The sequence below is a fragment of the Leucoraja erinacea genome, chromosome 29 (genome assembly GCF_028641065.1).
Source record: "Leucoraja erinacea ecotype New England chromosome 29, Leri_hhj_1, whole genome shotgun sequence".
Lineage (NCBI taxonomy): Eukaryota > Metazoa > Chordata > Chondrichthyes > Rajiformes > Rajidae > Leucoraja > Leucoraja erinaceus.
The window spans coordinates 650,706-794,884 of record NC_073405.1 but is presented as its reverse complement, the minus strand read 5'-3'; positions in this window follow the sequence as shown (position 1 = coordinate 794,884).

The following is a 144,179-nucleotide window of genomic DNA, read 5'->3' as shown; positions in this document are numbered from 1 at the left end:
TGTATCGACCTGATTGTAATCACGTATAGTCTTTCTGCTGACAGCATAAACGCAACAATAGGTTATCACCGTACTCCAGTACACGTGACCATAGAAAGCGAAACTATACAGTAAATAACTCATCCTGCTCGCACGTGTGGCACCAGCTTCTTCATTGTGACACGTCACGAGTCAGGAGTGTTTTATTGACGTGTGTCCCCGATAGAACAATGACATTCTTACTTACAGCAGCACAATGGTATATGTAAACATAGTACACTGTGAACAATGTCATAAACGAGAGAGAAAAAAGTTCAGTGTGTGTATATACACATACCCACATGTACACATATATATAGTTCATATACTGTATATATACACACACACACACACAAAAAACAAACAATAATAGTGTAATAATAATAGTCTATTGTAGTTCAGAGCTTATTTGAGGTTGTTGTGTTTAATAGCCTGATGGCTGTGGGGAAGAAGCTGTTCCTGAACCTGGACGTTACAGTTTCCAGGCTCCTGTACCTTCTTCCCGATGGCAGGGGGGAACGAGAGCGTGACCAGGGTGGTGTGTAGGTCTCTGATGATGCTGGCTGTCTATTTGAGACAGTAACTCCTGTAATATTTGTATTTGTATTCAAATTTATTGTCATTGTCTCAATTTGAGACAACGAAATGAATTTCCCTTACAGGCAGTATCATTAAAATAAATAAATAAATAAATAAATAAATAAATAAAAAGAATCATTAAAAAATCATTAAAAAATAAAAAAATAATAAATAAATAATAAACATATTAAAAATAAAATTTAAATTGAATTTGAAAAAAAAAGCACAAACACAGAAAGTCCACGACACAACATAACATAAATGGCACCGAGGTGAGGATGGCACCATAGTCCAGCCAGCCTCCCCTCCGTGTTCATCCGTGGTCGGGGCCTTCCGAGCACCCGCAGTCGCCGCCCCGGGTGGCCCGATGTTCAGGCCCTCACGCTGGGCTGGTGGAACGCCGACGCCGAACCCCGACGGTGAACCCTTCGATGGTGGGGAGGTCAGAGCCGGTGATGGACTGGGCAGTGGTCACAACATTTTGCCGTCTTCTTCGCTCCTGGGCGTTCAAGTTACCGAACCAGGTAGTGATGCACCTGGTCAATATGTCCTCTACTGCGTACCTGTAGTGTATCCATGGGGTGTAGCCTGGGTCAACCAGCTTGCAGGCCATTGTGTATTAAACCCTTCCTAAATGGAGCTTCAAGTCTACTACTTTAAAAAGTTTGGAACCGTAACGTATATAATTTCATTAATAATTTATTCAAGGTCTACCAAAACATAATTGACCAAATAATTTGTCTTGCATTTTTCAGCAAATGGAACTAATACATCAAACATTACGGGCCAGTGAGTTTATGATCAGCAGTTTCATTTCCTGTTAATTTCAAATATGGGTTTAATTATATTTGGTAATATTTATGTTTTCTTGTGAGAAAGTTCAATAGGTTTACAACACAGCTGATTCTAATCCACAAGAGGGCACTGGTAGCAGTGTACCTATTAGAAGGCAAAGACATAGAAGAAAGGAGTTCCTTATGCGTGAGGTGGGACCTACAATATATCTACACCTCACGCTGCCTCGGCAAGGCCAGCAGCATCATCAACGACCAGTCTCACCCCGGTCACTCCCTCTTCTCCCCTCTCCCATCTTTTTTTTTTTGGTTTTGTTACACTTTAATTAACAGCTTTGATGACATACACGAGATATTCCCAGTCGATGTTCACTGATCCTTTAATTCCCGGAGGCGACGGATGGCAGACTTCACTGTCACAGTCGAGGGAGTGTTGTAGGCCCAGGCTCCTCCAGGCACAGTCTTCATGCACGATCCACAATGCCAAATGCCAACAGCTCTCCTCTTCATCTCAGTCTTCCCACAGAAGGAGCAGGTATATTTGGCGTGCTGACTGATCTCCATATAACCATATAACAATTACAGCACGGAAACAGGCCATCTCGGCCCTACAAGTCCGTGCCGAACAACTTTTTTCCCTTAGTCCCACCTGCCTGCACTCATACCATAACCCTCCATTCCCTTCTCATCCATATGCCTATCCAATTTATTTTTAAATGATACCAACGAACCTGCCGACACCACTTCCACTGGAAGCTCATTCCACACCGCTACCACTCTCTGAGTAAAGAAGTTCCCCCTCATGTTACCCCTAAACTTCTGTCCCTTAATTCTGAAGTCATGTCCTCTTGTTTGAATCTTCCCTATTCTCAAAGGGAAAAGCTTATCCACATCAACTCTTAGTCTATCCCTCTCATCATTTTAAAGATCTCGATCTTCTTCACCATTTTACTGAGCGACGCTCCATACCGAGTGCCGTACTTGCCCACAATCCCAACTTTCTTCCTTCGTTTCGCCATGGTCACTCCCTCTTCTCCCCTCTCCCATCGGGCAAGAGGTACAGAAGTGTGAAAACCTCCAGATTCAGGGACAGTTTCTTCCCAGCTGTTATCAGGCAACTGAACCGTCCTCTCACCAACTAGAGAGCGGTCCTGACCTCCCATCTGCCTCATTGGAGACCCTCGTACTATCTTTAATCAGTCTTTACCCTGAATCTGTACACTGTGGACGGCTCGATTGTAATCATGTATTGTCTTTTCATTGACTGATTAGCATGTAACAAAAAGTTTTTTCCCGTACCTTGGTACTCGTGACAATGAGAAACGGAACACAACTTTATTAACAGTTTTAACTTGGCTCGATAAGTAAATCTCTCCTCCTGATTTTGTGAATAGTAATTGCAATTAATTTTATGAGCCAAGTATGTAAAGCTACAAAGATTGTTACAAATGGTTCCCCTCCCATCAGTCAATGCCACCTTGTTTTTGTTGCTGCAACATATGTATTTTCCTGACATTGTGTATTACTCTGCTGCTTTGCTTCCACAGATTCACGCACTGCCCAGTTCCCTATTGAATGTGAGGATCTGAATGAGGTGTATTGACTGGGTCTTGGAGTAAGGTGCAGTTACTGACATTATCCATACTCACAAAAGGACCTTCTCACTGACCGCACTGGCCGTGAGCAGGGACAGGCCTTGACTGCAAAGGACTTTGAGCCCAAAACACATTGGGTCATTGCCTTGTGTTTAGTTTAGTTTAGAGATACAGCACGGAAACAGGCCATTCGGCCCACCGAGTCCGCGCCGACCAGCGATCCCCGCACACTACCACTATCCTGCACCCACCAGGGACAAGTTACATTTACACCAAGCCTATTAACCTACAATCCTGCACATCTTTGGAGTGTGGGAGGAAACTGGAGATCTCGGAGAAAATCCACGCAGGTCACGGGGAGAACGTACAAACTCTGTTGAGCCCAGGTCTCTGGCGCTGTGAGGCAGCAACACTACCGCTGTGCCACAGTGCTACCTTGTGTGTTGAATAGTTCTGAAACACCAAAGCTAACGGAGTCTAGTTGAGGCCAAACTCCATCTCTTTACAAAGGTGCGTTCGTGCTAAAGTTGGTTACAAATTGCTTTTCCTGTGCAGGGTTGTGTTGATCCTCGACATGACTACATGTGCCAATGTTTCCTTTAATTACACACGCTGAGGGTTTAGAAAATACAAACGGATAGAATGCTCACACTTTACCTGCAGGGATCAGGTTCAAAGTCAGACACAATTAACTGGAAGGAAATCTCATTCTGATGCTGGTGATAGCCATATGTGTAATGACACTGGACATTCTATCTTCCCCATTTGGTTCCAAATGAGTCACCTTGTTCAGGAGTGATTGATGAGGAGGATATAAATGTGTTGCTGATGTGGTCACTTCTGCTTTTCTCAAGTTCATTGCTCTATTGTTACACGGGAGGCACGGAGATGCAGCGGGTAGTGTTGCTGCCTCACAGCGCCAGAGACCCGGGTTCGATCCCAACTACGGGTGCTGTCTTTACGGAGTTTGTTCATTCTCCTCCTGACCTGCATAGGTTTTCTTCAGGTCTCAACCCAAAACGTCACCCATTCCTTCCCTCCAGAAATGCTGCCTGTCCCATTGAGTTACTACAGCATTTTGTGTCTACCTTCGGTTTAAACCAGCATCTGCAATTGGAGACCCTAGGGCTATCCTTGACCAGACTTCTCTGGCTTTTCCTTGCACTAAATGCTATTCGCTTATCACTGTAAATAACTCAATTGCAATCATGTATTGTCTTTCCGCTGACTGGTTAGCACGCAACAAAAGTATTTCATTGGACCTCAACGTTGTACCTGAACTAAAGTAGAATAACACTTGACTTTGCCTGTTCCCACCCCCTATCGCCAACCTTCCTGTGACCAACATCCTCCACTCTCCAGCCACTGGTTCTGACAAAGTGGTGTCAGCATCAAGTCTGACTTCAGTCACACTGGGACAGGTTCATTTGGGTGTTTGCCAGTTACATTCATAAGTTCATAAGTGATAGGAGCAGAATTAGGCCATTCGGCCCATCAAGTCTACTCCACCATTCAATCATGGCTGATCTATCTCTCCCTCCCAACCCCATTCTCCTGCCTTCTCCCCATAACTCCTGACACCCGCACTAATCAAGAATCTATCTATCTCTGCCTTAAATATACCCAGTGACTTGGCCTCCACAGCCGTCTGTGACAACAAAACCCACAGATTCACCACCCTCTGACTAAAGACATTAAACATGTTGGCTTAAATATTTCACGGAGGCTTGCCTGGCCAGAGGGTTATTATCAGAATGGGGCCAATAAAACCATCTTGTTTGAAGTCTGCATCTGACACACAATGACATTGCTGATTGCTGCTGACCACGATGTGAACCAGCCTGAGGTGTTGAGTCAGGGGCACGCAGGGGTCAGTCACAGTGGCGGGCGGATGTAGACGTGAGGAGCAGTGTATGTGTGGGCTACAACCATGTACGTTACAGAAGGTTGCAGGCACGTACGTGGCAATGCTTAGTGTAGATTAGCGATACTGCGCAGGAACTGGCCCTTCAGCCCAGCGAGTCCGTGCCGACCAGCGATCGCCTGTACACTACTTCTAACCAACACATCAGGGACAATTTACAATTTACAATTTACCAAACCCAAGTTACCTACAAACATGCACGTCTTTAGAGTGTTGGAGGAAACTGGAGCACCCAGAGAAAACCCATGCAGGTCGCGGGGAGAACGTGCAAACTCTGCACTGACAGCACCTGTAGTCAGGATCTAACCCAGGTCTCTGGCGCTGTGAGGCAGCAACTCTACCGCTGCGCCACCGTGATGACTTGTCGCATGAAGGAGAGGACACACGGGAGGTGGTGATGCTGGTGGCCTGGATTGAATGGCAGAGTAGACTTGATGGGCCGAATGGTCTCCTCTGCTCCTGTGACTTTATGCGCCAGTGTGCCTTGTTAGAGGTTCTATAATTCATTCGGAGTGTGCAAATCAGTTATATTCATTGAAGATAGACACAAAATGCTGGAGCAACTCAGAGGGCCCGGCAGCAACTCTGGAGAGAAGGAATGGGCGACATTTCGGATCGAGGCTCTTCTTCAAACTGAACTTAGAATTCAGACAGAATTCTTTAGATGAGCCTCATCAGTCTGACAAGGAGTTTCAACCCAAATCGTCACCCATTCCTTCTCTCCAGAGATGCTGCCTGACCCACTGAGTTACTCCAGCACTCTGTGAAACATCACCTATCCATGTTCTCCACAGATGCTGCCTGACCCGCTGAGTTACTCCAGCACTCTGTGTGTCTATCTGGGTCTTGTACTGACCTCAGGCACCAGGGGTTGTCTCAGCTCACCTGCCCACAGGTGCTGCCCCACGGGTGGGTCAACCTGCCCGGATACACTGTAATAAAATCCTCTCCAAAGTAATAAATCTCTCTCTTGTCGCTTCCTGCAGATGTGGCAATTTTCCACATGGATATCTGCATAATTAATTAGCTTTTTCAAAAAGATTTGCTGCCTCTCCAGAATCGGAGAGACTTTCAGAAAGAGTTGTGAATCATTCTGATTAAGAGGTTGGTGATGACAGATGAAGGATCTTTCTCAGCGTTTGAAGTCGGCTATTCAGAAATTTGCATGTATTTAAAATGTAAATTTTCCGCTGATTTTGTATTCTGGTCACAGCAATCGGAACGCTGTTCCTCCCCTTATCAGCCGTCATTTTATTTATCAGCGGTTTTCTGCAGCGTTATAATGGTTCCTTTCAGTTTGCCATTGTAGTGCTGTACAACCTTGAAAGACAGTGAGAGAGCTGCGACTCGTTAAAGCAAGGCTGCCCTTCCTGATGGTGTAGGTGGAGGTGGAGGAAGGAACCGCAGATGCTGGTCTGCACTGAAGATAGACACAAAGATAATGCAGCGATAGATAGATTCTTGATTAGTACAGGCATCAGGGGTTATGGGGAGAAGGCAGGAGAATGGGGTTAGGATAGATCAGCCATGATTGAATGGCAGAGTAGACTTGATGGGCTGAATGGCCTAATTCTGCTCCCATCACTTATGAATTTATGTAAATGCTGGAGTAACTCAGCGGGTCAGGCAGCATCTGTGGAGAACATGGATAGGTGACGTTTCACAGATTGCTGGAGTAACTCAGCGGGTGCAGCAGCATCTATGGAGCTAAGGAAATAGGTAACGTTTCGGGTCGAAACCCTTCCGGGTTTCGGCCCGAAACGTTGCCTATTTCCAGAAGGGTTTCGGCCCGAAACGTTGCCTATTTCCTTCGCTCCATAGATGCTGCTGTGGAGAACATGGATAGGTGACGTTTCACAGAGTGCTGGAGTAACTCAGCGGGTCAGGCAGCATCTGTGGAGAACATGGATAGGTGACGTTTCACAGAGTGCTGGAGTAACTCAGCGGGTCAGGCAGCATCTGTGGAGAGAAGGAATAGTGACGTTTCAAGTTGAGACCCTTCTTCAGACCCACAAACATAATTCCTGTTCTCTCTCCACTAATGCTGCCTGAACTGGTGAATGGTTACAATCCACACACGTTCCTGAAAGTCGAAGGGAGCAGTTTTCCCAAGTCACGTTTGCAACAAGTTATCTTCAGCACCGGCAAAAACCTTCTACACGTGACTCCTCCACCTCCCCCCCCATCACGTTATTCTGCGATGGGTGCCCTACGGCCATTCCTCTAACCCCGCCATGGTCCAGGGAGATAGCTATAAATCCCACAATGTCCAGCAGTTATTACTTTGTACAGACGCATTGAATTCACACCTAACATTTCTCAGCAAACTCTTAAACTTTCAATTCAGTTGAGTTGAGTTTAGTCTATTGTCACGTGTACCGAACTACAGTGAAAAGCTTTTGTTGTCTGCCAACCACCACTTTAGTTTACAACTAAACAAACTATTGTACAAGAATATAAACACCCAGCAAATAGTTGCTGGTCCCATTTACAAGGGCAGGTGGGTATTCCGACCTGAACGTTATTCCCTTCTCATGTATCTGTACACTGCGAACGGCTCGATTGTAATCAGATTGTAATTGTGGTTTTTCCGTTGACTGGGTAGCTCGTAATAAAAGCCTTTCACTGTACCTCGGTACATGTGACAATAAACTAAACTGAAAACTGAACTGAGCAGGGCGCTCGTTTAGAACGGAGATGAGAGCAACATCTTTAGTCAGAGGGAGGTGAATCTGTGGAATTCTTTGTCACAGACGGCGGTGGAGGCCAAGTCAGTGGATATTTTTAAGGCAGAGATAGATAGATTGTTGATTAGTACTGGTGTAGAGGTTATGGGGAGAAGGCAGGAGAATGGGGTTAGGAGGGAAGGGTAGATCAGCCATGATTGATTGGCAGAGTAGACTCGATGGGCTGAATGGCCTAATTCTACTCCCATCACTTATGAATTTATGTAAATGCTGGAGTAACTCAGCGGGTCAGGCAGCATCTGTGGAGAACATGGATAGGTGACGTTTCACAGAGTGCTGGAGTAACTCAGCGGGTGCAGCAGCATCTGTGGAGCTAAGGAAATAGGTAACGTTTCAGGTCGAAACCCTTCCGGGTTTCGGCCCGAAACGTTGCCTATTTCCAGAAGGGTTTCGGCCTGAAACGTTGCCTATTTCCTTCGCTCCATAGATGCTGCTGCACCATAACTCAGTGGGTCAGGCAGCATCTGTGGAGAACATGGATAGGTGACGTTTCACAGAGTGCTGGAGTAACTCAGCGGTATCAGCGGTAACTCAGGAGGGAAGGGTAGATCAGCCATGATTGATTGGCAGAGTAGACTCGATGGGCCGAATGGCCTAATTCTGCTCCTGTAACTCGTGACAGCATGTTTGTGGTGGTGTGGCCTCTCCATACAATGGTGTCTGTCTTGTCACTTCTTGTACGTGGTGGTGGAGAGATTGGTGGAATCAGGGCCACGATCGACGTGAACGCTCTTTCCTTGACCTCGTGGCCTCAGCTGTAGCTGACGGATGGAGTGTCAAGCAGTGAACTGGCAGCAGTGTATCAGTGTGACATACTAACTGGCATGGCAACCCACTAAACCTGCCCTCACATAAAAGGCACAAGTTGTGCATATGCTGGTCCTCACCAGAGCTGTGTTCAGCTCCACATGCAGCACAATCTGAGCTTCTGTGTCGAATGCCAAATTGGAACCAACTGATCTTCTACAGCAGACAAAGCTCCAGGAGCCAGGTGCCCAAGCAGAATGCTGAACATGAAGCATTTAATTTTGTACTGTGGTATTCCATTCTCCTCAGGAATCTGAAGAAATTGGCATGAAAGGTCTGAAAGATTGAGGCTGGCGATGAATTGCAACTCAGTGTTCCCGCTTCCCTTTTCTCTACTGAGGCAGATGATGTTGATAAAAGCTCCCACCATTCCTAAGTGGCATCTATCCTCACACTGAGCTGATATTAGCTTAGTCCTGGCATGGAACCCAATAGCAGGATGTGTTTACACAGGCATAATGTGACTGCAAGGATTTACAGCCAGTGTCAGGTTTTATCAGTCCAGTTACTTTATGTAAGGCATATTGAATGCTGCTGTTGTCCTGGCTGCACATGCATCATGAAAGCTGTACAGAGACATTGCTAGCAAGGCCAGTTAACAGCGAATAGGAGTCAAGAATGTTTTATCCCGAAACTGAACAATGAGATACAGCACGACAGAGATGTAAAGATAGTGTGTGGGAATGGGGACAGTGGGCAGATGCTGGTTTACACTGAAGACAGACATTAAATGATGGAGTCACTCAGCGGGATGAAGGGTCTCGACCCAAAACGTCATCTGTTCCTTCTCCCCAGAGATGCTGTGTGTGACCTGCTGCGTTACTCCAGATTCTGGTCTCCATCTTTAGGTTAATATAGGACTCTGTTAAGTTCATAATAACCAAAACAATGTTCAACATATATATATATATACAGTATATACTGTATATACGGTATATATATATATATGCGTGTATGTGTGTGCATAATATACAAGGTATAGAATATATAAGGTATATAATATAATATATAATATAATATATATATACTGTATATACTGTATATATGTATGCGTGTATGTGTGTGCATAATATATAAGGTATATAATATATAATATAATATAATATATATATATTTATTGGCACCTATACCCTGAGGTACAGTGAAATTTGTATGTATATATGTGTGTGTTTATATATATATATTCACCATATTTCATGTCATGAAGGATAATGAACACTATTCATTGCATGACATTTTATATGTATATATATATAAACACTGAGATGTTTTGTAGTTTATTCTGGACTTTGCAGTCCCATGTTTACGATGGTACAGATTGTACATTATGGGCCAGTGGAGCAGAGTTAGTTGATGCTTCAAGAGGCAAGGTTTGCAAAACCTTTGTAAGGTTATTTCTTGTACTTTCTTGCTCCTGCTCACTTCACTCAACAGTCACCACAGACTTTGACTTTTATTGAAGTTTCTCCTTCTTTGTTGAATCTGTGGAATTCTTTGCCACAGACGGCTGTGGAGGCCAAGTCAGTGGATATATTTAAGGCAGGGATAGTTTCATTCTTGATTAGTACGGGTGTCAGGGGTTATGGGGAGAAGGCAGGAGAATAGGGTTAGGAGGGAGAGATAGATCAGCCAGGATTGAATGGCAGAATAGACTCAATGGGCCGAATGGCCTAATTCTGCTCCTATCACTTATGTACTGAGAAATGTGACACCTGTGTATTACAGAATACAAGTTGGATACAATTCATCACCTTCAGCAAATTTTAAAATATAATTCCCGGCACTTTCAATCCCAATCATCAGGCCGGCAGTGTTAGCCAGTGTGAGGTGTGTCATTACTGCTTGTCAATGTCCTTCTACACAGAGAAAGGCAAAGATGAAATGCATTGGAGGGTAAATGAACGTTGTAGATCTGTATTTCTCTTTGAACTTCAAGGAATGTCTTTAAAGCCTGCAAGTCAGCGGAAGCTCATCAACCTTCAGCATGTACTGCATAACGCAGTCCAACTCACAGCCTCTATCAGAGGATGCTGCTTGCTTGACCCGGCCCTCCAGCTGTAATTGGAAGTGACACTTTAGTATGAGAGGATGCTGTCTCCATTAGCATTTTAAATATGCTGTCCAAACATCAAAGTCATGCTTAATCCATGGTCAGAGAGAGCTTCTCCCTTCTCTCTGTGTGACTCTCAGTCCTCTGGTCATGTTGGCGTTCCGTTGGTTTGAAGTGAGAGAAACCGAAAAGCAAATACTTCGATCTTTTATCCGCGGAGTTCAACAGTTCTGACATTGAAAGCAATGATCGAGGCACAGCGGCAGAGACCCGGGTTCCACCCTAACACCGGTGCTGTCTGTACAGAGTTTGTACGTTCTCACCGTAACCCGCGTGGGTTTTGAAATTCCAGGATCTTCGGTTTCTGACCTTTCGGTTTCTGACCTTGGGCTAAATTATTTCAATGTTCCATACTTTTTAAAACAATATACAAATTATTTTTCCATCAATTTCATGTTTGTCCCAATACTTATTTGGTCTCTATAAAATGTTTAAAAATTAAACAGTCAGAGCCATACAGCAAGGAAACAGGCCCTTCTGTGTAACCTGTCCATGCCGACCAACATGTCCCATCCAAGCTCATCCCATTTGCCTGCATTTGGTACAGATCTCTCTAAACACTTCCTATCCATGTACTTTGCCCAAGTGCCTTTTGAATGTTTGTTATTATATCTGCGTCAACTCGATGTTTGCCTTTCCCCTGACTCTCAGTCTGCAGAAGGATCTCGACCCGAAACGTCACCCATTCATTCTCTCCAGAGATGCTGCCTGTCCCGCTGAGTTAATGTGTCTATCTTCAGTGTGAAGCAGCAACTTCAGTTCCTTCCTACTCCTGCCTCAACTACTAATGTCTGGCAGTTTGTTCCCACCACTCTGTGAGTGAAAACCCCTGAGGTTCCTTTGCTCGTTGCGAATTCGATTGGTTGCTTTACCTGCGTAATAACATCACTGTGGCTGGACAAGTTCGATTTCTGCCACCTATGTCCCCGAGCCTGCTGGATCTATAGGAACCTGCTACCTATGTCCCAGAGCCTGTTGGATCTATAGGAACCTGCCACCTATGTCCCAGAGCCTGCTGGATCTATAGGAACCTGCCACCTATGTCCCAGAGCCAGCTGGATCTATAGGAACCTGCCACCTATGTCCCAGAGCCAGCTGGATCTATAGGAACCTGCCACCTATGTCCCAGAGCCTGCTGGATCTATAGGAACCTGCCACCTATGTCCCAGAGCCTGCTGGATCTATAGGAACCTGCTACCTATGTCCCAGAGCCTGCTGGATCTATAGGAACATCCTTCTTTGAGCTCAGAACAAACAGCATCTTCTTTCTGAAGCTGTAATTTGGGTCATCACCTGGTATAACTCCAACAAGTGGTGAAATCACACAGCTGTGGGGGAACAGAGACTTTTCTTACTCTTTGTTTGCTGTCAAGGTGCTTTTAGTGAGAAGTTATTCACTGTAAACTTCAATAGAAATGTTTGAAGTTGCTTGAAAGCACCAGACATGATGAACAGTTTCCAAGGTTGCTGTATCGTTTTCAAAATTAATTTCCAGAATAGTATATTGTAATATTCATGGAATAATCCCCCACATTTCACAATTAAAATAAATCCACTAAACAGAACCAAGGTTTGAGTAAACGTGACAATTTCTATGGTGTCTGACCTCAAGCCGAGCTTCATTGTCACAGCTAATAGCGTTGTGTTTCTGCTCTAGCCGTTGTTTACAAGATACATTTAATTGTCATTTGGACCCCTTGAGGTCCAAACGAAATGCCGTTTCTGCAGCCATACATTACAAACAAATAGACCCAAGACACAACATAATTTACATAAACATCCATCACATTGCTGTGATGGAAGGCCAAAAAAACGTATCTCTCCACTGCACAGGAAGAGCAAGGAATAACTTGCACATGTTTGCACAATCCCCCCACAGTGTGTACACTCACGTTTATATGTGGGGCATATGTTATGAGGACTTGGCACGGTGGCGCAGCGGTAGAGTTGCTGCCTCACAGCGCCAGAGACCCGGGTTCGACCCTGACTGTGTGGAGTTTGTACGCTCTCCCCGTGGCCTGCGTGGGTTTTCTCTGAGCTCTCCTGTTTCCTCCCACACTCCAAAGACGTGCAGATTTGTTGGTTGATTGGCTTCGGTGAAACATAGTGTAAATTGTCCATAGTGTGTGTAGGATAGTGTTAGTGTGTGGGGATCGCTGGTCGGCACGGACTCGTTGGGCCGAAGGGCCTGTTTCCTTGCTGTGTCTCGAGTCCAAACTAATGTTATTCCCTTATGTCTGAAGAAGGGTCTCGACCCAAAATGTCACCTATTCCTTCTCTCCATAGATGCTGCCTCACCCGCTGAGTTTCTCCAGCATTTTTGTCTACCTTCGATTTTTCCAGCATCTGCAGTTCTTTCTTAAACAATTATTCCCTTATCATGTGTCTATACACTGTAATTGGATCGATTGTAATCGCGTATTGTCTTTCTACTGACTGGTCCAGCACGCAACAAAAGCTTTTCACTGTACCTCGGTACACGTGACAATAAACTCAACCCAACAATTATTCAGTGCATCATTTTCACTGGTCCCATTTACAGAACAATCAGCGTGCATGAAAACACACAGTGGCAGGCACAGTTTGTTTCCCAATGATTCAGCCAGAGATCTTGCAGCATGTGCTGTTCATCAGTGCCAGGGAATACTACCGTTACTTCTTGGCTGGAACAGTTTCCTAGTGCGAACATTCCTCCTCTGGCAGCTCTAGTGACCGATTCCAAACGGCAGCTGTGGTTTCACCGGGCACCTTTCTGCAGCGAAAATATCTCAAACAAACGATAGACACAAAATGCTGGAGTAACTCAGCGGGACAGGCAGCATCTCTGGAGAGAAGGAATGTGTGTGTGTGTGTGTGTAACGGTGCAAGAATGGGTCTCGGGGCAAGAACGTTCTTCAGTCTGCAGAAGGGTCGCGACCCATTCCTTCTCTCCAGAGATGCTGCCTGTCCCGCTGAATTACTCCAGCATTTTTTTGTGTCTATCTTTGGTTTAAACCAGCATCTGCAGTTCCTTCCTACACATTTAATTTGTTGATGTTTCGTTATGTGCACTTCAGAGGATAATAGTCAGTAATCACAGAACCATGAAATGTTTGCACTTTCTTCTAAATATTCAAAAATATTTGCTTCTACAAATAAACTCACGAAGCTCTGTGCCTGCAATATAGCGTGTGTGCTGTGCTGTGCTGTGCTGTGCTGTGCTGTGGAATCCACTCTGTTGATATGAGCTGGCATTAAACGTCTCATTTCCATCAGGTCTGGTTCTCGTGCAATTCCCAAAGTACTCCAACATTCATACGCCGATTAAATCGCCATCTACACCTGTTGCTCCAGTTGTTGTTCACGGCAGCGTGATCTATCGATGTGTTAACGTCTATCCTGCATTAGATATCCTGACCACATGAGGCTAACTAGGCACAGCTGGGCACCGTGACAGGGAGAACACAAGTGTGTTTCAGGGTGAATCAGCCCTCAGCCACTGGTCTCTGCATCAAATTACAGGTAGTCACAGTCTGCAAGCTGGGTACTCTGTACATGGGGAGAGGGCTTGTTTGGAGTTCCAGGCATCCAGGGTGCGTGAGTGGGGAGGGACTTAACAATTCTCTAATGTTCATTTTATTTTCATTTTCATTGAATTCTCTAATTTTAAGTATCTTGTACAAGCACTCCCCTCCACCCTCCCAAGCACCCCCCCACCACCCCACTAAAACTCGGCTAACCAGTTCACAACGATGTAACACTCTTGGGATCACTCCTGCCCAGCCCAGCCAACAATCGGGGAACCTCCCTGCCTGAACTCATCTGTTGCTGGCCCTGATTTTATCCTGATTTTTATCCTGGTCTTTTCTTGCTCCCAGTTACCTCTCTCCCTTACACTCAGTCTGAAGAATGGTCCCGACCCGAAACGTCACCTATCCATGTTCTCCACAGATGCTGCCTGACCCGCTGAGTTACTCCAGCATTCTGTGAAACGTCACCTATCCATGTTCTCCACAGATGCTGCCTGACCTGCTGAGTTACTCCAGCACTCTGTGAAACGTCACCTATCCATGTTCTCCACAGATGCTGCCTGACCCGCTGAGTTACTCCAGCACTCTGTGAAACGTCACCTATCCATGTTCACCACAGATGCTGCCTGACCCGCTGAGTTACTCCAGCACTCTGTGAAACGTCACCTATCCATGTTCACCACAGATGCTGCCTGACCCACTGAGTTATGGTGCAGCAGCATCTATGGAGCTAAGGAAATAGGCAACGTTTCGGGCCGAAACCCTTCTGGAAATAGGCAACGTTTCGGCCCGAAATGTTGTCTATTTCCTCAGCTCCACAGATGCTGCTGCACCCGCTGAGTTACTCCAGCACTCTGTGAAACGTCACCTATCCATGTTCTCCACAGATGCTGCCTGACCCGCTGAGTTACTCCAGCACTCTGTGAAACGTCACCTATCACCCATGCTGCCTGATGAGAGACAGGAATGTGTCACCTGAAAGCGACCCATTCCCTTCTCTCCAGACCATGTCCATCTTTGGTTTAAACCAGCATCTGTAGTTCCTTCCTTTACACATTTAATTTGTTGTTTTAGTTATGTGCACTTCAGAGGATAAAGAACCATGAAATGTTTGCATTCTACCAATAAACTCACGATGTCTGTGCCTGCAATATACTGTTTTTTGCTGTTATGTGCTGTGCTGTGCTGTGGAACCACTCTGACATGAGCTGGCATTAAAAACTTCCACTGTTCTCGTGCTCAGTTTAAAAGCAGCATCTGTAACCTTCCTTTAAGTTTAAGAATAAGAGGTCGGCCATTTAGGACTGAGATGTGGAAAAACGTCTTCAACCCAGAGAGTTGTGAATCTGTGGAATTCTCTGCCACAGAAGGCAGTGGAGGCCAATTCACTGGATGTTTTCAAGAGAGAGTTAGATTTAGCTCTTAGGGCTAACGGAATCAAGGGATATGGGGAGAAAGCAGGAATGGGGTACTGATTGTGGATGATCAGCCATGATCATATTGAATGGTGGTGCTGGCTCAAAGGGCCGAATGGCCTACTCCTGCATCTATTTTCTATGTTTCTACATATTCGGGCTTTGTTTTGTTTCGCACTACATCAGATATTTTATTTACTAACTTTTTTTGTTCGTTTATTGTGATATCTATTGATTATTTTGCTGCTGCTGCTGATGATGATTTCATTGCTCCCTTTCCATACAGTGAGATGACAATTTCTACATTTCCATCACCCCCACCATTCTATTCCACCACTTTGTGTCCATTCTCTTCTGCTCTCTGCTACCATTGGGCAGAAGGTGCAGGAGCCTGAAATCAGTTACATCCAGGTTCATGAACAGCTTCTTCCCCACAGCCATCAGACTATTAAACTTGCCAACAGAGTCTGAACTATAACAGCCTATCGCACTTTATCTGCTTATTTATGTGTGTGTGTGTGTGTATATATATATATGTGTGCGTATATATATGTGTATATTGAATTAACTGTTCTGTATTTTTGTGCTTACAGTATACTGTTGTGCTGCAGCAAGCAAGAATTTCATTGTCCTATCTGGGACACATGACAATAAACTCTCTTGACTTGACTTGACATTGTAAATGCTATGTTATAAAACTGTTGTAAAATGTTGTAAAAACTATGTTGTAAAACGTGATGAAAATTATGTGAGAAATGTGTACATGTTGTGTTCTGTGTTGCTGAGAATCCACAAGCTGTTGTTGTGGGAGGTTTCATGTCGGGGGGGGGGGGGGGGGGGGGTGTAGAATATTATGTTGTGGTGTTTGACCACTGTGGGGTGTGATAGTGCTTGCAGTGAACCAGTAGGGTGAGTCAGTGAGTGAGTGAGGGGTGAGTGAGGGGTGAGTGAGTGAGTGTGAGTGAATGTGTGAGGGTGTAACACTGATGGTTGTAGGTGGACGCACCGACTCTGTGTGTTATTAACAATTCATCACAGGAGCTGCCCCCCTCCCCCTCCCCCCTCAACAACACCCTCAGTCTATATCAGTGCAGGTGAGGTGGGGCTACTTCATAGACTGTCTTCAACAGTTAATACCCACTCCAGACTGTCTGAAGAAGGATCTTGACATCCATCTTCTCCACAGATGCTGCCTGACCCGCTGAGTTACTCCAGCACTCTGTGAAACGTCACCTATCCATTTCTCCACAGATGCTGCCTGACCCACTGAGTTACTCCAGCACTCTGTGAAACGTCACCTATCCATGTTCTCCACAGATGCTGCCTGACCCGCTGAGTTACTCCAGCACTCTGTGAAATATCACCTATCCATGTTCTCCACAGATGCTGCCTGACCCGCTGAGTTACTCCAGCACTCTGTGTTTATCACCCATTCCAGACTGCAGAGCAGCAAAGTATTGAAGAAGCACAAGACTGAAAGGTAAGACCCCAGCTGAAATTGTATCTTAGTGTTTGCTTCTAAATGTTTAGTATAACGGTTTATAACACTCTTTCGGTTGGGTAGATTTTTGGCACACGCTGGAACCAATATCGAGGCCACTTGCAAGAAGATATTTGTCCTGGCTTGATACTCCATTTATTCATGTATTTGAAGCTTGGGGGTGAAGCAGAGATATTGAATGGTGATAATTCCTTGATCTGTGGTTACTCTGGCAATGTTTTAATGTTTAGTTTATTGTCACGTGTATCGAGGTACAGTGAAAGGTTTTTTGTTGCGTGCTAACCAGTCAGTGAAAAGACAATACATGATTACAATCCAGCCATCCACAGTGTACAGATACAGGATAAAGGGAATTACATTTAGTGCAAGGTAAAGTCCAGTTAAGCTCGATTAAAGATAGTCCGAGAGTCTCCAACAGTAGATGGGAGGTCAGGACCGCTCTCTAGTTGGTGAGAGGATGATTCAGTTGCCTGATAACAGCTGGGAAGAAACTGTCCTTGAATCTGGAGGTGAACCTGTACCTCTTGCCTGATGGGAGAGGGGAGAAGAGGTGAGACAGGTCCGTGATTGAATCAATCACCAGGTCACCGTGGGCAACAGTCCTTCCTGGAATCAAAACCGAGATGAGGAGAACCTTTTTCACACAGAGAGTGGTGAGTCTCTGGAACTCTCTGCCGCAGAGGGTAGTCGAGGCCAGTTCATTGGCTATGTTTAAGAGGGAGTTAGATGTGGCCCTTGTGGCTAAGGGGATCAGAGGGTATGGAGAGAAGGCAGGTACGGGATACTGAGTTAGATGATCAGCCATGATCATATTGAATGGCGGTGCAGGCTCGAAGGGCGAAATGGCCTACTCCTGCACCTAATTTCAATGTTTCTATGTTCTATCGTATTGTAAACCCTTTATTTTGGTGTATCGATGATTGTAATGCCATATAGTCTTTCTGCTGACTGGATAACACGCAGCAAATAAGTTATCATATCATATCGTATCTCTACACATCTAATTTAAACAACACTGAGGTAGCCTTTTGTGGAATGAATGTATAGTTTGTCTTTTACAAATCCCTGTAATATCCATTGACATTTTGTGTCTACTATTATATAGAATGGGTGCTAGAAACTCAAATCCACTCCCAAATTTACCCTGTGTCCCTCTCCAACTATTTCTAGAGCCTTCATTAGAAATAAAGATCAGAGGGGGTGTAAAATGTATTGTCGTTTTTGCAAAGCTTCTCGCACTCGTCGTTTTCAATCTTTTCTAAGATCAGTGATGAAGTTCAGAAGCTCCCACTCAAACACGGACATCCATCCACTTATTTGCAAATACAGGGGGGAGTTAAGTGTAAAGTGGAACAATTCCGTGAAGTGGAATTCAGTGCTGGGGCAGACCGTGTAAGTAGATTCGAGAGTCACTCCTGGAGATGGGACAATGGAGGTGGTTAGAATAAGTTGAGCTGAGATATCACAGGCAATCGAAGTGGAATTATGCAACTTGGAAACAAACCCTTTGTGGAACAATCTTCATGGACTGTCTGTACAGTGCTGGAGTAACTCAGCGGGTGCTGTCTGTACAGAGTTTGCACATTCTCCCCGTGACCTCTCTGAGTGCAGGTTTGTAGGTTAATTGGCCTCTGTAAAATTGCCCTTAATGTGTAAGATAGAACTAATGTACATGTGATTGTTAGTGGACGTGGACTTGGTGAGCCAGATCGCCTGTTTCTGCACTGTGTCTTGAAACCTAAACCTAAAGATAGTGAGTGGTGGTTGGAACATATTTGATTTAGAGATACAGTGCGGAAACAGGCCCTTCGGCCCACCGAGTCCGCACTGACCAGCGATCACCCCGTACACTAAAACTACCTACACACCCCAGGGACAATTTACAATTTTTACAGAAGCCAATTAACCTATACATCTGTACGTCTTTGGAGTGTGGGAGGAAATTGGAGCACCCAGAGAAAACCCACATGGAGAACGTGCAAACTCCGTACTGACAGCACCCGTAGTCAGGACTGAACCCAGGTCTCTTGCGCTGCGGTGCCGTGCCGCCCCAAGCGATATCTAACGCAAAGTTTAAAACGTTCCGAGTAGTTTAATTTGGGTGAGAAGACGGAGAGATGTTGGATTATGCCTTATTGCCCACAACTGATTCAGGCGACTTCCCGCCCAGATCACTCCACAGCCCCGATCCATACAAAACCCATGGATCAAAACATGAAGTACGGACTTCAAACTCATTACATGAGGCTTTATATATCACCAGCTCACAGGACTGCTTAAATAGCAAGAAAACTTGCCAGCAAGCTCAATGGATTTAGTTGTAATGTCATTTAGTTTGAGTTACATTGCCTGGGTTAAATTATAAAGGACACAATATTAGCTCTCAATATTAGCAACATATATTTACATAATCCCTTCAGTGTATTAAACCCATCACCTGCAGAGAACAATGTCAGGGGAAAGGGGAATGAGAGATATAGACGATGATGTAGAGAGATAAACAACAATGAATGAAAGATGTGCAAAAAAGTAACGATGATAAAGGCAACAGGCCGTTGTTAGCTGTTTGTTGGGTGAGAACGAGAAGCTGGTGCAACTTGGGTGGGGGAAGGGATAGAGGGAGAGGGAATGCCGGGGCTACCTGAAGTTGGAGAAGTGGTTATTGTAGCTGTATTTTGACCTCATTGAAACGTACCGAATAGTGGGCGGCCTGGATAGAGCAGATGTGTAGAGGATGTTTCCACTAGTGGGAGAGTCTAGGACCAGAGGGCACAGCCTCAGAATTAAAGGACGTTCCTTAAGGAAGGAGATGAGGAGGAATTTCTTTAGTCGGAGGGTGGTGAATCTGTGGAATTCTTTGCCACAGACGGCTGTGGAGGCCAAGTCATTGGATATTTTTAAGGTGGAGATAGATAGATTCTTGATTAGTACAGGTGTCAGGGGTTATGTGGAGAAGGCAGGAGAATGGGGTTAGGGGGAGAGATAGATCAGCAATGATTGAATGGCAGAGTAGGCATGGTGGGCCGAATGGCCTATCACTTATGAAGTTATGATAACAGCGACAGGGGGTTGACTGTGGCATTCGGGAGGGAGCTAGATAAGAACCGTTGTAGTCATGTACACGTCTGCCCCCACGTATAAACCCCCAGCTTTGCTGCAGTTCGTACATACGCGAGTGTTTGGGAACCGTGTGGGATGGACTTGACTGAGGGAGACTACAATTGGGAGGCATGGAAGTCCCACCACAGTGAGCTGTTCACGGAGAGCCTGGAGGAGTTCCTGGGCCGCTGGGCACCACGGAGGGGGGCGGGGGGGTGGAATGTATCCTTAACAAGGATTGGGAAATAGTTATTTAATATTCAGTATTTAAGAATATTTGTTTGACTTTGTATTCTGGTGGTGGGCTTGTTTGTATTGTACATATCGTTTTTATAAATAATAAATATAAATTATTTTTGGTAATAAAAAAAAAAGATTTTTAAAAGGTGTGCAGCATTCTCAGTACACCGTTGTGTCGTGTTCCCCAAGTGTAAGAAAGAACTGTAGATGCTGGTTTAATTTGAAGGTAGATACAAAATGCAGGAGTAACTCAGCGGGACAGGCAGCGTCTCTGGAGAGAAGGGATGGGCGATGTTTCAGGTCAAGTCCTGGAGTCGGAGGGAAGTAGAAAAGTCGCACATTCCTTCTCTCCAGAGATGCTGCCTCACCCGCTGAGTTACTCCAGTATTGTGTGTCTACCTTCATGTTCCTCAGTGGTCCATTGAAGACTGTATTCTGTTCCGAGTTCTAAAACTTTGCGATCGATTTCTGCACAAAATCCATGGAGTAGCAATTAGAAGAGCATGTCCCAGATGATTGAATCTCAAACTCATCACCTGCAGAAAACATTAGAAAATATAAATCTAAAACATCTGTAGATGCAGAAAATCTGAAATAAAACCATGAAATGCTGGAGTTATTCAGCAGGTCAGGCAGCATCTGTGGAAAAAGAATCAGAGTTGACTTTTCAGGTTGATAGCCTTCTGAAAATAAGAAGCTGGTTTTGAGTTTGAGGCAGCAAAGACAGGAAGAAAAAGAATTTGCATTTATTTAACATCCTTCTCATCCTTAAGGGCTTGTCCCACTTACATTATTTTTTTGGCGACTGCCGGCACCCGTCATAGTCGAATATTGTCAGCATGTTGAAAATCCAGTGACGACCAGAAAAAGGGCATAATCTGGTTGCACAAGGTCCCCGCACAGGAATATTGTCCAACACACACCAGGGACAATTTACACTTCTACAAAACCAATTACACCTGTACGTACACCTGGAGCGTGGGAGGAAACCGAAGATCCCGGAGAAAACCCACGCAGGTCACGGGAAGGACATACAAACTCCATACAGACAGCACCCGTGGTCGGGATGGAACCCGGGTCTCAGGCGCTGTGAGGCAGCAACTCTACCGCTGCGCCACCGTGCGTGTAACACAAAGGTAAAACAATAGCGAGATGCAGCCTAAATGGGTCAATGATTCACGCTGAGAAGTCCAAAAGAAACCAGTTCACAAAATGTCAATAAATTCACTTTAATCTGAAAAGCTGATTAAGTTCCATTAAATCTGAAGATCAAATACATTTTTAATACGACTGCTTTCAGATGGCACAGAGTTACTAAATTGATTTCTTAGGCCAGACCATTTATTCAGGGGCGATCAAGGTAAAACCAATTGATCTGCAGCTTTCAATAGACACAAAATTAATGAAATGTCTTGGATTTTATTTAAAGGTTTCCAATTAAGACAGTTTAAAGTATAAAGAAATGTTAGTAAAACCAGTAGCCCAGCTAGGAGCTACTCTGAAAGGTAAATACTGTTTTAATCATTCGGTAAAGGTGTTACCTTTATTGAATTGGTCTTTGAATGAGTATTGTGATTCAAGAAATCTCTAGCTCCAACTGCTAGTTCTAGTCATCTCCAGCAGAGTTCCATTGTTGTATTTTTCCAATGCCTGACTGTTATGTTGCTTGAAATTGTAATTTTATCAGAGTTGGCTGCAGAATGCATCAGCCTTGTGTTGAATAGCTCTGTTTGAATAGATAGTGAGTGACATGACCACAGAATACTTGTGCCTGGGATTTCAGCCTTTCAGAATGTAGAGATGTATTCAGTAAAATAGCTGGCAATGAAAGGGGGCTGTGCAGGGGAAACGAGAGATTAAATAACTGTTGTATTCCAGTTGGGAACGTTTAATTTAGTTTAGTTTAGCTTGGTTCAACTAGATTTGGTTTAGAGATACAGCGCGGAAACATAGAAACATGGAAAATAGGTGCAGGAGTAGGCCATTCGGCCCTTCGAGCCTGCACCGCCATTCGATATGACCATGGCTGATCATCCAACTCAGTATCCCATCCCTGCCTTCTCTCCATACCCACTGATCCCTTTAGCCACAAGGGCCACATCTAACTCCCTCTTAAATATAGCCAATGAACTGCATCTAGCCTGTTCAACCCCTTAATAATTTTGTATGTTTCTATAAGATCCCCCCTCAATCTTCTAAATTCTAGTGTGTACAAGCCTAGTCTATCCAGTCTTTCTTCTATAAGATCCTCCCTCAAGTCCTGACATCCCAGGACTTCGGCCCACCGAGTCCGCACCGACCAGTGATCCCCACACACTTACACTATTCTACACACACTAGGGTCAATTTACATTTTACAGAAGCTAATTAACCTACAAACCTGTACGTCTTTGGGATGTGGGAGGAAACCAGAGCACCCGAAGAAAACCCACACAGTCACGGGGAGAACGTACAAACTCTGTACAGGATCGAACCCGGATCTCTGGCGCTGTGAGGCAGCAACTCTACTGCTGCCCACGTGCCGAATAACTGTTTTAACTGGGACAGTTTTACCCAAGATAGACACATGCTGGAGTAACTCAGTGGGACAGACAGCATCTCTGGAGGGATTCTTGACCCGAAGATGGGTCTTGACCCGAAACGTCAACTGTCCCTTCTCTCCAGCGATGCCGCCTGACCCGCTGAGTTACTCCAGCATTTTGTGTCTATCTTCAGTTTAAACCAGCATCTGCAGTTCCTTCTTACACAAGTTTTACCCAGATGCCTGCTTCATTTCGGTTGGGTATCACCAAGTCCAGCACTGGTCATGTGAGAGCGTGGAAGATTTGGTGTCTGAATATTTTCACTTTATGTCTCCTGTTTATCTGTTGCCATGCAAGATTTGTCTCTGCAAGGATTGCCGCAGTGACTGTTCCTCAGATGTTGGGCCATTTCCTGAGGGTCTGAAGTTTTTTGTACCAAGTGCAGTTTATCCAGCATTGAATCTCATGTCGTAAGCAACGGCAAAGGCAGCCCATGTTCAATTCTGACTTTATATGCTGTCTGGGTGGAGTTTGCACGCTCTCCCCGTTACTGGTATTTTATTTCTCACATGTATCTAGCTACAGTGAAATTAATTTTTGTATACATAGAACCATAGAAACGTAGTAAATAGGGGCTGGAGTAGGACATTTGGTCCTACGAGCCAACACCGCCATTCAATATGATCCTGGTGAGTCTGATTTTGTTCCCCCATTTTCTAGTCTAATTAGAAACTGAGTAGAATACACTTTTTTAATAGTCTAGTTTAGAGATACAGTGCGGAAACAGGCCCTTCGGCCCACCGAGTCACACCACACCGACCAGCGATAACTGCACATTAACACATCCCAACGTACAATTTTACACTTATACTAAACCAATCAACCTACAAACTTGTACGCCTTTGAAGTGTGGGAGGAAAACTGAAGATCATCCGGGGGGGGGGGGGGGGGGGGAATGTACAAACTCCGTACAGACAGCACCCGTAGTTAGGATCGAACCCAGGTCTCTGGCGCCGTGAGTCAGCAACTATTCCGCTGCACCTCCGTGCCACCGCATTTTAATGTTTTAACTTATTTAACATTATCATTTTTCTAAACACCTTTCCCAATTTAAAAGGTACTAGACCAAGTGAAACCCATAGAGTCCCTGTTACAGGGACTGTTCCCCCAACGCAATATTCCACCACGCACCCATAGCCTCCAACTGCGTAGACGGGGCTCATTTCCCCTCATCCGCCAGCACTCCCTCGCCCTCCTCTTCACCCTCCCTTCTTTTCTTCCTCCCTCCTCCCCCACTCCATCCCTCACCTCTCCTTTCCCCTAACCCCTGTCACTCCCTCCCCCCCTCCATAACCCCTCTCCCCTCCCTATCCCCCTCCTCTCCCTATATCTGTTTAAATAACATTAAACAACAATCCTCTCCTCGTCCCCTCCCCCACTCCCTCCCTCTTACAACAATATAACAAATATACATAGATGCTGCTGCACCCGCTGAGTTTCTCCAGCTTTTCTGTGTAACCTTCGATTCTCCAGCATCTGCAGTTCCCTCTTAAAAACTAACAAATCTCTCATTATGCTGGCAGTCCTGTCCTTGTTAACATTGTAACATTGGAACACTGCTGATGGGCAGTTTATGTAAATGAGATCCCATGAGATCCCATAGCTGCTAACTGCCACTGCAACGCCAAGTGATTTTTTTCTCATACTGGATTTTGTAAAGTTAAAAATGTGAATAATGTTAAATAGAACATCAATCTGAACGAAACTTGATTTTTAAAAAAAACACACACACACACAGGACAATTGTGAATAAGGTGGTGCAAAAATTGTAGCGTTATCGTGTACTGTTTTGGCATAGTTCCGGGAGCACATGGTCACGCAGACACGCACGCAGACAGAATCCCAAACAAGATGAGAGTTTTAGAGATAGGTGGGTGGGTGGGTATGTATTTAGGTGGGTAGGTGGGTAGGTAGGTAGGTGTCCAATTATTCCACCCTATTCCTCCTGGCATCTCAGTTGTGTATAATTCAAGACTTGCTATTTTCATTTTACTTTTAAACGGAGCCATCCATTGAGAAGAGTCTGGAGACTTTTCTTTCCCATTTTGCTGGGACCCTGAGGAATGGTCTAGGCTCCATCCCCTTTGTTTGAACGTATATTTTCAAAGCCCATTCTTAGTGAAAAGCCTGCGGTAGTTGCTGCTGCTGCAAGTGAATCTCAACAACACTGCAATTGCTGTTAGATCTTTAAACTGAGTAGACGTTTTCAAACAGCCAATGCCTGATTTCAAATCGCGACGGGAAAAGAGATCAACAGCGGTAAAAAAGATTGATCAAATCAAACTCTCGTGCATTAATTCTAATGGCTGGACATGTCCCGAATGGCTGCATTTGAGATCTCTCTTCTGTTCCCATCAATATAACAGTGAAAGGGGCATGTGTTTAAGAAGGAACTGCAGATGCTGGAAAATCGAAGGTACACAAAAAAGCTGGAGAAACTCAGCGGGTGCAGCTGCATCTAAGGAGCGAAGGAAAAAGGCAACGTTTCGGGCCGAAACCCTTCCGGGTTTCGGCCCGAAACGTTGCCTATTTCCTTCATAGTTTGCTCAGGCTGGAACTGAGGCACAAGCTTGTGGAAATGGAAACATAGAAACATAGAAACTTTGAAAATAGATGCAAGAGTAGGCCATTCGGCCCTTCGAAGCAGCACCACCATTCAATATGATCATGGCTGATCATCCACAATCAGTTCCCCTTTCCTGCTTTCTCCCCATATCCCTTGATTCCGTTAGCCCTAAGAGCTATATCTAACTCTCTCTTGAAGACATCCAGTGAATTGGCCTCCGCTGCCTTCTGTGGCAGAGAATTCCACAGATTCACAACTCTCTGGGTGAAAATGTTTTTCCTCATCTCCGTTCTAAATGGCCTACCCTTTATTCTTAAACTGTTATGCCAGGTTCTGTACTAATCTGACATCGGAAACATGTTTCCCGCCTCTTGCTTGTCCAATCCATTAATAATTTTATATGTTTCTATAAGAAACCCTCTCATCCTTCTAAATTCCAGTGAATACAAGCCCAGTCAATCCGTTCTTTCATCATATGTCAGTCTCGCCATCCCTGGAATTAACCTGGTGAACCTACGCTGGACTCCCTCAATAGCAATAATGTCCTTCCTCAAACTAGGAGACTAAAACTGCACACAATGCTCCAGGTTTGGTCTCACCAGGGCCCTGTTCAACTGCAGTAGGACCAACTTGCTCCTAAACCCAAATCCTCTCTCTATGAAGGCCAACGTGCCATTAGCTTTCTTCACTGCCTGCAGTCGGTTCTTGTCCCAGACCTTGCTGGAGGAGCGGTGGGTAACGAGGTATTGGACACTCAGCATGTGACCTCTCCAGTGAGTTTCCCCCACACACGGACGTGTGGCCACCACAAAGCGCTGGTGTGGGATTTTCCACAGTGTTTCAGCTCCTCCATTGTGCTGTGAAACCAGATAGTTCCATAGGAGGAATGTGCTGTTCTCTAGGGCGGCACGTTAGCGCAGCAGGTGGAACTGATGGCCCACAGCACCAGAGACCCAATTCGATCCTGACCTCAGGTGCTGTCTTTGGAATGTGGGAGGAAACCGGAGCACCCGGAGAAAACCCACACAGGTCACAGGGAGAAACTCCGTACAGACAGCACCCGTACGTCAGGAACGAACCCGGGTCTCTGGCGCTGTGAGGCAGCAGCTCTACCCGCTGCGTCGCCGTGCTGCCACACAGAAAATTTACAAATTAGCTTCAACATGTTTTGGATTTCAGCCTGGTCTGAGAGCTGGTGTCAGCCACACACAGCTAGGAAGGTGATTGCCATTATAGTGACCACTCATTTAGAACCAACTTTTTTCTGAGTGTGACCAGGCTGAGAGATAATCACGCCTGCTGAGAAGATGGACACACGAGGCTGGAGTAACTCAGCAGGACAGGCAGCATCTCTGGAGAGAGGAATGGGTAACGTTTCGGGTTGAGACCTTCTTCAGACTGAGGGTCACAGGTGAAGGGGACTAGAGATATGGAGGGGAAAGGTGTGAAAACGAGAGATCAAAGCAGTCGATGATGATTGCATAGGCTGACTGTGATCTCCATAATGCTGGCTGCCTTGAAGCTATTTCTGACATCAATGCTAAGGTCTGAAATCTCAAGGCTTGATTACAGCTGTTTATGCATGGATTTAACCAGTGGCATTTCTGTTGCATTAATTTCCATCCCATAATGAAAATGAAAGATTCTAAGCAGCAGGTTCTCCTGTACTTTGAGAGGCTGGAATTCTTCACAATGTAAACAAGCCTTAAATGAATTTCATTGCTTCTAGCAAAGGCAGTGATTAGGATGTAGCAAACATTATGGGTGCCATGGTGATGTATCCACAAAGCAAACAGCACAGTTTTATTAAGCTAGAAATTGTAATATGCATTAAAGATATGCTTAACATAGTGGCTAATACAAGTTCTATATAAAACCACGTGCCATATTATTCTATTGTGTTCAATGCCAAACACATTTTTGCTGTCAGGAAAGATCCTGCATGAATTTGCTTGGGCAGCTGACACCCCAGCGGTGACCATTGACTCCTCTAACTTTAAGTAACCCTTGTTTTCCCCCTCTATCCGTCCCTCCCCCACCCTAGTTCTCCGGCCAGTCCCACTGTCCTCCTGATTATATTGTATCTCTGTTTGCCTCGTTGTCACCTTCCCCTGGCCAACAAGGATCTAGTCTACAATTCCCTTGACCTTTGTACCCTTTGACCCCTTGTTTTCACACCTTTCCCTTCCATATCTTTGTGTCTCCCTTTCGCCTGACCCTCAGTTTGAAGAAAGGTCTCGACTGAAATGTCCCCCATTCCTTCTCTCCAGAGACGCTGCCTGACCCGCTGAGTTATTCCAGCTTTTTGTGTCTGCAGAAAAAAAGTAGGTGGGAGTTGTGTAAATTCAATTGCGTTAAACATGTCCCAGCTATTCCTGTTTGTGTTTTGGATTCGTAGCTTCTGCAGTTACTCACTGATGTGTCGCTGGGATATGTCGGAACAGTGCAAGATCCCGGTGTAAGCTCAATTTGACCTTCCACATCAACATATTACTGCTTCAGGTTTCAATGATGAGTTCAACATCTTTGGGCACCAGAGGCAGCCAGCCGGTCCTGATGAAAGAGCATCCAGGTGCAACATTGCCTTGGTTACCTTCCCTCTCTCAACGGTATCGAACATGCTGGACGGATTCTTTAGTCAGAGGGTGGTGAATCTGTGGAGTTCTTTGCCACAGACGGCTGTGGAGGCCAAGACAGTGGATGCAGGGTATAGATAGATTCTCGATTAGAACGGGTGTTTGAGGTTACGGGGAGAAGGCAGGAAAATGGGGTTAGGAGGAAGAAATAGATCAGCCATGATTGAATGGCGGAGTAGACTTGATGGGCCGAATGGCCTAATTCTACTATCACTTATGACCTGATGATATCCAGCGATAGTTACAAGGACTGCAGAGTTCTTGAGACTCTTGAAAGGCGCCAATAAATAAATTTATTATTCTGTTTCTCACAATTACTGTATTCATTCCTTGTCGGTCTCCTCTGTCCGTTTATCTCTCCACTTGCATTCCCCCAGCACAAACTGCCACGATTAAAATAGGTATTTTTCCATTTCTCCACAGATGCTGCCTGACCCAGCTTTTTTTGTCTATATTTGGTTTAAACCAGCAACCAACAGGTTTCACCACCTTCTCTCACCCACCACCACCACCACCACCATCACCACCGCCATCACCATCACCACCACCACCACCACCATCACCATCTCTCCCCGTCTCCACTCTCTCACTATCTTTCTATCTCCAACCTCCCTATCTTATGCTTTTCCCCGACATTACCTCCCTTTGATGAAAGGCTAACAACCTGAAACATGAACTTTTTCTCTCTCTGCATACCTAGTCTAATCAGTGAGTACTTTGAGCATCTTCTGGATCTTGCATTGGCCGTTGACAGCCCAGGTCAATTGGATGAAGGACAGTGATGGGAGACAGAGAAAGACCTCCAGGCTAGGTGGTGAAGGTTCCTGGTACACTACCACTACACTACATGTGCTCTGATGTATGTGTTGCCTCCAATGCAAAGAACACAGTACAGAGACATCCACCCAGCATATTGTGCTTGTGTTTCAGTGTATTTGTTTCCAATTGCAAACATCTGCAAGTGGTTTTGTCTTTTAGTTTAGAGAAACAGCGCAGAAACAGGTCCTACAGCTCACCGAGTCCGCGCCGACCAGCGATCCCCGCACACTTATCCTACACGCACTAGGGATAATTTACAATGATACCAAGCCCATTAACCTGCACACCTTGGAGTGTGGGATGAACCCCGGAGAAAACCCACACAAGTCACGGGGAGAACGTGCAAACTCCGTACAGACAGCACCCGTGGTCAACACCTCTGGTGCTGTGAGGCAGCAACTTTACCGCTGTGCCACCGTGCCGTGAGTGATAAGGAAATATTTCCCATGCATATCAGACTTGTTTTCAGAACTGCGTTGAAACACCATTAATCTAACGCTAAATGTGAATAGATTGGGTAATTTACCCCATCAATCATGCCAAAAGTCCACAAGTGGCTGTGAATAACTTGTATTTTACTCCAGTTGGTGCTTTTGTCTTATTGTCCTGTTGTTCTGGTCATGAGGTTTGTTTGCTGCGGTTCATTGACTTCTTCCTGGATCGATCTCAGTGGGTCAGATAACTTCTCTGGAGAAAAGGAACTGGTGATGTTTCAGGTTGAGACCCTTCTTCAACTGAAGAAAGGTCTCGACCCGAAACGTCACCTGTTTCTTTCCTCCAGAGATGCTGTTTCACCCACAGAGTTCCTCCAGCATTTAGTGTCTATCTTCCAGCATCTGCAGTTCCATCCTACACTCTTCATCCTGTGATCTACTTCATCTTAGAATGAAGAATAACTCCCAAAATTCTTCACCTGAGGATTCCTGGATGTATCCTCATCTATCTCACCCCATGTTCTAAACTGCTCACTGAAGCAGACTATGTGTCTGCCCTCCTTTGAGAATCTCCGTCTGTCTGAGCAAGTCTGCGCCGACAGAGGCTAGATACTGGTGATGTTTCAGGTTGAGACCCTTCTTCAACTGAAGAAAGGTTTCGACCCGAAACGTCACCTGTTTCTTTCCTCCAGAGATGCTGTTTCACCCACAGAGTTACTCCAGCATTTAGTGTCTATCTTCCAGCATCTGCAGTTCCATCCTACACTCTTCATCCTGTGATCTACTTCATCTTAGAATGAAGAATAACTCCCAAAATTCTTCACCTGAGGATTCCTGGATGTATCCTCATCTATCTCACCCCATGTTCTAAACTGCTCACTGAAGCAGACTATGTGTCTGCCCTCCTTTGAGAATCTCCGTACAGCCTCTCTGAGCAAGTGCTGTACAGAGGATAGATACAAAAATGCTGGAGTAACTCAGTGGGACAGGCAGCATCTCTGGAGAGAAGAAATGGGTGATGTTTCGGGTCGAGACCCTTCCTCACAAAGACTGACAGAAGAAGGGTCTCGACCTGAAACATCACCCATTCCTTCTCTCCAGAGATTCTGCCTGTCCCGCTGAGTTACTCCAGCACTTTGTGCCTACCTTTGATGTAAACCAGCATCTGCAGTTCCTTCCTGCATGAGTGTTGGACACATCTGGCTTGGGGTCTGTATCATATTGTGTGCTGCTGAAGCATCTTGTGGTGTTCTCCCGTTTTAACGCTGCCACAAGTTCCAGGTGTTTGTGGCATCCCACAGCTGCATAACACTAATGGGAGCTGGGAACTTTGGGTACATTTCTTCCTTTGCTGCTTGAGTGTGAATAAATGGCATTCAATGCGGCAGCTGCGGTCTAATTGACTTCCCACCCAATGCCGGAGATAAGTCACGCATGCAAAGTGGAGGAATTGGGAATGTGTTGCCTTGAGTCAGGTTGTGTTGTACAGAGGGACCACATTATAGAAATATCCATAGCAGTCTGGGAACGTATTTAACCAAAGGTGTACACGAGAGCCTTGACAAGTTCTTAGAATTGCATCTCCTTCAATTCTGACCCTCTCGTTAAATCAAGAATGATTATACAGCATCGTAATCATTCTTCTGCCCTATAACAAGGGAGGAACACACAATGGAGTTATTGGTTAAACCTCTCTGGTTACCTGGAAGTTTATGTCTCAACACCAGGAGCCTCAGCAGCACGGTGGCGCAGTGGTCGAGTTGCTGCTTCACAGCGCCAGAGACCCGGGTTTGATCCCTGTCTGTCTGTCCACACCAACCATCAATCATCCATACACCAGTTCTATGATATAGTCTCTCTCTCCCTACACACTAGGGGCAATTTACAGAGGGCCAATTAATCTACAAACCCGAACGTCTGTGGAACGTGAGGAAACTGGAGCGCCCGGAGAAAACCCACGCAGTCACAGGGAGAACGTGCAAACTCCGTACAGACAGCACCCTGTAGACAGGATTGAACCCGGATCTCTGGTGCTGTGAGGCAGCAACTCTACTCCTGCAACACTGTGGTGCCCACTACACCCTTGTTCACAATGAAGAAGAGTCATAACCATAAAACGTCACCTACCCATGTTCTCCAGAGATGCTGCCAGACGCTGGAGACCCAGTAGATCAGACAGGAGAGACAGCTTTTAAATAGGTAGCTGGTGGATGTGGACCTGGGCACCTGGATGTGGACCTGGGTGTGGACCTGGGCACCATTACACCATGCATCTGCTGAACAATGATCTACACCCCCTTACAGTCTTGCTGCAAGTCCACCTCCATTGCCACGTAACATGCCTGTATAAGGTTCTAAACTCTCCAGCCAAGTTACATGGAATATTTTCAAATGTCTGTGGTGTTTTCCAATAAATGGGAAGGAACTATGTTACTAAATTTAGCAGGCGGCACGGTGACGCAGCGGGTAGAGCTGCTGCCTCACAGCGCCAGAGACCTGGGTTCGATCCCGACTGCGGGTGCTGTCTGTACGGAGTTTGCACGTTCTCCCTGTGGGTTTTCACCGGGTGCTCCGGTTGCCTCCCACACTCCAAAGACATGCAGGCTTGTAGGTTAATTGTTGCTAGTGTATACATTGTCCCAGGTGGGAGGGATAGTCTAGTGTACGTGGATCGCTGGTTGTTGCGGACTCGGTGGGCTGAAGGGCCTCTTTCCATGCCGTGTCTCTAAAAGATCTTTGTTTTTTGTTGCTTGCATTGGACGTGCATTGGCGGACCCCACAGCTCCCGAGGAAATTCCCAGCTAACGGCATCTAATCAGCACAGTGGAAAAAGGATGTTTCTCACCATGGTTAAACCAAGCTCTTCTAAAGCGTTTCACTCTCCATGGTTGCCGGCAACAAACTACAATTCAATTAGTTTGGAAAAACACAAGTAAACAGAATCTGGAGACATCTTATTGAAACAGTTGTCATCTGACCAGGAGACTGTTTTCAAGAGAGAGTTAGATTTAGCTCTTGGGGCTAACGGAATCAAGGGATATGTGGAGAAAGCAGGAATGGGGTACTGATTTTGGATGAGCAGCCATAATCATATTGAATGGCGGTGCTGGCTGGAAGGGCTGAATGGCCTACTGCTGCACATTTCCGAAGATCTTTCCTGGTCCGAGCACACTGATGCAATTATAAAGAAAGCACATCAGCGCCTCTATTTCCTGAGAAGATTACGGAGAGTCGGTTTGTCAAGGAGGACTCTCTCGAACTTCTACAGGCGCACAGTAGAGAGCATGCTGACCGGTTGCATCGTGGCTTGGTTCGGCAACTTGAGCGTCCAGGAGCGGAAAAGGCTGCAAAAAGTTGTGACCACTGCCCAGTCCTTCATCGGCTCTGACCTTCCCTCCATCGAAGGGATTTATCGCAGTCGCTGCCTCAAAAAGGCTGCCTACATCATCAAGGACCCACACCATCCTGGCCACACACTCATCTCTCCGCTGCCATCGGGTAGAAGGTACAGGAGCCCGAAATCTGCAACATCCAGGTTCAGGAACAGCTTCGTCCCCACAGCCATCAGACTATTAAATTCACCATCAAACAAATTCTGAACTATAACAGCCTATTGCACTTTATCTGTTTATTTATGTATATATATATGGTCAATGCTATATAAACACACTGAACTGTTCTGTATTTATGCTTACAGTATACTGTTGTGCATTCTTGACACTTGAATCTGTCCATTTCCCTCCATATATGTTGCCTAACTTTATGAGTTCCTCCAGCAGTTTTTTTAGCTTTAGTAATGAAGGTATGTCTTCAATACCTTTTTGAAGAATGAATGACATGTTTCAGGAGACAAAAGGAACTGCAAATGCTGGAATCTTGAGCAAAACCCAAAGTGCTGCAGGATTCGTATTGGAATCCTTTGGGCATTCAAGGGCATTGTGAAATCTCTGCCATTGGAGTCTGAAGAAGGTCCCAAGCTGAAACATTGTCCCTCCCTTGATGCTGCCCGACCCACTGTTCCTCCAGCACTTTGTATTTGGTTTCATGTTTCTGGAGGTCTTGATTCTTGTGCTGAAGAAGATGTTGCTGTTTTGTTCCATTGACATGTTCAGCCTGTCATTGCTCTGCATGGGATTTCATCCATGACCTTCAGGGACATTGTCAAATCTCTATCTTAGGCTTGGTGCGGAGATTTTTGCAGGCTTTAAGATTGGGGAATAAAATGGGCAGCTTCAAAAACGTTACTTTATTGTTCTAATCATGAGTTCACAGTCGGGAATTGGAGCCACTGCCTCTTCTAAGGTGAGAGGTGAACAAAGACACTTAGATACTTCTCCCATTGATGTGGCCAGAACATCCACACAAACAAACTGTGGCTGGAAATGTCACATCTCGTTTACATCATATTTGGAATTTTTTGCCCCAGATGGCTGAGATTATTCAAAAAGGTGGCACGGTGGCACAGCGGTAGAGTTGCTGCCTCACAGCGCCAGAGACCCGGGCTCGATCCTGACTATGGGTGTTGTCTGTATGGAGTTTGTACGTTCTCCCTGTGACCACGTGGGTTTTCTCCAGGTGCTCCGGTTTCCTCCCACCCTCCAAAGACGTGCAGGTTTGTAGATTAATTGGCTTCGGTAAAATTGTAAATTGTCCCTAGTGTGTGTAGGATAGTGCTAGCGTACAGGGTGACCGCTGGTCAGCACGGACTCGGTGGGCTGAAGGGCCTGTTTCTACACTGTATCTCTAAAGTATCCCTGAAGTAAAGTAGTTGTTGATAGATTTCTGGACATGTAATGGAATCGTGGGCTATCTTGACAGCAGCGGAAAATCATTGTGTATTTTTATGTTCTCCAGACCTCATTACAAACAATAAACTGAATTGCAATTGTTGGCATTTAGCAAATTACAATAGAATAGATGCAAATGTAGATTGAAGTTAACAGCAATCATTGATTGGATTGAAACACAGTGAGTTTATGTGTTTATGGATTTTCAAAAAATATTTCACAAAGTACCAAGTAACACATTTGATAATTAAAACTAAAGGGATTAAAACAGCAGTGGTAACTGGAAATAAAATGGGCCAAAGAAAAACAGCAAAGAATGTTGTTTACAGACTGAAGTGTGTATGTATTGTTTGATATTCTTTAGCTTTCCGTGTTAGATCTGTTACTGATGTACATTGATGAGTGTACTAGTTGATGGTTCATAGCTCACCTTTAACCCTGGTTCCTGCATAAGGGTCACGTCCCTTGATTCCCTGAATATCTGAAAACATATTGATCTGTGAATTCCAAAAGATTCATCACCTTTTCAGTAAAGACATTTCTGCTCACCTCCATCATTTACAAAGCAACTCTGACCCCCAGCTGCCACAGTATGTCCATGATGTTGGATTCCAGATTTCCAGATGGGGAAACATCTCCACATCTCTCCTGTCATAACTCATTAGAGGTCTGCAGTCTTCAACAAAATTGTGCTTCATTCTTCTAAACTCAGGGGAGTTGTTGCTTGTCTGTATAACCTCACTTCCATCATCATCCTGTCATCACAGATAACTATCCAGTGAATCTCTTCACCGTCTCAACCTGCAGCGAGCGTGGAGTGCAGTCTGGAGAAAGGGTCTTGACCCGAAACGTCACCCAATACTTCTCTCCGGAGATGCTGCCTGTCCCGCTGAGTTACTCCAGTTCTTTGTGTCTATCTTGAGTGGTGAACACAGCGTAGTCCATTACAGCCACAGGCTCCTCACTGCCTCCCACCCAGACCCATCTTCATGGTGTGTTGCATCAGGTAGGCTGCAAATACCATCATCGTTGCTCACTTCTCTCTTCCACCGACTGGTAGAAGGTGCAGCATCTTGAAAGCCCAGACATCGGGACTTGAGAAATGCTTCTACCCCACGAGTATCTGACTTCTGACCCCATCACCTTGTTCACACCCCCTTCATCAGCTGCTGCCATGCATTCTCCACTCTACCTCCTTCATAAGTGATAGGAGCAGAATTAGGCCATTCGGCCCATCATCTGCTCAGCCATTCAATCACGTCTGATCTATCTCTCCCTCCTATCCCCATTCTCCTGCCTTCTCCCCATAACCCCCGACACCCATACTATTCAAGAATCTATCTATTTCTGCCTTAAATATATCCACTGACTTGGCCTCCACAGCCGTCTGTGGCAAAGAATTCCACAGATTCACCACCCTCTGACTAAAGAAATTCCTCCTCATCTCCTTCCTAAAGGAAAACATCCTTTAATTCTGAGGCTGTGACCTCTAGCCCTCGACTCTCCCACTAGTGGAAACATCCTCTCCACATCCACTCTATCCAGGCCTTTCACTATTCTGTACATATCAATGAGGTTTCCCACTCATTCTTCTAAACTCCAGCGAGTACAGGCCCAGTTCGGCCCATCAGTCCTCTCCGCCATTCAATCATGGCTGATCTATCAATCCCTCTTAACCCCATTCTCCTGCCCTCTCCCCATAATCCCTGGTTCACCCCCTCTCCTTTATGGAGCTGCTGCCACAAACTCTACACTCCACCCGTTTGGTTATTCCACGATAATACTTCAGCATGTTTGTGCACGGCTTCAGATTGTGTCACGAGGCTTGCACCATTCTGGAGCGTTGCTCCTGCTGTCTTTATTGTTATCAATACCGTGATATACTATTGACTCGGTGAGGTTCATGTCAACAAGAATCTCATTGCACTCACGTGTATCTGACAATAGACTGAATCTGAATCTGCTGTGTCTTGTCCCCACATTCATAGCATTGATATATATTGTGAGCAGCTCTGGCCCAACTAGTGATCCCAGGGGTATAGCAGTGAGTTCATCCCTGCATCCTGTTCATTCCTTCTCTGTGTTTCCTATTTGTGTAGCAATGTGTAACAGGATGGGTAGCTCCATTTTGTTCCATACCCCATTGATGCAGCTGCTGCCAAGCCCCTTCTCTACTTTTCATTCAACTAATGCTGATCCCTGGCTTGGTAGGAATGGTCAAAAAGCCAGAGTAACTCAGCGGGACAGGCAGCATCGCTGGAGAGAAGGAATGGGTGACGTTTCGGGTGGAGACCCTTTGTTAGACACGTTTCAGGTCGAGAAACGTCACCCGTTCCTTCTCCCCAGAGACGCTGCCCGCCTCGCTGAGTTACTCCAGCATTTTGCGTTTATCTTCGGTTTAAACCAGCACCTGCAGTTCCTTCATACACAGGAATGGCAGGATAAGAGCTATATCTAACTCTCTTGAAAACACCCAGTGAATTGGCCTCCACTGCCTTCCGTGGCAGAGAATCCCACAGATTCACAACTCTCTGGGTGAAGAAGTTTTTCCTCATCTCAGTCCTAAATGGCCGACCCCTTATCCTTAAACGGTGACCCCTGGTGATGGTCCCCCTTTCTCTTGATGTGCTTGGGGCTCTGAGACTCTGTCACAAGCACACAAATACTTTTACCAAACGTTAGGTCAGCCTTTAGCACCAGCCTTAATGTCACAGAGAAGTCCTTGCGACTGCAGTCTGCAGACTATTATCCATGCCGTAATATATTGTAAGAGTTTTCAGAGACAAAATCCATTCTAGGTTTGATTGTCAAAGGAAAAGCAATTTGGAAACTCCAATAGGAAACGTATGTGTACACTTATAATCAGAACATTTTCACCATCATTGATTTATAAATCAATTTTTTCTACTTTTTTTTTCCTTAACACTGTCACTCCCGCATGCCTAACAAAACAATTTACTAAAGAATATTTAACATTTACCTCTAGGCTGTATTAGTCTCGAGAGCTTCCCTATTGAAGCATTTGAGCACAGTTGTATCTCCTGTATCTGCAAGAGTGCGTTGATTCGGGAAGAAATCTCCCTTCCTGATGGTTTCCGATGGTCACCAACTTGAGCATTAGGTCAGTCAGGCTGATTGGCCCAGGACACGGAGGCCACGGTGGGTAGAGTTGCTGCCTTACAGTGCTTGCAGCGCCAGAGTCCCGGGTTCCATCCTGACTGTGGGCGCTGTCTGTACACAGTTTGTACGTTCTCCCCGTCACCGACGTGGGTTTCCTCCCACACTCGAAAGACGTACAGGTTTGTAGGTTATTTGGCTTGGTGTAATTGGAAATTGTCCCTAGTGTGTGTAGGATAGTATTAATGTGCGGGGATTGCTGGTCGGCGCAGACTCGGTGGGCCGAAGGGCTTGTATCCGAGCTGTATCTCTAAAATAAACTGGTGTCATGGTTCCATTAGAATTTCTGACGTGGACTCAACTTGCCTGCCCACGTTGTCACTCAGGAGCCCGTTCTGTATTGTCTTTCATGTATCAGTATAGTCTTGTTGCATGCAACAAACGCTTTTCACTGGTAGACACAAAATGCTGGAGTAACTCAGCGGGACAGGCAGTGTCTCTGGACAGAAGGAATGGGTGACGTTTCGGGTCGAGACCCTTCTTCAGACTAGTCGGGGCTAAGAACCTTAATCTTTATCTGATCTTTAGTCTCGTTTCTCCGCGTTCCTGCTCAATTCTCACAACCCCCTTCTTGACCAATTTGTATTCCTTTCCTGACTCTGTCTCCTTGATTGAGTTGACTTCCTGTTCTCCTTACTGTGTCACGGACATGACATGTAGTCCCATCACCTGAGGCAGTCAAAGATTACAAACAGCTGAGCTTCACAACAGTTTCCTGCAGCACCCCACTAATAACAGCTCATTAAATGATTTCATTCGATGAGTAAATCCTCCAATACATTACTCTCATCCCCGTGAGTTTTTTTGCCTTGATAAAAACCTTCTGATGTTGCACCTTCATTAAGTGTCCATGGGAAATTCACAAAGACACTTTCCCCGGCTCCACTGCTGGGTACATCTACAATGATTTGCTCTGTTAAACACAATCTCCCTTTCATCAAACTATGTTGACTGTACAAAATAATGTGTGCCTTAATGGAATGAAAATGGAGAATACAGGAGGCACTCTGCAGGTTAGACAGCTGCAAGGAGAAATAGAACAGTTAATGCTACAGGTTAAAGAAGCTTCTTTGCAACTGGAGACGTGAGTGACAAGTATGAAGCAAGTGTGTGGGACGGGTTAGGGGCAGAGAGAATAGTGGCTGTGATGGTACTAGATACAAAGCAGATCCACACAACACAGACACTGGCAGTGTCAACTCAAAGATGGTGGTGAAGCCTTGTTGGTCTTTCAGGAGGAGGTGGAGATAGAAGGGGATGACTGAGGTCACAGGAGAGGAAAAAAGCAGCAGTCTGGGACTGTGAGATGAGGTCACGTGATAGGAGTAGAATTAGGCCATTCGGCCCATCAAGTCTATTCCACCATTCAATCATAGCTGATCTATCTCTCCCTCCTAACCCCATTCTCCTGCCTTCTTCCCATAAACCTCTGACACCCAAATAATCAATAATCTGTCTATCTCTGTCTTAAAAAAATATCCACTGACTTGGCCTCCACAACCTTCTGTGGCAATGAATTCCACTGATTCACCACCTCTGACTAAAGACAGTTCTCCTCATCTCAAAGTCCTATAATTTTGAATTCTGATGCAGAACATAGAGTAATACAGCGTGGAAACAGGCCCTTCAGCCCAACTTGCCCACACTGGCCAACATGTCCCACCTACCTGCATTTGATCCACATCCCTCTAAACCTGTCCTATCCATGTACCTGTCTAAATGTTTCTTAAACATTGTGATAGTATTTGCCTCAACTACCTCCTCTGGCAGCTCGTTCCATATACCCAGCACCCTTTCTGTGAAAATGTTACCAGTCAGATTATATTAAATCTCCCCCTCACCTGGAACCTATGTCCTCTGGTTCTTGATTCCCCTACACTGGGCAAGAGACTCTTTACTCGATCTATTCCTCTCATGATTTTGTACATAACCTAACAGCTCCTCAAAATCTTAATTAAAAGAGAGAGAGAATCTGTGTGGATAAAATACTGAGTTAAGTTTACAATCTCGGAGCCTCCAGTATTTTCCCAGATGAAGTCTAGATATCTGTAATTGTTGTATTCAGTATTTGGGTCCCATCTATCTTAATTTTGATTCTGTTGTTATAACAGTCGGAAGCTAAAGACCAGTTGAAGTGAATGCGCGGCAACTTGGTCACCTTTGTGGGCTGAACATATCGGTCACCCAGTCTATAGTAGATTGTAATCATGTATTGTCTTTCCGCTGACTGGATAGCACGCAACAAAAGCTTTTCACTGTACCTCGGCACAGGTAACAATAGACTGAACTAACTAACTGCAGGTGGTTTCTCCAGCATGGAGGAGATCACGTTATCAAAACTGAAAGCTTCCACTAAATTGGAAGAAGTGCAGGTGAATCATTGCTTCACCTGAGAAGAGTTATTGGGCCCTTGGACAGGTGTTGAGGAAAGAGGCCATTCATCCCACCTTTCTCCATGCCACCTCTTGAAGATGCCAGAATACTCACCCTGGTCCTCATTCTCCATCAACCTTGCTTCCTGTTCATTGATCGGAGGGATGTGGTCTTTGCAAGCACTGCCAGGATTGATTATTCACCCCTGCAGACAAAGACTCCTTGGTGACGGGGAGATGTTATCTGTGTGATTGATTGAGAGATCCTTTCAAATGGAATTTGAAATGCGGTTCACCTATCACCTAGAGTTTCTCCTAAACTTCTATCTGTCGTACCTGATCATAACATGTAGCGCGATTCAGGTGTCAGGGGTTATGGGGAGAAGGCAGGTGAGTGGGGTTAGATCTTATGATTCCTGGTGTGGTCTTTCTGAGAACGACTCAGTTATTTACATTCTCCTGCTCTGTACAGATAGATAGCTGTTTTCTGGAATATTTGCCTGAAGTTATATTAATCGCATTGATATCATGTTCTGGATGTTTTCTTAAGTGATTCATGGCAGTTTTTGTTGATGCAGCTTATCAGTGCAATCCAGAAGTAACATCATTGTGGATAATCAGTGCTGTGCAGAATTGCTTTATCTTGGGCCCGAGCTTTGCTCTGCTTGGAGTAAAATGCATGAAGCATTATCTGCAACGTGCTCCTGTTTGGAATTGACGGAATGCGGAACCTAGGGAAGAAAAAAGAATCAAAGGGGAGTTGATGGCCATGTGGGGATGGATCAGCTGGGCTTGTAATGGGTAGTCTGGGCTTGTAATGGGTCGACTGGGCTTGTAATGGGTAGACTGGGCTTGTAATGGGTAGTCTGGGCTTGTAATGGGTCGTCTGGGCTTGTAATGGGTAGTCTGGGCTTGTAATGGGTCGACTGGGCTTGTAATGGGTAGTCTGGGCTTGTAATGGGTAGACTGGGCTTGTAATGGGTCGACTGGGTTTATATTCACTGGAATTTAGTATGATGAGAGGGGATCTTATAGAAACATGTAAAATTCTTAAGGGATTAGACAGGCTAGATGCAGGAAAAATGTTCCTGATGTTGGGGAAGTCCAGAACCAGGGGTCATAGTTTAAGAATAAGGGGTCGGCCATTTAGGACTGAGATGAGAAAAAACCTTTTCACCCAGAGAGTTGTGAATCTGTGGAGTTCTCCGCCTGTGGAATTCAGGATGATTCTCTGGATGCTTTCAAGAGAGAGTTAGATAGACCTCTGAAAGATAGCGGAGTCAAGGGATAGGAAGAGAAGGCGGTACTGATTGTGGATGATCAGCCATGATCACATTGCAAAAGTAGTGTTGGATGTGATTATGGACAAGTCTGAGCTACATTTGGACAGGTACATGACCACGACAGGTGTTGAGGGGGAGAGCAATCTTCACTTCAACCTCGAAGGTACAGCACTTTGTTTTTTTAAATTCCTGATTAGTCTGGGTGTGATGGGTTATGGGGGGAAGGCAGGAGAATGGGGTTAGGAAGGAGAGGTAGCTCAGCCATGATTGAATGGCGGAGTAGAGTTGACGGGCCGAATGGCCTAATTCTGTTCCTATCACCTATGAACTGATGAAGTGGATAAGGACAGCAATCTAAACTTTGTTTGCCACTGGGCATTGAGGGGCAAACGCGTATGTAAAAACACATCCAACACAGACGAATGTTGTAGGGACCTTTCACACTTCAGGTGGGCCCGTGCAGTACATTGTAGGGGCCCAGAGTGACAGAGGGTGCTCATAACTCATGGAAGAGGACTGACAACATTGTGAATGTAATGAAAGACAACCACTGTTTTATGTATTTCTTGTAAAGGCTTTTTATGAATAAATATTATCTTGAGGTGAGAGTTGCAGAGAGACAGGTTGAGGAACAATAATGTAGCCAGCGACATGTTCTCACAAAGAAGATGCAGAATGTGAGCACACAGCCTTGTGTTATCACCAGAGGGAAAGCAATACTTGAACACTTGGGTTGGGATGTGGATAGGACAGGTTTGGAGGGATATGGACCAGGTGCAGGCAGGTGGGACTAGTGTAGCTGGGACATGTTGGTGGGTCTCTGCAGGTTGGGCTGAAGGGCCTGTTTCCACACTGTATCACCCTGTGACTAGTGTAGGTGGGACATGTTGGTGGGTGTGGGCAAGTTGGGCTGAAGGGCCTGTTTCCACACTGTATCACTCTGTGACTAGTGTATGTGGGACATGTTGGTGGGTGTGGGCAGGTTGGGCTGAAGGGCCTGTTTCCACACTGTATCACTCTAAGACTCTAATTGAATGTGAAAGAAGAATCCAAGATTCATCAGTCTTGCATTAGTACTTGCTGATCTTGGCTAACTAAGTGAATCATTACAATACTACCAGGGCTCAGCTGGGCTGTAGCTTTATTGAAGGCTATATTAATACCAGAAACCAATATTTCTGCACACAGCAATATTACTCTGTGCATCTGAAGCACTGCACTCTGTTCCCTGGGTCCCTCACTAATATTATCCTGGAATATATATTCATATTCAACCTTCAGTAACATTATCCACTACTCAAAGTACTTTACAAAGCACTTTTATTAATTATTGTGTATATTATTTTATTGGTAATCTCATAGCTGAATTTGTGAATGCACGGCACATTAATATTTGGTGTATGTTGGGACAAAAATATACCTTCCGGGTCTATCTTCCCAGCTGTTATCAGGCCACTGAACCATCCTGTCACAACCAGAGAGCAATGCTCAACTACTGGCTACCTCTGGTGACCCTCGGACTATCCATGACCGGACGTTGCTGGCTTTACCTTGCACTAAACACTATTCCCTTATCATGTATCTATACACTGTAAATAGATTGATTGTAATCATGTATTGCCTTTCCACTGACTGGTTAGCACGCAACAAAAAGCTTTTCATTGTCCCTCGGTACACGGGACAGTAAACTAAACTGAACTATCCTAGTGCCCGTGGTATATAATGGAAGATGCAAGGATCAGCAGGCACTGGCTTACAAAACAAAACATGAAGTGCTGGAAGATGCTGGAGTAACTCAGCGGGTGAGGCAGCATCTCTGGAGAGAAGGAATGGGCGACGTTTCGGGTCGAGACACTTCTTCAGAAGTGCTGGATCTTTAACCAGACTCTACTGGACTTTACCTTGCAATAAACATTATTCCCTTTATCCTGTATCTGTACACTGTGGACGGCTCGATGGTAATCGTGTATTGTCTTTCTGCTGACTGGGTAGCACGCAACAAAAAAGCTTTTCACTGTACCTCGGTACACCAGACAATAAATTATACTAACTTGGTAGATAGACACAGAGTGCTGGAGTAACTCAGCGGGCCAGGCAGCATCTGTGGAGAACGTGGATAGGTGACGTTTCACAGAGTGCTGGAGTAACTCAGCGGGTCAGGCAGCATCTGTGGAGAACGTGGATAGGTGACGTTTCACAGAGTGCTGGAGTAACTCAGCGGGTCAGGCAGCATCTGTGGAGAACGTGGATAGGTGACGTTTCACAGAGTGCTGGAGTAACTCAGCGGGTCAGGCAGCATCTGTGGAGAACATGGATAGGTGACGTTTCACAGAGTGCTGGAGTAACTCAGCGGGTCAGGCAGCATCTGTGGAGAGAAATAATTCAGATATGCTGGGCCAATCTCTACGGGCCAAATAAGTTGCCATTAAAGTTGAGATGTGAGACATTGAGAGAGAGTGGGGAGCGTGATTGATGCGATGGTTTTGTAAACTGGCATGGACTCAATGGACTACTTTGTGAAATAGATGAACGATAAAATTATAAAAAAATTCTTTATAACAGAATTTTTTGAATTCCCATCTATCTCAAGTTGTCTTTCTTCTATACTAATCTACTGTCAATATATATATATGATATTTCAAAGGCTATGTGCTTTGTCTTACTAGTTTGATTATTATTATCCTGAACAATCCTCATCACCTTCTTGATGACTCATGGAGATCTCCAGATCCCATTTTTAATTCCTTTTTTAATTAGTTTCTTTTGGGTGCCTGAGCACATCCTTCTTGCGGGTATTCACTTATATCGAGGATAAAAGGCTGTCTTTGAGGCTCAGCTTTGTGTGATATAATTGCATTAATAACGGTTCACCAAGGCTGAGTTGCTTCACATCAGTGCTCTGCTTCTATAACCAGGATTAGCCACATGTCCCATCAGGGTGTTGGATCTGTGGAACTCTTTGCCACTGACGGCTGTGGAGGCCAAGTCAATGGATATATTTAAGGCAGAGGCAGATTCTTGATTAGTACGGGTGTCAGAGGTTATGGGGAGAAGGCAGGAGAATGGGGTTAGGAGGGAGAGATAGATCAGCCATGATTGATTGGTGGAGTAGACTTGATGGGCTGAATGGCCTAATTCTACCCCCATCACTTATGAATTTATGAACATTCATGCCAGAAGCACTAAATTATAAAAACATCACCAATACTCATTATGTGTTATATTAAGTGGTGTATCTTAGATAGATCAGCCATGATTGAATGGCGGAGTAGACTTGATGGGCCGAATTCTCCTAACACTGATGACCTGATGATAATGTTCCCTCCATGTGGATTGATGGCTGCCCAGTCAGCTGGCTTGTCCACTCCATCAAGGTCGGTCTCCACTACTCACATTGTCCTTGACAAGTAACGATGCACGCCTGGACATATTCTGTAGAGGTGCAGGGAAGAACTGCAGATGCTGGTTTACACTGAAGATAGAACCAAAGTGCCGGAGTAACTCAGCGGGACAGGCAGCATCTCTGCAGAGAAGGAATGGGTGACGTTTTGCGTCGAGATCCTTCATCAAACTCTGTAAAAGTGTCAGGTATAGTCCTCTCCCCTCCTGATGTTTACTTTCCAGCCAATCTGCCCTTGCTATCATGACTAATCTTCAGAGCGTTGATGTCTGCACACCAGGTGCAGCAAATTCCTTTTACTTTTGGCCGTAGCAGACCAACACATCTGTCCATATATCTCATATTTTCCCTTCAATTTCAACCAATGGCTTTTGTTCAAATTGGCAACTGCACATTCTATGATCAGACATAAAAGGCATAAAACTTAGCAAACTCGTTTTTAGAAAATAAAATGTTCAGAATGTGAGGTGAAAATGTTTAAATCAAATATTTCAACGACCATAATCGATCGACATGAGCAATAGAAGTGATAGATGTGATGTGGTCACGTTATTATCATTAGTATTTCCCCCTTTATTGGTCTCGTCAATACAATGCTGTGTTTTGTAACTCTCCTCGCATCTGAACCTGCAAAAATAAACACTGTGCCCCTCCGTCTCACTGAGATGGATGTTTTAGAAACAGTTAGGCAGGTACTGTACATGGATAGGACATGTTTGGGGAGATATGGACCAAGCGCAGGCAAGTGGGACTAGTGTAGCTGGGACAATGTTGGCCGGTGTGGGCAAGTTGAGATGAAGGGCCTGTTTTCTCACTGTATCTCTCTATGACTCTGTCTCACACATCCTTGGTCGAATGTTCCAATACATTGTCATGTTCTGGTGACGTTTCCTCTGTTGATTCACCTTTCACCCTTCAACCCCATTCCCAGCCTTTCACCGCTGGCCCCTGGATCACTGTTCCTTGGAGATATGTGGTCTACTACTTTAGATGCACAGTCTCTTGCCCAGAGTAGGGGAATCAAGGTGAAGGGGGAAAATATTTAATAGGAACCTGAGGAATATCCTTTTCACACAAAGGTGGTGGGTGTATGGAACAAGCTGCCAGAGGAGGTCATTGAGGCAGGGACTGTCCCAACATTTTAGAAACAGTTAGGCAGGTACATGGATAGGACATGTTTGGAGGGATATGGGTCAAACGCAGGCAGGTGGGACTAGTGTAGCTGGGACATGTTGGCCGGTGTGGACAAGTTGGGCCGAAGGGCCTGTTTCCACACTGTATCACTATGACTTTAATTTAGTTTAGAGATACAATGTTGAAACAAGCCCTTCAGCCCATCGGGTCTCCGCTGACCAGTGATCCCCGCACATTAACACTATCCTACACACACATGGGCAAATTTACATTTACACCAAGCCAATTAACCTTCAAACCTGCACGTCTTTGGAGTATGGGAGGAAACCGAAGATCTCAGAGAAAACCCACGCAGGTCACGGGGAGAACGTGCAAACTCCGTACAGACAGCACCCCCCCCCCCCCAACGTAGACAGTGGAATTTCATTGCTTGTCCTTCACATTACAGATTAGTTTCGCTTTTCGTAGTAAGACCTGGAATTGTAGTGTTGTGTAGAACAGATGAGTGACCAGGTGTATTTGCTTGGCCTTGAGTGAATACGGAGACAAGTTATAATTGTGATTTTACACATAAGAAAATTAAAAATGCGGCAAAAGTTGAAGAAATAATAATGTTTTCTTTAGAATGATGGATGAATTCCGAGCCACACAACTTCAAGGTTATTGGAAAGATTCACACAATCAAAGTGATAAATAATAAGGTTCTTTTAAGTGATGCAGCAATTGTCAGTGATGGAGTTAATATTAAGAAGGCACATCAAAAAAAATGTTCCTTTGTACACAAGGTCATGAAGGGCAGAATATGCTTCAATGGCAAGGCAAGATTTCAAAGAGAATTGAAAGACTAAATGGGAATTGCGTTTTGCATCTGTGGGAAGCATCTGTTTATTACCTGTCCAACAGTATATTGGCCAGGTATCTGTGCCCAACAGTATATTGGCCAGGTATCTGTGTCCAACAGTACGATGGCCAGGTATCTGTGTCCAACAGTATATTGGCCAGGTATCTGTGTCCACAATATGAAAGATTCACCAAGATGTTCGGAATGATGGGCATTATCTCCAGCATCTTGGAAACAATGAGCAGCAACATTGTAGATCCTCTGTTCATCAATCTTCTCCCTTTCACAACAAAAGGACTTTCCTTTTTAGAAAGGAGGTGACGAGAAGTTTCTTTAGCCAGAGGGTGGTGAATCTGTGGAATTCATTGCCACGGACAGCTGTGGAGGCCAAGTCAATGGATATTTGTATAACAGAGAATGGCTGATGCTTTATTAGTGAGTTTGTCAAAGGTTATGGGGAGAAGGCAGGAGAATGGGGTTGAGAGGGAAAGATAGATCAGCCATGATTGAATGGCGGAGTAGACTCGATGGGCTGAATGGACTAATTCTACTCCTATGAGTTTTGAACTTATTCCTTTTCTTTTGAGATTATAGACACTTTCCACTCAGTTTTTTTTTCCATGTCCTGGGCAACATTCCTTAAATTTGAGACCTTTGGCCATCGCCATGTTGCTGCTCCAGAGGTATTGGAGCTGCTGGGCAGGTACATGGTAAATCCATGGCCATATCAGAGCGTGACGTTCTTGAATGGATACTGGAGCTGCTGTACCTCTGAAGCAGCACACATATAAACGTGTGGTGACCCTTTCCCTACTAGCCTCAGACCTACATGAGGTCAATTATTCCCCCTCAACATCACAGCACCGTAAAATGCAAATCCAATCAACGTTTTAAAACCCTTGCAGGATTTGAGAGTAGAGTACAACTTATTTTGTTCTCCCCGACATGATATAACACACAAATCTGCTGACCTTCTCACAATTTCATTTGTTCCAGTCCTCTGCTTCTAGTAAAGTTCTGCTTGTCGTCTATTTCATCAATAATACAGTGGTCATTGCATCTCCAAATTCTTTTAAAACTCTTCTAGTGATATCGTGTTGGAACTGCTTCAGCTATAACCTTATTTAATTCCCTTTGCTAACTTGTTTTTTTTAGTAGAAACTGAATCAATAGAGCTCGTTATCTTTCCGTCATAACCTTACTTCCTATAAATGTGTTCCAAAACTCAAGATTTATATAATTTGTTTGAAATAGCAAGACATCAAGAATGGAGGAAGGTCTTTCCATGTTCTCCACAGATGCTGCCTGACCCGCTGAGTTACTCCAGCACTCTGTGAAACGTCACCTATCCATGTTCTCCACAGATGCTGCCTGACCCACTGAGTTACTCCAGTACACTGCCACTTTTTGTAAACCAACACCTGCATTTACTTGTTTCTACTCATTATTTTTTAATCCGTTTAAATAGGATGCCACCAAGCCTAACCATTCACCTCACTCCTTGATGTCATAAGATCATAAATGATAGGAACAGAATTAGGCCATTCGGCCCATCATGTCTACACCATTCAATCATGGCTGATCTATCTCTCCCTCCTAACCCCATTCTCCTGCCTTCTCCCCATAACCTCTGACACCTGTACTGTTCAAGAATCTATCTCGCTGTGAGTTATCCACTAACTCAAAATATCCACTGTTGGCCTCCACGTCCTTCTGTGGCAAAGAATTCACCACCCTGTAATTCCTTTAATTCTGAGGCTGTGACCTCCTGCCCTAGACTCTCCCACTAGTGGAAACATCCTTTCCACATCCACTCTATCCAGGTTTTTCACTATTCGGTACATTTCAATGAAGTCCCCCCTCATTCTTCTAAACTCCAGCGAGTACAAGCCCAGTGCCGTCAAACGCTCATCATAGGTTAACACACTCATTCCTGGGATCGTTCTTGTAAACCTTGTCTGGACCCTCTCCAGAGCCTGCACATCCTTCCTCAGATATGGTGCCCAAAATTGCTCACAATATTCCAAATGTGGCCTGACCAGCACCTTATAAAGCCTCAGTAATTACATCCCTGTTTTTGTGATCTAAACTTTGGACTAGATTCATAAATAGGACAATTGCGTTTATTAATGAATTATTCAACAGGGATTAAATAGTGACTATGTTAAGATTCTTGTCCTGGAGCTAAGCTTTGGAGCTGTTTGCTCAGTCAATATTTTGGTGCATTTGTGTAATAGCTATGAAAATGAGAAACCCAGAGGATCCATAATCTGGAGCTTAAATGATCCCAACTATTTAAAATCATCAAACATATTTTACAGCAAATACACACAAAGACTTTAGGGCAACTTCTCAGATAACATTTTCTGATTTTATTCATTCTTTTTGCAAAAGGATTTGATTAATTTAATATTTATAATGATCAAGTGCATCAGAATATATCCCTTGGAAAAGTTTGTTCTCATTTCATTGAAGACTGAGTATTGAATGTTGCTTAATATTGTGGGCCAAGCTGATGTGAGCAGTTTGTTTGTCTTCTTCGTGAAGTTGATGTTGTATCTGTTAACTTCCTTTCATATGGTCATAAGTGATAGGAGCAGAATGAGGCCATTTGGCCCATCAAGTCTACTTCGCCATTCAATCATGGCTGATCTATCTCTCCCTCCTAACCCCATTCTCCTGCCTTCTCCCCATAACCCCCCCGACACCCGTCACCTTTATTCCTACTTCTTCTTCTTGTGTACAGCGTGCACAGCCTAAGGTTGTAGGACCAACTTGTTTTATTTGATCTTATTTGATTGTGCACGCCAGGTTGATTGCATTCGTCGAAATAGGGTGGACCATGTGAAGGTTGCAATCTCCCACCAACTACGACCAACATGCATCACACCGACATTGAGGAGGTTAGCAGAAATGGACAAATACAGAATAATAATATAAGCAAAATAGGATGAGATTTAAACAACTATGGGTACAATCATTAATATTTAAAAGTCATTTGGACATAAACATGGATAGGAATGGTTTAGAGGGGTATTGGGTCAAACGTGGGCAAGTGGGATGGGCTTTGGTTGGCCTGTTGGTTGGCATGGACAAGTTGGATCCCAGGGCCTGCCTCCTTGATGCATAACTCTGACCGTACGGATTTTTTCCGGGTGAGTTTTCTCCGGGTGCTCCGGTTTCCTCCCACATCCCAAAGACGACCAGGTTAATTGGCTTTGGTAGAAATGATGAATCGTCCCTAATGTGTAAGATAATGCTAGTGATCGCTAGGTCAGCACGGACTCGGTGGGCCGAAGGTCCTAATTCCACGCTGCATCTCAAATGTCATCTCCAACAAACTTCCCCTGGGGTTGGAGCTAATCTTCAGAACCAAAGGAAAACTGTTCGATCTCCAGCAAGTCCACTCCAGGGCCAAGGTCAGCTCACTGGCAAGTGAAGAAGGGAGAGGGAAAGCAGGGAATTATAAACCAGTAGCATCTGTGTTTGGGGAAAATGCCAGAGACTATTGCAGAAGATGAGATAAAAGGACATTTGGAAAACATCAATAGGATTAGACATTGTCAACATGGATTTCTAGAAGGGAGATTACACTTGACAAACTTGCTGGAGTTTATTCAGGTTGTTACTGGTGGAATAGATAATAGAAAATCATTGAAAGTGGTACACATGGAATTTTAGAAAGCCTTCCATAAGCTCTTACATAAAAGGTTAGAGGGTGAATGTAAAGCACGTTGTAATGAGGACAATGTGCTGGCAAGGATTGAAAACTGGTTGTGTAAGAAGGAACTGCAGGTGCTGGTTTACACCGAATATAGGCACAGAATGCTGGAGTAATCCAGCGGGACAGGTTGACCGATAAGAAAAGTTATGCAGGAATAATTGGGTCTTCTATCGGGGTTGCAGCCAATAATTAATGGGGAGGGGGGGGGGGTGTAGCCCGGGCCTCAGTTATTCAAAACACTACAGATCAATCATTTGTTTGCGGATGAGAAGGTTCAGAACTGAGATGAGGAGAAGTTTGTTTGCGTGGAGGACGGGGATGTGTAGAATTCACTGCCACAGAACGATGGAGAGGTGAAGATGGTGAATACATTTAGAGTCCTTCCTTCAGAAACATAGAAACATAGAAATTAGGTGCAGGAGTAGGCCATTAGGCCCATCGAGCCTGCACCGCCATTCAATATGATCATGGCTGATCATCCAACTCAGTATCCCGTACCTGCCTTCTCTCCATACCCCCTGATCCCCTTAGCCACAAGGGCCACATCTAACTCCCTCTTAAATATAGCCAATGAACTGGCCTCGACTACCCTCTGCGGCAGAGAGTTCCAGAGATTCACCACTCTCTGTGTGAAAAAAGTTCTTCTCATCTCGGTTTTAAAGGATTTCCCCCTTATCCTTAAGCTGTGACCCCTTGTCCTGGACTTCCCCAACATCAGGAACAATCTTCCTGCATCTAGCCTGTCCAACCCCTTAAGAATTTTGTAAGTTTCTATAAGATCCCCTCTCAATCTCCTAAATTCTAGAGAGTATAAACCAAGTCTATCCAGTCTTTCTTCATAAGACAGCCCTGACATCCCAGGAATCAGTCTGGTGAACCGTCTCTGCACTCCCTCTATGGCAATGGTCAGGATGTGACCATTGCTGTGAATGTGTTCCATCTGATCAGAGAGAGCCTGGCTGCCCCTGAGTAATTCCTCCTCCAGCGTCAACAACACTCACTAGGAAAAGGGCAGCAGAGACTGAGCTGGAGATTATTCTCTGCCCGTGGAGCTGTGGTAACATTGACTGCAGCCTCCTCTCAAGGGCCATCATTATACACCATGCTCATTTATTTTCGACTCTAGGGCGAGATCTTGCAGAAGGTTCACATTTTACATTCAGTCTCGAAAGCCGCGTTAGATAAAATAACTGTGAGCACACTTTTGGAGAATTGTAATGTGCTAATTTTGTTTGACTGCACGAGATGTTCAGGTATTGCTTTTCCCACTGCACCATGTTCTTCAAAGTTTATCATCGCTTTAAGCTGCAATGCTTCTTCTCAGAGGCCAATGTTACCTCATTATTCATTCCAACAACTCTCACTCTGGCCATTCCGTAGTTGGATATTTTATGTCCATAAACACAGCTCTCAGCTTCACCAACCTGCAACCGATCTGGGCTGCCTTCCCACTCGTTACTTTTGCTTCCTTATTCAAGTCTGAAGAAGGGTCTCGACCCGAAACGTCACCTATTCCCTTTCTCCAGAGATGCTGCCAGTTCTGCTGAGTTACTCCAGCATTTTGTGTCGATCTTCGATTTTACCAGCATCTGCAGTTCTTTCTTACATGTATTCAAGAGAGAGTTAGATTTAGCTCTTATGGTTAACGGAATCAAGGGATATGGGGAGAATGCAGAAATGGGGTTCTGATTTTAGATGATCAGCCATGAGAATATTGAATGGCGGTGCTGGCTCGAATGGCCGAATGGCCCACTCCTGCACCTATTTTCTATGTTTCAATGTTCCATTATTCGATGCTGATCAAAGTGAAGTATATTGGTGCTGAAGAATTTTATATATTACCAGTTAGAATCATAGGGCCACAGAGTGATACAGCACGGAAACAGGCCCTTCGGCCCAACTTGCCCACACCGGCCAACATGTCCCAGCTACACTAGTCGCAGAGTGATGTTCTCCACAGATGCTGCCTGACCCGCTGAGTTACTCCAGCACTCTGTGAAACATCACATATCCATGTACTCCACAGATGCTGCCTGACCCGCTGAGTTACTCCAGCACTCTGTGAAACGTCACCTATCCATGTTCTCCACAGATACTGCCTGACCCACTGAGTTACTCCAGCACTCTGTGAAACGTCACCTATCCATGTTCTCCACAGATGCACACATCCGAGTAATAATCCTCGGGTACAATGTTCAGCACTTGATGTGTTTTTCACAGTCAAACATAGTTCTAGTTTGATCTCCAAGGGTTACTGGGACCTTTACCTCACTTCATCTCCTTGTTTCCTCATTCATAATGTCTTTAGTCAACTCAGTTACTGCAGTGTGATGTAGCTGCCCTGTGGGACCGGGCTACACAGTGACACAGAGCACACAGGAACTAGGCTGCACCAGAGGTGAGATTAGGAATGATGAGAGACAGATGGCGAGCCCGTTGGTAGACTGAGAAGAACACTTCTTGCTCATAGTGCATGTGACTAACCAGTCACATCCCCAGACCAAATGACCCAGCATCGTTCTAAACCAGTGAGCAATGACAACTTTAAATGGGATCTTCAATTGGATTTGTAATTACAACAAAATACATCAACACATTTTGCAAAGTGTGTTATTATCAAGGTGCTGGAGCTAACTCCACAGGCAAGGAACATGATAATTAACTGCAGTGAAAATTAACTTAATTAACACTGTATATTCTCCAAAGTATAATATATTTCAGATCATATTTAAAAGTAAGTACGAGAAGCACTGAGGAGGCAACTGACAAAGCACACCTGTCAGGACAGGTAGAATGCCATCATTCCATCTTACATCAAGCAGGTGGATGAGGGTCTCTTCCAGGGAAATAGATTACAGTTCTACCCTGGTTGGTTATGACTCACAAATATATTTATAAATGCATTACAAAATAATAATTCGATTATTTCCCCTCAGTTTAAATAACCACATGTTGTAAAGCTATGTTGTGATAAGTGGTGGCAAAATGCAAACTCTTCAGAGACTAAAGGTCAATGCAACTTTACAACTGTTGATGGACACAGAGTGCTGGAGTAACTCAGCAGGTCAGGCAGCATCTGTGGAGAACATGGATAGGTGACGTTTCACAGAGTGCTGGAGTAACTCAGCGGGTCAGGCAGCATCTGTGGAAAACATGGATAGGTGACGTTTCATAGAGTGCTGGAGTAACTCAGCGGGTCAGGCAGCATCTGTGGAGAACATGGATAGGTGACGTTTCACAGAGCGCTGGAGTAACTCAGCGGGACAGGCAGCATCTGTGGAGAACATGGATAGGTGACGTTTCATAGAGTGCTGGAGTAACTCAGCGGGTCAGGCAGCATCTGTGGAGAACATGGATAGGTGATGAAGTCAGGATCGAGCCACCTCCAGTTTAAATTCCATTTGGAATATTTTGGAGGACCAAGAAACCAACCAAGAACTGTGCCGCACTTATGAACACGTATCAACTGCATGTAACAATTAGCATCTATGTATTTTGCATAAAACATAGTGCAACAGAACAACATTAGCCAGTGAATGAACTTGAATGGTAAAAGCACAATGAAGCAAAACAACATATTGGATATCACACTCGCTGACAAACCGAGTGAAATCTGTCTGGAATTGATAAGTTCTTCCCTTTATTCTTTGTTGAATTCAGAAAGAAAGGTAAATATTGTTGGTAACATTTAATTATTTGGCAGTGTTCGCTCTCTCTCCTCTAATATTGGGCAAGGCATGAAGTCGGCATTCCTGCCTTTTAGTTTAGTTTCGAGATACAGCGCAGAAACAGGCCCTTCGGCCCATCGAGTCAGCGTTGACCAGCGATCCACGCACATTAGCATTATCCTACACACACTAGCGACAATTTACACTTATATCAAGCCGATTAACCTACAAACCGGAGCTCCTGGAGTAAACCCACGCAGGTCACGGGGAGAACGTACAAACTCCATAAAGACAGCACCCGTGGTCAGGATCGAACCTGGGTCTCTGGCGCTGCGAGACAGCAACTCTACCGCTGCGCCACCATGCCACCCTCCTTGCCTGGCCAATATTCAGTAGGTAATGCCCACAATGACTTAACAATGACTTCAAGTTAATTGTAAAAATAGATCATTGAATTCTGGCAATTGAAACTATATTTAGAACCTATCGGGGTTGGTTATTTTATTGAAGGAGCTTTAATGGAGATGCAGTGACTAAAGTACAACAAATACTGGTCCAACAATCTGGAGTCAGCATGAGAATGCTGGAGACTCTCAGCTGGTGGAGCAGTGTCTGTAAGGAGAGCTAGCATTCTAGTTTGATGCAATCTCATCAGAACTAGGCCCATGTTTGATGTGTTATCCCTCTAATCCTGTCCTATCCTGTCCTTCAGCTGTGGACGATAGGTCAAATCAGTTTCAAACTTCTATTGGTGGGCTGGCTGTAAAGGGGTCTTGAGGTTATCCATATAACAATATAACAATTACAGCACGGAAACAGGCCACTCGGCCCTTCTAGTCTATGCCAAACACTTACTCTCACCTAGTCCCATCTGCCTGCACTCAGACCATAACCCTCCATTCCTTTCCCGTCCATATAACTATCCAATTTATTTTTAAATAATACCAATGAACCTGCCTCCACCACTTCCACTGGAAGATCATTCCACACAGCTACCACTCTCTGAGTAAAGAAGTTCCCCATCATGTTGCCCCTAAACTTTTGTCCCTTAATTCTCAAGAGTTTGAAAATGCAGGCATCAAAATGCAGGTCCATTCACTGCTCAGACTCAGCTCCACTCCGCCAGTTGTTGCCTGGTGCAGTCGAGAGAGTGTGGTCCACTCCACCAGATGTTGCCTGGTGCAGTCGAGAGAGTGTGGTCCACTCCACCAGATGTTCCTGGTGCAGTCGAGAGAGTGTGGTCCACTCCACCAGATGTTGCCTGGTGCAGTCGAGAGAGTGTGGTCCACTCCACCAGATGTTGCCCAGTGCAGTCGGGAGAGTGTGGTCCACTCCACCAGATGTTGCCTGGTGCAGTCGGGAGAGTGTGCTCCCCTCTGCCAGATGTTTTTGGGTACAATGGGGAGAGTGTGGTCCACTCATGTAGCTCTCCACATCTGGAACTAGTGGGGGCAGGTGGCAGGTCCCTCTAGTGGGCCACGTGCAGTTAGTTCTATATATGTTTTACGTCAATAGCCTGTGATTCATGCATGGTCCAAGGGGGATTGAAGCCAGCCATGGCAGCGTAGCTTTACATTGAGTTACAATATGATACGACACAACACAATACGATTCTCTGGAGAAAATGGACAGCAACAACCACCCGCAGACTAACACTATCCTACACACTAGGGACAATTTACAATTTACAGAAGCCAAAGAACCTACATCGTGTACATCTTTGGAGGGTGGGAGGAAACTGGAGCACTCGGAGAAACCCCACGCGATCACAGGGAGAACGTACAAACTCCGTACAGACACCACCTGTAGTCAGGATGGAACCTGACGCTGTGGGGCAGCAACTCTACCGCTGGGAAGCCAAGCGACTGTGAAGAATAGCCAAGAAAACATAACGTTTATTAAAACTGATGGGAGATATTAGCATTAACTCTTGAACTGTCTGTACAGTGTATAGATGCATGATAAGGGAATAACGCACACACACACACACACACACGCACACACAGTCTCATACACACACACACACACACACACACACACACACAGTCTCATACACACACACACACACAGTCTCACACACACAGTCTCACACACACACACACACACACACACACACACACACACACACACACACACACACACACACACACACACACACACACACACACATTTTGATAATCTCACACACACACACACATAAAAGGTTCATTTGATTAATTCACATTCACACACACACATCTTGTTCACACACAAAGCCCATAACACAGTATCACACACACAGTCTTACCTACACACACACACACACACACACACATACAAAAGACCTACACAATACAATTTATTCGTCACTTGAACCTCATTGAAGCTCAAATGAAATATTGTTTCTGCAGTCATACACACAAGAAAAAAAGACCCAAGACACAACACAATTTACACAGAATATCCATCACAGCGCATCTCCTCCTCACTGTGATGGAAGGCAAAGACGTATCTCTGTTGATGTAGTGATGTGGACTATACTTGGATATGTTGCAGCACTATCTGCCAGCTGAAGGAACTGGCCCTCTGCTCCCACTATTACAGTGTCAAGTGCTTGTGAAAACTACACCAAGATCAATGCATTCTGGGAATGAGATGGTGAGGTTAGCATCTCATAGGGAGATAATAAATGTAACCAATAACACAAAATATTTATGTTTTCATAATAGAGATATTATGAGCCCTTTGCAAATATTTCTCATTGGATCTGTTAGTGGCATTTACTGTATCTGTGAGTGGCTTTAATAATATATTGTTATGTAAAAAAGCCGTGGCTGGCACAGGGCTGAGAGCAGTAGGTTAGACACTCAGCCATTGTGAATCACTGAATCAAAGCCAATCTGTATTATTGTCCCCAGTAGCTGCCTCTCTCTGTGTGATGCCACATTACTGTGACATTGGCTTTTGCGGAAACGGCCAACTGCTAAATTAAACCCGCATGTGGTCACGGTGGCGCAGCGGTAGAGTTACTGTCTTACGGCGCTTGCAGTGCCGGAGACCCGGGTTCGATCCTGACTACGGTTGCTGTCTGTATGGAGTTTGCACGTTCTCCCCATGACCTGCGTGGGTTTTCTCCGAGATCTTCGGTTCCCTCCCACACTCCAAAGACGTACAGGTTTGTATTGGCTTGGTTTATGTATGTGTAAATTGTCCCTAATGTGTGTAGGATAGTATTAGTGTGCGGGGATCGCTGATCGGTGCAGACTCGGTGGGCCAAAGGGCCTGTTTCTACGCTGTATCTCTATTCTGAACAACAAAGGTCCCGTGGCCTGGAGTTGAGTTGTGGGCACCTTGTTGACAAACTTAGGCACTAATATTTGTTTCTGGATGCCCCCATCTCAACTTTTGTCACAGAGCCTGGGATGTGAAGGTGGCAAGGAAAGTGTCCACCATATTGGATTCATGGTATGGTGTTGTACTTTATCTGTCACAAGTATCAAGGTACAGTGAAATTCATTTCTGTATACGGTTCAGTGCAAGTATCACAATACATAAACACTTAAATACATCTTAGATAAGTATCTCAGATACAGCACTAGTGTACTGCGGTGGTACGCTGAGATTGTGTACAGAGTCGCCAGTTTGCTGCCATTTCCCAGTTGTTGTAAGTGCAGGGATCTTGACCCGACCATGAAGGTCCATTGTCCTGGCGGCGTTGCAGGGTCGGCCTGGCCAAGTGGTGTCCTCTGTCGCTGCTCCACCGCTGTAGGCCGTGTGCGGTCCACACGCTCGGCCTCTTGGAGCGGAGCCCGGACCAACCGAGCCCCAGGCTGTTGCAGGGCCTGCAGCCACCTGGTCAAACTGAGTCCCAGGCTGTTGCAGGGCCTACAGTCGCCTGGTCAAACTGAGTCCCAGGCTGTTGCAGGGCCTACAGTCGCCTGGTCAAACTGAGCCCCAGGCTGCTGGAGAACCTCCAGCGGCCCACCTTGTGGGCACTTTGGTAAATCAACACCCCCCCATCATCACAATGTCAAGTGTAACATCAGCCATCCGCTGCTCATTGAAATCTGACAGATTAAATCGGTGATGAAGGCACTATATGTATCCTCTGCCACATTGTTGGACCAGTTGGCCCCTGTCCCACAGGAGACCTAAACAGCAACCTCTGGTGACCTTGCCCACCACACAAGGTTTTCATGAGGTCACCGGAGGTTTTGGTCACTCTCCCTAATGGTCAAAGTGGTTTCCACATGGTCGAGGCTTCATCTAGGTTGCTGCTATTTTTTTCATCATGATTAAAACCGGCCTCGACTAAAAATAGGTTGCCGTTTTAAAAATCGATAATTTTTTAGTCGCAGGTCTAGTCGAAGCCGGTTTTCTTCATAGTCGAGGAAGGTTTTCAACATATGCATGGGAGGTGGTAGGAGGTTGCAGGTCACCTCGACCTTGATTTTTTTTTGGGTGGCGGGCAAGGTTTTAGAAGTTGCTGTTTAGGTCTCCTAAGTGGGACAGGGGTTGTAGTCTTCATAATGTCATGATTTTCAAAAACCATGTCAAATACTGTTGCTGAAGTATATTTCATAGAAAGTGCAGGCAGCTGTGGCTACAACAGTAACATTGCTCCAAGCTGCATTTCCATGTTCTTCACGTTCTTCATGGTTTCGCTGCTAGGATATCGGAGTGGAAACACAATCACACCTCATTGCAGAAGCATTCATTCCTAGAATGTGCAACTGGTGTGTAATGCCCCGAATGTCACAGTACATGTTTACGCCAATTACCGGGCGCTATGGGTGGCTTCTCATGCTGCTTCAGTCATCTGTACGGTGATTGTTTAAGACTGATGGTGCAGACTACAGGGTTGCCTCCTGGGCATCCATGGATAAGCACTCAATGCATGCCTCATTAATTCCTTAATTAATTCCTGCGGTCCTTCCAAGCACGGATATCATTGAGCACAGAAAGCTCACTGGTGTGGTTAAAGAACATAGACGTGGCACAGGCAAAGTATGTTTTCACTCTCATCAGTTGTAAAACCAAAAAAAAATCAAGAGCGGCACGTTGGCACAGCGGGTAGAGCTGCTGCCTCACAGCGCCAGAGACTCGGGTTCCATCCTGACTACGGGTGCTGTCTGTACGGAGTTTGTACGTTCTCACTGTGACCTGCGTGAGTTTTCACCGGTTTCCTCCCACACTGTGAAGATGTACAGGTTTGAAGGTTAATTGGCTTGGTGCAAATTGTAAATTGTCCCCAGTGTGTGCGGGGTGATGGCTGGACGGCACGGACTCATTGGGCCGAAGGGATTGTTTCCACACTGTGTCTCTAAAGCCTAAAGTTGTGTTGCACACATCAGGATTAGTGAAAGGGAATGAGAGAAAATGGACGGGTTATTTGATGTCACTTGGCTTTGGAGTTTGTCATTGTTTATATTTCAGCAGGAAAGGGAAACTGATGAGTTTGCATCCAAAGGCAAAGGACATAAATTGGTTGTGATGTCTAAAGTTGTGATGTCTAAAGATGTTTAAAGAAGCAGGCAAGCTTGGGACTCTCTCTTTAGTATTCATTTAATAGGCTCTGCCATATATTTATTGCAGTCATGCAATCTGATACAAGTCGGGAGGAGAGTGGAATTTGTACAGGAATGATAGATGAGCTTTCTTTATTGCAGAGCAAATGAGAGACACTTCTGTTCAGTCATCCATTTACGAATGTTTGCACTGCAGTCAGGACTAAACTATCTTCAAGGGTTTGTTTATGGTACCATTCAAATCTAACATTGATGTTAATGTTTTCCATATACATGACGGTATCAGAGCAAATCCGAAGATAATTCTAACAATTACACCAACACTGAAGATATCTCTCTGGGAACATCCGCATTCTTCAAAGTTAACCAGCACTTCAGTGCATTCTTCACTCTCATGTAAAGTTTAGAATGTGTTGGATGTAAGGAGCAATGTTTTTATTGGGCATGTACGCAGTTATTCATCGACATCTTGTGCTAACGTTAGCAAAAAGGTAGAAGGGGATAAATAATGGTCTCGTTCCTCTAGCTTTTGGTTCCAATTAAAAGATTCCAATACTTCCAAAATTGACCAAACGTTATGAGAGAAATACTTGTTCCAATTACTAACTGTGTGATGGTGACATGATTCATGGATCTGGGGATATTTAGGGCATATGAGAGCGAGGAAATGCAAATATCATTTGGAAAGAAAAAAGCCATCGGTTTCCATGTGTTCTCCGATGACACAACGATCTTTAAATAGAGGTCTTTAAAATGATGAGAGGGATAGACAGAGTTGATGTGGACAAGCTTTTCACTTTGAGAATAGGGAAGATTCAAACAAGAGGACATGACTTCAGAATTAAGGGACAGAAGTTTAGGGGTAATATGAGGGGGAACTTCTTTACTCAGAGAGTGGTAACGTTAGCAAAAAGGTGTGGAATGAGCTTCCAGTGGAAGTGGTGGAGGCAGGTTCGTTGGTATCATTTAAAAATAAATTGGATAGGCATATGGATGAGAAGGGAATGGAGGGTTATGGTATGAGTGCAGGCAGGTGGGACTAAGGGGAAAAAAAAGTTGTTCGGCACAGACTTGTAGGGCCGAGATGGCCTGTTTCCGTGCTGTAATTGTTATATGGTTATATGGTTATATGGATCTGACCACTTCCCCTGTAGACACAAAATGCTGGAGTAACTCAATGGGACAGGCAGCATCTCTGGAGAGAAGGAATGGGTGACGTTTTGTGGTCGAGACCCTTCTTTACACTTCATTCTCCCCAGAGATGCTGCCTGTCCCGCTGAGTTACTGCAGCCTTTTGCGTCTATCTTCAGTGGGCTGAAGGTCCTGTTTCCATGTTGTATCGCTAAACTAAACTAAAGTACCTTACACTAGACTACACTGCACCACACTAATGTGTAGGAAGGAACTGCAGATGCTGTTTTATAACAAAGATAGTCACAAAATGCTGGAGTAACTCAGCGGGACAGGCAGCATCTCTGGAGAGAAGGAATGGGTGACGTTTCGGGTTGAGACCCTTCTTCAGACTGATCTTCCTACCTCCTTCCTACACAATGAGGTGGAATTTGAATTCAAAGTCAAGTGGGAGCATTCATGAGAGGATTGTGGATGATCAGCCATGATCACATAGAATGGCGCTGCTGGCTCGAAGGGCCGAATGGCCTACTCCTGCACATGTTTGCTATGTATCTATGTATCCAGGACCTTACTGAGATTATGGGCTGTGTAAACAAGGTCTCCACTCTGCATAATTGGGGGCTGGACTGAAGTTATTGTGAAGTTACCAGCCTGATAATGCCTGTTCCTCGTGGAACACCAAGTGGGGTTAGTGTGGGTGGATAAAAGCTACCAGCATGATCATGATGGGCCAAAGGGCTCAGCTCTGTGCTCTACCACTCTGTGAGAACATAACCTGGAGCTGTGAATTCAAACCCCAGCATGGCCACCTAGGAATTTAAATCTATGTTAGCTTATGTGGTGCAGAAGTTATGTTTACTCGTTTAGATATGTGGACTCCTGAGCTCAAAACATAAATAAAAGATTTGGAATTTGAATTTGCATTGTAGAGTGTAGTCCTTAAAACACATTCATATATTCATATCTCTGTCAATCAATCATGCTGGTCTGTCTTTCTCTCCGAACCCCATTCTCCTGCCTTCTCCTCATAACCCTAGACACCCGTACTAATCAAAAATCCATCTATCTCCGCCTTAAAAAACACCCAATTACTTGGCCTCCACAGCCTTCTGTGGCAAAGAATTCCACAGATGCACCAGAGAGCCAAGGAGGGTTGTTGATTGGCAAATGTTTGGACAAAGGCCAAGAGACAGAAAGTGTGGAACGAGACTATTGAAGAATTGTGGGGCTAGTTTAGAAGTGGCATCTTGGTTAGCATGGATGAGTTGGGCTGAAGGGCCTGAATGTGATGCTACGCTGTGTAGTTAAATGCATGACAGTGGTCACAATCACCAATTATAAGCCCAGGGCCAGACAGAGGCCAGACTGGACCAGTAGAATCATACATGAAGAGTCATGGAGCTTGGAAACATGTGGAGCCAGTTCCATGCCACCATATCTGAGTCAGGATGACCCAGCAACCCTTTGAATTTATGGAGATCCTAACCCTCGATGTTTGCAGCCCAGATCAGTGAGGTTACTCTCTAGAATTTAGGAGATTGAGAGGGGATCTTATAGAGACTTACAAAATTCTTAAGGGTTTGGACAGGCTAGATGCAGGAAGATTGCTCCCGATGTTAGGGAAGTCCAGGACAAGGGGTCACAGCTTAAGGATAAGGGGGAAATCCTTTAAAACCGAGATGAGGAGAACTTTTTTCACACAGAGAGTGGTGAATCTCTGGAACTCTCTGCCACAGAGGGTAGTTGAGGCCAGTTCATCGGCTATATTTAAGAGGGAGTTAGATGTGGCCCTTGTGGCTAAAGGGATCAGAGGGTATGGAGAGAAGGCAGGTACGGGATACTGAGTTGGATGATCAGCCATGATCATATTGAATGGCGGTGCAGGCTTGAAGGGCCGAATGGCCTCTACTCCTGCACCTAATTTCTATGTTTCTATGTCTATGTTTAAGACAGTTGGGTATATTTTCTAAAGATCAGGGGAATGAGGGTGACAGAGAGGAGAAAGGACCTTGGGCAAAATCATCTATGACCACATTAAATCGTGGGGCAGCTTTGGGGTGGTCAAGTGTGTAAAGACCAGTGGAGACACACTAAGTCTTCACTACTATTTTATTATCAGACACACACATTACTATTCATACACATTCCTGCCCTAGCTGTCCGTGGTCTGTCACCGGAGCTAGAGAGCGATCTGGAGGTGGGGAGGTTACAATTATACTGGTGATATGGGGAGTGGTTAGTAGTGGTGAGGTCACTGTGTTAAAGGCACATGCACTAGTCTACAAAGTGGTGACTCTTTTCCAAATCGCAGCACAGCAAAGACTCAACAAGACAGTTCCACACTACCTGCCCACTCTACATGTAAAGGATGTACCTTTAGGAAGGAGATGAGGAGATATTTCTTTATCCAGAGGGCGGTGAACCTGTGGAATTCACTGCCACAGAAGGCTGTGGAGGCCACAAGTCAGTGGATATTTTTAAATTGGAGATTGATAGATTCTTGATTAGTACGGGTGTCAAAGGTCATGGATAGAAGGCAGGAGAATGTGGTTGAGAGGGAAAGATAGATCAGCCATAGTGGAATGGTGGAATTCCCGGGATGGCGGGACTGTCATGTGCTGAGAGAATGGAGCGGCTGAGCTTGTATACTCTGGAGTTTAGAAGGATGAGAGGAGATCTTATTGAAACATTATAAAATTATAAAGGGTTTGGACACGCTAGAGGCAGGAAACATGTTCCCGATGTTGGGGGAGTCCAGAACCAGGGGCCACAGTTTAAGAATAAGGGGTCGGCCATTTAGAACGGAGACGAGGAAATACTTTTTCTCACAGAGAGTGGTGAGTCTGTGGAATTCTCTGCCTCAGAGGGCGGTGGAGGCCAGTTCTCTGGATGCTTTCAAGAGAGAGCTAGATAGGGCTCTTAAAGATAGCGGAGTCAGGGGATATGGGGAGAAGGCAGGAACAGGGTACTGATTGGGGATGATCAGCCATGATCACATTGAATGGCGGTGCTGGCTCGAAGGCCAAATGGCCTACTTCTGCACCTATTGTCTGTCTATTGAAATAGACTCGATGGGCCGAATGGCCCAATTCTGCTCTGATAACGTGTGAACTATGTCGTGCTAACAGCTCGCAGCCTTACTGGCAATCCCATATTCCAAATATGTCTTTCCTCCGACATACTTTATCTAAAATCTTTCAAAACTTAAAGGTTATAAATTCCTTCAGATGAACTTTTAAACATTCTAAACCCCAGTGGATTAAAAAGGATAAACCTCAAGACACAACATAATCATGTCCGCACAGATTCTAAATGATCTTATGTCAGTATTTTGTGTCTCCAGAAACAATTTAATTTTGATTGTGTATTTGGCCTTTCTGCTGGTTCTTGCATGCCCTGCAGCAACCCTTCACAATACTGGCCACATTCAGTCTAACTCCCATGTCCAACTCAATTTCAGCAGCATATTCTAGTAATGCTCATTCAGTTCTGAAGTACCGCTGAGGCAAATGGTGAGTTAATCAGACCTACAATACTAACAATTGCCCAGTTTCATTCGGCTTATTTTATCATTTGGAGAAGCTTACTTTAACTTTAGGACGTCACGGTGGCGCAGCGGTAGAGTTGCTGCCTTACAGCACTTGCAGCGCCAGAGACCCGGGTTCCATCCCGACTACGGGTGCTGTCTGCACGGAGTTTACTCGTTCTCCCCCTGACTTGTGTGGGTTTTCTCCGAGATCTTCGATTTCCTCACAGACTCCAAAGACAAGAGTCAAGAGTGTTGTATTATGACGTGTCCCAGATAGGACAATGGAATTCTAACTTGCTGCAGCACAACACAATATGTAAACATGGTACACATGTTTACATATTGTGTTGTGCTGCAGCAAGTAAGAACAAAAAGACCTCCAAGTTTGTACGTTAATTGGCTTGGTATAAATGTAAATTGGGCCTAGTGTGTGCAGAATAGTGTCAATGTGTGGAGATCGCTGGTCTGTGTGGACTCAGTGGGTTGAAGGGCCTGTTTCCGCGCTGTATCTCTAAACTAAACTAGAGTCATGGTGTCATACAGCACCTATTTTTGCTTTACATAAATGACATCCATGTCATCCATGAAAAAGTCGCAAGTACGACCAGACTTTTCGCTGATGATTGTTTGCTGTACCGTCCAATGAAGTCAGCTGATGATGAAGATGCTCTCCAAAAGGATCACGATACTATGGTTGAGTGGTCACAACAATGGGGCATGCAGTTCAACCCTTCCAAATGTGAAACCATGCGTGTCACCAGAAAGAGGAATCCAGGCGAAACATCTTACAATATACTTGGTACCGCCCTTGAAGAATCCAAACAAACCAAGTATCTTGGCATCAAATTGCAGAATGATCTGCGTTGGAATGGTCAGACTCATCATGCAACGGTGAAAGCAATAGGTGTCCTAAACTTTCTGAGGCACAACTTTCATCATTGTTCAACTTCTGTCAAGGAGCAGCTATACTTCACCCTTGTGAGACCTCATTTGGACTACGCAGTTGCAGCATGGGACCCATACACAAATAAAAACATTTCTTCTATCGAACGTGTCCAAAGACAGGCAGCTCGATTTGTTACTAACACCTATGAGAGAGAAGCGAGTGTCACCAAACTTCTGAATTCTCTGGGGTGGAACCCTCTCCAAGACAGACAGACGTGAAGCTCACCGTTTGAATTGTTTTTACAAAATGTTAAATGGCCAGCTCGACAGACTACAAGACCTACACCAAACCCAAACCAATTAGGAGCAGACGAGGGCATTCGATCCAATTTGTGATCCCAGCTACAAAGACAGATGTGTACAGCAATTTGTTCTTCCCACGCACACACAATGAAAGCATGGAATAATCTCCACCCAACTATAGTTACCCAACCAGATGCAACTACATTTAAAGTAACTCTTTCTTCCCAATAACCCTTTCTGGCTTAAGCCCTCCCTTCACCACCTCCAGTTTAAATTCCAGTTGGAATATTTTGGAGGACCAAGTAAACAAGAACCAGGTCCTCCGCTGCTTCCATGATGCTAATTCTCTATCTAAAGGTGGACACAAAAAGGTGGAGTCATTTAGTGGGTCAGGCAGCACTTCTGGATAAAACAGAATTAGTGACGTTTCGAGTTGAGACCCTTCTTCAAACTGAGTCAGGTTGGAGGGATACTAGAGGTATGACATGGTCCGAACAAATCAGAGTTGACACCGATGAAACAAGGAAAGGTGGAGCCCACAATGGTCCATTGTTGGCTGTGGAAGAGTTGATAATGAAGAGATATGTGGATGCAAACAGTGGAACTGGCAGGATGACTAGGGTGGGGGAGGGGATGGAGAGAGAGGGAAAGCAAGGGCTATCTGAAGTTAGAGAAGTCAATGTTCATACCGCTGGGGTGTAAGCTGCCCAAGTGAAATATGAGGTGCTGCTCCTCCAGTTTGCGCTGGGCCTCACACAGTGGAGGAGGCCCAGGACAGAAAGGTCAGTTTGGGAATGGGAGGGGGAGTAGAATTGTTGGGCAACCCGGAGATCAGGTTGGTCCAGGCGGACTGAGCGAAGGTGTTCAGTGAAACGATCGCCCAGTCTGATCGCACTTGGCCTCACACCACGAACACCAGATACAGTCGCTACGAGAATCTTGACCTGAAACGTCACCCATTCCTTCTCTCCAGATACTGCCTGACCCGCTGAATTACTCCAGGAGTTTCTGTCTGTCTTCAGTCTCTATGAAGTTGGCCTGGTCTCCCTGGATCCCAGGCGATCTTTTGGTTTTGGACCCTCAACCTTCCGTCTGTCTGATGAGGAAACTACACGCCACTGATTATCTGCTCTTTACTTTAGGTTTCTAGTGTAGAGACTTATTGACCGAGTTTAGAACATGCGTTGGAATGTTCTCTTTGTGTTTTGTCATCTTTCCTCGCTATCATTTCCCCAAATACAATCTGCCTTTTCATTCTGACTGCCCCGCTTCATTCAAGGGCTGTGTAATTTCACTGTCAATTACAGCGTTGGTGCCTGAGAATTCTGAATAGATGAACCCTTTATTTTAGCCCAAACCGTCACTAATCATCCTTCATGGAGATCGCAATGCTGGAATCTGCAGCAAAAAACAAACTGCTGGAGGAACTCAGAGAGTTTCACACAGAGAGCGGTGAGTCTGTGGAATTCTCTGCCTCAGAGGGCGGTGGAGGCTGGTTCTCTGGATACTTTCAAGAGAGAGCTAGATAGGGCTCTTAAATATGGCGGAGTCAGGGGGTATGGGGAGAAGGCAGGAACGGGGTACTGATTGGGGATGATCAGCCATGATCACATTGAGTGGCGGTGCTGGCTCGAAGGGCCGAATGGCCTACTCCTGCGCCTATTGTCTATTGTCTAACTCAGCTGGCCAAGCAGCAAGTGAGTAATTATCCTCCACAGATACATAGTCATGGAGTGATACAGCACGGAAACAGGCCCTTCAGCCCAACTTGACCATGCCGACCAACTTGCCCCATCTGCACGAGTCCCACCTGCCAGCGTTTGGCCCATATCCCCCTAAACCTGTCCTGTCCATGTACCTGTCCAAGTGTCTTTAGAATGCTGTGATAGTTCCTGACTCAACTATCTCCTCTGGCAACTCATTCCACACACCCACCGTCCGAGTGAAAATGTTGCCCCTCAGGCTCCTATTAAATCTTGTCCTCTCACCTGAGAGCTCTTGTGTTTGATTCCCCCACCCTGGTAAGAGACTGTGCATTCAGCCTATCTATCCCGCCCCTTCCCCCGATGATGTTGTACACTGCCTGGTGTTGGCTACCTGGCCACTAAGTGTAGTTTAGTGACCCTTGCACCCCCTCCCCCACACAATCTGGTGTCCTAGTTTCAAGGTCGTCTTGTTGAATCTCAGTCACAAGGTCATAAGGAAAAGGAGCAGAATTAGGCCATTCGGCCCATCTACTCCGCCATTCAATCATGGCTGATCTATCACTCCCTCCTAACCCCATTCTCCTGCCTTCTCCCCATTAACCTCTACAAATATCCACTGACTTGGCCTCTACAGCCGTCTGTGGCAATGAATCCCACAGATTCACCACCCTCTGGCTAAAGAAACTTCTCCTCATCTCCTTTCTAAAGGTACGTCCTTTAATTCTGAGGCTGTGGCCTCTGGTCCTAGACTCCCCCACGAGTGGGACTCTCCACTTCACTCAGTCTGAAGAAGGGTCCTGACCCAAAGCATCATCTGTCCATTCCCTCCACAGATGCTGCCTGACCCACCCACGACCTCTAACACTTCTGTTTACTTCCTGCATTCAGTGAATCATCTTAATGCCTCTGTAGATGCTGAATGTAGAGAAATATAGAATAGTGATACATGTGTGATGATCTTTAATATATACACAATATGCAGGCAGATAGAACTATTGTGAGGGGTGCTGAAATGAACATCATCCTGATGAGGTACAAAGCTGTTTCCAGATGGCAACTGTCTTGCTGATTCTGATAATTGCTGCTTGGCATCCAGAGTTGGCAATGCTGGTGAACGTGGCAGCCTGCCTGCCCTTGCTCTTCCTCTGCACCTGTCTGTCGATTGGCCGGCCACCAAACAGGGAGCAGCATTCTGTGCGAGATACCTTCTCCCATTGACTCCCCCGTACACCATGCCCTGATTATTGCCAGGCTGCATCAAAATAGAGCTCCCATTATCCACAACATACAGCTTCAATATCCTTGTCCCTAGTGTGTGTGTAGGATAGTGTTAGTGTGCGGGCATCGCTGGGGCCGAAGGGCCTGCTTCAGTGCTGTCTCACTAAACTAAACTAAAAATTTGATTTAGCTCTTTGGGCTAACGGAATCAAGGGATATGGGGAGAAAGCAGGAACGGGGTAGTGATTCTGAATGATCAGCCATGATCATATTGAATGGCGGTGCTGGCTCAAACCTATTTTCCTCTACTCCTGAATCTATTTTCTATGTTTCTATGTAACTTGATGGGCTGAATGGCCTAATTCTGCTCCTATCCATTCTGAGCTTTTATAACATTGATGTCAATCCTGAAATGCAAATAAAGGGCAGACGTTGAGCAGGAGTAGACAGCAGTTAATGTGGGAGTCTTGGCTTTGACGATGTGGGAATGTACGAGACTGAGAGAGAGGCAAGTGTCTGTGAAGGATTTACGGGTAGAATGAAGAAACAGATGCCCTGGGAGAGATTGTATGTACTAAACCACCCCCCCCTCACCAACTACATATCCTTCCACAAGCACAATACATCAATGCAGAGAGTGGACAAGAACACAGTAAGGACAGCAAGTATAGATGAGGAAATGTTAATGTTCCTGCAGATAGGGCCAAGCAGACTAGTTTACATCAGAAAGGCAATGAAATTCTCAATAGCTTTCTGCAACAATACACTCTGGAAATAATAAGGGACAGAGTGTATTAAATTTACTGTTGAGTAATAAAACAGATTTAGTTAACAGCCCAAGTCTACATGAACATTTATCAATGAGTTGTCATGATACACTTGTAGAATTATAGACTGATGACAGCACAGGAGAAAGCCTTTGGCCCATCACCAGTCCCCTGCATCTCTCATTCTACCCACTGGGACTTTGAAACTTTTCTACATGTTTTTTATTGAATTCCTCGTGAAGAAACGGAACCTGTTTCGACACAGCTTTGAGCCGTGCGTTCCAGATTACAATCTATACGGCTGTGTGGTGACACGGTGGAGCAGTGGCAGAGTCGCTGCCTTACGGCGCTTACAGCACCACAGACCCGGGTTCGATCCTGACTACGGGTGCTGTTTGTACAGAGTTTGTACGTTCTCCCCATGACCTGTGTGGGTTTTCTCCAGGTGCTCTGGCTTCCGCCCACACTCCAAAGACGTACAGGTTAATTATAGAGTGATTGGCTAGGTATAAATGCAAATTGTCCCTAGTGTGTGTAGGATAATGTTAATGCGTGGGGCTCGCTGGCCGGCCCGGTCTCAGTGGGCTGAAGGGCCTGTTTCCACACTGTATCACTAAACTAAACTAAACTAAATTAATATGCATTAGATGATGAGAGGCTTGGATAAGACCGATATTCAAAATACTATCTTTGGTCACGGTTTATGAAGTTATGTTCAAAGTTGTTGCTATGAAATTGAAATAACTTGGATCCCACTAACTTAATGGAAATAATTTCTCAAGAGTCAAGAGTCATAGAGTGTTACAGCGTGGAAACAAGCCCGAAGCTACACAGTAGCCTGCGTTTGGTCCATATACCTCCAAACTTGTCCTATCCCTGTAAAGAGTCAGCATTGGTAAATTGTAATTGACGCTGAGATCAGAACAACTAGATTCTTTATGTTGCCCGTCCCGCTGAGTTACTCCAACATTTTTGTGTCTACCTTCGATTTAAACCAGCATCTGCCGTTCTGTCCTATACAATGAAATTATTTCTGCAGTCTACAGCTGTTCCTGCAGCCTACACCCAATGTCTACCTAGCTGTGTTCTGGCCAATTACAAAACAACCCACCTCTCTGAGAAAGAAGATAGTACGTTGAAGATCTGCAGGAAATGAATGCCCCACACTGTTGGATCACTAAATTATGCACAAGTAAATAACAGCAAAGAATAAAATAATTGCAGTAGAGAGAGTTCCATCCCGAGGACCAGATGGATTCCATGCCAGGTTTTACGCAAATTGGTGACCATTGTGGAGGTCCCAACTGGGGAGTCCAGAAGCAGGGGTCACAGTTTAAGATTAAGGGGGAGGCCATTTGGGACTGAGATGAGGAAAAAGTTTTTCACCCTGAGAGTTGTGAATCTGTGGAATTCTCTGCCACAGAAGGCAGTGGAGGCCGATTCACTGGATGTTTTCAAGAGAGAGTTAGATTTAGCTCTTAGGGTCAACGGAGTCAGGGGATATGGGGAGAAGGCAGGAACGGGGAACTGATTGTGGATGATCAGCCATGATCACATTGAACGGCGATGCTGGCTCGAAGGGCCGAATGGTCTACTCCTGCATCTATTTCTCCATGTTTCATTCATCTGGTCTACTGACACTTTACATTTCATTACATGTGATCCCCTTGGTGAGAATCGTCTCCTCAGCTTCTGTGTGCAGCACCAGTTCTGGAGTACAGCACCAGTTCTGGAGTACAGCACCAGTTCTGGAGTACAGCTGAGGGTTAAACCTCGCCCACTTGTTACTCACTCATTTGTTTCAGAAGTATGTGTATGTGGCCGTGACAAGTAAGGATTAAAGTGCCAGATGTGATTCATCCCTAGCTGGTGACGCTAACAGTCTCGACTGCCCCAATGTGAAGCTGCAGTAAGAATCCTCTTTGTGTGGTTGGTCACAAGAGGCTTACTGGATGGTGAAATCAGATAACATTATTTTTGAACAAGAGGCTGTAAATTTGCAACACAATCAAGAGTGAGGTCAACTTGATCCAAAGCACAGACTCACTGGCACTTGGACACAAGAGTACGCAACAGCAGTTTGTGGGTGATAGACATCCCTTCACATTTATATGTGGTTCCGTAGTGAGGGTTAGGTTGCGTTACAGTCAGTAAGAATGTCATTGTTCTATCTGGGACACATGACAATAAAACACTCTTGACCCTTGAGTGAATAATGCATTTCGTTGTCTCTGTACTGTACACTGACAATGACAATTAAAATTGAATCTGAATCTGAATAATGTTCCTGCCTTTGGCTGCGTTGTGTCATAATGGCTGAGCAGTGAATGGTCAACGCTTTGTGTTTGGTGAACTGCTGGACCTGCCTCTGCAGGACTTGATCTAAAGGAGCCTGACCCAGCATTGGACTGAAGTCCTTCATCAGACAGAGCATGGAACAAGTGTACCAACTACTCCAATATAGCTGCTGTAAATAAGCAACAAGCTTGCTGGCACCAAGAGGAAACAAAGGCAAACTAACATCGACTTTTCCATGCTCATGGAAGCATCAAGCCTGACCACGAGCTAATGTTCACAAGTTCACAAATGATAGTAGTAGAATGAGGCCATTCAGCCCATCGAGTCAATCATGGCCAATCTCTGCCTCCTAATCCCATTTTCCTGCCTTCTCCCCATAACCTTTGACACCCGCACTAATCAATAATTTGTCTATCTCTGCCTTAAAAATATCCACTGACTTGGCCTCCACAGCCGTCTGTGGCAATGAGTTCACAGATTAACTACCCTCTGACTATAGAAGTTCCTCCTCACCTCCTGTCTAAAAGAGCATCCTTTAATTCTGAGGCTGTGACCTCTGGTCCTAGACTCTCCCACCAGTGGAAACATCCTCTCCACATCCACTCTATCGATGCCTTTCATGCAGAGGCCAATTCACTGGATGTTTTTAAGAGAGAGTTAGATTTAGCTCTTGGGGCAAACGGAATCAAAGGACTTGGGGAGAAAGCAGGTACGGGGTACTGATTCTTGATGATCAGCCATGATCATATTGAATGGTGGTGCTGGCTCGAAGGGCCGAGTGGCCTACTCCTGCACCTATTGTCTAATGTATTGTATTGTATTGTATATCTTTATTGTCATTTCCTGAGTATTCACATACCCAGAGGAAACAAAAAAACGTTGCTCAACCAGTGTCCATTCAGTGTGCATTAAAAATAAATAGAAATAAAAATATATATATCATGAACAAATTAACACTCTACTAAACATCAACAGGCGTTCCGATCGGCAGCGGCACGACAGTGGCTCTGCTGCAGTGTGTCCAGGTTTGTGCGATACTTTGGCAGGGGGCAAAGTCCGTTCAGCTATTGTCTATCATATTGAATGGCGGTGCTGGCTCGAAGGGCCGAGTGGCCTACTCCTGCACCTATTTTTCCACTGTGTCCACAAAACATCAGTAGGGGGGTAGTGAATAGAATGAAGGGGTAAAATCTGCATGAGTGTTCTTGTTCAGTATGCCTCCACAAACCAGAGCAGCGTGGATGAAATTAGATAGACGGAGATTGCTGGAGTAACTGCATTAATGAGGGAATGTACAAGAACCTTCTGAAAACCAGTTTATTCTCAATCTATAATAGATTAAATGTTACATTATTCCTTAAACTTGTTACTGGAGCACCAGCTGCCAATATTGCTTTAATACTTCATTGATAGCTCACAGGTGGGGAGTCTGCAGATGCTGCAATCCCGAGCTGAAATCAAAGTGCCGGAGGAACTTGGTGGGTCAGGCAGCAATGGACAGGAGCTTTCCCAGACCCTGAGCCGAAACATTGTTTGTCTGTTTCCACCTCATAGACTAATATTTCTTTCATATTAAACAAAATAAATCAATTTTGGTAGGAAAACTGATTTTTCTTTCTAACACCCCTTCCTCTCCCCCCCCCCCCCCCCCCCCCCCCCTCTCCCCCCCCCCCCCCCCCCTCCCCCCCCCCCCTCCCCTCCTGTAACGTGGCAACGTTCCAAATGGGCCCGCTGGAGGCAGTATCTGTTGGAGCTGAGAAACCAATCAGCGCTGCCTTCATTTCTTTGCATTTGCCTCAGTTTGCTGGCCAATAATTGAATGTAAATGAATCCCCAGGGGCTCTGGCAATGCTAAACCACAGTGAAGGGCTGTCATTTCATATTGAGCCAAACTTCAAAGCCAACCTATTGTTGACACTCCCAAGCTGTCATTAGTCATCAGGTGATAGAGATAACTGCCAGAGCACTTTCATCTTCACCTGCTTCAAACTGCAACTGCAGATTAAAACAAGAATATCATTTCATTGACTGGGAAAAAAAAAATCCCTGTTTGTTTTTTGGCTAATGATCCTTAAAAGAATGTCCTCGTCTTTTTATGCAAATGGTTCAACAAAAGAGCAGTGGGTGTTTGAGAGATTCCAACGGTCCAGTCCTCCAAAGACCAATTATCACTAATGAGGGGAAGCGTGCATGTACGGAGCAGGTATCCATCACTCTGCTGAGACCAGCGGTGGGATGAGTGGATCTGCTCCGCCAACACTCTCTCTCCCTCTCTCCCTCTCTCTCTCTCTCTCTCTCCCTCTCTCTCTCTCCCTCTCTCTCAGGTGGAATAAACTTCTGTTCAATCAATGAGCCACCATCAGGAAGGAAAACCTGGAATGGATTCTGCAGACATGACCTGAAAGAATGTGTAGGGAGGAACTGCAGATGTGGTTTATACCGAAGATACACACAAAATGCTGGAGTAACTCAGCGGGACAGGCAGCATCTCTGTAGAGAAGGAATGGGTGACGTTTCGGGTCGAGACCCTTCTTCGACTGGAAAGAAACCACAAGGGGCTAGCTGTTGATATAAACACTAGATAATTAACATAAAAGCTAGTTAATTAACATAAACGCCAGTTAATATTAATGCTAACTAATAAATATAAAATCTAGTTAATATAAACACTAGCTAATTATCATAAACACTAGTTGATATTAATGCTAACTAATAAATATAAAATCTAGTTAATATAAACACGAGCTAATTAACATAAAAGCTAGCTAATTAACATATACGCTAGTTAATATTAATGCCAACTAATTAATATAAAAGCTAGTTAATATAAACACGAACTAATTAACATAAAAGCTAGCTAATTAACATAAATGCTAGTTAATATTAATGCTAACTAATAAATATAAAATCTAGTTAATATAAACATGAGCTAATTAACATAAAAGCTAGCTAATTAACATAAACGCTAGTTAATATTAATGCCAACTAATTAATATAAAAGCTAGTTAATATAAACGCTGATACATAAGCAGTCCTGAGCTACTATCTATCTCATTAATGACCCTTTGTCCGGACTCTACTACGATGATCAGAAGTGCACACAACATACTGGGTTCAACATCAAGTTTAGCAAATCCCAGTCACGATCAATGTCTGTGTGTTCGTCAAGCAGCAAGTTCCTGTCGTTATTATCACTGCAACAATTGACACCTCCCAGATTCATCTTCCTGTTCTTTACTTGTCCCACTAACATCCCTTGTTGCTATACGCCTTGCCATCACTGTTGTTATATATTCATGCCAGCCAGCCAGCCCGGCATCCTAGACAGGTCTAGCCCCCTGCTCTTTCCACAGTGAGTCCTTTCCCCTTCTCCCTGCATCAGTACTTGCTGCACCCCCGGCACATCCCCGCCCTCTGTCAGCATTGATGGAAAGTCAAAAACATGAATGTTAACTCTTCCAATCTTTCTTCTCTCTCCAGAGGAGAAACTTGTGAACGAGGGTCATAGATACATAGAAATTAGGTGCAGGAGTAGAGGCCATTCGGCCCTTCGAGCCTGCACCGCCACTCAATATGATCATGGCTGATCATCCAACTCAGTATCCTGTACCTGCCTTCTCTCCATACCCCCTGATCCCTTTAGCCACAAAGGCCACATCTAATTCCTTCTTAAATATAGCCAATGAACTGTGGCCTCAACTACCCTCTGTGGCAGAGAATTCCAGAGATTCACCACTCTCTGTGTGAAAAATTAGTTTCTCATTTCGGTCCTAAAGGATTTCCCCCTTATCCTTAAACTGTGTGGCCACTTGTCCTGGACTTCCCCAACATCGGGAACAATCTTCCTGCATCTAATCAGCCAGAATTTTGGCTTTTGCAAATCACCTTTTAACTAAATTCTCAATTACGATTAAAAAGTTTGCAAAAAATGAGATATGTTTTTAATATAAAACAGGATTGTGAGTCAGAGACGATCCAACTATAAATTATTTAATATTGTGTTTTGGGGGAAATTATTTTCTGCAAAGTTTTTCTATTTGTACAAAGAATGGATGCCGGTAATATTGCTGAAAGGAGTGAGCTTCAGGTGATGTATGGACGTCTGTCGGAGTGTGGGCAGGGTGTGGGGGAATGAACAGGAGGGGTGTGATAAGGACACAACCTCATGCAATCTGTGTGAAGAAAAATAAAGTCAACAAACACAAAAAGCTGGAGTAACTCAGCGGGACAGGCAGCATCTCTGGAGAGAAGGAATGGGTGACGTTTAGGGCCGAGACCCTTCTTCTCAACCTGAAACGTCACCCAATCAATCTCTCCAGACTCCAGCACTTTGTGTCTACCTTCAGTGTAAACCAGCATCTGCAGTTCCTTTCTACCCACATCTGCCAATCAGCTTCTGCTTCCTCCCACTTTGGAGGTAATTGTTAATAACATCTAAAGATTAAAATCTGCCAGCCTTTACATAGCCAAGGGCCGGAGGGTTTACCATGTACCTGCACATCAGCTCCACCAACCTGAAACCAGGGTTAAAGTGCCAAAGGCTGCCATATGTCACCATTATTGTTCAAAGCATTTCTATCCACAACTCTTCTTCACTCATAGATTTATTATTAGCAGCGAAAAATATGTTACAAGCTCAGGCAGAGAAATAATTAATTTAATTCTATTTCCGATTTGGAATGATTACTTGTTTCCATTTAACAATCATTTAGCTGTAAAATAATTATTACTGTAACACTCTGATTAACGTTACTTGTGTGGAATGAACATGTGTATCTATTGTGTTCTTCCTTTGTGAACTTCAAGCATTGATCCAATGAGTAATTACACCATTAATGATTTTAAATGGAAAACAAAACCATTGTTCTCAATTAAAAGAATAAGCTTCGGCCTGAAACTTTATAAAACCTCACTTGAAGCTGAGTGGTGGCCAGGGTTTGTGACTTTGTACTGCACAATGACTCCTCTCCTGTATACCTGAAGAATACAGATCCAAATGCTGCAGGAAAGAACTGCAGATGCTGCTTTAAACCGAAGATAGACACAACAAGCTGGAGCTCATGTCACCCATTCCTTCTCTCCAGAGATGCTGCCCGTCCCGCTGAGTTACTCCAACTTTTTGTGTCTATCTTTGACCCAAATGTGGTGACATGTTTGTCCTGTATTACTTTATCTGGCCCTGATACCTGGAGCAATGACTTATTTCAGAAGAAAAGTGCGGCACGATGGCGCAGCGGTAGAGTTGCTACCTCACAGCGCCAGAGACCTGAGTTCCATCCTGACTACGGGCCTACCATTTCCTCCCACACTCCAAAGACGTACAGGCTTGTAGGTTAATTGGCTTAGTATAAGTGTATATGGTCCCTAGTGTGTGTAGGATATTGCTAGTGTCATGTCATTAAAACCTCCTTCTTTCATCCCCGCAACATCGCCAAACTCAGTCCCTCTCTCACACCGCCCGCTGCTGAAAGACTCATCCATGCCTTCATCTCCTCCCGACTGGACTACTGCAAATCACTTCTCCTTGGCATCAGCTCCACCTACATCAAACGACTCCAACTGGTCCAGAACGCAGCCGCCCAACTCATCACCCACACCAAATCCTGGCATCACATCACTCCAGTCCTCAAATAACTTCACTGGCTTCCCATCTCCCACCGGATCACCTACAAAATCCTGATCCTCACCTACAAAGCCCTCCACCATCTGGCCCCCCCATATCTCACTGACCTCCTCTGCCTCTACCAACCATCAAGGTCCCTCAGATCCACATCAGCCGGTCTCCTCTCCATCCACAAGTCCAACCTCTGCAGTTTTGGGGACAGAGCCTGCTCCAGGGCAGCTCCCAGGCTCTGGAACTCCCTCCCCCAACTGATCCACAATTCCGTGTCCCTCACCATCTTCCAGTCCCGCCTCAAGACCCATCTCTTCACCTCTGCCTATCCTTAGCCCCACGTCCCCCTCCCTTTTCATCTGTGCATTAATTGCCACATATTGTGTTTTGAATTGAATTCTGTCTTTACTTTGTGTACTAGTCATGTCTCTACTATTTATTTCATTCCCCTTACATGTTTTTCCTCTACCTGCTAAATTTTTGTAAGGTCTCCTTGAGACTCTTGAAGGGCGCCCATAAATAACATTTATTATTATTATTATTATTATTAGTGTGCGGGGATCGCTGGGCAGTACGGACTCGATGGGCCGAAGGGCCTGTTTCCACACTGTATCTCTAAACTAAACTAAAATTTGAATTGCGTCACAACTCCACCCATCGGGTCTCTGGCGCTGTGAGGCAGCAACTCTACCGCTGCGCCACGGAATGTGGGGAGAGTTATAAAATGGGACCGGTCGTCTAAAGGTCCTGCTTCTATGTTGTGTCTCTTGACCACCGGTCTGTTGATTTACAACTGGCCGTAGTTTGACCTTTGGTGCTCTCGTGTCTGTTGCACCACCAGCTGAATCCAGCAACAAGTCACATCGCACACACACACACACGCGCACCAGCCTTTCTGTTTTCCAGCTGAGGAAGGAGGCGATCACTGCTCGATTGGTCCTCATTCATCTCACCCATTTACATCTCTTCCAGAGCGAGCGTTACTGATAATGAGTGTTCTCCCCCGTCTCTATCTCTCTCTCTCACCACCCTCACCACTTACATTACAGCTGCTGGGCTGGGGGTCATTGATTTTCCACTGGTCCTTCCTTTTTGTTTCGCCCACACGACATATCTATATCCTCTGTTGCTGCTTTGATTATCTATAGATTTGAAATGGTGGAATTACATGTTGTACAGCAAGAGCAATAGAGGAAATGTGTCAGAAGGAACTGCCGATGCTGGTTTATACCAAAGGTAGACACATAGATTAAACCAAAGACGGGAGTTACTCCAGCTTTTTGTGTCTATTTACAATACAGGAAAGAAGTGATCTGCACTAATTACTAAGCTTGATAATCATTGACCCTGGATCAATGTTCTCATTTTTCTCATCTACTAATATTCATTCACATTCCTCAAATATCAAGAAGATTCTGTTCCTGAGACCATCCAATCATTGGTTATCAGACCGAGAGCAAACGCCTCGAGGCTTTGGAAAAGATCCACTGATGTTGTCTCAGCTAAAGCCTCCAAACTCAGTGGAAGGATCAAAACACCATTGAAACATAGAAAATAGGTGCAGGAGCAGGCCATTCGGCCCTTCCAACCAGCATCATCATTCAACATGTTCATGGCTGATCATTTAAAATCAGTACCCCGTTCCTGCTTTCTCCCCATATCCCATGATTCCATTAGCCTGAAGAGCTAAATCTCTCTTGAAAACATCCAATGAATTGGCCTCCACTGCCTTCTGTGGCAGAGAATTCCACAGATTCACAACTCTCTGGGTGAAGAAGTTTTTTTCCTCATCTCAGTCCTAAACAGCCGACCCCTTATTCTTAAGGCGTGACCCCTGGTTCTGGACTCCCCCAACATCGGGAACATTTTTTCTGCCTCTAGCCTGACCAAACCCTTAAGAATTTTACACGTTTCTATAAGATCCCCTCTTCATCATTCTAAATTCCAGTGAATACAAGCCCAGTCAACACATTCTTCATCATATTCCACCAACACCAATATTCTGTCCACTGCTTGAGTTGTCTCCCACATGTCAAAGATCTGCAGGCCGGTTGGTTAAGCTTGGTACAATCAGACTTTTGGATCCACTTTGAGAAGCATTTGGAGAAGATAAATCTCTGCACTCGTAGTCAAACGTGCCATTTCCTTTTTTCTTTCTTATAACGGAGAAGGCCATTCAATCCATCCAGTCTATGCCAGCCCTTGGAGCACGTGCATCAGTCCATTCCCCGGTAACATATTCCATCCCACATGCCGTCAGCACCTTCCTCATTTGTACAGAGTTCAGAAAGCTACTGTTTTTTAACTGTTTAAAAAAATAAAATAATTGATATATTTAGTTGTGACATGCGTGTCGCTATTAAATACACTAAACCTCTGGAACTATAGCGCTCCTTTAACAGTAAGTTGATGCCAAGATGTCAGCGTATGGACACAAAATACTGGAGTAACTCAGCGGGTCAGGCAGCATCTGTGGAGAACATGGATAGGTGATGTTTCACAGAGTGCTGGAGTAACTCAGCGGGTCAGGCAGCATCTGTGGAGAACATGGATAGGTGACATTTCACAGAGTGCTGGAGTAACTCAGTGGGTCAGGCAGCATCTCTGGAAAACATGGATAGGTGATGTTTCGGGTCGAGACCCTTCTTCAGAAGTTCCTTCCTTTCTGGAGAGAGAAACATGCTAAGAGAAAGATTGGAAGAGTTAACATTCATATCTTTGACTTTCCATCGAAGCTGACAGAGGGGGGAGATGTGCTGGGGGTTCAGCAAGTACTGATGCAGAGAGAAGGGTGAAGGGCTCAATGGGGGAAAGAGCAGGGGGCTAGACCTGTCTAGGATGCCAGGCTGGCTGGCTGGCATGAATATATAACAATAGTGATGGCAAGGCGTATTTCAGACCATCGGCTTATGTTGGAGGGAAGGGAAAACTGATGATAAAACAGGCCATTGTTTCAAAGTCCTGGGATAGCAAGAGACAGAGGGGCTGAGTGGTTGAGAGTCTAATCAATACAGAGGAGGATTCACCAAGGAGAGAGATTGTTTCCTTCAGAGTTGCAGAATAATTATTTATGACCTTTTGAACAATCTGCTAATGTCATGACTGATGAACTAGATAGTCAATGAAACATTTTAAATTGACTATTGTCAGAGTTCCATTTTTATATATTAAATCTGTAATGGATTTAAATTGTAATTTTTCACTTGAGTTGTTTATTATGGTTAGGATCGTGATCTAGAAAGGTGAGCATTCATTGCCACTTTTCACATGCAGTCTTGTACAGGAGGCTGGAATAACCAGTGGCTGGACTGGGATGGCAATCGGTTAACAAAGTATATTTAATAAAGATGCTGAAATCCTATTTCATGAATCTCGGAAGATATCTCCGTTAAATTAATGCTGCCACCATCCTCCATGTGTAGAGAGCTGGTGATTACAGCATCTCCTGAAACCTGCAGTTGCAGCTGAGCCTGAAGCAATGCTTCCTCCTCCTTTACCAGAAAGCAAGAAGCATTCATGTGTTCCCCTTCATCTTTAATCTCCCATTATTTATGATTTCTTAGCGTGCTAACAGGAATTAATCCTCTTTCAGCAATCACCAATTGTCTTCTCATCCATACCAGCAGGAATCTATTTGATTCTGTTTCCGAATGTATCTTGCCCAGTGTAGGCTGGTATTACACATCATCAGTACAGCCTCCGGGCTTCTTAACAGAGAATTGGTGGAAAATCAACTTGCGATATTCCCCAGCTCTTGAATATATATATTCCAGCTTTTAGCCGGCTCTGATTTACAAGTGGAACACAGCAATCTGACCTCTGGAGGAAACTGGACGCGGGTTGGTGGATGAAAACTTCTCATGCCTTTCTGGGAAAACTGGAAACCAATTCCTGGCAAGTGTACACTTGTGTCACAAATTGAGAGCTAATTGGCAATTGTAGTTGACAGGGAACCAAGAAGGGATTTAATGAGAAACACTGCACCGGAGCACGTTGATTTTGGCCGGGCGATAGTTGTTGTTGCCGGGTGAAGATGATCCACTCTGCGTTGGAGCCATGTTGTGTCTCACGGAACACGACGGGCCAAGGGGATGCTTCTCACCATGGCTGCTCCAGCTTACTGGAGATGATGATGCAGGCACTGGGTATGTCACCAGGAACGGCTCTCTGCCCCAGAGCCTGGTCAAGAGGCAAGTGTGTCCCAGATAGAACAGTGACATTCTCACTTACAGCAACACAACACAATATGTAAACATAGTACACTGTGTACAATATAATAAACAACAAAAATGTGTGTAAATATAAAAGTGCTCACATATACAGGTATATAGATACACCAATATACACACACACACACACGCACACACACACGCACATGCGCCCACACACACACACGCGCACATGCACACATACACACACACACACACACACACACACACACACACACACACACACACACACACACACACACACACACACACACACACACACACACACACACACACACACACACACACACACACACACACATAAAAAACAAACAAACTATAATAGTGCAATAACAGTCTATTGTAGATCAGAGCTGATTGGAGGTTGTCGTATATAATAGCCTGAAGGCTGTAGGGAAGAAGCTGTTCCTGAACCTGGACATAGAAACATAGAAACATAGAAACTAGGTGCAGGAGTAGGCCATTCGGCCCTTCGAGCCTGCACCGCCATTCAATATGATCATGGCTGATCATCCAACTCAGTATCCTGTACCTGCCTTCTCTCCATACCCCCTGATCCCTTTAGCCACAAGGGCCACATCCCCCTCTTAAATATAGCCAATGAACTGTGGTCTCAACTACCTTCTGTGGCAGAGAATTCCAGAGATTCACCACTCTCTGTGTGAAAAATGTTTTCCTCATCTCGGTCCTAAAACATTTCCTCATCCTTAAACTGTGACCCCTTGTTCTGGACTTCCCCAACATCGGGAACAATCTTCCTGCATCTAGCCTGTCCAACCCCTTAAGAATTTTGTAAGTTTCTATAAGATCCTCCCTCAATCTTCTAAATTCTAGCGAGTACAAACCGAGCCTATCCAGTCTTTCTTCATATGAAAGTCCTGACATCCCAGGAATCAGTCTGGTGAACCTTCTCTGTACTCCCTCTATGGCAAGAATGTCCTTCCTCAGATTAGGAGACAACTGTAGTGGACTCCTGTACCTTCTTTCCGATGGCAGTGGGGGTGAGATGGCCAGGGTGGTGTACTACACACTATTAACAATGAATCATTATGTATTTTCCTTATCATCGTCCCCTTTGATCAGTCTTTTCACACCTTAACCTTCCATATCTCTAGACGCCCTCTCTCTCCCTTGGCTCTCAGTCTGAAGAAGGGTCTCGACCTGAAACGTCACCCATTCCTTCTCTCCAGAGATGCTGCCTGTCCCGCTGAGTTACTCCAGCACTTTGTGTCTATCTTTAGTGTAAATCAGCATCTGCAGTTCCTTCCTACACATTTAACGTGAGTTAGTTCTGTTGTTGTCAAACACAAGGGAGATGCAACTATTTAGCAAACATTGATACTGAAAAACTTTTAAGGATTGACAAAATAACCAACATGACACAGGCTGGAAAAATGGACCAAATGACAAACTAGACTCATTGCCCGAGTCATTCCATAATAGCCTTGAAATGCAAACAATCAATGCCACCTCATCCTGTGCCAACTGTATCTTGATAGTGATAGACGTGGACAGATGCTGCTAGAATGAAATGTGTATTTAACAGATACATCATTGTTCCCATTGAATGTTACAATATAGTCAATGACAAATAATTCTATGTGTAGGAAGGAACTGCAGATGCTGGTTTATATCGAAGATAGACACAAAAAGCTGGAGTAACTTACCGAGACAGGTGGCATCTCTGAAGAGAAGGAATGGGTGACGTTTCGGGTCAAGACCCTTCTTAGTCTAAAGAATGGTCTCAACCCAAAACGTCACCCATTCCTTCTCTCCAGAGATGCTGCCTGACCCACTGAGTTACTCCAGATTTTTGTGTCTATCTTCAACAAAGAATTCTATGTATTTATGCAAGAAAGCAAGCATAGGAATGTGTTCACTGGTCTATTAAATATAACTTTTGGAAGCATCTAGTTGGGTTACAATGGTGTATTTGCCAGTTTTAGGTAACAATCTCACCAACAACAATCCTCTCCTGTTCCCCTGTTCCCCTCCACCTATACCCCATCCTGAGACTTCTCATGTTGTGCCTCTTGTCTCCATACCTTTATCTCCTTATCTGACCTCATAGCCTCTGGCCATCTTCCCATCTTTGGTGAGATCACTGAAGGATTCCGTTCATTTGAAAGCTTAAACAAGCGAATGTTTAAGATTTTTTTACAGCAAGGAATTCCGATTTTCTCCCGTACCGAGATTATAATGCAATCTTCGCTGGAATTATGTGACATACTCCCTGATGTACAAGACGTTTTAGTTTAGTTTAGTTGAAAGATATGACACGGAAACAGGCCCTTCAGGCCACTGGGTCCACACCAACCAGCGATCCCCGCTCACTAACACTATCCTACACACACTATATAACCATATGACAATTACAGCACGGAAACAGGCCATCTCGGCCCTACAAGTCCGTGCCGAACAACTTTTTTCCCTTAGTCCCCACCTGCCTGCACTCATACCATAACCCTCCATTCCCTTCTCATCCATATGCCTATCCAATTTATTTTTAAATGATACCAATGAACCTGCCTCCACCACTTCCACTGGAAGCTCATTCCACACCGCTACCACTCTCTGAGTAAAGAAGTTCCCCCTCATGTTACCCCTAAACATCTGTCCCTCCACTAGGGACAATGTTACATTTATACCAAGTCAATTAACCTACAAACCTGCACATCTTTGGAGTGTGGGAGGAAACTGAAGATCTTGGAGAAAACCCACGCAGGTCACGGGAGAACACACAAACTCATTACAGACAGCACCCGTAGTCAGGATCGAGCCTGGATCTCTGGCGCTGTAAGGCAGCAACTCTACCGCTGCGCCACCATGGCCATTGTTCCTTTTGCACCAGAACATCTGACAGGAATTCCCACGGTGTTTGACAAAGATATTTGGTTATATTTGTAAATTATAAACGCGTATACCTGGTGTTTGATGAGAGCTATAAATATTTGTTATGTTTGGGTAAATTATACAGTCTGACGACATCTGGTTCAAAACAATGGTCTTCCTGCTTATTTTAAGTAATTATCTCTGTTTGCACATTCACTAATAATCCATCAATCAAATGCTATTATATTAGGAAAAGTGACTTGCATTTCACTTGAGATATAATGAAATAAAGATGAGCATCAGGGCAACAATAGAATTGGCAGCAGGAGAGACTAAGACAGTGGACAGAGAGACGTTTTAAAGATGGCACTAGAAATAGAAACAGGCAATAGGTGCAGGAGTAGGCCATGTGGCCCTTCGAGCCAGCACCGCCATTCAATATGATCATGACTGATCATCCAGAATCAGTACCCCATTCCTGCTTTCTCCCCATATCCCTTGATTCCGTTAGCCCCAAGAGCTAAATCTAACTCTCTCTTGAAAACATCCAGTGAATCGGCCTCCACTGCCTTCTGTGGCAGATAATTCCACAGATTCACAACTCTCTGGGTGAAGAGGTTTTTCCTCATCTCAGTCCTAAATGGACGACCCCTTATTCTTAAACTGTGACCCCTGGTTCTGGACTTCCCCAACATCGGGAACATTTTCAATAGTGTATCATTGCACCTATCAATAGAAGGGTCTCAACCCGAAACGTCACCCATTCCTTCTCTCCAGAGATGCGGCCTGTCCCGCTGAGTTACTCCAGCATTTTGTATCTGTCATCAATAGAGGTGATTGCTTGTCAATTTCATGTCCACCTTCAGTGAAACTGACAGACAATGATCTTGAGGATAGAAACATAGAAAATAGGTGCAGGAGAAGGCCATTCGGCCCTTCGAGCCTGCACCGCCATTCAATATGATCATGGCTTCTCATGGCTGATCACCCAACTCAATCAATCAACTCGATCAATAGAGTGTAATCACTGCAGGATGTTTACATGGAAACTATTATTTTTCCACAACTGTTTTTTGGTAAGGCAGGTTTGTTTCTGCTTGACATTTTCCAGTGAAACTTTTAAGTGCTTCTCCTGTTCCCAGTTGAAGTTGTGTTTTAACTACTTGAGCCCACTTAATACAAACATATTCGCCCATGCATCAATCTTGTTATATCCAATTAAACAGAATGAAATATTCGTTATAGCAGAATTACCGCACTAATTTCATGATTGACTACTGCAGTTATGTACAAAGGAAAATCTAAAGACCTCATTGGAGATATTGTTTTCAAAAGGAAGTTAATAAAAAAAAAGTGCTGCTTCTTTTGGCTTTGAAAATCTTTAATTAGTATTACAGGTTGAATGTTATTTAACTCGCCACCCATCACCACTTTAATCAACATACCATATCTTCTGAAGACTAAAATAGCTGGCCCATATGCTGGAAAATAACTGTTAATTAAAACATATTTGTTAAATACAAATTAAATATTACACTTGGATGAGACACTTATTACATTCATTAAAATGTACAATTTACATTCCAAATCATATCAGATTTTTTTATCAAGTCATAAATCTCCATAAAATATTTCATATCCCTGCAGCATTAGAATCAGAATGAAATTTCGCTGCAGACCATCTTGTGTTCTTTGCTCTTTTATTTCCAGATTCAGGATAGTTTCTTCCCGGCTGTTATCGGGCAACTGAACCGTCCTCTCTCCAGCTAGATTTAGTTTAGTTTAGAGACACAGCGTGGAAACAGGCCCTTCGGCCCACCGAGTCCGCACCGACCACCAATTCCCGCACATTAACACTATCCTACACACTTGATGGGCCGAATGGCCTAATTCTATGGGCACACAGTGGCACAGGGGGTAGAGTTGCTGCCTTACAGCGCCAGAGACCCGGGTTTAAACCTAACTACGGGTGTTGTCTGTACGAAGTTTGTACATTCACCCCGTGACCTATGTGAGTTTTCGCAAAGATCTTCGGTTTCCTCCCACACCCACTCCTCTCCAGAAATGCTGCCTGACCCGTTGAGTTACTCCAGTTTTTTGTGTCTATCTCGGTTTAGAGCAGCATCTGCTGTTCCATCCTACACAACAGCCTGATGCTGTACATATATTGTCCAAGTGGTCCAGTGCAGAGTGGAGAGCAGTGGGATAGTATACCCTGTTGATGTAATATGTAGCAATGTTGGAGAATACTATTTCTAGCTGTGTTGGTGGTGCTATTGTAGATCAGAAGGCAATTACCATGTTACACAGATATATTGTCCTGACCTCTGCACCATGTACCTCAGCGATCTGTGCCCACTTCTATTCTGCACTTGGCATGTCAGAAATCTACTGTGCGATCTCATAATACGGGCGGCACGGTGGCGCAGCGGTAGAGTTGCTGCCTCACAGCGCCAGAGACCCGGGTTCCATCCTGACTACGGGTGCTGTCTGTACGGAGTTTGTACGTTCTCCCCGTGGCCTGCGTGGGTTTTCTCCGAGATCTTCGGTTTCCTCCCACACTCCAAAGACGTACAGGTTTGTAGGTTCAGTGTGTGCAGAATAGAGTTAATGTGCGGGGATCGCTGGTCGGCACGGACTCGGTGGGCCGAAGGGCCTGTTTCCACGCTGTATCTCTAAACTAAGCTAGACTTATGTCAAGGGAATGTTTCCTCCAGTCTTTTCCTGAAGTAATGTTTGTGGGAAGTATTACATCGCTCTATAATGAAGGGACCGGGACTGGGAGCAGGAGCGGGGGTTGATGGACTGAGCAGACAGTTCAGGCATCGTGTGTGTGGAGCAGATGACGCAACTTACAATGCATGTTTAGTGGCCGTCTACACACAGATGGGTCAATGCTGTAATGGGAGAGAGTGAGTGTGAAATACTGAATGGGATAAACATGGTACAGCAGGAGGTTAGTGTGTGGAGAGGAACTGCAGATGCTGGTTTACACTGAAGATAGACACAAGATGCTGCAGTAACTCAGCGGGACAGGCAGCATCTCTGGAGAGAAGGAATTGGTGACGTTTCGGGTTGAGACCCTTCTTCAGATGGAGGTTGGCATGACTTGGCTCCTTGATAGAACCCTCAGACCAGTTGAATATATCCCAGAGTCTGATCAGCATCAGAGAAGTGGAGGACTGTTAACATTGTACTATTGGTTGTGAAGGAAAGGAAACGTCGACATGACTTGTCAGTGGTGGACAGTACATTTGATCATTGAAGGGATAATCTAAACCCTCAAATTGAAAGGCATGGATTAATTGTCAGCATAAGATCTGTCTGAATGAGTACATTATATTCTTTGAGCAAATAACAAGGAAGGTCGATAACTTGATGTTGCCCATATGGATTTTAGAATGTCTTTTGATAAGATCCCACATGACAAGTTGATGAGTGGAGTATGAATCAATGGGACAACGGTAAACTGGACCTGGGAGGAAGCAAAGAATTCTCACTGATTTGTAAACCGGCGAATCGCACAGTATTCCACAAACACGAGGTTAGAAGACCAGGTGGGGTTGATTGTGAGGTGGAATACTTGTACTGGAGGAAAATATAAACGATCTGAACACTTCATCAGGAAAGTAACGGTTGTAACAGCAGGTGAGTGGTTGTAGTGGGATCACTCTCAGAGTCTGATTGGATCTGCCTGGGTGAATGGCCTCATTCTATACTGGGATGATGTACAATGACAGAGATATCTACACTCGGAGCAGATATGGACAAGGCACACAATTATAGAAGTGTGTCTATCTTTGTTTGAAGCAGCATCTGCAGTTCCTTCTCACACGACACATGTCAGCAATGTTCCATCACAGTGTTGACTGTCTCTACAATACAGTTTTGCTTGTTACTGCCCAGATATCTGTACTGGACGCAGATGATGCTGATCGCTCCTTGCACCGCACTGCCCAGGGCATTTCCTGCATTCTCCCTCTCGAGTCTGAAGAAAGGTTCCAACTCGAAACGTCACCTGTCCATGTTCCCCACAGATGCTGCCTGTCCCGAAACGTCACCTGTCGAATGTTCCCCACAGATGCTGCCTGTCCCAAAACGTCACCTGTCAATGTTCCCCACAGATGCTGCCTGAGTTACTCCAGCACTGTGTATTTTGCTCAAGATTCCAGCATCTGCAGTTCCTTGTGCCTGCATCTTCTCTCTCTTGTTCTTGCTTTAGATAGATTCCTGTTCTAAGCAGATGCCCCCGTGGAATCTTCCGGCACCTCCCAGCTGCTTGGCTTTGTGAGATACGCTGTGAGTGGCAGGTGACACAAGGTCACTAACTAGTGAACCTCTCCCATTCTCTGGGAGCTCTGGAGAAATGCAGGGAACGTTGGTGTGTCACAGCCCGTGCGTCTGCTGTGTCTACAGACACTTCCTGGAAGCCCCTAGGAGGCAGCCTGAGGTCAAGGTTACTTGTTGGCCATTTGCTGGTTATTCATAGGCTGCTCCACACAATGACAGCGTTAATACCATTGTTGAACTAGTGTGTGTCTGGAATCAACAAGAAGTGAGTCCTGGGTGAAGCTGGGTCTGTACCTGTTGCCACCGCCCTTCACCACCGTTCTAAGTCCCGTCTGTCCAGGGTAAATGATGGTGGGCTCAGGCAGGGACAAGATCCAGTGCATGGCAGCACCCACATGTGGAACTGTGCAACAGGGATTTATCTGTGCAGTTGGGCGTGTGGTAAATCAAGCTCCTTTAACCATGGTCCTGGATTTCCCACCTACTCCATGATCAATGGCCAGAGACAGCAGGGCACTGGGCTGGGCAGGCAACTGGTCATTGGCATCTTGGTGGATGTGGCACCTACTGATGCCACTGTATGGGGCATTAAACAACCCCACATACCCCATACACATCAGATGCTGAACTCGACCTGTAGATTCACATCCAGTAACTGATCTTCATCTAGTAGGAAAACACAGAGTGCTGGAGTAACTCAGCGGGTCAGGCAGCATCTGTGGGGAACATGGATAGGTGACGTTTCACAGAATGCTGGAGTAACTCAGTGGGTCAGATAGCATCAGCAGACAAATGGACAGATGTCTAATTCCATCAGTTCAAGACTCCCATCAGTTCAAGAGAAGTCAAAGGCCAAGAGTGTTTAGTTGTCGCATGCACTGGGAACTTCCTGCAGCTGTACATTCACATTGTTGAGCTCTGCTGTTGGAATAACTTTAGTCACGCACACTGATTAAGATCCAAAGACTTTATTAACATTACAGCAGAGATAACTTCATCTTAACACGTAACTCGTGACTGAGGGAGAAAGGGAAGAGAAGCTTTCTGTTAAACTCCAGATCTACAACATTAACGCAACAACACAACAAATAAATATTTCATAATCTATAATACAATGATTATTTACACAGGGTAATAGATCTAGCCAAGGATCATAGTGTGACACATATACAAAGTCCGGTAGTTTGCTGGCCTTCTTTTTTATCTAGTCCACACACGAGATTAGAAGGAACACACAAATGCTGGAGAAACTCAGCGGGTGCAGCAGTATCTATGGAGCGAAGGAAATAGGCAACGTTTCTGGCCGAAACCCTGAAGGAAATAGGCAACATTTCGGGCCGAAACCCGGAAGGGATTTGGCCCGAAACGTTGCCTATTTCCTTCACTCCATAGATGCTGCTGCACCCGCTGAGTTTCTCCAGCATTTGTGTCTACCTTCGATTTTCCAGCATCTGCAGTTCCTTCTTAAACATGAGATTAGAAGTTGTTCTCGGAACGCTCTTTCCTTGACCCCAGTTTGCTGGTGAAGTCGTCTTTTTTTAGAGATACAGCGCGGAAACAGGCCCTTTGGTCCACGCCGACTAGCGATCCCCGCATACTAACAGTATCCTACACACACTAGGGACAAATCTACATTCATGCCAAGCCTAAACAAGATAAACAAGATACAATTTATTTGTCATTTGGACCCCTTGAGGTCCAAACGAAATGACGTTTCTGCAGCCATACACTACAAACAAATAGACCATACATTACAAACAAATAGAATGCATTTCGTTGTCTCTGTACTGTCCACTGACAATTACAATTAAAATTGAATCTGAATCTGAATCTGATCCATCACATCACATACACAACATATTTACATAAACATCCAAAACATCGCTCTCTCCAAAAAACTTATCTCTCCCCCTGCACCCTCCACCCCCCCCCCCCGATGTCAGAGTCAAAGTCAAAGCCCCCGGCTGGCGATGGCGATTGTCCCGCGGCCATTAAAGCCACGCCGGGTGGTGCAAGGTCGCACACCGGGTCTTGATGTTGGAGCCCCCGGCGTGCGCTCTCAGAGTCCCGCGGCCATTCCAAGCCGCGCGGGGCAGTGATGTAGGCCCCGCTCCAGGAGCTCTTCGACCCCGCAACTCGGGCGGGAGAAGTCGCCGTTGCGGGAGCCCTGAAAAGCGGTCTCCCTCCAGGGACCCGCGGGCTCCCGGTGCCGCCGTCCGCCAGACCCACAGTTGCAGCCTCCGTATCTCCGGTGGTCGGGTCGCAGCAGCAGCAGCGCTCCACCACCGCTCCACCCGCTCCGGACTCGGCCAGCTCCGCGAGGGTGAGGTGAGTAGTCGGCACCAGAGCCCCCGGTCTTACAGACAAACCTGCACGTATTTGGAGTGTGGGAGGAAACCGAAGACCTCGGAGAACCCCACGCAGTCACGGGGAGAACGCACAAACTCCATACAGATAGCACCCGTAGTCGGGGTTGAACCCGGGTCTCTGGCGCTGTGAGGCAGCAACTCTACTGCCGTGCCACAAGGCCACCCATTGACTAGGGGTTGCAGCTAGGATTGGACTTCACTTTCAATCATATTTGGAATATCAGGAGAGAACATTAATTTTTCAGTCAGAGTATCTTTCAGATTTGGCTGAGCATCAGATTCTCCTACCATGCATCTGCTCCCCCTTCTGTAATACTGTTTGTTTCGCAATATATAAAGATAGTGTTTTGTTTTCTGTTTGGCCTGTTGAGTGATCTGCCACTGTCCTGAACCATCCACCACACCGCTGATTGATATTGCTCCTGCTTTCTGCTTCTGTCAAGGAGACAAACATTTATTTATTCCTTCACAAGAAGATAAAGGGGCATGTCCGCAGACACACGCGCCCCTGTATCTTGCCGAACCTGCTGTGCGCCGATTCCTCAGTTACTACAAATACATTATTTAGTGCTCAAACTTCCCAGATGACATTTACACAAGTCGACAAAAATCTTCCATTGGTTAAAGCCTTCCTTGACCCATCTTGGCACATGGGCCAATCATGTAACCATGGCAACATCAAATCCTTTGAGAGCTGCAGTCGGTCTCTCCGTGTGAAGGGAATGTAAATGGTATCAACAACTTGGGCTGAAAGTTCCATGGTTAATTTAGAATTCAGAATCCAGGAGCATTCTATAAGCAATTGACCCATCTAGTGTCAAGTGTTGTGGCGTATGTGTGTGGACAGTCCACACACTGAGACCAGTTCTAACCCCGACTGAGGTTTAGGCAGTGAGGGGGTCAACTATCAGGCTGAGGTGGAGATGTAAAGGAAGACGTACGTTCCTCTGCATCATCAGATGGGAGCCGCAGGTGACGGGGCAGCGGGGCATGGCCTTGTGGGATGTCCGGAATGGTGGCGATGGCTGCAGTGGGTCTCTGTGGTCAACTGTAGCTGGGACTGGGAAATGGCCTCACTTGCATATGGACTCAGTGGCTGTTCATTACATTCTGTACTAACCGGGGGATTGTCCTTAAATCCATCGTCGCTAAAACAGATTACAGATTATCTGTTGTTTTGAGCGTGGGAGCGTGTGTTCGTTACGCAGGCAACCAGACGGTATTACTGTGTTTAAACAATAAATAAAACGTGCTTCTTGTTGTCGGGGGGGGAGTGGGAGGAGATAAAATTGTTCATGGTCATGCACACTTGTCATTGGCCCGCCTGGGAATTTGTGTGTGTGCCCCCCCCCCCCCCCCCCCCCCCCCCCCCATGTTTTAAAAGCGATTTACTATGGCTGCCACTGCCCCGAGCCGTCTGTCCCTGCGGTCACGGTGGGGGGTGAATCTCCCTGGTGTGGGGGTAGGGGTCCGATGGCAGTGCATTGCGGTCAGTGACTCTGGGTGGGCAGAGGGACCAGCCTGTCCCACACCTCTGTTCCACCCTCAGCCCGTCACAGTGCATGTGGCCACATGGGGGAGACGAGGCAGAGGGCGGCCGTGGCCGTGGGAGAGTGGGGGCTGTCCCGAGGGATGCGCACCTTCAGACTAACCTTTACAGTGCTGGGGAAGGGGCCAGCTTCTCCACATTACACAATGGAACATTGTTACTTATGAGAGCTGCAGTGTCATTGCTGACACCTGAGTCCCCCCTTCCCCCGTCCCCGTCCCCCCTTCCCCCCTTCCCCCCCCCCTCCTTCCCCTCCCCCCTCCCCCCTCCATCCCCAATCCTGGACTATCCAGCCGTCACTTTAATTCCATGTTTCACGTATCTTGTTGTGTTGCAGACCAATGTCCCACCTGATATAGATAAAGTTCTATCGTATCGTTTCGTATCGTATCTGATGGAGGTAATGATGCACCTTTCCCCCGTCAAGCACGGATTAACAATGCAGTCATGGTGCATTAAAGCATCATGGCAGCTTTCCAGTGGACATGTTGTAATGGCGATGAGATGGATAAATCAGTAACACAATGCCCCTGTCCCACTTAGGTGATTTTTTAGGCGACTGCAGGTGACTAGGCTGTTGCCACATGGTCGCCAGGGTGTCGCCTGTATGGCTGTGAGTCGTCTTCCCAGTCGTCCAAAGAACGTAGCGTTTTTCTGGTCGTCGCTGGATTTTGAATTGTTCAAAACTTTTTGGCAACAGTTGGCTTGTGGTAGATTGTCTCCAGGGTGACATATGTTGTCACTGGTGCAGAATCCGGTAAATTCCACTCTGGCGACTACCTACGTCAACCGGCGACAGGTTCCTGCGAGTGAGATGTCTTCAGTTGTCACTGCCAGGGCCGTAACTTGTTGTAGCTTGTCGCGGGTGGATGAAGGTTGTTGTAGGTTTGGTCGTAGGTGGACGTCCTAATGAGTCGCCGGTTGTCGGTAGCTTGCCATAGGTTGACCAGCTGCTAGATTGTCGTAGGGAGGGTCCAGTCACGGTTTTTGCGGCGACCTGCTATGACTGTGACAGTTGCCGGCAATCGCCGAAACAATCACCTAAGTGGGACAGGCCCACACACAAGACCCCACAGTTTCTTTAGACCAATTTGGGTTCAAACCTGCTCAATTGTGAACATACAACATGGAAATTACAGACACAAACGGCTGGAGTAACTCAGTGGGACAGGGAGCATCTCTGGAGAGAAAGAATAGGTGACGTTTTGGGTCGAGACCTTTCTTCAGACGGAGTCAGGGGAGTCACCTATTCCTTGAGGAAAATGTTTTCATGCAGAGAGTTGTGAATCTGTGGAATTCTCTACCACAGAAGGCAGTGGAGGCCAATTTGCTGGATGTATTCAAGAGAGAGTTAGATTTAGCTCTTAGGGGTAACGGAATCAAGGGATATGGGGAGAAGGCAGGAACGGGGTACTGATTGGGGATAATCATCCATGATCACATTGAATGGCGGTGCTGGCTTGAAGGGCCGAATGGCCTACTCCTGCACCTATTGTCTATGTTTCTATAAATTGGATATAGAATCACAACATAGCAAAAGCCTTGTGTTGACGGGTCCCAATTGGTTCCATGTATTAGTGGAAGGTCACTGCTCAAGGTTCATTCCCCAGTACATCCACAGAAGGACTATGATATTTGACACACAATACGTCCCGCAATTAAATACAGTTTAGAAAACACACTGTATCTCTTCCTAGCCTGCTCTGTCAACTTCTAAACAAGCCCTGGGCTCTACGCCTATCACTAACCTAATTAACTTAGATGGCACAAACATTGTCAGCAGCACCATGTTAAGTAGTAATGATCAAAGTGAAAGGAAATTAATATTTAAACACCATCAGAATGTAAATCAGAATTACAGCATTGGCTTTGGAGCAGCTTAATGTTGGAGATTCTCAAAGCAAGGAGGCACAGGCAGCTGAGAACTGTGTTCCTAAAAACCTTGTGGTCTAGAAAAACAGGTTATAAAACATGTGTTCAAGAAGGAACTGCAGATGCTGGAAGATCGAAGGTACACAAAATGCTGGAGAAACTCAGCGGGTGCAGCAGCATCTATGGAGCGAACGAAATAGGCAACGTTTCGGGCCGAAACCTTTCTTCACAGTTGTGTCAATGATCAATGAGGAAAAAGGTCCAGAGAAAATCAGAAAATCAAAACACTCCCTGTTTGAACTGTTGCCGTCAGGCAGACGGTACAGATCTACAAGGACAAGGACGAACAGACTAAAAAACAGTTTTTACCCCACTGTTATAAAAGCACTAAATGTAGCCACCAAGGAACGCAGGGGCGATACATACTAAGGGACTGTGGTACACTGTGAAATCGACAGAAGGATGGAGGGTTGGGTGTTTATGCGTGCTATTTTCATGATATTTATTTTAGTTGTTTATCTTTTAATATTTTATCTTGTATGTATCGTTAGCTTTTAGAAATGTTTGAATGGTGCACTGACTGGCTGACATTTTTAAATTTCGTTGTACATGGCTCATGTTACAATGACAATAAAGAAACTATTCTATTCTATTCTATTCTATTAGTAATGACATTTATTTAGTTATTGTCATAAGGTCATAAGTGATAGGAGAAGAATTAGGCCATTCGGCCCATCAAGTCTACTCCGCCATTCAATCACGGCTGATCTATCCCTTCCTCCTAACCCCATTTTCCTGCCTTCTAATGTTAATTTCAATGGACTCGCAATTAAAGCAACAGTTGTGTTCTAAAGAGACATTGGTGTGTGATGAGAGGGTCCCTAGTCTGTCCCCCACCCCCCGTCTCCCCCTGTACCACTGCCCCCTGCCTCACCCCCACCCCCTGTACCCTGCTTCCACCTCCAGTTTAGTCTGTTGTTAAATGTATGTTTAGTTAATCTTTAGTTTTGTATTATCTGAGAGGTGGGGGAAAACTTTCCTCGAAGGAGATGCAACTTTTCCGTATCGTATCTCTGTCCGCACTGCGGCCTGAACACGTGGAGATGGTGGCCTCTTTGCTGGGGATCCACTTCGGGAGCTCCAAGCCGCAGGAGTTTCAACCGCCGCGATCGCGGGAGCTTCGATCGCCCTGACTGTGGATGGTTCGACTGTCACGACCGCAGGAGAAAAGGAGGAGAGAAGATAATACGTTATTGCCTTCCATCACAGTGAGGAACGTTGAGGAGCCGCTGTGGTGGATGTTTATGTTCATTTTTATGTAGTTGTGTGTCTTGTTGCTTTTTTGGTATGACTGTGGCAAATCAAATTCCTCGTATGTTTTTATATCCTTGGCTAATAAATTAATTACAATTATTAGGTATGTTACAATACTTACCTTCAGCAGCGCTGCAGTTCTGCCACTGCCCGTGTGCGCGATTTATGTATAAAAATGTTTCTTAAGATGCCTTTAGTTCACATTTTAAGTTGCAAAACAGTGATTTAGTCCCCATACAAACTGGCAGTATTTTTCATGCCGATATGGGGGTCTAAAGCACCGCAAACCGCAACGTTCCAAATGATCGCGTTCCAGAAAATCCCACTCGTAAGTTGATTTAAATGGCCGTTAATTTGCAGGTATTAACATAGAAACATAGAAATTAGGTGCAGGAGTAGGCCATTCGGCCCTTCGAGCCTGCACCGCCATTCAATATGATCATGGTTGATCATCCAACTCAGTATCCCGTACCTGCCTTCTCTCCATACCCCCTGATCCCCTTAGCCACAAGGGCCACATCTAACTCCCTCTTAAATATAGCCAATGAACTGGCCTCAACTACCCTCTGTGGCAGAGAGTTCCAGAGATTCACCACTCTCTGTGTGTGAAAAAAAAGTTCTTCTCATCTCGGTTTTAAAAGGATTTCCCCCTTATGCTGCTGCTCGCCTTTTAACAGGGACTCGAAAGAGGGAGCACATATCGCCAATTCTGGCCTCCCTCCACTGGCTCCCGGTGCACTTTCGGGTTCATTTTAAGTTACTGTTATTTGTTTTTAAATCTCTGAATGGGCTCGCCCCGCCTTACCTCTCTGAGCTGCTCCACCCATACACTCCTGCCCGGTCCCTCAGGTCAGCTGGTCAGCTGCTCCTGGAGGTACCGAGGTCTAGTCGGAGGCTCAGAGGGGATAGAGCCTTCTCTGTTGCTGCTCCGGCACTCTGGAACACCCTGCCGCTGCACATCAGACAGGCCCCCTCACTGTCCATCTTCAAATCCAGTGTTAAAACGCATTTGTACTCCCTGGCTTTTGACCATGCCTGAGGCTTTGCTTCTGTTTTTGGTGTTTTTGATGTTTCTTTATTTTACATGTCTTTTCCTACTATTTCTTTTGATTGTTATTTTTGGTGTGTATTAACTTTTTTGTCAATGATTAGTGATGTACAGCACTTTGTTGCAGCTATGATTGTTTTTAAAGTGCTCTATAAATAAAATAATTATTATTATTATTATTATCCTTAAGCTGTGACCCCTTGTCCTGGACTTCCCCAACATCGGGAACAATCTTCCTGCATCTAGCCTGTCCAACCCCTTAAGAATTAAACATTAAATTCCTTCCATTTGGCCTATAAATCCATGACAATGAGATTTAAAAATTGTTATATTGTGAAATCTTGTGTGAATGTTATTTGGACAATTAGGCTATTTAAAAATGTTAATCTATTCTTAAGAAATGGATAGATGTTTAGATCTAGTAATTGAATTTTGTTATTAGCTATAATTAGGTAACTAACTAATTATATGCTTTAATTTCAAGTCATCTAAGTAAGATTGTTTCATATTTGTTTCAGAATGCTTCAATCTATAATAACTGAAAATTTCTTTCGGTTCTCTTAATTTTTAAGAAAGTTATGGGCTTTAGACTGTCCTCGATCACAGCTTTTGTGTTAAGTCAATGAAAAAGCAATAGGGAACAAGATGCTAATTTCCGAGTATGAAAATGGCCATAACTTTTTTAATACTGAAGATATGGAAGTGAATTAGGTGTAAAATTAAACTTCATTTTATGCTTTATCTGATGGGATAAATTTAGACTTTTAAAATCTCAAAATTTTGTAACATTGCTACAATTACAATTTCAATGAACAGAAAGTTTAGAAGTAGCTGAAGGTATCTAGCCATGAAGATGCAGCCATCGTGGATGGGCAAGCTGATCATCTCCTGTCCATCGGTCCCACGTGCAGGCTTTCTGGTTTGCATTTTATTAACATAAACATGCATAAAGGGCAGACTGTAAACATTCAGCTGGTTTAGTTTAGTTTAGTTTAGTTTAGTTTAGTTTAGTTTAGTTTAGTTTAGTTTTTAGTTTAGTTTAGTTTAGAGATACAGCACGAAAGAGCCTCACCGAGCGAGTCTACGCCGACCAGCGATCACGACACAAACGTACACAGTCTGGGGACAATTCAGTCGTTTTTGGGAATCCTGCACCTGCACTCCCAAGTCCCTTTGCACCACCAATTTCCGGATTTTCACCCCATTTAGTAAATAGTCTCCGCCTTTATTCCTACTAACAAATTCTAAGGACTAATTTGACTCCTATTCCTTATGACCTTGACAATATTTATTGAAGACAATTACCCTACAAAAACCTGCACGTCTTTGGAGTGTGGGAGGAAGCCTGAGCACTCAGAGAAAACCCACGCAGGTCATGGGGAGAACGTGCAAACTCCGTACAGACAGCACCCGTAGTCGGGATCAAACCCGGGTCCCTGGCGCTGTGAGGTAGCAACTCTACACCATGTGGTCCTTCTAGTCTGAGCCTTGTTGCAATGCAGCAACAGAGCCTCTCACTCTCCCACCCGCTGCTGGGCTGTGTCTCAGCAGATGCATAACCACAGGTTTTGTAGAAAACCCCAGGCTGACTGAAGGAAAAAGAATAATGAAATATTCCTCTTAACCCCCTGAAGGCAATGACAATCTAGGCTGGGTATCAGTGACTGGGAGGTGTATCACTAAACACACAGCCAGCTTAATATGGAGTGCCCATCCTAATCTGCTGTGACAACTCACAGCCTCACAGCCATGATAAATGTTAGATAAAGCGTCTCGCCCTGCGTGTAACCGCGCTGCCTCTGACTAGAGGGTGTTTGAAGCTGGCAACTGGGAATGGTTTTCAAGTCTCACTTGAAGCAGTGGGGGAGAGGACTAATCCCGATAGTGATGTTGAAAAGCATCTCCATGTATCTGAGTTGAAGATAGACACAAACAGCTGGAATAACTCAGTGGGTCAGGCAGCATAGAGCCATAGAGTGATACAGTGTGGAAACAGGCCCTTCAGCCCAACTTGCCCACGCCGGCCAACATGTCCCATCTACACTAGTCCCACCTGCCTGCTTTTGGCCCATATCCCTCCAAACTTGTCCTATCCATGCATCTCTGGAGAGAAGGAATGGCAAAGTTTCGGGTCGAGACCCTTCTTCAGTCTGAGAGTCGGGGGAGAGGGAAACGAGAGGTATAGATGGTGACGTGGAGAGATATAGAACAGATGCAAAAAAAAATGATGATCAAGGAAAGGTGGAGCCCACAATGGTCCATTGTTGGCTGTGGGGAAGGTGATGACGAGTTATACAGGCAGTGAAACTCAACAGCACAACAGTGAAACTAGTACGACAACTAGAGAGGGGAGGGGGGAGGGACAGAGGGAGAGGGGGTGCAAGGGTAACTTGAAGTTGGAGACCTCAATATTCAAATCGCTGGGTTATAAATTGAACTGAAGTACGTTCCATTTTCCCAAACACTGCTTTCCATCAAAGCACAAGATTCTTAAACAAAGATATTCAGATGGCGCTCACTATTTGATTAAAACTAATTAAAATATAATAGTCAGCAGGACATGTAATTGGATAATGAGTAGTTGGCTGTGTTGTTAGTGCCAAAATCTACAAGGGAAACACAGACCTTCTGCTCAGTTGGATTTTAGAAATTGTAAGAAAAACTGCAGAAGATAAACATTCATCTGACTCCTGTGAAAATGAGCTAAACGGTAGTAATTAATGCTTGAAGACGGAGCTCTCTTCCGCACAGAACAACTACAGAGGCTGTGTGATGTGTTACTGATCCCCACTGATCCCAGAGTCCCAGCCGATTCCAAGTCCATGTTTACTGGTATGTAACAGTGTTGTTCCCTGCGCTATAGTGTTGTGTGTGAATGTGAGAGAGTTTGTATATATGAATGTGTTTGACTGTTGCCAGTGTCAGTGTATCTCTGTGTTTGTCAGTGTGAGCAGGCATGTTTGGTTATCTGCTGCTTCCTCATCCACAGACCACAGTCTGTTCAAATAGGAGGAACCACTTCATCCACAGTAACAATTAGTACGGGAGCACCTCAAGGCTGCGTGCTCAGCCCCCTGCTGTACTCACTCTATACTCATGACTGCATAGCTGGTCTAGTGCGAACTCCATCATCAGGTTCGCTGACGACACCACTGTGGTTGGATGAATCACTGATGGGGACGAGTCAGAGGCTAGAAGTGAGATTGACCGACTGACCAAATGGTGCCAGCGCAACAACCTGGCTCTCAACATCAGTAAGACCAAGGAACTGATGTTGGACTTTGGTAGGGGAAGGATGAGGACCCACAGTCCTGTTTATATCAAGGGGACGATGGTGGAGAGGGTCAGTAACTTCAAATTCCTGGGTGCGCATATATCAGAAGATCTATCCTGGACCAGCACACCGATTCAATTGTAAAGATGGCACATCAACGACTCTACTTCCTGAGAAGATTACGGAGATTCGGCATGTCGAAGAGGATTCTCCTAAACTTCTACAGGTGCACGGTAGAGAGCATGCTGACCGGTTGCATCGTGGCCTGGTTCGGCAACTTGAACGTCCAGGAGCAAAAAAGACTACAAAAAGTTGTGACCACTGCCCAGTCCATCACCGGCTTTGACCTTCCCTCCATCGAAGGGATCTATCGTAGTCGCTGCCTCAAAAAGGGAGCCAACATCATCAAGGACCCACACCATCCTGGCCACACACTCGTCTCACCACTGCCATCAGGAAGCAGGTACCTCTTCTGCCATCAGGAAGAAGGTGCTCTCTGGTTGTGGTAGGATGGTTCAGTTGCATGATAACAGCCAGGAAGAAACTGTCCCTGAATTTGGAATTGTGCCTTTTCACACTTCTGTACCCATTGCCTATGGGAGAGGGGAGAAGAGGGAGTGACTGGGGTGAGACTGGTCCTAGATGATGCTGCTGGTCTTGTCGAGGCAGCGTGAGGTGTAGATGGAGTCAATGGAAGGGAAGTTGGTTTGTGTGATGGTCTGGGCTGCGTCCACAGTTTGCAGCAATTTCTTGTGGTCTTGGATGGAGCTGTTCCCAAACCGTGCTGGGATGCATCCCGATAAAATGCTTTCTGCGGCGCATCTGTAGAAGTTGGTGAGAGTTGTTGGCGCCATGCTGGACTTCCTAAACCTTCTAAAGTAGTAGAGGCGTTGGTTACGATGGCAATTTAAATGATGTCCTGAGATAAATGTCGTCCCTGTGGGACAAATACCATCAAGATCTGGTCTTTAAAAGTAAATAAATAATGGATAGGATTGTATGAGGTTTCTTGTGTAAAGAAGTGACCAGACTTTGCCAAGTTAACGCTGTTGGAGGGATTTAAATTCTTACATAATTGCATTTCTGCATCTTTTAATTCTTTCCCTTTCACCCAGAAAATCCAATGTGTCTGTAAAAAGTGTGTGGTCCATTTCCTTCTTTTCAGTAGTCGATTGAAAGTAGGAAATAGCAATTATCTTATTACAAATTGATTAAACTTGTTTCATAGTAATAATCTGTGAGTGATGAATCCTTTGTTTGCTTTGTTGAATTATTCGTCTGTTCAAGCTCATCATCAATTTTATCTCCCAACAATTAATTATAAACTCTTCAGCCAATGTGATCAATTTATCTGGCACAGCAATATTATTGATCGCACAGCTAATAACTATATACGGCCCTGTTAATGACTTCTGCCAGCAGATTCTTGAAGCTACTGCTTTCTAACTCCAGTGATATCTCACCAGCATTTACCTTGCCACAGGGAGGTGACTGCTCCTGAATCATATCTGTAGGGGTACAAGCTCAGCTACAATGCCTGACTCAAAAAGCTGCCCGTGATCTCGAATGCAACACATTCAGCTCCTCTGAAAATGTTAGAAATGCTGAGCAGGCAAGGCAGTCTGAAGAAGGGTCTCGACCCGAAACGTCACCCATCCCTTCTCCAGAGATGCTGCCTGTCCCGCTGAGTTACTCCAGCATTTTGTGTCTACCTCCGTGACAAACACCTATCCATGTTCTCCAGGGATGCTGCATGACCTGTTGAGTTACTCCAGCACTTTTTGTCCTTTTGTGTGTTAACCTTCATCTGCAGTTCCCTGCTTCTACCATCCACAACAAAGCAGCCGACTTGACCGGTCTCTGGGGTCAAGGAAAGAGCGTTCATATCGTGGCCCTGTTTCCACCACAAGGAGCACAAGACATCATTGTACGCAGATGTCGAGAAGTGTGTTCAGCTCTAGTTAAACAATTTTGACCCTTGTGATGTGGACTCGATGAGAAGACTGGACTCTGTTAACCATCAGAAACATTCATTTCCTTTATTGAAAGTGCCATCAACAAAATCTGTTCCATTTCCTTCTTTTACATAGTAGAAAGGAAGTGGCAATTGTCTCATCCGATCTCAATTGATTGGAAATATTTCAAATTAATAATCCCTGGATCTGATCAATTCTTTATTTGCTTTTGATGAATTATCTGTCCGGTGACACTCATCATCAGTTTTATTTCCGAGCAACTTTACAGCAACTGCCAGCTATTTGTTACATGTAACGTGCAGCACATCCATGCTCAGCCTCCATAGGGCCAGTGGCATTTAACAAATGGATCACACGCTGACGCAGCTGTGTGTAAAATCAAATGAAATTGTGAATCATGAAGTGTGTGAGAGTTGGATGATGTTCACAATTTTCATTCTGTATTCTCTGTATGCCACATTAGTTTAGTTTAGTTTATTGTCAATAGACACAAAAAGCTGGAGTAACTCAGCCGGGTCAGGCAGTATCACTGGAGAGAAGGAATGGGTGACGTTTCGGGTCGAGACCCTTCTTATTTAGTTTATTACATGCACCGAGGTACAGTGAAAAGCTTTTGTTGTGTGCTAACCAGTCAGCAGAAAGGCAACACATGATTACAATGAGTTGGATGGTCAGCCATGATCGGCGGTGCAGGCTCGAAGGGCTGAATGGCCTCTACTCCTGCACCTATTGTCTATGTTTCTAATCGAGCTGCTTACGGTGTACAGATACATGCTCTTTCTCTGCCGTAAGGAAACACGATTAAAATGATTACGTATGAGAATAAAACATCATGTCATCCATCAATAGCGATGTCTACATCAAACACTTCCCACTGGCACTCGTCAATTATTTGTTGTCAGCTGCATGATAGTGAAATTTAAGGCAGGAAAATTAGAAGATTGTAGGAAAATCTGTAGAATATTTTCATCCAAAGGGTAACAAAGTTTTTGAATGTGTAATAGAGAATGTTGGTGGCAACATGAATTGGTTCGGGGGCTATGAGAACCAGATGCCTTGGTGCGGTGAGCAGGAACGCATGCCACCAGAAGGTTTGACCAGATGGACCCAATAATTACCTCTGGGATGTTACAGTTGGTGCAAGGCATGCAGTGTCTAGTTGCAATGATCATGTTTATGTTTGTCACTACAAGGACCATGCTTGGGAATAGAACGTTCCTCATGGAAGTCCACCAGACACAGAGTTGGCACAATCCAAAGTCAACTTCTATCAAAGCTTATGTAGGAAGGAACTGCAGATGCTGGTTTACACCCAAGCCAGACACAAAATGCTGGAGTAACTCAGCGGAACAGGCAGCATCTCTGGATAATAATCTCTGAAGCAGGGTCTCGACACGGAATGTCACTCATTCCTTCTCTCCAGAGATGCTGCCTGTCCCGCTGAGTTACTCCAGCATTTTGTATCGATCCATCAGTGCTTCACTTTCACCTGGGAGAATTATATTGCATTCAGATCTCTGGATTAAATTTAAATCTGTTTTTCTAGGGAAGATGCCCAAGCTGCACGTGGTGGGGAAGCCCAATAATAACAATAATAATTCTTACAATCCAAACCCACTGAATGGTGATTTAAAGATCAGGCATAAGTGAAGGTGGAATCCAGACAAAAACTGCAGTTCCTTGAAATTTAATTTTGTTTAGAGATGCAGTGTGGACACAGGCCCTTTGGCCCATCGAGCCATCGCCGACCAGCGATCCCCGCACACTAACACTATCCTACGCTACCTAGTGACAATTTTATATTTTATACCAAGTCAATTAATCTACAAACGTACGTCTTTGGAGTGTGGGGGGGAACCAAAGATCTCGGAGAAAACCCACGCAGGTCATGGGGAGATCTGGAATAAAATGTAAAATGCTGGGGATCCAGCAGGTCAGAGGTCAGAGTTTAATGTTTCAGGTCGACGTTTAATGTTCCTTCCCGCACCAAGATGTAGCACAGAACGCCACAGGAGATCCTTCTTCCCTGTGGCTATCAAACTGTACAACTCCTCCCCCTTCTGTCATGGAGTAGACTGAGACTGACTCCCACCCCAATCCTTGCACATCCCCCAACCCTTTCCACTCATCACTTTAATTTCATGGTTCATGTATGTTGTGTTTTATGACTGTTGGCAGATCAATTTCCCTTCTGGGATAGATATCGTATTGTATCGTGTACTCTCTAGAATTTAGGAGACTGAGAGGGGATCTTATAGAAACTTACAAAATTCTTAAGGGGTTGGACAGGCTAGATACAGGAAGATTGCTCCCGATGTTGGGGAAGTCCAGGACAAGGGGTCACAGCTTAAGGATAAGGGGGAAATCCTTTAAAACCGAGATGAGGAGAACTTTTTTTCACACAGAGAGTGGTGAATCTCTGGAACTCTCTGCCACAGAGGGTAGTCGAGGCCAGTTCATTGGCTATATTTAAGAGGGAGTTAGATGTGGCCCTTGTGGCTAAGGGGATCAGGGGGTATGGAGAGAAGGTAGGTACGGGATACTGAGTTGGATGATCTGCCATGATCATATTGAATGGCGGTGCAGGCTAGAAGGGCCGAATGGCCTACTCCTGCACCTATTGTCTATGTTTCTATGTATCGATAATCTGCTGGATGCCTGGATGAATCCTATATCAGTAAACGGTTCCCTCCTTCAGAACACAAACACAGCGACGTTGGCATCTTTACTGCATGGTTTGATCTCACGGGCCTTCTGGCCATTAGCATTTCCCTTAGTGTGCCAGTCTCCAATGGCTCGCTGTACTCCCAGTGTGAAGTATGTGTTGACAAGTGTTAGCGCTGTGAAAACATATGGCACCCATTGGCAGATTGAGCATGTTGTTAAGTGTTAACATGGTTGGCTCTGTGAGTTTGTCTTCATTCTCCAGAGATGGCCTGTGTGTCGATTAGCGTTTGTCTCGTGAGTTCACATCCTGCCAAAACAGAGCCAATCATTGTAAAACCAGCCCGGGATCATGACATCAGTGGCAGCCTCTGAACCTACCTGTAAATAAGAAGTGGTCTCGGAGATTCGGGATGGTCAGGGATGAGATGAGACACCAGCCCTGATCTTCAGCTGTGATTCACACCCCGTTCCCTCTACAACCAATGAATAATACATTTCACACCTCAGCTCCACCATTCCTTAGCTTAGCACCTCATGACAGTTTAGCTGGTGTGAAACTGGTATTTGCATAAAAAAATCTAGTGTATAAACAAAACAAGACAACATTGGCAGATCTGAGCGGAAACGTGGAATTTGGATGAGGAAACAGATCATTAAAGTTGCTTAGCAGGAATTACTGCCCTCGAGCGGGCAGCGGAGAATCTTTCTTTAACATCACGCTGCACAGGTGTAAAAAAATCATCCACTGAAGATATCTGGGAATCAGAATCATAAGAGTTGGGTTTGTGATCCTCAAAGTCTCTCCTGCACTTCATCTTATCTCCTTCAACACAAGGAACAGACTCAATGGATTGTAGTCATCTTCTGTGGTGCGATGGTTCTCCCACTGTGGTCCGCTGAAGACACATTGTGGCCAACTTTCCCAAAGAGAGCTGAGCGGCCTCATTGAGATGAATTTAGACGAAGGATGATCTTAGCTTGAAACCATCCAGGTGGTTCAGATAGCCGAGGGCATTTACAACAAGATAGCCTGTGGAGAGGTCATGTTGCAGTTGTATAAGACGTTGGTGAGACCACATTTACTGTCGGGTATTGCGTTCATTTCTGGGCACCATGTTACAGGAAAGATGTTGTCAAGCTTGAAAGGGTTCGGAGAAGATTTACGAGGATGTTGCCAGGACTAGAGGGTGTGAGCTACAGGGAGAGGTTGAGTAGGCTGGGTCTCTATTCCATGGAGCGCAGGAGAATGAGGGGTGATCTTATAGAGGTGTGCAAAATCAGGAGAGGAATAGGTTGGGTAGATGCACAGAATCTCTTGCCCAGAGTCGAGGAATCGAAGACCAGAGGACATGGGTTTAAGGTGAGGGGGAAAAGATTTAATAGGAATCTGAGGGGCAACTTTTTCACACAAAGGGTTGTGGGTGTATGGAACAAGCTGCCAGAGGAGGTAGTCGAGGCAGGGGCTATCCCAACTTTTAAGAAACAGTTAGACAGGTACATGGATAGGACAGGTTTAGAGGGATATGGACCAATCGCAGGCAGGTGGGACTAGTGTAGCTGGGACATGTTGGTGTGTGTGGGCGAGTTGGGCCGAAGGGCCTGTTTCCACGCTGTATTATTCTATCACTCTACGACTGGTCTTCAGTTAATACAACAAACCAATACATTGGATGTAGGGAACTACAGTATTTTATGTAGAATTTGTGCAATAGGATAACATGACAATTGGAGGTTGGAGATGCAATTGATAAGAGGGCTTGTTGGTGTAGAACTAATCGGTTTATTTTCCACAAGATCCCTGGTACATGTCAAATTAACTTTTTATGAGGAGTACAATATTGTTGGAATATTATAGCCCAGTCAAGTGGAGTTTATTGCAGTTTGCATTACATACAGGTCTAATGACAACCTTGCTGGCTGTGGGAGTACAGTCACAGGCAGCACATTAAACATAAACCATACATCATTTTCACCTTCTCTAAGACAGTGAAAAGAATATGTAATTTATATATAATTCATATTTTTACGTGTGTGGTCTATGTGACTGTGAAGCTGCTGCAACCAAGATGACCATGGTAGTCCTAGTGCAGATGACAGACTATAAATTCTATTTCATTTGATTTTTAGGAAAGAACTGCAGATGCTGGTTTAAATCGAAAGTAGACACAACATGCTGGAGTAACAGTGGGACAGGCTGCATCTCTGGAGAGAAGGAATGGGTGATGTCTCGGGTCGAGACCCTTCTTCAGATTCATTTTGTGTCTATCTTCAGTGAATCTGAAAAAAAGGTCTCGGCCCAAAACGTCACCCGTTCCTTCTGTCCAGAGATGCTGGTCCCACTGAGTTAACGGCCTGTCCCACTTTCCCGAGTTACTCACAAATTCTCCCGAGTTTTCAAACTCGCAGAATGTTCGTAACGAGTCCGTAGGAGGTCGTAGGAGTCCGTGGATATATCATAGAAACATAGAAACATAGAAAATAGGTGCATTGTATTGAATTGTATTGATAATATTCTTTTAGAACATTCATTATTTATTTATTTTGAGATTACAACTGCTGAATATTTTCTTCCTCCTGTAACAGCACCAATCTCATCTCACTGATCAATCATTCCCAGTATGATGGGACTGTTTATAGATATCAGTAGATTGGTGTTAATACTATGGCACGAGTCAGAAGATGCTGGACAAGCCATTCTCCAGAGGTACAGCTATGATGTAGACTGATACGGTGCTGAGGGAATGCCTTGAGCAGAGAATGTTGTGTTTTAGCTGAGGCTTTGGCCTAGGTTTTGCCCCAGCAATAGTTGCAAAAGGTAGACACAAAATGCTGGAGTAACTCAGCGGGACAGGCAGCATCTCTGGAAAAAATAGAACAGATGACGTTTCGGGTCGAGACCCTCCCTCAGACCCGAAACGTCACCCATTCCTTCTCTCCAGAGATGCTGCATGTCCCGCTGAGTTACTCCAGCATTTTGTGTCCAGCTTCGGTTTAGACCAGCATCTGCCGATAGCCGACTGTCGATAGCCCTGATTACTCTGTGAAGCTGGGAGTTGCGTGCATGAAGTTGAACGATGAAATGCCAAGGTTCCTCATCATGTTTCAGTGCTACACCACAGGCTGCTTATCTTCCAACAATATCAAAGGCAGCTACTGAAACAAACATAAAAGTAAGATGTTTGTGTAAAGGTCTCATCCAAAAATACTTTACAAACTGAACTCTTGCAGTTCAAACATTAACGCTACTTTTTGCTGGACCTCTGTTTGGAAAATCATTTATATTCTGGGTCAGAACATGCTGTTCACTTACAGGTACACGTACAGACCAGCAGCATAATCAAGGACCAGTCGCACCCCGGCCACTCCCTCTTCTCCCCTCTCCCATCGGGCAACAGGTACAGAAGTGTGAAAACGAACGCACACACCTCCAGATTCAGGGACAGTTTCTTCCCAGCTGTTATCAGTAAACTGAATCATCGTACCACCAACTAGAGAGCGGTCCTGACCTCCCATCTGCCTCATGGGAGACCCTCTTGCCGGGCTTTGTCCCACCTTTACTCCTCAGCTCTCTCTCCCCCCCAATTCCATCTGTAAGAAGAAGGCAGAAGGTACACAAAAATGCTGGAGAAACTCAGCGGGTGCAGCAGCATCTGTGGAGCGAAGGAAATAGGTGACGTTTCGGGCCAAAACCCTTCTTCAGACTTCTGTAAGAAGAAGGCTCCTGACCAAATTTGTTTTCACCCAGAGAGTTGTGAATCTGTGGAATTCTCTGCCACAGAAGGCAGTGGTGGCCAATTCACTGGATGTTTTCAAGAGAGAGTCTTAGGGCTATTGGAGTCAAGGGATATGGGGAGAAAGCAGGAACAGGGTACTGATTGTGGATGATCAGCCATGATCACATTGAATGGTGGTGCTGGCTTGAAGGGCCAAATGGCCTACTCCTGCAACTATTGTCCAGGTTTCTATCGCCTGTCCATTCACTCCCTCCACAGATGCTACCTGACCCGCTGAGTTCCACTTGCACTCGGATTTCTGAGCAATATTGTAAACCTCGGTGCTGTAATGAACAGCGAGTGCCTGAAGTTGCTGAACGCAATCACCTCTACGTGGAACATTGTGATCGACTGTGACATTTTGGTGATTTATTTCTGGAGACGTTAACTTCATTCTCTGGGTAGTTTCATTTTCCAAGTAGGACAAGGGATGATTATTTTTTTAAACATGGAATATTTTCTCAGTTTTGGATATCACGAAATGTAATTTACTGTGTTGATGGAACGTGGGGAGTGTGATATCTCTTCACCATAGAAACAAGAAACAGCCAAGCAAAATAATGATGTGTTTCTGTGTATTTGTCTTCCAATGCTCTTCAAAGCCTCCACTTGCTGCATTTTGAAACATCCCTTTCTTTTATTAATCGTCCCTTGTTCAAAATTAAATATTATTTTTCCACGTTCAATTTAACTTTATCGATTAATGCTGTAAGTCAAAATGAAAACCAATTATGGGAAATAATTAGTCTTATTCCATTAAAACACGGAGCATCGCGCACATAGCAAAAGGATTTGAGTATAGGAGCAGGGAGGTTCTACTGCAGTTGTACAGGGTCTTGGTGAGACCACACCTGGAGTATTGCGTACAGTTTTGGTCTCCTAATCTGAGGAAAGACATTCTTGCCATAGAGGGAGTACAGAGAAGGTTCACCAGACTGATTCCTGGGATGGCAGGACTTTCATATGAAGAAAGACTGGATAGACTCGGCTTGTACTCGCTAGAATTTGGAAGATTGAGGAGGGATCTTATAGAAACTTACAAAGAGAGTGGTGAATTTCTGGAATTCTCTGCCACAGAAGGTAGTTGAGGCCAGTTCATTGGCTATATTTAAGAGGGAGTTAGATGTGGCCCTTGTGGCTAAAGGGATCAGGGGGTATGGAGAGAAGGCGGGGATGGGATACTGAGTTGGATGATCAGCCATGATCATATTGAATGGCGGTGCAGGCTTGAAGGGCCGAATGGCCTCTACTCCTGCGCCTATTTTCTATGTTTCTATACAGTATCAACATTGTGAGCATTTGTACCCGACACTCCACATGTAGCCCAGCTAAAGCTTTAGCAAGCTGCAACATACCATGCTGACTGTTATCCTCAACATCCTGACTGATGTCTGCAGCTTCTCTACCACGCTATCTACTTCATAAGGTCATGTGATAGGAGCAGAATTAGACCATTCGGCCCGTCTAGTCTACTCTGCCATTCAATCATGGCTGATTTTTTTTTCACCCAGAGAGTTGTGAATCTGTGGAATTCTCTGCCACAGAAGGCAGTGGAGGCCAAATCACTGGATGTTTTCAAGAGAGTTAGATATAGCTCTTAAGGCTAACGGAATCAAGGGATATGGGGTATTGATTTTGATCAGCCATGATCATATTGAATGGTGGTGCTGAAGGGCCAAATGGCCTACACCTATGTTTCTATGTTTCTATCTATCTCTTCCTCCTAACCCCATTCCCCTGCCTATTCCACAGAACCCTGCACACCCGTACTAATCACCTATACTTGTGTGGCCATTTTCAGGCAGCTATGGACTTGCACTCTGAGATCCCTCTGGACATCTTGGGTGGTTGATGATCAGCAGCTTGGACTCGAGTGTCTGTCTCCGTGATCTATCTCTCCATCACCCCATGAGGCGTGCATTTCTCTCTCAACCTGTCGCCAGCTGCATGCAGTTGGATTCCTTCACTGATCCCAGAGGTGAATGTCAAACATCTCAGCTGCTGAATCACCATCAGCAATTTGTTTCTGAAGTTCCTGGTGTGATGATTACATTGGGTTGTGTGTACATGAGTCAGTCAGGCTGCACAACACATGCGCATGGCTTCTGAAGGGTAAAATGCTGAGAGTTGTCGGTCTTATTTACAACACAGCGAAAGGGGAAAGGGAATGAAAAGCAACAGAAGAAATATTAAATAAGTAGGAAGGAACTGCAGATGCTGGTTAAACTGAAGATAGACACAGAGTGCTGGAGTAACTCAGCGGGTCAGGCAGCGTCTGTGGAGAACATGGATAGGTGATGTGCTGGAGTTGAGGGTCGAGACCCTTTTGAACTGAGACCGTCTGAAGAAGGGTCTCGACCTGAAATGTCACCCATGCCTTCTCTCCAGAGGTGCTGCCCGACCTGTTGAGTTACTCCAGCATTTTGTGTTTATCTACAGAAGAAATATTAATAATGTTTCAGCTGCTCAAACAGAAAGGGAATTCCCTTTAAGAAGCACTTTCAACATCCCTTTAGAATGTCCCAAAGTCCTCACAAGCCAGTGGAGGACTTTTAAAGGGAAGTCAATGTGGAAGATTGAATGTTCAAGAAGGAACTGCAGATGCTGGAAAATCGAAGGTGGACAAAAATGCTGGAGAAACTCAGCGGGTGCAGCAGCACCTATGGAGCGAAGGAAATAGGCAACGTTACGGGCCGAAACCCTTCCGAGTTTCAGCCCGAAACGTTGCCTATTTCCTTCAGGGTTTCGGCCCGAAACGTTGCCTATTCCCTTCGCTCCATAGATGCTGCTGCACCCGCTGAGTTTCTCCAGCATTTTTGTCTACCATGGAAGATTGAATGATCAGTTTGCATTAGACAGTAGAGAAAATACAAATGTAAAGACAGGTTTTAACGAAAACAAATGAAGCAATAATCAACAAGACATTGAGAGTATTGAACAGAAAGACGAACTGCTTGCATGCACGTGGATGCACGGTGATGCAGCTGGTAGTGAGGCTGCCTCATAGTCACAGATCCCGTCACCTGGGTTCAATGCTGGCAATCTGTGTTCGTGCGAAGTTCTCCCAGTTTCTACCCCAACGACACCTCTGGGCTCCAGCTTTCCCCCAAATCCCAAAGACATGAAGGTTGATGGATCAATTGACCATTGAAAACATATGCAGGAGTAGGCCATTCGGCCCTTTGAGCCAGCACCAGCATTCAATATGATCGTGGCTGATCATCCACAATCAGTACCCTGTTCGTTCCTGCTTTCTCCACATATCCCTTGATTCTGTTAGCCCTAAGAGCTAAATCTAACTCTCGCCTGAACACATGGGAGGTTGGTGGATTAATTGGTCACTGAAAATTGACCCTAATGTTCAAATTCAATTTTCAATTTTCAAATTTCAGTCAGTGTAAGTGAATGGTAGAAGATGAGGTGACTGGGAAAATTAACAGAGGAGAGAGGAATGAAATCCAGCATCATCATATACTGACTCCATGTGATCTAACCTTTGGCCAATCTTTTGTGTAGGACCTTATTGAAAAACCGAGAAGAAGAACATAAAAGGCCTTTTGAAAGTGATGAATCATTTATGTAAAAAAATTAGTCAAATTGTTCTTTGCAGAAAAGGTTCAGTGATTTAGACAGACAAGTGTTTTCATCCCTGGAGCTGTAAATGTTCAGAGATGATTTGAAATGAGTCTTTAAATATGTGAGTGATCTGGACAAAGGAATACAGATAAACCAGTTTTGGCCAGCAGGAAGAAACATTCACTGTGGGCAGCTCGATTGTAATCATGTATTGTCTTTCTGCTGGCCAGTTAGCACACAACAAAAGCTTTTCACTGTACCTCGGTACACGTGACAATAAACTAAACTGAACTCAACTCAAAATTCACCCACGTAGCCATGATGTGGACTCCACTACTGAGAATATCTATCGTCACTTTTGAAATATATTTAATTGATACCTGAGCAGAAAGAAATTGCATGGTTTAGTTTAGATACAGAGCGGAAACAGGCCCTTCGGCCCATCGGATCCGTGCCGACCAGCGATCCCCGCACACTAACACTATCCTACACACGCTAGGTACAATTTACACTTATACCCAAGCCGATTAATCTACAAACCTGTACGTCTTTGGAGTGTTGGAGGGAAAGGAAGATCTCGGACAAAACCCAAAACCCACGCAGGTCACGGGGAGAACGCACAAACTCCGTACAGACGGCACCCGTGGTCAGGATCGAACCCGGGTCTCTGGCGCTGCAAGACACCAACTCTACCACTGCACCACCATGCCTGTTCTGGAGGAAAAACATGCCAATGGTTCCCCTCAGACTGTATTTGTCGGGGAGAGTACCGTCTTGATGGGCTGAAGGGCCTTGCTCCCTGTTGCCTCGGTTCCTTGCTGTTCTGAGATGTATTATGTGCTGGTCAAAGATGGTCGAAGTTAGGAGGGATTTCTGCAGGAGTTCCCTGTTCCTTAGTGGTTCTTACATGGAAATCATGGGTATAAAAAAGTTGTTGATTAATTAAAACATTTTGAAACATAAGGCACGGTCTGCAGAGAAATTTATCTTGATGCTAAAATGGTAAATGAACAGATGTGAGAATGTAGATAAGTGGTTCTGCTCCCTGGTGAAGTGTTTGTGCAACAGCGTGCTGCTTCTCCAATTAACTTACACATATTGAACCCAACTGGAGGTTTAATCCTAGTTTAGAGGCAAGGAGTGGCCAGATTGAGTAGTTCGTCATTGCAGCATTGTAGCTGTTCACTGGGACTAAATATTGCCGCAGTTTATAGTGTTCAGCTCAGTTTCAGTTTTGTTTATTGTCACGTGTACCGAGGTACAGTGGATAGCAAAACCCCTGCCATCGATGCAACGCTGAGATTTCACCAGCCTTAGTTTCACAACGTCAGAGTGAAAATGCATCCCTTCGTGGAACAACTGTGGTGATGAGAATAAGGGGTCGGCCATTTAGAACGGAGATGAGGGAAAACTTCTTCTCCCAAAGAGTTGTGAATCTGTGGAATTCTCTGCCACAGAAGGGAGTGGAGGCCGATTCACTGGACGTTTTCAAGAGAGAGTTAGATTTAGCTCTTAGGACTAACGGAATCAAGGGATATGGGGAGAAAGCAGGAATGGGGTGTGGATGATCAGCCATGATCATATTGAATGGCGGTGCTGGCTCGATGGGGCCGAATGGTCTCCTCCTGCACCTATTTTCCGTGTTTCTGTGTTTCTATGATGTAAACCAATGTATATAAACTGTATTAATGAACAACTGCAGACAGGCACACGGCATAGACCCGGGGTAGATCAGGAGGCGAGAATGCCCATGGATGATGCACTGACCTTCTACCCAGCATCACTGGGGGTCAGGGTGTGAGCAGGTTTGACAGCCTGCGTTCAGCATCTGATGGACATTAGGCACCAGGCTGAGAGGGGGAGAACTTTGTGTTTCATCAAAGGCCGGGCCACAAAAGATTGTCTGCCGATGATATTTGACGGATGAACATGTTGGGAGAAGGGTCGATGGGGTCTAGAGATGGAGTTTTGTTCACAGAAGATTCAGCATATTAATAGGATTACATGATTCTCCATTCATTCTCAGAGTCTGGGACAGTTTGACCTGTAGTATAACTACACCTTTACCAACACACATGGTTACTTTGCCACCAGTACACGTTCTCTTTAAATCTATTAAATAAATAGACTTATTTAATAGATTTATTTATTGAAATCATATTCTATGTCGCTCTTCCAGGGAGATGCGAACTGCATTTCGTTGTCTCTGTACTGTACACTGACAATGACAATTAAAGTTGAATCTGAATCTGAATCTTTGCTCCAGATTCCAGCATCTGGAGTCTCCTGTGGTTACAGACATCTTGGGACGTAGGCAAAGGCATCGTTTGAAGAAGGGTCTCGATTTGAAACGTCACCCATTCCTTCTCTCCAGAGATACTGCCTGACCCGCTGAGTTACTCCAGCACTCTGTGTCTGTCATTCATTTTCCATGGGTCAGGTGAGCACCATCTTACAACCAGGTGAGCCACCTGTACAAAGTGCCTGAGACCTCATTCAAACACGTTCAATTCCAACCGGGCTGCACAGGAGTGATGAAGAGTTGTTGCTTTTACTGTTCTGGTATCTGGAAGCAAGGGTCACCATTGGGCCATGAGATGAGAAGAATAAATCTCTTTGGCAAGAAGGTAACGAATGTTTAGAATTCTCTAACGGAGATGGCTCTGGATGCTCAGTCACTGAATATATTGAACACAGCGCTCGATAGATTTGTTGAGAGTTAGGTAATGAAGGATTTAGGTTCAGTACAAGAAAATGACTGAGAGACCCTTCTTCAGACAATACTGTGACACTCAGGCAGAGTTCAATTCTGTTGTTGTGGAGCGGCAGAGCAGCAACGAGACCAGATGATTTATTCTTGATTTTATTCCCTCTGCTGTTATGTCATCGTGTAACGGTGAGATTTATTCCACGGCCGCTCGGAGCTCACCTCTTGTCTGGTCAAATACTGCCATGTCTGACCAGGGTTGTGTTGATGCCACAATATTCACCATATAAATGAGCTGACCTTGTAGTGTTCAATGATGCATGTTCTGTGGCCCTCTGTGGCCCCTCTCTCCCACCCCCCCGTTCCCACAACCTCCCTTCCCTCCCCCCCCCTCCCCCCTCTCCCCCTCTCTCTCTCCCTCCCCCCCCCGCTCTCTCTCTCTCCCTCTCTCTCCCTCCCTCTCCCTCCCTCTCCCTCCCCCTCTCCCCCCGCCCCCCCCTCCCCTCCCCCCCTCCCTCTCCCCCTCCTCCCTCTCCCTCCCTCCCTCTCCCCTCTCCCTCTCCCCCTCCCTCCCTCTCCCTCCCTCCCCATCCCCCCCTCCCTCCCTCCCCATCTCCCCCCCCCTCCCTCCCCCCCCTCCCTCTCCCCTCCCTCCCTCCCCCCCCCCCCCCCCCTCCCCCCCACCCTCCTCCTCCCACTCTCTCCCACACTCCTTCACACATTGCCCGAGGAAACACGGCTTCATTGCGATTGGGAAATTGAAAAAATGATTCAGCTGCAACTCAGAAACTCGTCTGAACGTTTGTTTATCACAGTCACAGGAGCTGTCCCTGTAACAGTCTGTGTGCAGCTTGTGTCGGTGCTGCAACCGGGCAGAATCATTCATTTCCATGAAACTGTGCATTTACACAATGGATAATGGATAAAAAACTTAGACCCCTAGACAATAGGTGCAGGAGTAGGCCATTCAGCCCCTCGAGCCAGCACCGCCATTCAATATGATTATGACTGATCATCCACAATTAGTTCCCCGTTCCTGCTTTTTGCCCATGTCCCATGATTCCATTAGCCTGAAGAGCTAAATCTAACTCTCTCTTGAAAACATCCAGTGAATTGGCCTCCACTGCCTTCTGTGGCAGAGAATTCCACCGATTCACAACTCTCTGGGTGAAAACGTTTTTACTCATCTCAGTCCTAAATGGCCGACCCCTTATTCTTAAACTGTGACCCCTGGTCGAATCCCTTAAAAAATGTATATGTTTCTATAAGATCCCCTCTATTCCAGTGAATATAAGCCCAGTCGATCCATTCTTTCAGGAAGATTGGGAATTTCTTGCTGGTTTGTTTTTCTAATGTCAATCAATCATTTAATTGTTGTGTTAAAGTATTAACAACAGTTTCCAGTTCTCCTCCTTGTTTGTCCAAATGGGACAGTGAGGAGGTTGTAAGCCAGGGCTTGTAGGAAGGAACTGCAGGTGCTGGTTTACACCAAAGTGTCTCCATCAAAGATCAAGGAAAGATAAACGCATGATGGTCAGGCTCCCGGGGTCACCAGTCCCAACTCGTTCTGAAGCTTTCCTGAAGCTTCTCTTCACCCTGACTCTCAGTCTGAAGAAGGGTCTGGACCCGAAACGTCACCTATTCCGTTTCTCCAGAGGTAATAATAATAATAATACATTTTATTTATGGGCGCCTTTCAAGAGTCTCAAGGACACCTTACAAAAATGTAGCAGGTAGAGGAAACACATGTAAGGGGAATGAAATAAATAGTAGAGACATGACTAGTACACAAAGTAAATACAGAATTCAATACAAAACACAATATGAGGCAATTCAAGCACAGATCAAAAGGGAGGGGGACGTGGGGCTAAGGATAGGCAGAGGTGAAGAGATGGGTCTTGAGGCGGGACTGGAAGATGGTGAGGGACACGGAATTGCGGATCAGTTGGGGGAGGGAGTTCCAGAGCCTGGGAGCTGCCCTGGAGAAGGCTCTGTCCCCAAAACTGCGGAGGTTGGACTTGTGGATGGAGAGGAGACCAGCTGATGTGGATCTGAGGGACCGTGAGGGTTGGTAGGGGGAGAGGAGGTCAGTGAGATATGGGGGGGCCAGATGGTGGAGGGCTTTGTAGGTGAGGATCAGGATTTTGTAGGTGATCCGGTGGGAGATGGGAAGCCAGTGAAGTTGTTTGAGAACTGGAGTGATGTGATGCCAGGATTTGGTGTGGGTGATGAGTCGGGCGGCTGCGTTCTGGACCAGTTGGAGTCGGTTGATGTAGGTGGAGCTGATGCCAAGGAGAAGTGAGTTGCAATAGTCCAGTCGGGAGGAGATGAAGGCATGGATGAGTCTTTCAGCAGCGGGAGGTGTGAGAGAGGGCGATGTTGCGGAGATGAAAGAAGGAGGTTTTAATGACATGGCGGATGTGAGGCTCAAGGGAGAGGGTGGAATCAAAGATCACGCCAAGGTTGCGGGCCTGGGGAGATGGGGAGACAATGGTGCCGTCGATGGTGAGAGTGGGGTTATTGATTTTGCTGAAGAGATGCCACGACCTGTTGAGTTCTCCAGCACTAGGACGTTGAGGATAGTTGGCTGAGGAAGTGATGGAGCAGGAAATATCCTTGAGGAATGTTGGAGCCTGTGTGAACTTCCTTGTCTGTATGTTGTGGCCTTAAAACCAGTTACATGTGGCATCAATCTGCTCTCTCTTCCTTCTGCTGATACCTACCCCCAATGTTGATAATGAATTAATAAGTTTATTGGCCAAGTATTCACATACAAGGCGTTTGCCTTGTACAGATGACCAGCTGCTTTTCATTACATTGAGGGGGGCAGTTTAAACAGGCCAATGAGATGACCCATCTGATGGAAGGTGGTGATTGAAGGTGAGCAGCCCGATGTTGTATAACATGGCCGGTCTATCCCCTGTATATGGGATTTATTTGCCACATGTACCGAGGTACAGTGAAATTTTATTTTGTACAGGGCTCAGTACAAGTATCACTCACTATACAGAGGATACATCTTAGATACCGGGCGTGGCAAGCAGTGTGTACGAAGGAACTGCAGATGCTGATTTAAACCGAAGACAGGCACAAAATGCTGGAGTAACTCATCGGGACAGGCAGCATCTCTGGGGGAAAAGGAATGGGTGACGTTTCGTGTCGAGACCCTTCTTCAGAAACGTCGCCCATTCCTTCTCTCCAGTGATGCTGCCTGTCCCGCTGAGTTACTCCAGCATTTTGTGTCTATCTTTAATTTAAACCAGCATCTGCAGTTCCCCCCTGGTAAATTAATTTCACTGCACTTTATTGTGTATGTGATGAATAAGTCCGATTGATTGATTAGATCTTTAGATCTTCCACTGAGCTAGCATGGATTTGATGGGCTGAATGGCCTCTTTCCATGCGGTAATAATTTTGATTCAGTAACGCACCCTGAAAAACATTTAACTGATGCCAAATATAATGAGATGATCATTATGAATTTAAATATAGATTAAAATAAGGTAAGTCCTTCCTTTTGTATGTTGGGAACTTTCCAACCCTGATCTGCTCCCGCAACAGATGTCTTCAATCAAGTGATCATTACTTTATAATCTCAGACGTCCCTGGCCACTGCTAATTAACAAGGCGAGCAATATATCGTTGCTGTCCACAGAGCGGTCCATTGTAGGCATGCTTGTTAACAATATGCTTCACAGTGTCGCCTGTTTGTTCTCCTGCTCCAGGTTTGCCTGTCAGGGGGGTCTCAGCCCTCGAGGTTACTGATATGGTCATTTGCCTGGATGATCCTATCAGTGGATCCTGGCAGCCATGTCAATTGGAAATATCCTCTTAAATCCCAATGTGGAGACCAGCCTGAAGCTGATCGAGGCCACGATTCCAGTCGTGGGCTCCTAAATGGTTTTGTGCATCTATTAGATTAGCTCTTGAAGATTGTAAACTAGATATTCACTCTGGTCATTAGAGAGAGAGGAATGAATGGAGTTAAGTGCTTCTATTAGAACAATAACGAGACATATAGCATTGAAAGCAGGCCCTTCCGCCCCTCTAGTCCATGCCGCCCATCAACCATCCACTTACTCTCATTTAAAAGTCTTCCTAAATTCACATCAACTCCCCCTCCCCGTTCAATTCTACCACACACCTACACTCCAGGCAATTTAATAAACAATTTATCAACAGACAGGTACATGGAGAGGTCAGGTTAAGAGTGATATGGACAAAGCGTAGGTAGATTGGACATGTTGGTCGGCATGGGCAGGTTGGGCTGAAGGGCCTGGTTCCACGCTGTGTAATTCTATGGCAATCTTTGGTCTTTGAAAGTAGAAAAAAGCAACTGCAGATGCTGGTTAATACACAAAAGGACACAGAGTGCTGGAGTAACTCAGCGGGTCAGGCAGCATCTGTGGAGAACATGGATAGGTGGCGTTTCACAGAGTGCTGGAGTAACTCAGCGGGTCAGACAGCATCTGTGGAGAACATGGATAGGTGACGTTTCACAGAGTGCTGGAGTAACTCAGCGGGTCAGGCAGCATCTGTGGAGAACATGGATAGGTGACGTTTCACAGAGTGCTGGAGTAACTCAGCGGGTGCAGCAGCATCTATGGAGCTAAGGAAATAGGTAACGTTTCGGGTCGAAACCCTTCCGGGTTTCGGCCCGAAACGTTGCCTATTTCCAGAAGGGTTTCGGCCCGAAACGTTGCCTATTTCCTTCGCTCCATAGATGCTGCTGCACCATAACTCAGCGGGTCAGGCAGCAACTGTGGAGAACATGGATAGGTGACGTTTCACAGAGTGCTGGAGTAACTCAGCGGGTCAGGCAGCATCTCTGGAGAACATGGATAGGTGACGTTTCACAGAGTGCTGGAGTAACTCAATGGGTCAGGCAGCATCTCTGGAGAACATGGAGAGGTGATGTTTTGGATTGAGACACCTATCCATGTTGCAACCTGACCTGCTAAGTTACTCCAGCACTTTGTACACTTTAGCTCTTTGGAATGTGGAAGGAAACTAAAGCACTGAGATGAGACCATGCAGTGTCTGGGGCTGTGAGGCCGTGGGTTTATCAGCTGCAATATTACACTACAGACAATAAGATCACATCCTCATCGGACCGCCCCATGTAGATGTTCTTTATCTGCTTTGCCGACTAAACTCCCAGTGTAATAAAGAATGCACAGTGAAGGCTGACTGAAGTTCTGTTTCATTACTAATTTATTGTTTTTTGCTGTGTTGTATATTCGCACGTATGAGAAAGGGTGAACTTCTGCCCCTTGTACATTAGGCGTGCAGTGACAGACAAAACCTCCTCTCTCTTGCATAGAGATGTTACAGCAGAGCTCACCTGCGCGCACCTGATCAGGTGGTAAGTATTTCTGGTGCATGTGAACCAATAAGTGAAGAACTTGAGTCTGAAGAAGGGACACAACAGGTGTGGATCAGCGTGGCAATTTGTCACCCACCATTGACTGAGGCAGCAACTCTACCACTGTGCCACCGAGCCACTTCAAGTTGCCAGTGGAAGCTAGAATAGCAGATAAAAACGTGACGTTTAAATGGCATGTGGACAGATATGTATATGGGTAGGAAGGGTTTAGCAGACTATGGGCTAAACGCTGACAAGGTGGGCCGAAGGGCCTGTTTCCATACTGTACAGCAGTATGACTCTTGAAAACGCCACAAAACCTGCAGTCCCCTCACTACAGTGGATGAGCAGAACTAACCACCTGCTCCTGACCTCGCATTTCCCATGCAGGAAAAATATTCCCCAAGTTGGGGGAGTCCAGAACCAGGGGTCACAGTTTAAGAATAAGGGGTAGGCCATTTAGGACTGAGATGAGGAAAAACTTCTTCACCCAGTTGTGAATCTGTGGAATTCTCTGCCACAGAAGGCAGTGGAGGCCAATTCACTGGATGTTTTCAATAGAGAGTTAGATTTAGTTCTTAGGGCTAACGGAATCAAGGGATATGGGGAGAAAGCAGGAACTGGGGGACTGATTGTGGATGATCAGCCATGATCATATTGAATGGCGGTGCTTGCTCGAAGGGCCGAATGGCCTACTCCAGCACCTATTTTTCAATGCTTCTAACTCCATCCAGCGCTGGAGATCAATAGACAATAGACAATAGGTGCAGGAGTAGGCCATTCGGCCCTTCGAGCCAGCACCGCCATTCAATGTGATCATGGCTGATCATCCCCAATCAGTATCCCGTTCCTGCCTTCTCCCCATATCCCCTGACTCTGCTATTTTTAAGAGCCCTATCTAGCTCTCTCTTGAACGTATCCAGAGAACCGGCCTCCACCGCCCTCTGAGGCAGAGAATTCCACACTGAACGGTGGGGGACAAATTGCCAGGCTGATCGACAAGGGAGAACACCTGTTGAATTGACATCAGGTTGTGTCTGGGACCAGCAGATTAAATATTCTCAGTTGTACAGGCTCTATTCAAGACAGAGTTTACATATCTGTGCATTCATTAAATTAGTTAACTGGATTTTACTGTTTAAAATTGACGTTTTTGTGATTTCTAAATGTTTTTCAGTGTTTCTGATTAACAGAAACATTCCTAAACATTGGAATGATTTGAACGGCTGATATCTGACCAGGTTTCCCCTCCACCCCACCCAACTCTTGTGTTCACATCGTGTTACGCTAGGATTTGTCATCAATGAAGCCTCTACAGTGAGGTTTGGGCGGCTTGGAATGGCATTGTGACAGGCGTCTGCAATGTGTCATTCCACATTTAACAAGATGATGTGTAGCTTGCTGCCAACATATAGTTCTGGACCCAGGTTTAATCCTGACTATGATAAGAGCTCAAATTGTATTTCACAGAATCCACAAATAACCAAGTCAATTGCAAGAAACACAGTCTTGCTTTGGAACTGGAACATGGGTCCTTGTGGGGAAGTTCCGTTTAGTTTAGTTTAGTTTAGTTTAGAGATATAGCATGGGAACAGGCCCTTCGGCCCGCCGAGTCCACACAGACCTGCTATCCCCTCACACTCACGCTATTCTACACACACTAGAGATAATTTACAATTTACAACTTGTACTTCTTTGGAAGGATACAGAATCACCTGGGGAAATGTCACGCAAGTCATGGGGAGAACGTGCAAACTCCGTACAGAAAGTACCCGTAGTCGGGATCGAACCCGGGTCTCTGACGCTGTGAGGCAGCAATTCTACTGCAGCTAGACATAGGAAGCTGGAGCAACTCAGTGGGACAGGCAGCATCTCTGGAGAGAAGGAATGGGTGATGTTTCAAGTCGAGAACCCTTCCGTCCCGCTGAGGCACTCCAGCATTTTGTGTCCATCTTCGCTTTAAACCAGCTTCTGCAGTTCCTAGCTACACAACTGCACCACCATGCCACCCCTGGGTCACTGTCCAAACCACATATCCATCCTAATGTGACACTGACTGGCAGCCTTGCTCAAAGTGGCTAATAAATGGGTAGCACAGAGAATGAACCAGTGAGCTTCAGTTCAGAGCAGATTGTAAACTCATAAGGTCAAAAGTGATAGGTGTAGAATTAGGCCATTCGGTCCATCAAGTAAACTCACGCAGGTCACAGGGAGAACGTACAAACTCCTTACAGACAGCGCCCGTGGTCAGGATCGAACCCAGGTCTCTGGCGCTGTGAGGCAGCAACTCTACCGCTACGCCACCGTGCCGCCCAAAGATGAAAACATTGCGTTAGGTTGATTCAGATTAACTAAACTGATACATGGAATGGTTGGGTGTGCTGGCCTTGTCTACAGGGTTGGGTGTGCTGGCCTTGTCTACATTACAATCCAGAAGAGTGACGGGTGACTTGATTGAAATAGAGGGCAGCTTGGTGGTGCAGCAGTAGAGTTGCTGCCTTGTAGCACCATAGACCCGTGTTCGACCCTGACTACGGGCGCTGTCTGTACAGAGTTTGTACATTCTCCCCGTGACCATGTGGGTTTTCTACAGGATCTCCAGTTGCCTCCCACACTTCAGGCTATTTGGCTCCAGTTCATTGTAAATTGTCCCTAGTGTGTGTAGGACAGTAGTGGTGTATGGGGATCGCTGGGCAGCATGGACTCGCTGGGCCGAAGGGCCTGAGTCCGTGCTGTGTCTCCAACATCTAAAGTAAAGCGAAGATGGTGAGGGTTTTAAACAACTTGCTGCTAATTCCCACAAGTGAAGTCACTGATTTATATAGTGCGGTGTTTTGTGGGCATATCACACTTATACAGAAGAGCAATTTAAATAGAATCTCCACATGATTCAGTTAAATAATGCAAGAACCTTTCTGGGAAGTTGAAGAAGAAGAATAACACAAACTAACAACAGCATCTAGATTAATGAGTTCACTTTTAACTAATTTTTCTGATCAGTCATTTGCTCTATCGCAACAGTTTTACTAATCAGTATTTTGTATCTTGGTTATTAAGTGCGTGGGATAGTCTTGACTTGGTGAGATCGAAAGTCAAGGGAAATTTAAAGCTCCCTCCCTGACACACTCTTCTCCTCAGCAGCTCCTGGGAATCAGGGATCGCTTCCATCCATTCCCTTCCCTGGATTTGGATTTTGGGGAACCATGGAGATGTGATTGGTGGAGCAAGAGATGGTGAATGGGATGGATGGGTGGAGAGTGGATGGGACTACACTCTGTCCACCTTTGATGCTGAGACTGAGAACATTCCCAACACAAGGGCTTGAGCTTCTCAATGTCCAGAATGTTTAATCCCGCTACAACATTCTCATCCTTGCCTGTCCTATCCAATTCTATCCCCACCACCAGCACCAGTCCACGGATCCACAACTGATCATTAATCCCACCCTAATGCCCACTTATTCCCATGCACATTATCCCTCAGGATAATATCCCAGATTCTCTCATTCCCATAGTTACAACTATAGACTGTTCCACTTCAAACTAAGTTTCATTTTAACCTCTTGTTGGGCCATCAGTAAGATAATGTTCTTTCATCTCTAAATATTGTTTCCTAAATTCTACTTTCTTCCCCATCTATACTGAAATACTAATTCATGTCCTCAAGAATCGTTTGCTTGCTTTTTCTCTCACTTGTTCTCTCACGCACCTGTACCTGCATCCACCTGTATCACCTGTACCTGCATCCACCTGTATCTGTTGCCACCTGTACCTGCACCCACCTGTACCTGCACCCACCTGTATCTGCATCCACCTGTATCTGCACCCACCTGTATCTGCATCCACCTGTACCTGCATCCACCTGTACCTGCATCCACCTCTACCTGCATCCACCTGTATCTGCACCCACCTGTATCTGCATCCACCTGTATCTGCATCCACCTGTATCTGCATCCACCTGTATCTGCATCCACCTGTATCTGCACCCACCTGTATCTGCATCCACCTGTATCTGCATCCACCTGTATCTGCACCCACCTGTATCTGCATCCACCTGTACCTGCACCCACCTGTACCTGCATCCACCTGTACCTGCATCCACCTGTACCTGCACCTGTACCTGCATCCACCTGTACCTGCACCCACCTGTACCTATATCCACCTGTACAGTTCACAAAGTTTAGGAAATACAGAATTCTCAGGTGGTTATCGTTCTCCTGTGGCCATTGCCTTGCCAACACCTTGCCATTCCTAGTCCATCTACCTGTCACCTCTCTAGGTGGTGAAATGAAGCATGAAATGATGCATCATGCTGATTGGAACACACAATATTCCAGTGTATTAGCACATGATTTTTTTTTATTAGTGCATTCATGGCAAAGTATAAAGTTGACAGTAACACCAATATTTGAGAAGATAATTCCAAATACATGAATAGGTCCCCCAGTAGATGGTGCAATGTAGTGGGTGAAGGATCCAGACCATAGCTGTCAGTGCAGGTTACTGGGTCAGGGGCTCAAGCTGATGATAGACAACATCACAGAGCTTCAACAGAGCTGGGGGCAAATGGGATAATGGTAATAGCTATTAGATGATACCAAGTTTAAACGTTAAAGACCAAAGATCATTGTGTTCAGAGATCAAAAACAATTCAAAGAACCAAGGTTTCAACTTTGAAAACCCTTGGAAATAAAAAAAGTATAACTAATTAAAGTGAGTCTGAAGACCCGGAACATCACCTATCCATGTCCTGCTGCCTGACCCACTGAGTTACTCCAGCACTTTGTCTTATATTTATTAATCAACATCTGCAGTTCCTAGTGTCCACTTGATCCAATTTAGACCTTGAATAATGTTGAGTGTTTCATGCTCCTTCTAGAAGGTAAAACATTTTTCTTTGATGGAGGAGAGCCCTATTTCCTTGTAACTATTCAGGAGCTCGCATAACCTCATTGGTGACCCTCGGACTATCCTTGATCGGACTTTGCTGACTTTAACCTGACCCTAAACATTATTCCCTTATCATGTATCTGTACACTGTAAATGGCTCGATTGTAATCATGTATTGGTTCTCCGCTGACTGGTTAGCACACAACAAAAGCTTTTCACTGTACATTGGTACACATGACAATAAACTAAACTGAACTGAACCTATGAGTGTACAAAGAACAACAAATCCCTCCAATCCAGTCCCCACACTCGTATTATTTACATACGTCTAGAGCAGTGGTTCCCAACCTTTTTTTGGCCATGCCCCACCTAATCACCTCTAAAATCCTGATGCCCCCCCCCCCCCCCATGTGGTGATATATAATTCTTATCATTTAAAAAGTGAACTCCGTTTCAGCTGAAGAAGCTTAAAACACCAATACCTTGGTTGTAATAACTACACAATAAAGACGTTTTTTACCCCCAAAAAAATTATTTACTCAAAATAACATCTGAAACATAAACTGCATATGTTTACCTGATGGAAAATCCTAAAAAATAAAAATCGAAAATTTGGACCCAGACCTCCTCAGTCACGCTCAATTGCCCCCCTGTGGGGTGTACGCCCCATGTTGGGAACCACTGGTCTAGAGATACTGCGTGGACACATTGAGCTGTCTCTCAGTGAGGTGATGCTGAGCTCACATCACTTCTTGTTTATCCCACAATTAGTTGAGACAGATACAGCAGTGAGCATGGTCGGAATCCCTTTGACCGACGTAGACTTGTGCAGGGCCAGGCGATGAGGAACTTGGACAGCGATCTCCCTTCAGTCTCATGTAACAAATTATTTAACATCTTTGCATTCAGTCCAACAGTCTGAAGCAAAATCTCCACTATTTGCAACACTTGCAGCAAGCTCTACGCTCGTTATAAAACCAAGTTTATTCTCTCAGCGTCTGTGCCCTGATTTTTAAAACCTCTCTCCCTCTCTCTCTGTCAGAAACCCTGCTCCTCTCACAACCAACAGAGATCAAAGAGGATTGAACTACAATGGGCCTGTGAGCCAAGTAGGCCATTAAATTGCATCTTTTATTTTGCTTCTTGCTTTGGAAACGCAACCTTCTTGGAAACGCAACCTTTCACATAAATGGGTGAAAGCAGCATTCTTCTGCAATGTGCCTCCTCTGGTAAAGGATTGACTTTTAAAGGGGTCCAGCATTAAAATTAACTTCTTTCCAACACCGGAGGGAAATGTTCCTGCGCAAGATGCTAGGTCAGAGAGGGGAGAAAATATAATCCATGATGCAATTAGAAGCCATGATGTGTGTGAACGGATGTATTTTAAATAACAATATATGCTGGAAACACTCACTAGGTCAGACAGCATCTGTGGGAGGGGGGGGGGGGGGGTTCGACAGGTGAAATTCCTGCACTAGGATCTGTCATCAACTACAGGGAACCAATGGAAAAACAAGTTAATTTTAGCCTGGTTTAGAGATACAGCACAGAAACAGGCCATTCGGCCCACCGAGTCCATGCTGACCATCGAACACCAGTTCGCACCAGGTCTATGTTACCCCACTTTCACATCCAATCCCTACTCACTGCGGACAATTTACAGAGGGCCAATTAACATAACTGGGGGGAAACCAGAGCACCTGGAAGAAACCCACGTGGTCACGAGGAGACGCTCCACACAGACAGCACCCGAGGTGAAGGTGGAACAAGATCTGGTGCTGTGAGGCAGTGGCACTACCCGCTGCACCATTGTGCCGCCCCTTACGTCACAGAAAATGGAGATGAATGGATTGGACAGACTTTCTTCATCCTTTGCATCACCCCCTGATAGACGTATTAACATTCCTGCCCTGCATGGCTGCACTGGCACAGATCACTCTTTCTCATTGAAGGGAGACAAAAATGCTGGAGAAACTCAGTGGGCGAGGCAGCATCGATGGAGCGAAGGAATAGGCGACGTTTTGGTTTAAGACCCATCTCATTGCTCACTGTCTGTGGGACGGGGAAAGGAAGAAATGTTTAGTGTTGGTTAGTTATTCAATCTTGATATTTAGAGCTGAGGCTGTTCCCCAGGTTAGTGCGGCTATGATTTATCACTCCAGTAATGTGATCCTAAGTTTCTCTCTCGCACTGACATGCATTCTCCTCAGATGTAAAGTCTCCTTCCAGGAATAGCACATATCCAGGAATCCATTCTGCTTCCCTGATCTAAATTCAGACTGATTCTTTTCCTGATATTATTGCTTCCCTTATAGTTGCCTCATGCACGGATCCTGTTACTCCACAGTTACTCTACAGTTACTCCACAGTTACTCCACAGTTACTCTACAGTTACTCCACAATTACTCTAGTTACTCCACAGTTACTCCACAGTTACTCCACAGTTACTACATAGTTACTCCACAGTTACTCTACAGTTACACTACAGTTATTCCACAGTTACTCTACAGTTACTCCACAGTTACTCCACAGTTACTCTACAGTTACTCTACAGTTACTCCACAGTTACTCCACAGTTACTCTACAGTTACTCCACAGTTACTCTACAGTTACTCCACAGTTACTCCACAGTTACTCCACAGTTACTCCAGTTACTCCACAGTTACTCTACAGTTACTCCACAGTTACACTACAGTTACTACAGTTACTCTACAGTTACTCCACAGTTACTCCACAGTTACTCCACAGTTACTCCACAGTTACTCTACACAGTTACTCCACAGTTACTCCACAGTTACTCCACAGTTACTCTACAGTTACTCCACAGTTACTCCACAAGTTACTCTACAGTTACTCCACAGTTACTCCACAGTTACTCCACAGTTACTCCAGCATGGCTCAGCTTCTATATGGAGCCTGAGCAACATCTGCCAGGGAACCACTCACTCACCATCTTCACAACTGACTCTATCCAGCGATCCAGGGCAATCCTGGGCCACACAGTAATCCCAGCCCCAATCTATTTCACAACCAGCATAACAGGGGCAGGAGAGGTGACTGTTTTTCCCAGACGCCCATCCATCTCACATCCACTACCCACTGCACCCGACTCCCTGCCCTAGTCTCAGAGAGAGAAACCAACTCAACATTCAACTCCGCAACTTCACCTGTTGCATTGTTACACTTTAGACCACAGAGATACAGTGCAGAAACAGGCCCTTCAACCCATCGAGTCTGTGCCGACCAGCGATCACCCTGTACACTAGCACTATCCCACACACTAGAGACAATTTTTACCGGAGATCAATAAGTCTGAAGAATGGTCTCGACCAGAAACGTCACCCATTCTTTCGCTCCAGGGATGCTGCCTGTTCTCCCGAGTTACTCCAGCACTTTGTGTCTAACTTCGGTTTAAACCAGCATCTGCAGTTCCTTCCTGCACAATTTACAAAACCTGCACGTCTTTGGAGTGTGGGAGGAAACCGGAGCACCCGGAGAAAACCCACGTGGTCACGGGGAGAACTTGCAAACTCTGCACAGACAGCAGCCGTAGTCTCTGGCGCAGTGAGACAGCAACTCTATCACTGCGCCACCGTGCTGCATGACATTTCATTCTGATTCTGAATGCTGCAGTTATCTCCTGAGCTCAACTTTCCTTATCCTCATCTTATTTTGTCCATGTGAAAAATGTAAATGATTCCATAGTCGATTCTCCTCAACAATTGAACCCTTAGGGAATGTAAAATGATTCACTTCTCCAGCGATCCACGATCTTTAAGGCTGCTTGTGTGGAGCTGCGAGTCTGTTTCATTCTCTGTTTATTCCAGTCTCCGCAGGGAGATCATTTGCTTCAGTCCGGTATAAGTGTGTACAGCATTGTTGACTGCAACATGTAAAGGGTTCATTAACTGTGCTTGATCAGAAGGATAATTTAAATACTGCTTCTCTCTTGGGCTTTATAGTCCATCTCAAAGCAGTTGGAAAGTTACAGACGGTCCCAGATTCAGCCATCCGCGTTTAGCCAAAGGATGTGCCTTTATGAAAGACTCTCTGGTCCTTGCCCTGGATTCAGCGCTGGCTGCTGATGAATGATCTGTCTGCAAGGCTTTCTGTTCCACAGAGCTCTGTTTACCTTTCGCACTGTTTATCTCTCAAAGAAAGAAAACTTGCAATTAAATACTGCACCACCCTTCACAGCCCGACTAATCGATACCAATTAAGTATTTACAAAGGGTAATTAATGTTATAATGCTTCCATGTACGTCTAACTTACTTACGTGCCATGTTGCCCTTCAAGGGTTTTGGTTGCAGATGTAACACCATTTTAGAATAGTCTAAAATAACATTAGCCGACTATTTCCCCAGCCAAACTGGTGAGAAATATTCATGCTGTGCCGAAGAACCGTGGGTTAAAATGCAGCTCTACCCCCAGGTCCATGAAGGCACCTGTACCCCCAGGTGCATGAAGGCACCTGTACCCCCAGGTGCATGAAGGCACCTCTACCCCCAGGTGCATGAAGGCACCTGTACCCCCAGGTGCATGAAGGCACCCGTACCCCCAGGTCCATGAAGGCACCTGTACCCCCAGGTGCATGAAGGCACCTCTACCCCCAGGTGCATGAAGGCACCTGTACCCCCAGGTCCATGAAGGCACCTCTACCCCCAGGTGCATGAAGGCACCTCTACCCCCAGGTCCATGAAGGCACCTCTACCCCCAGGTCCATGAAGGCACCTCTACCCCCAGGTCCATGAGAAATCATATAGTGCATTATCTCGCCCCTTTAAACATCAAAACATGGAAGCATAGACAAATGGTGCATCATGGCGCCCGAGACCCAGCTTTGATACTGACTACGGGTGCTGTCTGTACGGAGTTTGTACGTTCTCCCCGTGACCTGCGTGGGTTTTCTCCGGGTGCTCCGGTTTCCTCCCACACTACAAAGATGAGCAGGTTTGTAGGTTAATTGGTTTCTGTAAATTGACCCTAGTGTGTGTAGGTTACAACTAGTGTACGGGTGATTGTTGGTCAGCATGGACTCAGTGGGCCGAAGGGCCTGTTTTCATGCTGTATCTCAATACTAAACTAAACTAAACTAGAACCGAGATGAGCAGGAATTTCTTGAGCAAAAGTGTGGTGAATCTGTGGAATTCATGGCCACAGACGGCTGTGGAGGCCAAGTCTTTGGGTATCTTTAAAGTGGAGATTGACAGATATTTGATTAGTACGGGTGTCAAAGATTATGGGGAGAAGGCAGGAGAATGGGGTTGAGAGGGAGATAGAAAGGCCATGAGTAGGCTTGATGGGCCGAATGGCCTGATTCCGTTCCTGCTTCTTATGAACAATGAGCTGAATCTGGGACCTCACACACAAACGCTCAGTTCAACAGCCTGTCTGTCGTGTGCTGGCCACAGCAACGTCACAGTATCGCTGACATTACATGGGAAAGTTAAGAAAGAAGTTGAAAATATTAAGAGGAAAGTAATCTCAATGCCTGAATGGATAAACGCTCGCTGTTTGTCCCTTGGAGACAGAGAGACCAAATTTAGTAAACGTTGTCCATCTGAGTTTTGTTATCTTAGCTAAGCCAGTAATGACTGATGCAAACTTGACCTTCACCCTCTGGACAAGTTGGCAAACATTACGATTCAGAGCCTCTATTCATTGTTAAGTGTATGAAGGATAGGCACAAATAAAATATTCTCTCCCTGCTTGAGTAATACTTTTGTTTAGTTTAGACGGATTAATTGCCACAGACGGCTGTGGAGGCCAAGTCAGTGGATATTTTTAAGGCAGAGATAGATAGATTCTTGATTAGTGCGGGTGTCAGGGGATATGGGGAGAAGGCAGGAGAATGGGGTTGGGAGGGAGAGATAGATCAGCCATGATTGAATGGCGGAGTAGACTTGATGGGCCGAATGGCCTAATTCTGTTATTCCTTATGACCTCATGACCTTATGATATCCCATTGAAACTTTTGAAACCTGCCTAAATTTCCACACACACACACAGGATTTTTTAGGAAATGAAGGCATTTTATCATAGTTAGACACCTGCAGATATCAGTGAGTGGCCAGGCAGAGTTTTGGTGGCTTCAACCATTAATAAGAAACTCTGATGTGATCCATCTTTCTGCAGACAAGGTGGTGTGTGTGTTGGTGGGAGCAGTGATAGCAAGGAGCTCGTAAATGAGCGACCGCAAGCGGTAGCAGTAACAAATACTTACGGCATTTCATTTTTGTCAGAGACGCTCGCTCGCTCACAAGAAGCACAAGTTCCTGGAGATAAGAGTGATTTATTTTCATCACTAATTGCCTGGTGAATTCTCCACTGCACAAAGGGTCCACGCGCCCCTTGGATCAGGCAGTCAATGCAAACGGACACAATCCTACAAATGAATAAATAAACATTTCATCTTACCCCATTTCTGTAAATTTAGGATGTGAATATTTTGTTCCCCTGGCCATTTGCCAACAGATTTTAAAGCTCTGGTTATGATGCAAAATGCAAGTTATTTCCCAGGACGGAGCATGCCAAAGCATTTTTGTTTTTGCATGTCAGGGGATTTCATTCCTTATTTCCCTCTGGAACCCGGCTAAACCCCGTCCGATTTCCACGCAGTGCGTTTTGCTAGTCTGTCTCACTCTGGATAATTTCATGCTGTCGTCGTGATTAGTGGTCTTGTACATTAGTTTCCCAGCTGTAATGTCAGAGTCCCTGGCAATAGGGCTCAGAGTAGAAACATGACCTCGTTCACCAGTGGTGATCCAACTGCAGCCTTCCCATGGCTCCGACTTGCATGGTGACGACATCTCTACATTGACTAATGTTATTGGCACGGCTAGACGGTTGCCAATACTCTACTGTTTGTGAACCAGTGGCCTTCCTCCAGTGCATTGCCACAGATGGCTGTGGAGACCAAGGCAATGGGGATTTTGTATAGTTCTGCTCACCCAGTAATAGGACGGATGTCATTATAGAAACATAGACATTAGGTGCAGGAGTAGAGGCCATTCGGCCCTTCGAGCCTGCACCATTCGCCATTCAATATGATCATGGCTGATCATCCAACTCAGTATCCTGTACCTGCCTTCTCTCCATACCCCCTGATCCCTTTAGCCATAAGGGCCACATCTAACTCCCTCTTAAATATAGCCAATGAACTGTGGCCTCAACTACCTTCTGTGGCAGAGAATTCCACAGATTCACCACTCTCTGTAAAAAATGATTTTCTCATCTCAGTCCTAAAAGATTTCCCTCTTATCATTAAACTGTGATCCCTTGTTCTGGACTTCCCCAACATCGGGAACAATCTTCCTGCATCTAGCCTGTCCAACCCCTTAAGAATTTTGTAAGTTTCTATAAGATCCCCCCTCAATTATATTGGAGAAGGTGCAGAAGATATTCCTGAGAATGTTACCTGGGCTGGCGGGCTATCGTTATCGGGGCAGGTGGGAGAGGCTGGGGCTGTAGGTGAAACACAGGAGGCTCAGAAACAAAGGGAGGTCACAGTCTGTACCTGGAACGAGCTGCTGAAGGAAGCTATAGAACAGATGCATGTGATTCATAAAACACATTTGGATGAATATATAGATAAGAAGAGTTTAGAGAGCGACGGGCCAAATGAGACTAACCTAACTTGGTCAGCATGGACAAGATGGGCCGATAGGCCTGTGTCTATGACTCCGTAACAGTTTTTAGAAAATGAAACTTGAGAAAGAAACTTCAGGTGATACCAGGTGGCTGCATTGTAGCCCCATCCCTACACCACGGCTTGGACTCAAGGTGATTTACGTCAGTCAAGATATACTAATGTGTGTATTTAATGAGTTCTCGCAGGAGTTGACTGACATTGCATCGCTTCCCTTCACAAGTTGCCATGAATCAAGAATACAAAGACAAGTTTCCCTTTCCTATTGATCAGCCTTTTCTATTCTATCTAAAATTCATCAAATGTAAGTTGACCGTGCTCCAAATCCTCATTGGTTTGTTTTATTTCAAATACTAAATGGATCACTAGAATTTTGAAGCAGATTCCTTCCTAAAATGCCCCTCCCTCTTTGGCAATTCCTACCTCAATCCAGTTATTTTCTATTTCCCCAGCAACCCAACACCTTGGTCACAGACTTGATCTGGGAATGGGATTTGGATATCTGGTGTTTCAGATTCCATTGTTAATTAATTTGCTTTCATTGTTGATTTATCTGACTGACAAATTCTAAAAGAAAGAACATTCTTTCCTGGGGAAACAAGGAACGGCAGATGCTGGTTTATAAAAAAGACTCAAAGTGCTGGAGTAACTCAGCGGGTCAGGCAGCATCCCTGAAGAAAATGGATAGGTGACATTTCCGGTCGAATCTGAAGAAGGATCCGTCACCTATCCATGTTCTCCATAGATGCTGCTGCACCCGCTGAGTTACTCCAGCACTCTGTGAAACGTCACCTATCCATGTTCTCCACAGATGCTGCCTGTCCCGCTGAGTTACTCCAGCACTCTGTGAAACGTCACCTATCCTCTCCACAGATGCTTGACCCGCTGAGTGTTGACTGCAGAGAGCTTTTATGCTGCTGTGAGTGAGTTACTCCAGCACTCTGTGAAACGTCACCTATCCATATTTTAGTGTTGACTGCAGAGAGCTTTTTTATTGCTGTGAGTGTAGAATGAAGTCATTTTGCAAATGTTTTGTAAGAAAGAGATGTTGTGGACTGCAACATAAAAAAAACATTGGGTGTGGCAGTAGTAGTGCAGTGTAGTTTAGTTTAGAGACACAGCGCGGAAACAGGCCCTTCGGCCCATCGAGTCTGCACCAACCCGTGATTCCTGTACAATAACACTATCCTACACACACTAGGGAAAATTTACAAATCCAATGAATCTACAAACCTGTACATCCTCGGAGTGTGGGAGGAAACCGGTGCACCAGGAGAAAACCCACGCAGGTCGCAGGGAGAAAGTACAAACTCCATACAGACAGCACCTGTGGTCAGGATTGAACCCGGGTTCCTGGTGCTGTGAGGCAGCAACTCTACCGCTGCACCACCGTGCTGTGCTAAATGAACCATAGTTACTCCAGGAGAGCAAGGGTTAAGGCGTTGCAGAGCCATCATGTGATCCCAGGGACTTCTCTACAAAGTGCTTCTTGGCAATCGAATCGCAAAGCTGTCATCTCCCCTGATTTTTCTAGTTCACATCACGTAATCCTTAGTTTAATTATGTACAGAACAGACAACATGCAATTTGTATAAATAAGCACAAATTCACTGTTTATGTTGGAGTTTCCAGCACAATGAGGTCCACGTTTCTGGATGAAAGTTATATTGTGTTTGACAGATTAGTTGATTAAAGCCGTCAGTGTGTTGAGGGTTGTATAAAGGGGAGGTCAGTAAGATGCTGGTTTATTTTACATTTGCACAGGTTTCATCAATAACTTCCTTGACACTTTATTTAGGGGGAGAAATGAATGGAAGGTAATCAGCATTCTGATGCTTCCTAATACTTTACATTTCAATGCGTGGGTTTATCAGACGTGTGGGGAGGATACTGTTCTTCTTTTTCTTCTCCTACATTTAGCGAAGCTGGATGTTGAGCGGCCAGGTTGTTGTCTCTGTTGGTGTCAATGTCTGCCAGGCCCTGACACAGCTCCATGTGGTGGGTGGTAGAGCGGGCACCCAGAGGTGACATGGTTGGCCGTGTGTTAATGTGCGGGGATCGCTGGTCAGTGTAGACTCGGTGGGCCGAAGGGCCTGTATCTCGAAAACCAAAGATCCTATACCGGAGCAAGATAGATCACTCCTGATAAATACAATGGCCTGACGTGTAGTATGCAACGGAACGGAATGTAGGCCTTTTTCTCATCCATTTCCGTAACCCGACCCGACTCGCAGTGTAATCAACGTTGCGGGGTAACAGTTTGTGTTAATAAATTAAAATTCTGAAAATGAGGAGAAGATTTTTACCAAATAACTTTTATTTTTACGAGGATGTTTCCGTAACCGCTGCTTTGGTGCAGAGACGGATCTATCTATCGTGAGTGATCTATCTTGCTTGCTATAGGATCTTTGTCTAAAACTAAATATACGACTCTCAGGCTCCTGAACATATCGCGTTCCACACCCCCTTTCTTGGAGGTGCTGCCTCCAACTCTAACTGTTAACCCTGTCTCATTCGGTTATTCCATCTTTGCCTTTGTTTACAGCATTGTCTTGTTGTTGTTGTATCTATCCAGATCTACACTGTTTAGTCTGAAGAAGGGTTTCGGCCCAAAACGTCACCTATTTCCTTCGCTCCATAGATGCTGCTGCACCCGCTGAGTTTCTCCAGCATTTTTGTCTACCTTCGATCTTCCTGCATCTGCAGTTCCTTCTTGAACACACTGTTTACTCTATTGTCTTCATGCGAACAAGGCATTTCATTACACCCTGGTGTGCATGACAATAAACTAATCCGAAAGCCTTACTTCAGGAAGATAAATTATTTACAGACCACAATTCACACCGTTGCATTCCAGCAATATTCCTTAACCACAGCTGAATATAATCAAACTTGACCAACTTACTATTTGACTGTTTGTTCATGGAACCAATTTGAAGGCATGCCTGAACACACAGGCTACCTATGTCTAATTCTCACTGCATTATGAGTAGATTAATGACGTTGAAATCACATCTCTTTGGATCTGGCCTAAAACCAACCTGGTCTGGTTGTGATTGTGCATAAATCACAGTGGACGATAGACACAAAATGCTGGAGTAACTCAGCGGGACAGGCAGCCAGAACACTCACTCACACTTGAACTCCTCACCCTTCCATCAGCCCAGCTCAAGCACGTGCCCTCTCCACATCTCAGCGACGTGCAGGTTTGTTGGTTAATCGGCCCTTTGTAAATTGCCCCCGATAGAACGTGTGAGCAATGGGTGATGGGTGGCCAGCACGGAACTGATGGACCGAAGGGCCTGTTTCACTGCTGTATCTCTAAACTTTGTTCCAATCAACACTCTTAGTATTATCTTTCCTGTTCCAAAGCTGGGAAATCAATGCTATCAATAAATGAACCATTAACCTGAGGTATACACATGACATACTGGAAACTGGGCCCCCAGTCAAGGACGTGGAGGTCTTTAACAACACCATATGTAGCATCTAATGTCAGTTTACATCGTTCAGACTAAATACATTTAGAAGCACAATATGGAATAAATTAATGCCCACTTGAGTTTGTCCAATACAATTTGGATAGGATTCATACATCCGTTATGACTAGCCCATCAACACAGCAGACTATGTTTGGATCAGCCAATGTGATTTGTCAATGTGGAGAATGTTTGCAGCTGGACCTGTTTAGTTTAGTTTAGTTTACAGATACAGCACGGAAACAGGCCATTCGGCCCACCGAGCCCGTGCCGACCAGCGATCCCCGCACACTAACACCTTCCACACACACTAGGGACAATTTACATTTACACCAAGCCAATTAACCTACAAACCTGCACGTCTTTGGAGTGTGGGAGGAAACCAAAATTCTCGGAGAAAACCCACGCAGGTCACGGGGGTCACGGGATTTATTATTATTATTATATATTGAGTACTGCGTTCCCGATCCTGTTGTGCTTCTGTGAGTAAGAATGTCATTGTTCCGTTTCGGTCCGTATGACAACAAGACATTCTTGACCTGTAGAGTTCCCCTTTTATCTGTATCGATGAAACAATGATTGTGGTTAACAGATTCAGCAACATTCCTCTGGTCATGGTCTCCCTAACTGTAGTGAAGGGTCTCGACCCATTCCTTCTCACCACAGATGCTGCCTGACCCACAGAGTTACTCCAGCACTCTGTGAAACGTCACCTATCCATGTTCACCACAGATGCTGCCTGACCCGCTGAGTTATGGTGCAGCAGCATCTATGGAGCGAAGGAAATAGGCAACGTTTCGGGCCGAAAACCTTCTGGAAATAGGCAATGTTTCGGGCCGAAACCCGGAAGGGTTTTGGCCCGAAACTTTGCCTATTTCCTTAGCTCCATAGATGCTGCTGCACCCGCTGAGTTACTCCAGCACTCTGTGAAACGTCACCTATCCATGTTCACCACAGATGCTGCCTGACCCGCTGAGTTACTCCAGCACTCTGTGAAACGTCACCTATCCAATTTCACCACAGATGCTGCCTGACCCGCTGAGTTACTCCAGCACTCTGTGAAACGTCACCTATCCATGTTCACCACAGATGCTGCCTGACCCACTGAGTTACTCCAGCACTCTGTGAAACGTCACCTATCCATGTTCTCCACAGATGCTGCCTGACCCACTGAGTTACTACAGCACTGTGTGTCTATCTTCAGCCAGTTGCTGCAGTGAGGAGATGCTTGTCACATCGTGAAAAATGAAAGAATGGTCCTTGGTGATCTCGGCATCACACGACGTGTGGATGTGGCCACGACAGAGAGCTGCCCTTGTCTGCTCCGTGCTGGGATGTTTGTTGTCTCCCAGCCTTGCTGAGATGGCGACTGCATCATGGTCCTTGACAATTCTCCCATGAATATGCCACAGGCATTGAAGGTGGAATTTAATGAGTCTTCTTTCTTGTCAGCTGTATGCAGTTCATGTTTCATTTCCATACAGCCATGTACTAAGAATGCAGATCTTGTAGACGTACATCTTGTCCTGAGGGTGAATTTGTTTTTCATCCATGCCTGTTTTGCTAATCAGAAGAGTTGGTGACAGCTGTTTTGATGCACAGAGCGATCTTTTGTGGAGCGCAGAGATGCAACGGGTAGTACTGATTCCGCAGTACACAGAACACTAAACTTAACTCCAGCAATCTGGGGTCCATCCTCATAGCATTCCCCCAATTGTTCTGCCTTGCAGCCAGCATCACCAGAGACCCACAACACACTGGCCACACTCTCATCTCACCCCTGCCATTGGGAAGAAGGTACAGGAGCCTGAAAACTGTATCATCCAGGATCAGGAACAGCTTCTTCCCTACAGCCATCGGGCTATTAAACATGACAGCAAATAAGCTCTGAACTTCAGTAGACTATGATTATTATTATTATTATTAATGCACCACTACTGTTTGTTTGTTGTATGTACATATGTGTGCATGTATATGTATATATATATATTTATATATATGTGTGTGTACTATGTGAGTGTGTATATTCACACACACTGAACTTCCTCTTGTTTACGACACTGTTCACAGTGTACTATGTTTACATATTGTGTTGTGTTGCTGTAAGTAAGAAGGCCATGGTTCTAACTGGGACACATGACAATAAAACACTCCTGACTCTTCCTCTCGACATCCCAAACACACATTGACTAGCTCATATGAAGTGGTATACATCTCAATAGTGTAGGTAGACACAAGATGCTGGAGTAACTCAGTGGGACAGGTAGCATCTCTGGAGAGAACTGGGTGACACTTCTGGTCTACAGACTATAGAAGGGTCTCGACTCGAAACGTCACCATTCCTTCTCTCCACAGATGCTGCGTGACCCGCTGGAGATGGTCTGATTATTTAACATTGACCTTGGATGGAATCACCATTGCCATGTTTCCCACTATGAGCATCCTGGGCAAGGAGGTGTCATGGCTTTCTAGACAATAAACAATAGACAATAGGTGCAGGAGGAGGCCATTCGGCCCTTCGAGCCAGCACCGCCATTCAATGTGATCATGGCTGATCATCCCCAATCGGTACCCCGTTCCTGCCTTCTCCCCATATCCCCTGACTCCGCGATCTTTAAGAGTCCTATCTAGCTCTCTCTTGAAAGCATCCAGAGAACCCGCCTCCACCACCCTCCCTGTGACCTGCGTGGGTTTTCTCCGGGTGCTCCTGTTTCCTCCCACACTCCAAAGATGTGCAGGTTTGTAGGTTAATTAGCTCGGTGTAAATGTAAATTGTCCCTAGTGTGTGTAGGATAGTGTTAGTGTGCGGGGATCGATGGTCGGTGCAGACTCGGTGGGCCGAAGGGCCTGTTTCCGCGCTGTATCTCTAAACTAAAGTAAAGTATATTAGGACATTTAATCCACCTTATCTGAAAATTACTTTAAAAATTGTACCGAATCAATTACTGGTTCCATGTTGCACAACATAAGGATTCCTAATAATATTAAATATATTTGTTCACACTTAAATGCTTTTAATTGGACACCTTGCCCACAAATCTTGCAGTCAGCAACTGTTTAAACTCCAAACTCTGGAAGTCCCAGCCTCAACTACCTCCTCCGGCAGCTCGTTCCATACACCCACCGCCCTTTGTGTAAAAAGGTTTTACAACCTCAAGTTCCTATTAAACTTTCCCCCTCTGGTTCTAGATTCCCAGACTCCGAATCATAGAGCATCATAGAGTGATACAGGGTGGGAACAGGCTCTTTGGCCCAACCTGTCCACACCGGCCAACATGTCCCATCTACACTGGTCCCACCTGCTCACGTTTGGCCCATATCCCTTCAAGCCTGTCCCTATCCAAGATAAAAGACTTGTGCATTCACCATGTCTATACCTCTCATCATCTTATACACCTGGAGAAAAGGAATATGTGACATTTCGGGTTGAGAACCTTCTTTGATTCATTGTATATTTATTTTAGTTTAGTTTAGAGATACAGCGGGGAAACAGGCCCTTCGGCCCACCGAGTCCGTACTGACCAGCGATCCCCGCACACTAACACTATCCTATACACACTACAGGCAATTTACACCAATCCAATTAACCTACAAACCTGCACCTTTTTTGGTGTATGGGAGGAAACCAAAGTTCTCAGTATGAAACCCACGCATGTCACGGGGAGAATGTATAAACTCTGTACAGACAGCACCTAAAGGCAGGATCGTACCTGGGTCTCTGGCGTTGTGAGGCAGTAACTCTACCGCTGCGCCACCTTGCCCCGTACAATGCCCCGTGTGTCGTTGCATTAATAGGTCTGTTAAGATGCAGCAAGTAGGAATGTAATTGCTCTCTAGCCCCTACACGACAATTAAACTCTCTGACAGTTGAACGCAGTCATTGAATGAAGCAGTGCCTCCTCTGTTCCGCTCTCTACAGATGCTGCTTGACCTGCTGAGCATTTCTGACATTTTCCAATTACCAGCTGGAGCAGTTTGTTTCCTTGGCCTAAGATTCAGAGTCAGGTTTTGTCAGATTGGGGTAGGGTCAAACACACTAGTGGGAGAGTCTAGGACCAGAGGTCACAGTCTCAGAATTAAAGAACATATATATAGAAAGGAGATGAGGAGGAATTCCTTTAGTTAGAGGGTGGTGAATCTGTGGAATTCATTGCCACAGAAGGCGATGGAGTCCAAGTCAATGGGTATTTTTAAGGCAGAGATAGATAGGCTCTTGATTAGTACGGGTATCAGGGGTTATGGGGAGAAGGCAGGAGAATGGGGTTAGGAGGAAGAGATAGATCAGCCATGATTGAATGGCAGGGTAGACTAGATGGGCTGAATGGCCTAATTCTGCTCCTATGACATGAAGCAGGAGAGTTTACCATGGGAGCGGTGCTATGTAATGGAATGTTTTGTTGTGTTTGAGCTGTACATCAGCTGTGCAGTGCAGCTGTGAATGTCTTGTCAGCCTTTAAATGATGGACACCCCAGAATAACTCTGAACACAGCAGATTCATAAGGTGGAACAAATTTGTCAAGCAAAGAATAAAAGTGGAAAGCAGCACAATTAGATTTTGCCAGCTGGGAATATATTCAAAGCCCCCCGCTGAAGAAAGCAAGGGAGATGACAGTTTATTAAATAGCCGTGAGGGTCACTGTGGGAACAGCAGTAACAGCTCATGTTCTGGGAAACATAGGTGCAGGAGGAGGCCATTCGGCCCTTCGAGCCATCACCGCCATTCAATGTAATCATGTCTGATCATCCACAACCAGTACCCCGTTCCTGCCTTCTCCCCATATCCCCTGACTCCGTTAGCTCGAAGAGCTAAATCTAACTCTCTCTTGAAAACATCCAGTGAATTGGCCTCAACTGCCTTCTGTAGCAGAGAATTCCCCAGATTCACAACTCTCTGGGTAAAAATGTTTTTCCTCATCTCAGTCCTAAATGGCCGAGCCTTATTCTTAAACTGTGACCCCTGCTTCTGGACTCCCCCAACATCGGAAATTTTTTCCTGCATCTAGCGGGTCCAATCCCTTATGTTTCTATAAAATCTCCTTTCATCCTTCTAAATTCCAGTGAATACAAACCCAGTCGACCCATTCTTTAATCATATGTCAGTCCTGCCATCCCGGGAATTAACCTGGTGAACCAAACCTGGTGAACCTACGCTGCACTCCCTCAATAGCAATAAACCACGAGACACCAAGGGCCATTTTTAGTTTAGTTTTGAGATACAGCACGGAAACAGGCCCTTCGGCCCACCGTGTCTGCACCGACCAGCGACACTGACACTACCCCACACACACTAGGGACAATTTACACATACACCAAGCCAATTAACCTTGGAATATGGGAGGAAACCAGAGCACCTGGAGAAAACCCACGCAGGCCACAGGGAGAACGTACAAACACCATACAGACAGCACCCGTAGTAGGGATCGAACCCGGGTCTTTGGCGCTACAAGTGCTGTAAGGCAGCAACTCTACCGCTGTGCCACTGCATGTATTCCTACATTGGTTATTCTGTTTCTCCTGCTTCAATCTTCTCCTCCCCAGTTTCAGGGACAATTCAAGAAGCTGGAGTAACTCAGCGTCTCTGGAGAGAAGGCATGGATGACATTTCAGGTCGAGACACTTCTTCAGGCTGAGAGAAGACTTTATGAGGAGCCTCCTTACATGCTTGATGTTATTGGCTATGAATGATCAATGATTTGGGGTTATAGTGTTGCAAGGGCATCAACCCATTTACATAGCTCATGGATCACACAAGTTCACACAAGTTATAGGAGCAGAATTAGGCCATTCGGCCCATCAAGTCCATTCCACCATTCAATCATGGCTGATCTCAGCCTCCTAATCCCATTTTCCTGCCTTCTCCCTATAACCCTTGACACCCGTTCAAATCAAGAATTTGTCTATCTCTGCCTTAAAAATATCCATTGAAAGATCAGGAATGGTCACATCAGCACTGATACCTGACCCTGCACACCTGTAATCTGGCCCACCTGTCCTCATCCTTTCAATGCACTAGGTTGAACAGGTTCTCTATCTCCTTGACCATCGTCCCCTTTGATCTTTGTTTTCACACCTTACCCTTCCCTATCTCCCTCTCCCTTGACTTTGTACCATTCCATACCTCTATTTGCCTCTCTCCGGACTCTCAGCGAAGGACGGGCAGCATCTCTGGGAAGAAGAGAAGGGTCTTGACCCAAAACGTCACCCATTCCTTCTCTCCAGAGATGCTGCCTGACCCGCTGAGTTACTCCAGCACTTTGTGTCTACCTTTGGTGTCAACCAGCATCTGCAGTTCCTTCCTACACAAGTAGAAGGATGGGTTGAAGAGGAATCAGAAGAGGCAGAGAGAAATTCCAAAAGCTTACCTCTGGAGAACTGCTTGAGACCCTTCTTCAGGCTTAGAGCTATGAAATGATCATGAAATGAATATTGGTCACACACCAGTATGGAGCTCAGCCTTCCTCAAGTCCCATTTTCAATCATGCCTCTCAGCCTCTAATCCCTTGATAACCCGAATGTGAATGTGAATGTGAATGGCATCAGCTTCCTGATTCATTCATGTAGACCTCTCAGTGGCCAATATGACCAATCCCATCCAAAGAGTTGAGGGTGAAGGATCTTGAGGTCCATGGTTTGTGGAGGAGAGATCGGCAGCGAGGACACGAGGGAGGAGAGAGGGAAACCCTCTTGCCATGAGATGCGGAGATGGATGGACAAGCAGAGGAAAGCCCGCGGGCTGGAGAGGGGAAGACGGGGATGAAATGGAACAGCTTCCTTGCTTGTGTCCAGGTGGTTTAACATCTCCTGTGTTTTGAGTACTTGCTTCCACCTTTTGTTATCCAGAGAGTTTCTCGCTGAAGTGTTTAGTGCTCAGGCATTCTTGCATCAGCAGTACATTGGAACACATACTCATGCCTGACCATGTACACCACAGCCTGGCTGTTGAATACACAGCCATTCACCCCCTGGGTATAGACAGCCAGACTGCTCCACATTAAATGTTCGTCACTAACTCTGGCGACAGTAATTTGAGGCCCCGCTTGTTCACCATCCCGACTCTAATGAGCACGAACTATGTAAATATCTTAATAGATGTTGTATTCATTAGAACTCATGCAAGAATGATTGAAACTTATACTGTCTCCGAGTGCGGACTCACCCTGAGGTAGAGAGAGTGGCCACACTTTGGCACTTTACCCAACTGGTAAACTGGGGAAGGCACAAACCAACCTCCCTTCCATTGACTCCATCTACACCTCACGCTGCCTCGGCAAGGCCAGCAGCACCATCAAGGACACGTCACTCCGTCTTCTCTTCTCCTCTCTCCCATCAGATAAATGTACAGAAGTGTACAGAAATGTACAGCACACCTCCAGATTCAGGGACAGTTTCATCCCAGCTGTTATCAGGCAACTGAACCATCCTACCACAACCAGAGAGCAGTCCTGAGCTACTATCTACCTCATTGGTGACCCTCGGATTATCCTTGATTGGACTTTGCTGGCTTTACCTTGCACTAAACACTATTCCCTTATCATGTATCTGCACACTGTGGATGACTCGATTGTAATCATGTATTGTCTCCCCACTGACTGGTTAGCGGGAAGACTATACATGATTACAATCGAGTCACCTGTTAAATATTCTGGTGTACAATATCATGAGAGGAATAGATCGGGTAGATGCACAGTCTCTTGCCCAGAGTAGGGAAATCGAGGACCAGAGGACATAGGTTCAAGGTGAAGGGGAAAAGATTTAATAGGAATCTGAGGGGTAACTTTTTCACACAAAGGGTGATGGGTGTATGGAACGAGCTGCCAGAGGAGGTAGTTGAGGCTGGGACTATCCCAACGTTTAATAAACAGTTACTCAGGTACATGGATAGGACAGGTTTGGAGGGATATGGACCAAACGCAGGCAAGTGGGACTAGTGTAGCTGGGACATTGTTGGCCAGTGTGGGCGAGTTGGGCCGAAGGGCCTGTTTCCACACTGTATCCCTCTATGATTCCATGACTCTAAAAGCTTTTCACTGTATCTCGGTACACGATAAACTAAACTCGAAACTCGAAACTCAAAGGGTTTAAATCAGGGAATGATGTGTTTTGCTCATAGTAGCTACAAGTTCAGCATTCACTCTCAACACCACATTCTATGTTGATTGGTTAAGGTTCAGATTGACACCAATTGGATTGCCCAATATCCAAGATTGAGTCAGCATAATTTAAATTAAATATGACCCCACTTGTAATTAAGATAGTTGTTTCCTCTGTGGACTCCCACAGCCTGCTGGTTTTATTTCCTTTAACCTTCACCAGTGAAACAAAACTGTTAGTACAATGATAAATCGACTCAAATTATCAATATTTTACCAAGCAATTGATCTTCAGGCCTATTTAGTAGATGGGACGTTGAGGCAACAGAGGACCACAAGCATTGCTTTACATTCCAAACCTGAGTTGGATTGGCTTAGTAAAGGTGGACTTCTGGATCAACCCAACATCGACTGAAGTACCCACAGGCTCCTACAGTATATAACGTGGCCCTACTCTACTCATCTTACTTCCAATGGATTGGAACTAAACCGGGACCTGTACAAGAAG